Genomic DNA, 144,179 nt, shown 5'->3' on the forward strand with positions numbered 1-144,179 from the left:
ATAATGCCTTCTTTGGCAAACAAATTTATATGGGACAAATCCTAATTAAAAGATATGACCAAGGAGAATAATTTGACAAATTCACTCATATTTATGAATTGTGGAAGCTAATTAAGATATTGAAAACACTTGAGACTGTCTTTAGTTTTAGAAAGATTTGTGGAAAAAATAGTGAAAAAAAGATATGGAAAAGCTAAAGGAAAGAAAATTAAATTTTTTAGTAATGCAACTTCCCTAACATTTAAGTAAAATGAGGAGAAAACTCTTTTAGGTTGTATTTTGGTTCATGGAATGTTTAATGTAAAGAAGCTAATAAAGAAAAACTAGAGGGAAAGCATAATTTTATGTTCTTATTTAGTTTATTAAGGAAAATTTAACGAGGGAAAATTAAATCATTGAGGAAAGCCTTTTTTTTTTTTAATATTTTCTTAAATACAGTGGAGGGAACAATGGTTTAGTTTCTTAATTTTTTCTTTTTTACCTTTTTTTTAAAATGTTATTTAAATAGAAAACTACCTGTTTTTTTTTAACATTTTCTTTCTGTCTTGAGTATTTTCTTAAAGGCCAAGTATAGAATATTATATTACCAAATATTCATAATATTATTTCCTTTGAAAGTATAAAACCTTTAATATATAAATGTTGAAATTTCTAGACATCTCATTATAACTAATTAAGATATTTACATAATAGACATATCTTTAACATTGGTTTGCCATTCTGTGAAGGAGAAGAGAAATGTTGATGAACTAAGGAAATAATTCCTATAATATTTGGTATAAGGTATTGTCATGTTTGGTCTAAAGGAAAAATAATAATTCCTAAATTGCAAAGACAAACCCAACTTTTGGAATGGACAAAATATATGCTTATATTTTACTACCAGTTGAAGTTATATTTAAAATTTCAAAAAAAAAAAAAGGAAAATAAAGATATATATATATATATTGCCAAAGAAGGCATTATTTTTTTCATTGGGTACAAACATTCCAATAATATTTCGTATAAAAACTTTCTTATAAGGAAGATTATAAAATAGGAAAGAAGTATAATCTAATGCAAATTAAGACTCATTTAATTCACTCGATTTTCTCCTAATTTCTTTATTATAACTTGTCTTCATATTTTAAATCTTGGTCAACTATTTTCAAACCAATGTTGAAGATTGTCTTGTTATTTTCCTTAATTATGAAATCTAGATCAAATAGTCTTCATCAACAACCTATCATTTTGGGCTATAAAAAGAGGATTAGGAAGAAGTTCATCAACATTTTGGGCTAGACATCTCATGATAACTAATTAAGATATTTACATAATAGACATATCTTTAACATTGGTTTGCCATTCTCTCCAATGGAAAAGAAACTAAAATACAACCATTGTTCTCTCCACTGTCCTTACGAAAATATTTTAAAAAAAAGGCTTTCCTCAATGATTTAATTTTCCCTTGTTAAATTTTCCATAATCAACTAAATAAGAACATAAAATTATGCTTTCCCTCTAGTTTTTCTTTATTAGTTTCTTTACATTAAACATTCCATGAACCAAAATACAACCTAAAAGAGTTTTCTCCTCATTTTACTTAAATGTTAGGGAAGTTGCATTACTAAAAAATTTAATTTTCTGTCCTTAGGCTTTTCTATATCTTTTTTTCACTATTTTTTTTCCCACAAATCTTTCTGAAACCAAAGATAGCCTTAAGTGTTTTCAATATCTTAATTAGCTTCCACAATTCATAAATATGAGTGAATTTGTCAAATTATTCTCCTTGGTCATATCTTTTAGTTAGGATTTGTCCCATATAAATTTGTTTGCCAAAGAAGGGATTATTTTTTTCATTGGTACAAACATTCCTATAATATTTCATATCAAAATTTTCTTAGAAGGAAGATTATAAAATAGGAAAGAAGTATAACCTAAAGCAAATTAAGACTCATTTGATTCACTCAATTTTCTCCTAATTTCTTGATTATAATTTGTCTTAATGTTGTAAATCTAGGTCAACTATTTTCAAACGATTGTCTTGTTAGTTTCCTTGATTATAATATCTAGATCAAATAGGATCTTCATCAACAGCCTATCATTTTGGGCTATAAAAAGAGGGCTAGGAAGAAGTTCATCAACATATCTCCTCTCCTTGACAGAATGGCAAATCATAGCCTGTTTTCTCTGGCTCTTGTGATTTACTTCATTTGCGCAGCTGAGTATGTACGGAGTTCTAACGTCAATATTGAATTGACCAATGGCTTACCAGAAAAGTATGCAGCGGTGCCATTGGACATTCTCATCAAGTCACAAACTAAAGCTGTTGATGAGCGCGTAGTGAAGCTGGGCGAAAGCATCAAATGGAGTGTAACCCCAGATTCTATATATTACGTCCGAGGAGTTCTTGGCAACAAGTTTGCATCTGTCCATGGGTTTGAGCCAGGTAGAGATGCAGGTCATGCGACTGTCTTTTGGCTGGTGAAAGAGGATGGGTTTTATCTTAGCTATGACAATGCTTCTTGGAACAAAGTGGAGCCATGGGAAACTGAATGATTATATATATATTAGGTTTTTTTAGCTATTTTGTGCACCACAATGAATAAAAAACTCTTTCCCAATGCAAAGGTTAGAATATGTTTATGAGAAAATGCTTTCTCAAAGCTTATTTATGGATGATTCTCATACAATAGATAGATGAAGGAGAGAGCTTGAGTGGATTTGATTGTCATTATTAATTCCTTATTATATATTTTATCTTTCATTTTTGCAAATATAACATTTTGAACCTTCTTGCCATGGTTTTAAAAGCCGGATTAGATGGTCACGATTCCGGTTCGGTCCTATTCGTTGAGTCAGCCATCGTCCGGTGAATAAGCAGTGATCAAACGGGCAAACCAGATGAACCAGCCCGTTCCCATCACAATTTTTTTCTATTTTGAAAATGAGACAATTGTAATTTTTATATACCATATAAAAACTCTTAGAGGTTTATATTGAAAAAGCTAACAGTCTTAGAAATTGTTTAATAAGTAGTTTCATATAGATAATTTTATATTAAAACTCTTTAGAGGTTTACATTGAAAAGACAAATAGTTTTAAAAATTGTTTATAAGGTAATATTTCCATTTATTCATCAGAAGAGGCGCCCCTTTTGAAGTCAAAATGGATTTTCCTTGATACCTAACATAATGCATGAAAGGATTCTTGAACAACCATAAGATTAGAAGGGCTCCATAAGATGGTGATCTTAAATGATAAGATTGATTGCGGATAAAAATGAAGATAGAGTCGTATTCACATACATGAAAATTATATAGGAATAAGAAAAATCTTTGATTCCTTTTTGAAAAAATGGAAATTGATTTCTTTGGAGTAATCATACTATTCCAATTATGATACTCGTGTAGAAAGAATCGTAATAAATGCAAAGAAGAGGCATCATATAAGGTAAATCAATAACTTTTATATAAGATATTCTAATTTTATATAGGTGAATATGATTTTAAATTTTAAAAAACAGGAATGTATCTAAAAATATAATATATTTATTGTTGTAAAACAAGGACAAATATAATGCAAATCAAAGTAGTAGAGATAAAATATATCTTACTTTGATATATAATATGGAAGAAGGAATCAAAGAAGAGAATTGAGAAAGTGAAAGAAAGAAAGAGAGAGAGAGGGGATGAGAGGAAGAATTTTTCTTTACATGGGGTGTAAGAAGCCTTTTATAGGTTTCATAATATGAACTCCCATTACTCATCTTAAAGATGAGTAAATGGAGTTCATAATGGCCATCAATGTGGTCATTCACTACTCTTCATTTACAACACTCCCCCTTGGATGACCACCAAATTAAAAGAATATGCCTCATTAAAACCTTGCTAGTAAAAAACCGAAAAACCTAGCGAAGGAAAAAAAGTACAATATTCTTTTCTTGGTATATTAGGACTGCCTTGTTAAAAACCTTGCCAGTAAAACCTAGTAGGACAAAACCTGGACGAAGGAAAAAAGAGTACAGTACACTAACACCCTTTTACAAGCATACTCCCCCTCATGTCGATATCCTTGAGTTGACGCATTCCAATCCTGTGTATTAACTTCTTGAATGTTGAGGTTGGAAATGATTTTGTGAATAAATCTGCTAGATTATCACTTGAGCGTATTTGTTGCACATCAATTTCACCACTCTTCTAGAGTTCATGTGTATAAAAGAATTTTGGTGAAATGTGTTTAGTTCTATCTCCTTTAATATAACCTCTTGTTATTTGTGCAATGCATGTAGCATTATCTTCAAATAATATTATCGAGTCACCTTTGATAGAGGAGAGTCCACATGATTCCTGAATATGCTGGATCATAGATCTTAGCCATATACATTCACGACTTGCTTCATGAATTGCCAGTATTTCTGAATGATTTGATGATGTGGCCACCATTGTTTGTTTGACAGATCTCCATGAAATAGCAGTACCATTGCAATTAAACACATACCCTGTTTGTGACCTACCTTTATGTGGATCTGAAAGATATCCTGCATCTGCATATCCAAGCAATTGTTGCTTTGATTCCCTTGAGTAAAATAAACCCATATCAGTAGTTCCGCGAAGATAACGCAATATATGTTTGATACCATTCCAATGTCTTCGAGTTGGAGTGGAACTGTATCTTGCTAATAAATTGACAGAAAAAGCAATGTCTGGACGTTTATAATTGGCAAGATACATAAGTGCACCAATAGCACTAAGATATGGTACTTCAGGTCCAAGTAACTCTTCATCCTTTTCGCAAAGATGAAATGGGTCCTTTTTCACATCAAGGGATCGAACAACCATTGGAGAACTTAAAGGATGCGCTTTATCCATATAAAAACGCTTCAAAACTTTTTTAATGTATGTTGATTGATGTACTAAAAATCCATTTGGAAAATGCTCGATCTACAGGCCGAGACAAAATTTTGTTTTTCCAAGATCTTTCATCTCAAATTCCTTTTTCAAGTAATTTGTTGTTCTTGTGAGCTCTTCAGGAGTTCCAACAAGATTTAAGTCATCAACATACACTGCAATAATTGCAAATCCTGTTTCTGATTTCTTAATGAAGATGCATGGGCATATAGGGTTATTCACATACCCTTCTTTTAGCAAGTATTCGCTAAGGCGATTGTACCACATGCGTCCAGATTGCTTTAATCCATACAAGGATCGTTGTAACTTGATTGAGTACATGCTACAAGGCTTTGTATTATTTGCTTCAGGCAATTTAAATCTTTCGGGGATTTTCATGTATATATCATTATCCATGGATCCATATAAATATGTTGTAATAACATCCATGAGACGCATATCCAGTCCTTCTGAGACTGCCAAACTAATTAAAAAATGAAATGTGATTGCGTCCATGATGGGAGAATATGTTTCCTCGTAGTCAATACCAGGTCTCTACGAGAAACCTTGTGTTACTAATTGCGCTTTATATCTTATGATCTCATTATTCTCATTGCGCTTTCATAAAAATACCCATTTGTACCCAACAGGCTTTACATCTTCAGGTATTTGGACTACAGGTCCAAAAACTTCTCATTTTGTTAATGAGTTTAATTATGCCTGTATAGCTTCTTTCCATTTTGGCCAATCATTTCTATGTCGACATTCTTCCATATTTCATGGTTCGGGATCTTCATCATTTCTTATGATATCAGAGGCCACTTGGAAAGCAAAAATATTGTTAATAACAATATTATTTCGATCCCATTTTTCTCCCGTTTGTACATAACTTACTGAGATCTCACAATTTTCAGGTACCTGTGCCTCTTCAGGGGCTTCTTGTTCAATATGTGCCTCTTCAGGGGCTTTCTGCATTATTTGTGCCTCTTCTAAGGCTATAGATTTATCAATTTTAAACTGATCAGTCATTTTGATGGTCTCTTCTAAAGTGTCAAGTTTTTCTTGGGTTCTCCTCTTCCGAGGAGTTACATCCTTTGAGCCGATAGGTCTACCACGCTTCAGGCATATCTTAGATTCATTTGTTAAATGTCCTACAGGGACATCAATCCGTGCTGGAGTATTTGCAGCCGGGATATGTGACTTTGTCACTTTCTTTGTATCAATGAATGCATCTGGTAATTGATTTGCAAGATTTTGCAAATGAATGATCCTTTGAACTTCTAGTTCACATTGATTTGTACGAGGATCAAGATGGGTCATATTAGATGCCTTCCAACTAATTTCTCGTCGTTCTTCAGGAATCGACTTTTCTCCCCCTAATGATGGGAAAACACTCTCATTAAAATGACAATCCGTAAAACGACCTGTAAAAACATCGCCTGTCAAAGGTTCAAGATATCTTATGATAGATGGAGAATCAAAACCTACATAAACCCCAAGTCTTCGTTGGGGACCCATTTTAGTACGTTGTGTAGGTGCAATTGGTACATATACTGCACAACCAAAGATTTGTAAGTGAGAGATATTTGGTTGTTTGCCAAGCACAAGTTGTGAAGGGGAGTATTCATGGTAAGTTGTAGGTCGAATACAGACTAAAGTTGCAGCATGCATTATAGCATGTCCCCAAGCGGAAGTAGGTAATTTGGTTTTCATTAGTAATGGTCGAGCTATTAATTGGAGACATTTGATGAAGGATTCTGCTAAACCATTTTGGGTATGAGTATGAGCAACAGGATGCTCAATATTTATCCTTACTGACATGCAATAGTCAATGAATGTTTGAGAAGTAAATTCGCCAACATTATCAAGACGTATTGTCTTAATTGGATAATCTGGAAATTGTGCTCGTAATTTGATTATTTGTGCAAGGAGTCTAGCAAAGGCTACGTTACGTGTAGAAAGGAGATAAACATGTGACCACCTAGTAGAAGCATCTATTAAGATCATAAAAGAACGGAATGGTCCACATGGTGGATGGATAGGTCCACATGGTGGATGGATAGGCCCACATATGTCCCCATGTATTCTTTCTAAAAAGATTGGTGACTCAGATATGACTTTAGTAAAAGATGGTCTGATTATCAACTTACCTTGTGAGCAGGCAGCACATGAGTATTCATTGGGTGAAAGAATCTTCTGGTTCTTTAGTGGATGCCCATGTGAGTGTTCGATTATTCGACGCATCATTGAAGACCCTGGGTGACCTAGCCTGTCATGCCAAAAGACAAAAACTTTTGGGTCGTTGAACTTCTGGTTCACGACAACATATGATTCAATAGGCTTTATAGTTGTATGATACAACCCAGAGGAGAAAGCCGGGAGTTTTTCCATTATAAGCTTCTGGCCAGATATAATGGAAGTAATGTAAAGATATTCTACATTATCTTCATTCATAGTTTCAATATGATATCCATTTCTGCGGATATCTTTAAAACTAAGCAAATTTCTTCTGGATTTGCTAGAATATAACGCATCATTTATATGGAATCTAGTTCCATTTGGCAATGTTATGTTTGCTCTTCCAGAGCCTTCAACTAAGTTTATAGTACCAGATATGGTACTTACAATAGCTTTTATTAATGTCAATTCGAGGAAATATCTTTTATCTCGAAGAATTGTGTGCGTGGTCGCACAGTCTGTGAGACATACATCATCCTCATTCATCTTAAGACCAAATAACACATGGATTTCAGATATAACAAAAAAAAACAAGGCATAATGTAAATAACAAAGTAAATCAGATGTAAATATAAGACATAATAATATATTATTTCATATATAAAGTAACATCAATCAATGTTAATTTTCTCATCATTTATCAAATGGTCTGTTTTTTCATTGGAACCTCCAAAGAAATCAATGTCATAGTAGGTTAGGTCCAATCCATCACCATCGGTAAAGTTCATCTCTATATCTTTTCCTTTAGCTTTTATTGATGCTTGGTAAAGGTCGACCAAATGTTTGGGCGTACGACAGGTACGTGACCAATGCCCCTTCATACCACATCTATAACAATTATTCTCATGGTTCTTAGGAGGTTTATCTTGTAAACGCTTCCCATTTTCTTATTTTGCCTCATTATTGTTCCATTTCATATTATTCCACTTCTGGTGGTGCAATGAGGCTTTCATTTTCTAAGAATTATTATTATAAGAACCATGGTATCGGGGATTTCTTCCACGACCACAACCACGTTCTCATCCACGTCCACGAGTTTGGGACGATATTGCATTCACTTCAGGGAATGATTCAAATATAGTTGGATGAGACTGGTGATTTTTCATCAAAAACTTTTTTTAAAACCTTCATGGAGATGATGATGAAGGAAAATCAGTGTTTTTGTGCGATCTTGCAGGGATGCTTGATTTCATTTTTTTTTATCATAGCTCCAAGATTCATTGCATCAAGATGTATTTTAGCATCAAGGATCCAAGATAGATAGTTCTTTCCCAAAATGTCAAGTGCCACAAATTCGAGTTTTGTGATATTCGACATTGTCAAATAACTTCATATATATGAAAAAACAATATTATTAGAATCAATTATAATAAATTGATAACATTGGTATAAATTTGATTATAAACAAAATCAAATAATTTGTTTATAACTTTTAACAATATGTAACAAAATAAATCAACAATAATATAAATATGTAAAATTTTATTCTATATAAATAACTTCAAGTTTAAGATACGAGAATTACCTTCAGAGCAATTCGTGCTGATAACGTGTTGTAAAACAAGGACAAATATAATGCAAATCAAAGTAGTAGAGATAAAATATATCTTACTTTGATATATAATATGGAAGAAGGAATCAAAGAAGAGAATTGAGAAAGTGAAAGAAAGAGAGAGAGAGAGAGAGAGAGGATGAGAGGAAGAATTTTTCTTTCTTTTCTCGGGATGCTCTTACATGGGGTGTAAGAAGCCTTTTATAGGCTTCATAATATGAACTCCCATTACTCATCTTAAAGATGAGTAAATGGAGTTCATAATGGCCATCAATGTGGTCATTCACTACTCTTCATTTACAACATTTATAACTTTATTTGTATTATATTTATGAATTTATATTTATTTCAAAAATTAAAAACCTAAAGTTATCATGGTATTGCAAACTAAAGTATTTAAAACTTTAGTAGAAGTAAGCAATATATATAAATTAATCCTAGATTGAGATGTAGGATATGCATATCCCACATCATATATTAATTTTTCATTAATTCTTTATTTTTTATATTACTTAGTTTTAAAATAAATTTTTTTATTATAAAATTAAATTTGTGGATAAAAAAGAATTAAAAAAATACTTATAAAGCATATTGTAAAATAATATTAAAATTTAAACTTAAAAAGGACAAAAAAAAAAGTCTAGGATATTGTGATAATAAGATAAGCATTAATATCTTATTACCATTTTCATAATTTGAGAACCACAATATTCTATAAATGAATGTTCTCCACATCTTAACTAGGATTCTCCAATTTAGGAATAATCTAAAAATGTCTCCTAATATACAAGGGAAGGAAACTTCTTGTAGTGATTTTAAAACGTTTGAACACATTTAGTTAATTTGTTTTTCTCCAAATTTAATGATAACTACAAATCTTGTAATAATTTTTTGAAACTTTTCACATATTTTGGAAATCGATGTGGATGGTCGCTTGATTTTCTCCTTAATTATAATTTGTTTTTTTCTTCAATTACTACATTTGCTTATATAAAGAAGACTAAGAAGAGAAGCACATCAAAATATTGCTCTTAGGGAATGGCAAATCATAGCCTCTTTTCTTTTGTTCTTGTAGTGATCATCTTCATGTGCTTGATAGCATATGGGAAGAGTTATGATCCACTACCCACTCTTGAAGTCATGAATGGCTTACCTGAATCGTATGTATCACAGCCATTAGACATTCGCATCAAGTCACAACATAGACCCCTTGATGAGCGCACTCTCAGGGTGGGTGAGAGCTTCCAATTGATGGTTGCCACACCGACAACATATTACCTTTACACAACCCTTGGAAGCCAATCTGCCAGTGTTAGTGTATTTGAGCCAACGAGAGATGGAGGTCATAGCATAGTCTATTCCCTGGTGAAAGAGGATGGGTTTTATCTTAGCTATGACAAAGTTACTTGGAAGATAATCGATACATGGCAGAAGTGATGTATTGATCTTAGCTTTGTTTTTGGTATCACATGACTGTACTTACTTGAATAAAATTAACTTTGCCGAAGGAATTTTACATGTGGTATTTTTACGATTTCAACAGTTTTGTGCTGATTTTTTTTTTATTTTGAGAAGATTCAATTTGAACGATAGAATGTGAGAATTTTTGCATGACAATACAAGTAGGCATAATTAGCATAAGTAACCAAATGTTTGAGAACAGTAAATATAATTAATCCTTACTTAAACAAAAAATTAGGGGCTTAACTTTATCAAATGTCTCTTATCAAGTTCTCCTTCAAGACCAGCACTTTTGTAGTTTTTCCTCTTGAAGCTCACATGTTGTAGCCAGTTCTAAAAAATAAAATAAAACATAAATATAATTAGTGCAAGTGGCCCTACATTATGCCAGCTGTAAAACTACCACTTTTGCATGCTTTTTTTTTTTTTTTTTTAATTCAATGTGTTGTTTTGAACTCCACTTCTCATGTCATTCCTTGGGTTCCAACATGTAGTAATAGAGCTAGGCCCAAAGTTTGAGTCATAGGAGCATCATATTTGGGGAATAATTGTTAGACATGCAAGAATGTTGCTCCCTAGAAATGGTGGTTCAAATATGACCTAGGCGATAAGAAGTGTAAAGGAATAATATGATTAGAGATGGGACGAACTAATTCTTACTAACACCAAGCAATAGGACAAAATGAAGCTTGAGCTTGGAGCAGAAATAGTTGATTTAGATCAAGAACTTATTAGGTCAACTGTTACCACTATTTCAAGGTAATTGCATGATCCTTCAAACATGCTTATTTCTATGAGAAGTTGTTTCATAGATTTCTGAATAAATATACATATATTTTTTTACTTTTTGAATTTTGGGAAATATTTAAGTTTAGACGTTTTATTTATTGGATTTGATTTTTTTTATATATAGTTTCATTATTTTTGAAAAAGTTCTATTTTTAGTTGGAAATTTGAGAAGTTAAAATATATAAATAAATAAATAAATAATACTCACTACATAAACATCACATACATTTACCCATAGTATGTTGTCTAATATATTTTGAATAAGATATGTCTTATCCATATCATTTTCTCTATTTCCCTCTCCACTAGTGTATGGACCTAGATTTGTTTTGAATATTAATTAGTAATTATTCTGATAAAATCTAAGGAATAAAACAAATCCAAGGAACAAAACAAATGGGTGAATGCCCATAACTTAATGTTATTACATTGTTCCGATATTGTTGTTCTTTAGCATGTTTATGGCCAATTCATTTTAGAGGAACACCATGTAGGTCATTTTGCAAATTTTTTTAAAGTCTCAAATCTTTGTGACCATCTGGAATTGAATTTTTTCTTGTGCTTTGAGGTGCTTCTTGTACATAATCATGGAAAAATTTTGAGGAATGATTTTATTTTTTAGGAAGAATTCGTCTTTTAGAGGGAGGTCTTTTGGGTTCCCTTCTCACCTTGAAATGATCCTCAAATAAAGTAACTCAATTAAGAATACCTATTGGTTCTCTTGGTTGAAATATTTTCAATAAAAGCACAATTGAACTAAACCAAAAGCCTTAAACTTGTTAATTGGATTTTCTCATAAAGTACATGCTTAAAGGTCCTACTACACATTTGTTTGTCAAATTGTAGTATTTAGGACTCAATAATGATCATTTCATGTAAAAAATGGTTCTGCCTGCTAAGCACTTGTAATACCTTCAAAGGGGGTCTAAACGTCAATTTCCGAATATCAAGACATGACAATTTCGTAAAAATTGAAGAAATCTAAATTGCAAACTGATTAAATCAATAAATACCCATAATAAAAGGACCATTCCATAGATGAAAGCGAGTTCCTTAGGGCCTCTTTCCTCGATCAACCTATTAATTTGACTATTTGAAAGACATGAAACAAGACTAAACTTAGGAGTAAAAACAAATCATAAGAAAACAAACATTAAAATCCAAAACTCAAATCTAATAATGCATTGATCCAATGAAAATGAAAGTATTCAATTACAACTAAAAAAAAAAATTGGATGATTGCAAGGCTACTAAAATAATCAAAACAAGATTGGAAAAATATGAGGAAACCTGAACTCCTGCCGCTTCCAAAATCTCCCCTTCCAAAAGTTCTATTGTAAAGCCAAAATGAAGAACGAAGAAGGAAAAAAGAAAGACCACTGAAAATCTCTTTGGTAGGCTCCCCTAATCATGCCCTAGATGGTCTAACACGTGGATGCATCCAAATATCAAGTGGAGTATCCAATGGTTGCTTGGAAAGGTCTAAAAAAGGTGAGCCCCACGTATGTTCCTCATGTCTCTTGTGCATATTAACTTATTCTGGTGAGATTGTTCAAACCACTTCAACCTTAAGTTCGATCACTCAATAAAATTAAAAACCTATTGTCCCAAGTTTTTCCCAAAAGCACCATTATTAACCTTCAAAGTGAACTTTATAGATTTCCCTTTCACATTAATTTGCTTAGACAAAAGAGGTAAGTGTCTCTGCCTTTTCATTCAAAAGTTCCAGATTCTAAATTCAAGTTTTAATGATTTAGGTTGAAGTCTAGTTTACCTTGAAAACTAAATGCATATTTATACCATCACCACTTAAAACCTCCTATTCTAAATAATAATTTGACAAGCCTTTTGTGAATATTAACTTATTTGGGTGAGATTGTTCAAGCCACATCACATTATCAACCTTAAGTTCAATCACTCAATAAAATAGAAAACTTATTGTCCCAAGTTTTTCCTAAAACCACCATTGTTAGCCTTCGAGGTGAACTTTATAGATTTATCTTTCATGTTTATTTGCTTAGAGAAAAAAGGTAAGTGAGTCTATCTTTTAGCTCAAAATTTCAGCATTCTAAATTTATGTTTAATGATTTGGGTTGAAGTTTATATTACCTTGCAAACCATCATTCATAATTTTGTGGAAAGGGCAATGCACTATACTATGCCTTCTTACCAATGTAGCGGGTAGCAAAATCAGTGGCTTCCAAGCCCTACGACTTCACAATGCATGGATGGGAGATTCCTCTTAGACTCATACCCTAGTTTCCAGCTATTTATAAGCTTACACACGTATGCTTGAACTTCAAGACTCCTACCTATGTTGCGAACCTCAACTCTTGCCTTAGGAGAAGAGGCTCCATTACTCAGTAGGGACTATTATAAAAAATTATTCATTATTTTTTTTTTTTTTGGGCTTTTTATACTTATATATATATATATATAGCAAACCCAATAACAACTTCAAGGATATTATACCCAAAATTATCATGCAAGAGCTTAGATCCTTAAGACCTTCAACCTACCTCACTTGTTTATATACATCATGTGTGATAAATGGAGCACAAGAAATATCCACCTAGATTACTAATAATTTAGGTTTTAAGTTGAACCCAATTACTAGGCCTCTACTTAATCAAGTAATTCAACCCTTAGTCTTCATGAAACCTGGTTTCAACTTACTTATCCTCCAAAGTTTTGTTACGAAAGACTCTTAAACTATAATCTAGGGAAGACTTTTCTAAAGGTTAAACAAAAATTAGATGTATATGCAAGTGTGAAGTATAAATATTCACAAGTGTTCTATTTTTTATTTTATTCTTTTTAAAATTTTCATTCTAACCCATCCTCTACCACACCATATCATATCACATCATATTCATATAATATTCAACAACTAAACATTGTCTTCAATGTTTTCAAGTGACAATGAAGGAATAAGACAATTTAATATTGTGGAAAAAGAATGAGTAAATGGAAGGATATTACCTCTCATAACATTAATGAAAGTATAAGGATAACATCGAGGATTATTTAAAAGTTATAAAAGAAACAAACTACAATGAAGCAGCCATAAAATAGGGTAAACAAAATAAAGATAGGTAGATTTCTTTTTTGTTCACCCTTTTATTTATTCACTTAGGTTGATCATAAAAATAAGTTCAATAGAGGTGTGGAAAGTTGCCCTTTTTCTTGCAAAATATGAGCTTGGTGGTCTCACAACTCCACCACATTAGGCTTTGCCTCCCTATGCCAATGGGTGCCTTAATTTTTGCCTCGACCTTTCTTTAGACTTAGAAAAATAAGGTTTTGGTTGAGGTTATGCCCAAGTATTTATCTTTGGAATTTGGCTTATTTTAAAAAAAAAAAAATCACTACCAAGGAAATCAACAGCCTTAAAGTTATGCATCTCAACTAAAGATTGATGGTTCCATGGATGTATTAACATGATGAAATGTGGTTTGTCAAAAATTTGGATTCCATAAAGCCCTTCCTTAATGTCTTGCTCTTCTTTTAGCTCAAAAGGTTAAGGTACAACTAGTTTCCTTGGTTTTGTACATTAGGTTGGAGGAGTTGAACTCTCCTTGCTCATGGGTAACCAAAATAGAAGTAAGTTGATATACAGAGTTTGCAATATATTGTAAGGTTGTATAATGTTAGCATTGATGGAGGTTTGGTATTCCATGATGGTATTAGTCATTTCCTTAAACACAATATTAGATGTCGGTGCATAGGAATAGCAACTTGGTTGAGGTTCATGGTACTAGGAATGAAGTTGTTGGAAAAAATAGGGTTCTCCATATGGAATGATCACTCCTCCTATCTAGGTTCATAGGGCTTGGGTGAAGTCTCCCAAAAGTGTCATAGGACATGTGCAAAGATGTGTGCATATATTTCCAATTATTCCATGTATGTCTTTCAAATGTTGTTACCCAACAATGTTCAACAATAAACAATTCGACCTAAACATTTTCTTTTTCTTTTTTTCTTTTCTTCTCTCATTTTTAATTGAAAAAATTTGAACTACAAAATATAAAAAGCAACTAGAGTAGAAAGAATTCATTGAGTAGTGAGGTCAATCACAACCAAACAAACTCCCACAAAACTTTACTGCACTATTTTTTCTGTGTCCTCCCTGGCAACAATGCCCCAAAACTTAACCACTTTCAAATGAATGTGTGTCAAAAGGTGTTTCCCCAAGTAAAGGGAGACGATTGTAGCTTTAAAAATCTTGGTGAGTCGAGCGTTGAACCTTAGGGAGTTGATTTTAGAATGTTGTGAAATGGAGATGTGTGAGGAATGAATGATAGATTTTTAGGGAAATTCTTTCTTTCAACTGATAGAGAAAAGGGGCTTGTAAATAGGGGAAAATCCAAGTGAACTTGATTTAAAACTTGTATTAGCCCAATTTCACAAAATGTTGTGGAGTAGGGGACCTTTGGGTTCTCTTCTCACCATGAAATGATCCTCAAATAAGGTAGCTCAACCAAGAATATCCATGCGCTTTCTTAGCTAGATTAATGTTTTCAATAAAGCACAATTGAAGTGAACCAAAAGCTTTAAACTTTTTGGTGAAAGTAATTGAATTATGAACATGAACCTTCTATGAAATTTTATATTTTCAAAAAGCCGCATAGCAACTAATACCCTCAAGCAATATGTGCATAGTGTTTTTTTTGTTTTTTTTTAAAAAAAATCTTATATTGATGATTTATTAATATCAACACTAAAATTTATAAACACAACTTTTTCAATGCAAACTTTTTATATTAAAAATGTCAACTAAGAAAAACATTGATGATTTTTGAATGTCAAGGCTAAGATAAACATCAAGCTCTTAACAAAAAAAAAAAAAAGTCATTATAAGAATCAATGTCCTAAGACACTTAAGGAAAAAGAGTGCATAGAGGCAGTAACCTATGCCTCAGTAATGGGTAGCCTTATGTAGATAGTGCTATGTACTAAACCAAATATTTGCTTTGTTGTAGGAATGATGAGTAGATACAGTCCAATCTGGGCTTAAATCATTGGACGACGATCAAATATATACTCAAGTATCTTTGGAGAATAAGGGATTTGATGCTAGTGTATCATTGTGATGAGTTGGTACATTTTGAGTACTAGGATTCAGACTTTCAGTTTGATAAAGAGTCTTACAAATCTACCTTCGGATTTATGAACACTCTAGGTGGTGAGGATCTAAGTTGGAGAAGTGTGAATCAATCATGTATTGTTGACTTCACTATGGAAGCTAAGTATGTTGCTGCTTCTAAAGTAGCAAAGGAGGCCATTTGGTTTTGGAAGTTCCTGATAACACTCAAGCTTGTACCCTTGGCTGCATCACCCTTAGTATTGTTATGTGATAATATTGGGTTGATGACATAGTTTAAAAAACTAAGAAACCATTAGAAGGGTAAACACATAGAGAGGAAGTATCACTTGATACGTGAGCAAGGATGAAAATATCGGTAATCACGGATATATCGGTAATTCGATTTTACGGATATATCGGAGATATTTTTGGATATATCGGAGATATATCGGTGGATATTATTGGTAGGCTTAAAATTGTTAAAAACTCATGAAAATGCAAGAAAAACCTCATAATAATATAATTAGAAGTATAATAGACATTTTAAAATTGTTTTATTGAAAAAATTGATATATATATATATATGATATAATTTGCGATATTAGATGTAATTATATCATGTCGATCTATAAGAAATGTTAATTTCGTAATTGTTCTCATTATAAAGTCACATCAAATACTTCATTTCATTAAATAACAATAATTTGTACACATTACATTGCAATGTCCCTTTAGTACCAAAATGAGTTTCGATGTGGTTCAATGGGATTGATAGATGAAGGAACCCCAGCTTGCTGTTGGAGACAATATTGGTACCAAGTCAATGAGCCTCGATAATATTGGTTATAAATTCTAACATGCCAAATCCTTCTTCCATCTGATATGGAATTTGGTATGGCATTTGTCTGGAAGGGGAATAATGCGACATACCATACTCTTCATCTGTTGAACTTGAAGGTTGACCATAACTCATCACATGAGGAGGGTAGACGTTAGCCTCATTCGAGGAGTCACTAAATTGAGTCCCTATACTCATAGATTCAAAACTCCCTGAAAGTAACTCCTCGTTATATGGTTCCATCATTCGTTCTCTTCCTCTATAAGGCCTCCCAATAGCTCCTATGCCTGGACCAGCTCTTCTAGAGCCATGGTCTTCATCCTGTGTGCAGTGTGTGAAATCATTTTCACAAGTAAATTGGTTGATTGGATATTGACTATGTCGACGTTCATCAATATCTCCTCCCCCATTATCACCTCCATCATCAGTTCCACCTCTTGAACCATCGTAACCAGAAGCAGAAGTACCTGCAGCACTAGGTCTACTACTATGGCCAGCACTTGTGGAGTCAATCTCTTGCTGGGAATATGTCGCATGAAGGGAATCATTAGTATCTTTGCTAAAACTTTCAGAGTGAACTTCTTCGGACAACACACGTTCAACATTAACTCCAAATTCTCGAGCATGAGCGGCAATTCGTGGATCAGGATTTCCAACTTTGTCATCCAAGTGTATAGGCCTAACCCACTGGAACAACTGATTATCTTCTTCTTCACCCACCTCGGCTGAAATGTCAAGAAGATCAAGGTAATCTTTTTCAGCAACTCGATCATTTTCTGCCTCCATATCGCGTAACTTTAACCTCATATTATAGTAACAAAACACTAATTGCTCCAATCGAGAGTAAGCCAAACGATTTCGTTGCTTTGTGTGGATGAGAGCAAACGTGCTCCAATTTCTCTCACATGCAGAAGATGACGCAGTTTGTGAGAGAACTTTGATGGCTAACTTTCTCAATGTAGGTGTTTGATTCCCATACATAAACCACCATTCAGCTGCAACGAATTTGATAATCATATAAATACTTATGTGGTGAACTTACAATAATAATAATCAATTTTTTCCTATAAAGACTCACCGGGCACCATGGTTGACCTTGATGCAATTGCCGCTCGATCACCGAATACTCTTTTTGCATCTCGAAAAAGTACAAGCTATGTATTCAACATTTAATTTGTTAGTAAACGTTCAAATAAATTGATGAATGAAATTATTGTTTTATTGACAAAAATAACAATTTTTTATTCACCTCATTTCCAAATTGACCAAGCGATTCAGTAGTTGGATCTAATTTTGCAAAAACATCATGGACAGCTTGAAGTAGTTCCGAATCACTACCAACTCCACGCCTATATTGAAATCTTGGATTCAAGAAGTATGCTACAATAAAATTTAGTAGAGTTAGTATTTTTTTTTTAAAGAAACTTAAATACAAAGTAAAAACTTATAAAGATATATAGTATTTAAGTACCTGCTGCATGAAGTGGATGTTTTAGTGTTTTCTGCCAACGATCTTGTATTATTTTGAACATCCAATCTCCAGCTCCTTGACGAATAAGGTTCTCTTTCATCACGTGCATAAGCTCGTACACAAATGGCATTGTGGGAACAACTTCAGAATCCACAAGTCGAAGCACCACGTATAATGGCTCATATAATGAAACTATATTTGTCAATCTGTCCCAATACGTATGGTCAAACAATAATTGCTCCAATTCTCGTCCAAGTTTTGTGCGACTGAGTTTGTGTTGTGCCCATTCATCACTCATAAACAATTTTTTCAAATCAGACCTTTTTTTTAGAAGACTGTCAAGAGCAATATAATTGGTAGCAAACCTTGTAGCTCCTGGTCGAACAATGTCTCCACCACAATACTTTCTCATTTGTGCTAGTAACCAACCATGATTGTAAATGAAGTTAGTTATCTTGCGAGCATTGTTTATCACCTCGATAACATTGGGTCTTTTACCGATGTCTTCAAAGATTAAGTCGATGCAGTGTGCCGCACACGGAGTCCAATATAAGTTATACTTCTTCATCAATTGTTTCCCTGCTTTCATGAATGCCGACCCGTTATCTGTGACAATTTGGACCACATTTTCCTTACCGACTTCTTTGATAATAGTCTTCAAAAGCTCATATATATACTTGTGGTCTTTGATATAGTTCGATGCATCGACTGACTTAAGGAACACCGTGGTCCCTTTAGAATAAACCATGAAATTAATAATACTTAATTTCGTGGGCCCTGTCCATCCATCTGACATTATTGTGCACCCATATGTCTTCCATCTTTCCCTTTGTTGGTTCACATAAGCTTCCATTTCTTTGTACTCCATTTCCAAGTATTTGTTCTTTATTTCATATGGAGATGGAGGTTCAATTCCCATTCCTGCACTTCATATGTAAAACATGTCACAAAATACTATACTTACTAAAAGTATAACACAATATAACATTTGATAAATTAGTAATTACCTGCTTGTTGTGCACCAATAATCATATTCTTGAAGTGATGAGACTTTGCTTTTGCGGGTGCGACACTCTCATAAATGAAGAATTTGCTGATTAAGCGTCCCATCGTTTCTTTAATTGCACCACCCTTGAATATATCTTTGATATTTTTTTGTTTTGCTGCAGAAGACTTGTAAAGCGAAGGGGCAATAGGGGGTGAATCATGCGAATGTCGCATACTCTGTGATTTTCGCATCGTCGATGGTATACCAGTAGAAGACTCTCCTGATTTGCGTTTGCTTCCTACAATATTCTCATGTTGTTCACGTTCCCAATTAGATGCTTTCGAGGCACGAACTACAGATCGATATGCATCTCGCTCATCCGGGTGCATATCTGTCGGATACATATACACATCTTCATCCTCAGCATCTTCATCATCATCATCTTCGTTTACCAAATGTGTATGATGCGTCCCCATTGTGCCACGTAATTGACTACGAATTTCTTCAATATCAGCATTTTTCTTTGCTTTTGCTTTTTGTTTGTCATGCACCAACAATCGTATCTCTTCTTTCACTTCGGGCGGCACTCTTGGACACTTTTTGGTGTTGTTATGCGGGTCCTTATGCATTAAATGAGACTTGAATCGTGTGATGCCTCCACTTTTCATTACCAACCCACAAAAATTACAAATTGTTCCATTTCGATTACCCTCAATTGGTAAACAATACTTCCAAGCCGGATCTCGCCCTGGCACAGCAGAACCACCTTCACTAGCCATGCTAAATCTATTGCAAGAAAAATACACTTAAATTTAAATCTATGTTAATTAAACAAATTAAATAAATTACCTAAGTTAATTTTTAAAATCTAAATGTAATTTTATGACAAATTTACTAAATATTGAAATTAATCATAATTGAATATGAAAAAAAATCGCGATAATATAAAAAATTGAGCATATTTAATATTCCATATATAGTAGTTCATGTTAATTTAGCTAATTAAATAAATTACCTAAGTTAATTTTTAAAATCTAAATGTAATTTTATGACAAATTTACTAAATATTGAAATTAATCATAATTGAATATGAAAATAAATCGCGATAATATAAAAAATTGAGCATATTTAATATTCCATATATAGTAGTTCATGTTAATTTAGTTAATTAAATAAATTACCTAAGTTAATTTTTAAAATCTAAATGTAATTTTATGACAAATTTACTAAATATTGAAATTAATTATAATTGAATATGAAAATAAATCGCGATAATATAAAAAATTGAGCATATTTAATATTCCATATATAGTAGTTCATGTTAATTTAGCTAATTAAATAAATTACCTAAGTTAATTTTTAAAATCTAAATGTAATTTTATGACAAATTTACTAAATATTGAAATTAATTATAATTGAATATGAAAAAAAAATCGCGATAATATAAAAAATTGAGCATATTTAATATTCCATAATTAACCATGTTAATTAAATTAATTACATAATTTACTATGTTAATTAAATTAATTAAACAATTTAGCTAAGTTAATTAGTTTAATGTAATTCTAAATACGAATTTAAATCACAAATAATCATCTAAAATAAATATATCATAACCTAAATTAATTCAATAAAAATATACAAAATAATTACAATTAAATGTAAACATACTAATTAATTAAAAATACATGAATTAATTATTGCAAACAAAATTAATTATAATTTCAAACAAACATACCTTAAAATGATTGAATAATTGAGCAATCTTGGAAAAAATTGGAGTAGTAAGAGAGGAAATGAAGAATCAAAGCAAAGATGGATGAAATTGATGCAAAATTGGCTATTTATAGATGAAATTTAGGCCAAAATAGCCGTTGGAACCTTAAGTTACCGTTTAAAATTAATTTTGGCCGTTGGATCACAATTTGGAAGCAATCTGGCTGTTGGATCTCTTTGTTAACGTTGGGATTCAAATCTGGGCGTTGGATCAACACAGAAGTGATCTGGACCATCAGATCACGCTGGAGAGAGAGGGCAGATTTTTCGCAAAAAATCGCCAAAAAATCGGCGATAAATCGCTGATAAATCGGCGACACACGGGATTCTCAGGCGATTTTATCAAAAAATCGCCAATTTATCCTGTGTCGCCGATTTTTTGGCGATTTTTTGCGAAAAATCTGCCGGCCGACTTATCTCCTCCATTTATCGTGTCGCCACCCGCCGACACGCGATATATCGGCGATATTTCGCCGATTTTTGGCGATTTTTTCCTCCTTGTACGTGAGATAGTAATGAAAGGAGATGTGGTTGTGGAAAAGATAGCTTATGTGAAGAAATTGGTGGATCCCTTCACGAAGATTTAGTCTATTAGAGTCTTTGATGGTCATTGGGATAACTTAGGTATCATATGTGTTCCCAACATGCTTTAGAGCTAATGAGAGTTTGTTGAGATAGAGCCCTAGAAAATATGACATGATGTAATAAATTGAGATTCATTTATAAATTTATTTATTTATGTTTCTTGTTCCCTTTATTATCTATATGCATTAATGGATTATCTAAGCATACAAACCATATTGTAGGGAAACTAAGCATACTCCATTCCCATGCCCTAGATCTTAGGGTGTATGAAATCTACCCTAGGCTCCCTAGATCTATCATACAATAGAAACATGACATTTAAAACCAAAACAAATATATATCATAGATTTAGAGACCACTACATACCTATGATTCGGATGTTCCCAAATCATTTACTATCGATGTAGAATACTCTAACACTATAGATCTCGTAAATGTAATGATCTTCCATCCAATGAATCCTCATTTTGTCTTGTCATTGAGGTGGTGGAGATCTTTAGGTTGGATGTTAGGTTTCTCTCTCAGGACTAAAGAGAGAGAATAGCAAGACTTAAGCCCTAACCCCGAGAGAATCCCCTTAAAACAAGCTCCCAAGGCCCCTTTTTATAGGTTAAGAAATTGTGGGGATCCTGACAATGGTCATGATCTCCACCAAAGCTTAAAACTTTTTAAAACCAAACCTAAACCCAAGGGACCTCAACCCAAGGTTAAAGCTCACAAAAACTAACCTAAAACACTCTTAGGAACCCTTAAAGACAAAAAATAAAGATAAAAATAATGAGGCTTGAAAAGAAGTCAAAATTGGCCCAAAAATAGCAAATCCTAATCAATCGATTGAACCTATTGCTCGATCAATTGACTAGTTGGGTGAACTAGTTGCAATGGTTGACTAAGTAGGTTAACCAGTTACAACAGGCCGACTTACTAGGTCAACTAGTTGCAATAGGTCGACCTTCTAGGTTAACCAATTACAACAAGTTAACCTTCTAGGTTAACTAGTTGCAACAGGTTGACCTTTAGGGTTAACTGGTTTCTATAGGTCGATCAGTTGAATTAGTGCCCCTTGACTAGTTTGACCCCAAAAAGATCTTGGGTGGCCAAAAAGGGCCATATGAGCTCCAAACACGCTAAAACTTTAGGAAAACCTAGGGTACCACTAAAGTCGTGTCACAAATCCAAAAACTACCTCCAAAAGGTCTTCAAAGGTGGTCTAAGAGTTAGTACTAAATTTGAGTAATAGATGGACCACCAAGGAGCGAGACAAAAAGATAAGCAAAAAGGAATCCTATGCCCGTACCACACGAAAGCACAAGGCTAGGGAGAATAAGTATGATGAATAACATGTGCTAAGAATACAAAATGGATGGCCTACATTGATGTTTCCAAGGTCTAAGATTCCCAAATTATATAGTTAAAATATTATCATGACATCGCTCAATTGTAATGAAATTAGATCATCATTATAGGTAAATTTTCTCATTTAAACCATGTTCTTATAACATAACTTTTTAGGTTGGGAAGTTTCCAATGTGCCCTATATGCTTATTTTGTTGTCTTGAATTTTCATGGAGTAAGAGAAATGGATTATTATTAAAAGTTTCTCAAATTTAAATAAAAAAGTCTGAACAATTATTGTTTTGATATTGGTATAACTAAAATAACTTTCAAAAATTTTATCTTAGTTATCCTTAATTAACATTAGTTATTTTTCCATTTTTTTCCTCAAATTGTCATTTTATAATTAAAATCGAAAATCAAAATTTGATTCACTTTGAATTTGTTTTTAAAAATTATTTTTATTGAATTTTAATAGGGGGCATTCATTACTTATATTGTAAACTTAAAGCAATTTGATCTAACGAAAATTTAAGCACATATTTCACTAATTCTTTATACACCATTTTGATATAGTATATGTAACATAAATTGCTATAAATTTTAATTACATTTTCATGACCAATGTAAAAGCTGTATAAGATTGAGAAATTTTAATTAAAAGGGAAAATAGTTTTTTTTTTTTTTTTTTTTTTTGCAATTATTACACAATTAGAAAATGTGAATGGCCAAGTTTTAAAATTTTCTTAAATATATAGCGAAAATTAATTAAATAATTCAAAATACTTTATCTATATTTATTCAATAGTTAATTTAGTGGATGATTTTAAAATAAAAGTCATCAAGAATTTCTCCAAATTACTTTAACTAAATATTCAAAAGTTATCGGCATCATATATTAAAATAATTTTTTTTACCTGGTGGTCCCGCCAACTATAGAAGAACCAAACCCTAAAAGAAGGATATATTTATATATAGTGACATAATGTTCCTCATGAGGCCAGCGGACGGCTGCAGCGAATGGCTTGTGATGTGGAATACGGTGACGAACAAAAAGAAAAGGGGGCATGCATCTTGTGATCGAGTCAATGACTTAGCAGAGGTGAGACATCTACTAACAAAGCCAATAATGATTTCTATTTTCATGATCGATTAGTATTTTAGTTATATGACAATTTTCAATTAGATATCAATGAGTCAATAGCACCAATTTTAAAAAGTTATATGATTAAGAATGGGTTTGATGGTGATTTAAAAAAATATTTTTAATCCTTAAAATATTTTAAAAATAAAAATTTTCAAGTGTTAAAAATATTATAAACACGTTTTAGAATTATCATCAAACACACTGTTAATCTACAACAATTTTTTAAAACAGTGATTTCCCATCTAAAGTAATAACATAAAATCGTTATAATGATTGATTTCCTAGAAACTAATAATTTTTTTGACCTTAGTTTTAGATGTGTCATTTGCATTAGGGACAAGAGTCATACTTCATTAAGAATTATTTTCACGTGCTAAATTGTCAAGAATACAGTAGCATCCCTCTCATATAAATCAAATTCACAATTTTGTTTTAATGATATAGTTAATTATTTAGGTTAAATGCGGTGATTAACTAACAAGAAAAAGAGAATCATACAAATTACATCAACTCCGTTGAGTTATAGAACAGGGTGATTTATCCATCTAATATGTTTTAAAACTTTGTATTATGGAAGACAAGGTGATTTGCTTTCTAGGGCTCCTACAAATTATTTGTTCTTTTTTTTTTTGTATTCTATTTGGTTACTACACATAGTGTTTCATTTTTATTTTTTTTTATATTTCCTTCTCAATTTTTTATTTCTTAATTTTTTATAAATATTGACAAAATATCAAAAAGTCAAATAAATGAGAGAATTTTAGTTAGGGTTTCGTTATTGTTGGCCTTCTTGTAATTTTTAAACATGAAACACTACTCATTTTCGGATAAAAGAAGAAAATAGAAATTTAATGTTTTCTACATTAACCAAATGAATTTTGTTGTAGTAAAGTCAAAATTTTTGGTTTTAATATGAAATTTAAAACCTATTTTTCAAATTTGAATATAAAAAACCGGGATTCTGAAAAGAATATTTTAATTAGTTTCTTGGTACAAAATGATTATAAAATTTTACACAAACTAAAATTCAAAATGTAAATTCCAATGAATCAAAGTTCAAAAGTATTACAATCTAAATTTAATTTTATTGTAATGATATATACTACCATTTTTTTTACTATTGATATTGATCATATTTTATAAATTTCTTTAAGTGGTGACTGATTACTATCTTTTGAAATGCCACACAACAAAATTATTAACCTACACTAGATTGTTGAGAGGGCACCAATGTAGCTAATTAATTCCATGAATTTAATACTAGCTATCACTATGTTAGTCATGTTTTTGGGTTATGATTTTAGAGATCAATAGAGTTGAAAAAGGGATGGTCTATCTTAAACTTACTCCATTTATCGAACCAAAATACCCCTAATTAATAGCCCCTTAAGCAGTAGCTAAAGTTGACTTGTAACTAAAAATAATTGCCCTTGAAATTGCTGATTAAAAAGAGGAGTTTATAGGTCTTGGTAATTAGTCAAACACCTCCAATGCACTTAAGTTGTTGCTAAATTTAGGAGTTGTGATTACGCTAAAACCAATATGATGAAACTTAAAAACGGGCATTCCAATCTATGAACAATTAAAATTTAGTGGCATACTTGAACATGGGGGAATTGCATCATAGAAAATATATCATAACTTAGAAGTCTAACTATGCACAAAAAATCTCAAAAACTCCATTAATATTAAAGAAATGATTTGAGAATAGGTAAAAAAAAAATAGGGAGGAAGGCTTACAAATATATATATATATATATATATATATATATATATATATGTTGATTTAATTGTACAATAAAGATAACCACCTAAGCAAAGTAAAATCTAAATTAAAAGATAAAGGTTAAGGATATGGTTTAAACCATAGAGGAAACTAAATAATTTCATAGAAACTAATCATTTTTCGACCCTTGCTTTTAGATGTGTCATTTGCATTAGCAAGAGGAGATGGTACTCCATTAAAAATTATTATCACAATCTAAATTCTCAAGAGTACAAAAGTGTCCCTCTCATACATAAATCAAATTCACAAATTTTGTTTCAAAGATATAGTTAATCATTTAGATTAAATTGGAAGATTAACTAATAAGGAAAAGAGAATCATAAAAATTACATCAACTCAAACTTGAGGTGAGGAGCTTCTACTTTGTATTTCTTTTCACGACTTTGTTCACCATACACAAAGCACTTGAAGCACTATTCATTGAGTAACCATGAGTGGAGGCTATGCTTTTGAAATCCCATTAAGAGAGGTTTAGAAACACTTTCCCTCCCTTGATCTTAGATCCAAGGGTTAAAAGCCTCAAGCTTCAACGATTCAAAGGAGCATATTAGAGCTAGGATTTGGCCAAGTACCCTCAACACTGTTAAGCAGTATCTAACTTAACTTGTAACTAAAACTATTACTATTAAGATTAGAAGTTCATAAGAGGAGACTAGGTCATGGTAATATGTCAAGCATTTCTAATGCAACTTAAGCAATAGGTAAATTTAAAAATTGAGTTATGATTAGTCTAAGCAAAACTGATGTTATGAAATCTAAGAACAAGGATTTCAATCTTTGAACAACTAAAATTTAGTGGCATACTCCAACATGGGAGAATTCTATTAGAGAGAACCAACCCTAACTTTAAAGTCTAGCTATGCACAAAAAAATCTAGAAAACTCCATAAATGTTAAATAATTGACTTGACAATGCTTAAAAAAATAGAGAAGAATGCTTACAAAAATAAATATACCTTGATTTAGTTGTATGAAAAAGGCAATTGTTTAATAAAGATGAAGGGTATAATTTAAACCATAGAGGTGACTAAAGGGCCTCCAAAATTATGGAGAGCAATCCAATGTTTCCATAAACATGGTGCCGTGGAATAACATGATCAGGGTTGATCAAGTGAATCCATTGAGAGATGTGAAGGAGACATCACATAAAAGTTGGGCACCATGTGCGCGTGACACAGGCTGAAGAATTAGATGATGTTGGAAACATGGGTGAAAGAAGTTGATGACAATGATTAAGCATTGTAATAGTGAGTACTTAACAATTATGCTCACTGGTTGAGTGAAAATAGAGTAGGTATAATTCATTAGAAGGAGCCTAGGATTGGTGCTCGATATGTTGTTGGTACAAAGATGTCGGCATTGTGTAAGGATTTTGTGCTCAAGGTTAGTACTCACTTGACAAGTGCGAATTGTGAGCAATCTTCCATTCAAACTATTTAAGCATGTTGGTTGCTCAACTATAGTGCTTAGTAAGGGAGTAGAAATTATGAGAGGAAAATGACAGGGAGTAGGCAACTGTACAAGGTACATAAGAATGTTCAATAATGGTGGCTTAATTGCCGAGTAGAAATTGTGAGTTGAAAATGACTGGAGGTGGATGGTTGTACAGGGTAAGAGTGGTCAGCAATAGTGCTCACATAGCTAGGATAATTCTTATATGGTGCTCACTAGACAAGCATAAATGATGAGTATAGACTAATTTCTAAGAGAAATATTATGGGTTTCCTATAAGAGTTTACTATTTATTACTCTTATAGAAGTAAACACACTATAGAAAGAGATCAAAACCCTTTTTCTGGATTTCAAAGTTCTAATTATATTATCATAGAAAATAAAATATGATGTTTAGGTGCATTTGTTGCATCATTGAGCATTAGACCATTGCTGAAATCATTAAAATATGACATTTTAGTGCATTGTTTTGACATAAAATAAAACTATGACCACATGAAATCATAAATATATTTGTTATATGCGTGACTATGTCTATTGAGAAAAAGAAAAAATTATGTGTGATGATCTACCATCTTTTAAAAAAATTTAATACCTGCACCAGATGTAGAGGTAATTTCAATATCTTGTAAGACCTTAATGCTCTTAAATATGTGTACATGTCAGGTGGGCAACAATGGATTTCAAAGGGAGCAAACTTATAGCTCAACAGATAAGGACACAACTTGCCTTAGAAGCTTAAGCAGAAGACAACAAAAAACATGAGGAAGTTCAATTTGTGTCCAGAGATATGTCCTACCTTGGGCTCTTAGCTACCTCACTGGAATTAAGAAGCACTACTCTAGAAAGCATTGTGACAAGAAATGGAATTGTGAGAAGTGCCCATAGAGGCATGTTGTTGAATCTTATCATTGGAAAGTCCAACTGAAAACTTGTGTTAAAAGAGATACATATATAGGTGGTTGTGGTGCTCTCTTCTCAAGATATTCATTGACAAGTTTGGAACAATATGAGCTCTTGCCATTTGTGATTCATCTGACACTAAGATGGCAAACATCCTGTACATATTTTGAGTAAGTCATAAACTAGAATATAGGGTAAGTTAGGATGTGGGAAGCTGGTTGTTTTCAAGAAGGTTTGGCAATTGAAATGTGGATGGAACTTCAATCTAGTTAATTTCTTGGTGTTATGAGAACGTGCAAACAATCGATATTGATGTTATAAGAATTCAAGAAGTTGGAATCTAGAGTCTTTATGCATCACTTATCTAGTGAGGCAATTAAAGTAACTCATCTCACAACTATAGGAATTGACGAAAGTACTTTAGTGATTTTAATATTGTTAAGACTGTTTTGAAAACATATGAGCTTATAAAAATGCATTTATTAGCAGTTAATTCCTTAATTCCTTGACTCTCTTACCATGAGCTTATAAAAATAGGTAAAACATGGCACTTCCAGATAAATATAATGGAGCTTTTTCCAATTGCATAAAAGATGTCGCTTTTTGGAATCTTCTCTTGTTGCTTGTAGTATCCAGGCAACAATGGCAGCTTAATTAAGAATCCTGTTAGAGCTTTTTAATATTTTAGACAATGTTGTCACTTTGTGGAAGTGTCATCTTCTTCAATGCTATAAAAGCCTTTGCTTTTTACATTTCAGCTATACACGATAGGCTTAGAAGCCTTAACCCTCTACCCCCAAATGCCTTTCTCCAACCCCACTCAACCTTCTTCAAAGCTCCATTTTTTTCTTCCATCCAATCCATCTCTACATTAATTATTCTAGATCAATATGAAGTGAAAATATAATTATTGCAACTGGATTGGTGATCAATACTCATATTACTGACAAGTATTGATTAGGGTTAGACCAAGTCCAATAGATGGATCAACAACAAACATAATGTCACGTTAATGCTTCTAGGCATAAGATCGAATTAAATTTTGAATTTATAATTTATGCATTTCATTTTAATCCATCATATTGATTTTTTTTAAACAGAGAAAAAAAATTAAGTTATTAATATATTATTATAGATAAAATGTTAAATGTTGCTAAGAATTTTTTAAAATTCAAGTAAAAGGACATTACCATGTTGCACCAAATTAAATAGATTCAAATGAATAAATAAACGAAAGATACCAAATTGATAAAATAACTTATATTAAGTAAGTTCGATCTTAATGCAATGGTAAAGACTCAACCCACACTTAAACTTGGTCAGTGTAGCATTTCTGAACCAACTTATTTATTTTCTTTAAAACTGGGTATTGATAGCATGGGGATGCTTTCATTTGGATAGTAATATATAATCTATAAAAACTACCAAGCTTTGTAATTAGATAACAAGAAAAGTGTCATAATTAATTTCTAAATCATTGGTGAGAAGAAGAGTAATTACTGGTCATCAACATGGCACTTTTCCTGGTTTGCATCCGCTTCATGGTTGGAAAATGCCTCTTCGTAACTTCCTGATTGCTTCCGAACATCCGATGGATTCACATGGTAGAAAACTGGTAGAACCATTGATTTTTTTTTTTCTTCCATTTGCTCCATGATCTTCACAAGTTCATTTAGACACCATCTGGAGTTGGCATAATTTTTTGAGAAAATAATAATAAAAATCTTGGACTCTTGAATAGCCCTTGAGAGATCTGATGCAATATCTCCTCCTTTCTCAAGTTCTTCATCATCTCTAAAGACTTGAAGTCCATATGCAACCAAAGTTGTATAGAGATGATCTGTGAAATTCTTCCGGGTATCTTCACCTCTAAAACTCAGAAATACATGATAACTATTGCGGATACAAGTAGAAGAAGAGGCTCTTTGAATGGTAGATGAAGTCATTTGTGAATTGCTGGTGCGAGAATTACAAGAGTTCGGGGAACAAGAGAGAGTTTTTGGATGCTCAATGGGCACTGCTCTTGGCCTTCTTAAGCAATTTTGAAGTTCTCTATGCAACTTCAAAGAAGAAAAGGGTAAACCCTAAAAGTCAATGGGCACTTGCTGCCAATATTCTTAATTCTTTTTGTCAAATATATGCATACTTTTCTTCCACAATTCACGTCAACCCATCGAGTGGCAGACAACAAAAGAGAAGAGGGTGTGGGGACCAAAACATTATTCGTCAACTTATGTACTTTAAGCAAGGACCAAAACATATAATTAAAATTTGTTAAAATTTTATATATTTTAAAATTATTTAATTTTTATATAATAAAAAAAAATAAGTAAAATGAGTTTAAAAAAACATATAAAAATAATTTATTAAATTTGAACCTATATTTTATTTTTCTCCATTTCTTCTTTCTTATTTTTATTTTTATTTTTTTTCTTCAAATTTTTCAAAAATCAAACATAACTTCAAGGGTCAATCATATTAAATTTCCATCTAATTTTGATGATTAAATTCATTTATCAATAATTTTTTGTTGTGATGTTAAACATCAAACCACACCCTCTTTTCCTTCAAATTCCCTCTCCTCTCAATCATCCTCCATCTCTTTCCCTCTTGTTTTTTTACCTAAAGACTCTCATTTCCCCTCTAAAACTCCTCCCCTTACCGTTCGTATCCTCCTTTCAAAAGTTAGCCTTCCTCCTCCCTTTGTACGAATTAATATCTTCCCCTAATCCATTCATATCCTTTTTCGTTTCCTTTTATCTTCTTCAAATTTCCCTCCCCTCCCATAAAAAAAAAATTCTTCTCCATTTGGCTTTCTTCCATTTTTTTTTTTCTTCCCATTTTAGATCGCGTCGGGGAGTTGGTGGAGAATTTTTCACATGAATACGTGTCACCAACATGGAAGATACGGAATTCCAACTATTTTAAAATTTTCAATAGAGGAATCATTGTGCTAGAATCAAATCCATACAAAACTCAAGAAGAATGCAATTTTCCAGGTAGTTGAAACCTCAATTTGAGGTGTAAGGACAAAATTCTAAATTTTTTCATATTTAGTCCTTCTTACCTGCTACATACATTATGGAAGTATGTCAGGACAAAATTTTATCTCAAATTTCAAACTATATGATTACCAAACCCTTTTCTTTTAATGCAACATGCAACACAGTTGAAGACAATAAATCCCTTAGAAGTTCGAAACATGGGATTAGTGATCATGCGGAACATCATGACCATTCTATTCCTACAAGTCTTGCACGTATCCCAAGAAAGAATGAATAGTAATGATTAGGAGCCAGCTCTCTGAGAGAAAAGTTCATCCCTATCCCTATCCCTATTTCGGACTAAAATTAAATTAAATATTAGAAGTACACTACAATTAGATTTTATAATTTTAATTTTGTTAATGATGGTATTTGTCAACATTGATTAGTGATTCCCATAATTTTTTATCCACCTTTAGATTACAGGATCAAACCAAACCTCTCTTCATAAAAAAAAATAAAAAATAAAAAATAAAATAAAATGAAACATTGAGTGATCAAATTGGTCATCTCCTAACCACGTCATCACAGAGTTAGGAAAATAAATACGAATATAGAGCATTATAAATGTATTATTTAACCAAAGAGGAAGATTTGGACACTCTCAAAAGATTAGGAAAATAATACAAAATAAAAAATAAAAAAAAATTATCAAAATTTCATCACCTTAACCTAATAAATGAAGAATATAAGAACACATCTTCTTAAAGATTTCATTTTTAAGAAGCATCATCAAACAATAAATGGTAGGAAACTAATTAGAAGACTATACAAAAGTCAGCTAGTATTTATAGGTTCCCCTAAATAAAGTAGTTAGCTAAGATCCATTAATCGAATAGTTTTTAATTCATATTCTTATTTGATTATTGAATTATTGATCAAATTGCACTAATTTTCACAGCCGTTAACTTTAAGGATTTGTGAATATAAAGTTTGGCCACTATATATTACCCATTGAATATCTTGATACCATCCATATAACTGTTATATCTTAATTATGAATTAATTAAATTATTTTTTAATATAAAAGGGTTCTATAATGGTATGAGCCAAGGTGAAAAAATAGTAATATTTCAACTAATTTTAGAGGATTTTTCTTCATGACTCAAACTCACTGGATTTGTTTTTTTATTTTTTTTTACCATAACATTATTGTTCAAATTCAAGGTGGCATCCAATTCTATCATCCTAAGCCATCAAATTTTATAATATTTTTTCCATGTTGTAATATTTTTGTAATATTTCACATTCAATTAAAAATTCCTTAAATTAATAATTGGGTTGTTGAAGTTTGACCAATTCAAATTTATATATTTGTGGTTATTAAGAAAATAGAGTTTCATGGTAAACAAGTGTTTCGCCCCATTTTACAAGAAGGTGGAGATAAACCCATTATGAACAAAAATTAAGAAAATTAACCAAACAGTGGAACACAAAATGCTTATTGAAAAATTCAGCTAACTTGCCATATATCATATCATTTTCACTTGATCAAGCCCTCTGAACAATTAATTAATTCATATTTTCCTTCTAATATCTAAATATATACAATGCGTATAATACTTAATTTACACAATGAAGATGAAATAAAAAGAAAAATTAAAATTCAATGATCCAAACCCAAGATTCACGAAGGACATTTTGGTCTTGCAAGATTTTTTGCTACAGTTGATCTGAGGATTCACAGGCAATTAAACTTTCTTGATATTGTTAAAATATTATTGGAGTCGTTGACCTTATATTGCAAAGGTCAATCATTCATGATATGTAGAGAAATCTCCAAACTCTTGTTCATGCACTTCATCAATGGCTTACACTAGTGCTCAAAAAGCTTTCTGTTCCTCGTCAACTTCTGTCTGTCCATGGAGGTACGATGTTTTCCTGAGCTTTAGACGCAAAGATACCGGTTTCAACTTTACTGATCACCTTTATACCACTTTAGTTCACAAAGGCATTAAAACTTTCAGAGATGATACACTTAAGAGAGGAGAAGAGATTGCTCCAGAAATCTTGAAAGCTATCGAGGAATCAAGGTTTTCTATAGTCGTATTCTCAGAAAACTATGCTAATTCCGGATGGTGCTTGAATGAGCACGTGAAGATCATGGAGTGCAGGAAAGAAATGGAACAACCGGTTGTGCCAATTTTTTATCACGGAGATCCATCCGACGTCCGAAAGCAGATGGGAAGTTTCGGAGAAGCATTTTCCAGGTATGAAAAAGATTCAAAGGAGAATGTACAAAGTTGGAGGTAAAGATATATAGAAACAACGAAACAAGGCCTTATCTTAAAGACATTAAACACATCAAAAGATAAAGCTCATCAGAACAGCCCACAATTCACTCTCACACTGAAGATCCCCCCACACCAAAGCCATAATGTCACGGACTTAGTCGTTCACTAAGCTCGTGCGGCACTTAGGCAAGTCAAGACGCTTGATCTTGCTAAGTCAGCCTTGATCCCCAATGCTTAGCTTGCTCGGCTAAGACACTCGCGACTCGAAAGCTTAAGAGCTTAGTAGGCAACTCCTTAAAGAATGGAAGCTCTTATTAACTCAAGAAAGCCTTTACAAGTGCTTGGATGCTCACTTGTTTGGTGCCTTGGCCAAATGAGGCCCTCACCTATTTATAGGCACCAATGGAACTCTCTAGAACCTTGGAGGGTTCCTTACAATTCATGAATATTCTAGAATGTCCTACACTATTCTATGTATAAGCCTATATACAAGAGACTTCTAGATTTCTTTAGAAAGCTTTGGACCCTTCTCATGCCTTCTACCATAGTGTAGAGTTGTGTGGACTTCTCTAGGCATTTCTAGAACCTTCCACACTCTTCCCACTAGTGGCTAAGTGTGGATGTCTCCAAGGGTCTCTAAAAGCTTCTTACCTCCTATATAAGCCATGGGGAGGGTCATTTGAAGCATCTTGTGACAATAAGCCCTTACACTGCCTCGCCCACAATCCCACTCTTTTTTCCTCTCCAACGAATGCAGGCAAGATATCTGCAAATAGGAACATAGCTCCCTTTATGTGACCATCAATTGATCTTGAAAATTAAGGAGAAAACTGGCCAGCTACAGGTGGAGGAGAAAGTCCAGTGCTAATTTGTGGATTCTGGCTGTGGGAGTGAGGGAGGCAGCACCCTGATTAGTAAAAAGGGTGGTTTTCAGACAGGCGATAACTCGTACCGGCAGTGGAGATGATCACTTAAATCCTCAGGTCAGTGATGATTGCTCAATTTCAGATGAATCAATCTTTATAAATTGGTGGAGAGAAACAAAGGTGATATCCACAGAGAAACAGACTTTCTTAGAAAGGAGTTTATATGGATATTTTGGAACATTCAAATCAAACAATCCAAAAGTTTTGGAAGCTGGATGAAATATCATGAATAATGGAGTTATCAACGGAGTATGAGCCATAAATTCCATTTTCACTGGGTTTCTTACCCAAACACTACTTGTATATAAGGCGAATAGCACACTTTTTCACCACACAGTCAAAGACTTCAAATGAAGCCTTAATATGATTCCATTCTTTAGGATGACATCTATCAGCTCGAGCATGTGGTCGGTATGCCAACCACACGTGCTCTGTACTGTTGTTGCCCCATTCTTGATCTGACTCTGGAAATTCATCTACACTGTCCTCGCCACAACTGTAGAAAAATGTGAAATTCTTCAATTCACACAATATTTCAGGATTTAGCTGAGGCCTTTCAGCCTGTGGTGCAAAAACAAGGCACACGGCAAATCCCAAGAGGTCATCGTTGTACCGATCAGGATTTTTCAGCTTCATAGTCACTGAAGATCCCGTCACCTTATGGGTGACCCAACAGTCTGGAATTGTATTCCCAGGAAGAACGATAGAAAATGCAGATTCCGGATTAATCTGCCATCAAAATTAAAGTTTATCATGAAAAAGAGAGCAAAGTTCTGCCTTGAAAATAACAAAGTTTAACAAGGGAGAGAGAAACCTTGATCCTCTGTAAAATGGATGCTTCTAGTCTGGTGTTCCACGATAAAGTTCCCATAGAAATGCAGTTGTATGCATCTACTTCTTGAATACTTGAAGGAAGCTTTAGAATTTCTTGAAACCTCTTGCAATGCCCCAAGTGAAGAATTCTTAGCGCCGGAGGTAGAATGATGACTCCTGGTATGATAATAAAGTCATTTCCAGTTAGATTTAACTTTTGCAATGACAGTAAGCATCAAAAAATGACTGGGGACTGCCCTATCACATAGATGGCATTTTCTTAGACCTAATAGTGTGCGAAAACCAAACAAAATAACAGTATCTTATACTCACTTCTATAAGTTCGACTTGCCTTCAGGTTTACTGAATTTTGCCGTTCCTCCCTGTCACCTAGCAATTTCTCAAGTCTCGAACAACCCGTGAGAATAAGAGTTTCAAGAAATTTGAATTTACAAATTCTCTTTGGAAGACTCTTAAGCCTTTTGCAGCCTTTCAAATTCATCAAAGAAAGCTTTTTCAGATTTACAATAGATGGGTCAACCTTAACCAAACTTCTACAACCTTCAAGAACCAGTCTCTCCAAATTTGGCATCCTTGAGAAGTTTGAGATGGTTTCCAATTGTTGAGAGTGACTAAGATCAAGGGCAATTAAATTTGGAAAATGAATCTGTGAAAGAAAGCATTTTAATTAAGAAAATTAGCTTCTATTTACATCAACGCTCATCTTAAAAGCAAGCATTTATATATATATAATCATACCTCATCCCCTTTAATTTGTTTTAGGCTGCTACATGGCATGTTGAGTTCAAGAAGCTCCTCTGCCTCAAAGTTTGAAGGAAAAGAATCTAATTGGTATCCATGCCCATGGAGATACCTTAACTTATCATATGAAGGAAACGTAAAGTCTGTAGAAAAATGCACTTTATAAGTCTCTTTGTCATTAACACATCCAGAACCCAAGAAGACCTTTAGCAATCTGAGTGCATCCATTTCGGAAAAGGCTTCACCAGAAAATTTTTTGTCTTTTGATTTGGATAGCTCTAAGGATATGCCTTCAATTAATGCATGTATCCCCTACAAGAAAGAGCCACAAATAAGTAAAGCAAATTTCATGTGTATATGTGTCAGTATTTTTTTCTTAAGCTATAGACATTTAAGAGTGTATATGGAAGGTACCTCGTTTCTCTTCAGTACGTGTAGGATTTTATTATGATCCCACAAGCGGCAAGGTTTGCCTGGTATCTGTGCCTGTTTGTTAGCAATTTTCCAGGCCATTTCTTGTATTGAATTATCCATCCATAACTTTCCTTCCGAAATTGTTAAGAGGCACCTATTGCTTAGAACTTGCACTCCTTGTTTAGCAGAGAAATCAGGTTTCTCTAGTATTTTTGTAACAAAATCTTCACACTCCCCTTGAAAGAAGCATGCAACATCAAGGAATATATCCTTTTCTTCCTCAAGTAGGTCCTCATAACTCACTTTCAAAAACTTACTATTTACATAAATTTCCCAATTCGCATCTTCCTTGCCACGTAGATAAGAACCCGCAACTTTAAGCTTTAAAGGATTATTTTCACAACGAGCCCTTATATTATCTAAAAAGAGAAAACGCTTAAATGGAGATTGTTCTTCGGTAAGGGCGTGGTGACACAAGAGTGCTAGAGCTTCAAGACCATCTAATTTCTTAAACTCATAAGACTCATCCACTTTATGTCGTAATAACAAATGTTCATTTCTACACGTTATAATGATTCTACTTCCTTTACCAAACCAATCATGTCTTCCGGCTAATAATTCCAATTGTTTCTTATCATTTACATCATCAAGAACAATAAGAACTTTTTTAGTACAAAATTTGCTCTCCATCAAATTGTCCCTTCTAAGAAGCATTACTTTTCGACCTCCTAATAGGATATCACAAAAAAGTCGTTCTTGTAAGCAACATAGGCCATCCTTTTTGGATACCTCTCGAATATTTGCAAGAAAACTAGCACCATCAAATTGACAAGAAATTTCATCATACAAAGCTCGGGCAATAGTTGTCTTCCCTATTCCAGCGCTTCCAAAGATCCCAACCATGAGAACATCTCTTGATTTCCTCCTAATCCCATCCATGCTAACATCTTCTGATTTCCAAATCAACTCTTTTAATTTTTTCAAACGGGATTTTTTATCAACTAGGCCATCCTCAACACAGTCTTTACCTATTATCTCACATATCATATCTCTAGTAATGGTCTTAACAACATCTGCCTCGGGCCTGCATATATAAAAGTATAACAAATTAAATTGAGACAAGTGAGAAGGAGCTATAAAAGATAAATAAATAATCATGAAGTAGAGGTTCGTCTGTGATGGATAGGTCTAGTTCATAAAAATAGAATTACGGATAAAATATTGAATCATATGTTAGAGGGATGTCATCAACTAAATGAGAATATTTAAATATATTGAATTTCATTATAACGTGGATAAATGAAAATGACGTACTGAATGTAGCTTTTGATACATGCTTAGCAACATAGAACTGCAAGCTGAAAGTGTTGGATGTTAATGTTTAATTATAATGAAGTTACCTAATGATTTGTATGGATAACTTCTAATTCAATGTAACAAGCTACTATATTGTTTTCCAAGAATTTTAACCTTAGCATTTCTATCATCAAATCCAACAAAACTATAAAGAGAGTATGTCCATTAACATGTTTTTCAGAATTCTTTTTCAATGTTATTTTCTCTTGTTATAGTTTCATCAACTGATTTCCAATGTACTAGGAGATGCTTTTCTCAAATCACCAGGTAAATCTCAAATTCCTTTAGTCATGTCCATTTTCTGGTGGACAGACATACGACCGAGTGTTACTATCAGTGGTCATTGACTCTTAGAACTATTTTATTGTCGTGAAATGTATGGTTTAAATCATTCCTTTAGTATTAATGTCCATATGTCAATTGTTGCATATGATAATTTTCAATTTTCTCCAATTCAATAATCCTCCGAACTTCTAATTCAATTTGATTTTGTCATAAAATTTAAAATGAAATCATTTGGATGCATCCCATGAAATTATATCCTATCTTTCAAATTTGATTTTCCAACAGAAAACTGTCTCATCAAACATTACCAAACATAGGTTCAAGCTATCTTATAAAGGATGGAAAATTCAGACTTAATGAATCCCAAGTTGTCATTAATTAAGGATCCAAGGGATTGCACTAAACCATTTTGTGTATGAATATAGGCAACAAAATTCCTAGTGTTAATCTCAGTGGACATGCAATTTGTAAGGAAATTAATATTCCAAACACTAGATTAATAAAGTCATAAAAATAATGTGGAAATAATAACTAAATGAAGTAGACAAAAACAACACACAAATTTACATGGTTTACCAAAAGCAGGCTATGTCACAGAGCTACTGCAGATCTTCACTATAAGGAGAAAAATAATCACAAGTGTTTATGAGCACTCATTCCTCATAAACCCAAAACCCGATTACAACCAAGAGAATAATAATTCTCTAACTCTCAAGAGAACCTCACTTTTTCACAGAGTTGCACCACTCTTTTTTCTCTCAACTCTAGGATAATTAGAATGAGGAGATGAAGTCTCTATTTATAAGCTTCTACCACCACTAGATTTCCATGTAAACCACACACTATTGCCAAATATATCAATGGCAATACACGATTTTGATTTGGCCGTGTTCATAATTTCTTTATCCAACATTCTTTATATGTATCATACATGTACACATAAATGGTTGTGAGATTCTTTATATGCATTCTGTGACCTTAAATCAAGGACTTCACTAACAACACAATTCAATGCTAGTTTGAGATTAAATTCACTACTATTTTCAAAACATAGTATCTTGATTCACCCTATAGATTATCTGACCAAGGTGTTAAGATAGGGCCGTTGAAAGCATGAAAGATGTAATAAAAAAACTTCATTAATATATTTATTTATTATGATTTTTAGTTTCCTTCAATCTCCTTAATTGCATTAATTACTTATATGAGAATTCATACTTGTATTACATGCATTATATATAACTTAGGTTCAATATGATTTGCACAAAAAATCCAATTCATAGATTCCTTGCAAAATAATTAGTTGTTCAATGTTGATCCATGAAATTAGACAATCTATCAAACATTGTAACGTGTCACCTCCTAATTGGAAGGATGACTTATCTTTATCATTGGGATGTCTTTTTCATGATGAGTACATTAGTATGTATCGTTACACATTGAACAAGACTTATAATAAATCATGATATTGGATACAAGGTTGTCATGATTCACTAATTTATTATATTGCATAGACTCTCAACTTTGAAAGAATATTGAGTTAGTGATGATGTCTTTAGTGACTTTGACCTATGAATGAGACTCTAAGATGGTCATATATTCTCTAAAGATTGGGTCATTATTGATTAAGGCAGGTAATAATAGATATTCTCAAGATAGGTACTATGATATTTTATGGAATTGAGACAGTGCATCATCTAATTATGTATCCTAAGAACTTGTGATCATATAAACAGTGCTCATAATAATTTCTGAAGTGGAATTTGACGTATGTTCTTAGAATATGTCAATTGATTTGATCTCATAATAGGAGGATCTAACACTCAAGGATTTTAGATATAATCTTGAGAGAGGTTTATAATATCCACTTTGTTAGATTACAAACACTAGTTTATGAGAAGTTTGCACATAGTCGATTAATAGGTCACGGATTCTAACTTCTTGTTTCGATGTAATTTCATAGAATACTGAAGTGCAATTGACTCTCTTTAGTGGAATCTTGAGTCAACTTTAAAATTGAATTATGAAAGAACCAATATTTTCATGGGTCTCAATGGTCCTTATTCAAGCTCATAAACTTTGTTGGCACAAAGACTTCAAGTTTTATAGAAGATCAACCATTTATGTGTATAAGATCGTTTAGGTAAAAACAGAAAGTTACACAAGATTTTTTTTATTAATTAGTTTTAGCTCTTCTGAATTCAGTTAAGTAATTAATTGGAGAACAATAGAGTTAATTAATTAATATCTAGTTGACCATATTAAATAACTCAAGCCCAAGATGGCTCAAGTCACTTAAGCCCATAAGAAGAGCTATAGAAACCCCCTTGGAGATTTAAAGTTTCAATATTGTGGACCATTGCTTTCTAGAGAGTCTCAATCCTCCTCTCCCTCAAGAAGGTTTTATAGTCATCCTACACAAATGTTCAGAGCTAATGAATGACGGTAGTAATGAGTAACTTCTTCGTTTTGATTTTGATCCAGGAACATTTAGATCAAAGGTAAGTTTTTTAGCCTTAGATATACAATTTTGTTATATTTATCATTTCCATTGAATAAATTCAGTGTTCTTATGTTATTAAAAAGCATCTGCCTATGATTCAAGGGCTCTTCAACACGAACAGTCTAGAAAAAGGAATAATATTGCTTATACCAAGCATAAGTCTTTTGGGTTAAGGAAATTCTAATTCAACATATATGTGATTCTTAGATCTAAATGTTGTGTGGTACAAAGTAGAAGAAAATTAAGAATGTTTCTAATATATGTTTCCTATTAGAATAATAGTGGTAATATAAGGATATTTTATATTTATTCATAATTTTAATATAATATCAATTTTTCTATGATTATTTTTAAAACAAAGAGAATTTCTTTGCATTTGTCATGTATAAAAGGTCATCAACACATTTTCTCTTCCACAGCCTTCAATTAAATTTATAGTATTTAATATGGTAGTTACATTAGCTTTATCCATTGTTATTACATAAGTTTAGGAAGTATCCAACATCTCAAAGGATTTTGTATTATTATTTTTTTTTAATCCAAATTGTGAGGTACACGTTTTCCTGGTTCATTTTGTAATCTGTTAGCAAATGCTTTTCATGGATCAACAAACGATCTTGATTTCAAGTATAAAATATTTGAGACATGGAAAGAAATAAAGAGAATGCGTGAGCCATACTAAATAGCATTAACATGAAACGCTACAACTAATATCAAGATTCTCATTATTAATTAATGATTAATTTTCTACTTAGAAGATGTTTGTTTTTTTAACTTTTTATTGAAAGAAATTTATTTTCGAACTTTAAGTAGTTTATTTTCCTATTTTTTATGATTTATTATAAATTTTTTGTTAAATACAAAAAATCAAAATATTTAACTTTTTCTAAATAGAAAAAAAAAAAGTAATATTGATTTTTTTTTATTTTTTAATATTTAATAAAAATAAAATATTATAAAAACAAACCATTTAATACTTAACGTTAAGCATAAAAAATTCTATTTAAAATAAAAAAAATAGAAAAAAAAAACCTTCACCTTAGTTCTTTAAGGAAATTAATGCCATTATGACTAAGGTCTAATCCATCACTATTGATTAAGTTAATTTTTATCTTCTTCTTTTAGTTTTTTTTTTCCTTTTACTTTCACGGAGGGTTGGTAAAGATTGACCTATTTCATGACTGTATTCTTAGGAAGCTTGTAGAGGGGACTTTGTTATAATTCTGATTTTGAAAATTTAAAGAATGATTGCTATAACTACTGCCTCATAACCATGTCCTTGTCCTGGAATTGTTTAAAGATTTCAAGTTTATTACAACTGGGTTTGGATGATACTGTAAACAATTTTTTGAGATACAAAATTCTGAGGCAAATTTTGAGCTATAAGAGCCTGTAACGCAAAATTTTTAAAACCCTGCATTCTCTAGCACTGACTCAACACCACCAGCGCCATGTTACCTGCTCATCGCAACCAACAATATCCTGTCCATCATCTTTCAATAATAATAATGCACCAATACAATCAGGGTAGATATAACAAATAAGCAATAATGATCAAAGAAGCAAGCAATCAAGGTATCCATTAAGAGCATCACTACAAGTATGTGCACTTTTTATGCTTTTTTATCTTCAATATTAAATCTTAAAACGCCCAATATGTTCCCCTTAAATCTATGTCCAGGGCACAACCATTTATACAATACTGCTCATAATTAAAATGAAGAGATCAAATGGATAGAGAAATGGGCTTCCACGAAATCATGCGGAAAAAAACTTATACTCAAATGGCCCAAGTTTTTTGAGAGTAATAATAGATAAAATCAAGTCAGCTAGTGAGAAAATACGCAGAGGGAGATGAAGAGAAGGTATAGTTACTCTTTATCTATATGATATCCAATTATATGGCCTGCTTCCTTCAAGGCAGTCCTCCATACTTGTATTCGCTCACTGTCTTGGTTCGCATCGTTTTCATAAGCTGCGAATGCTTCTCCATAATATCCAGACTGATTTCGCACTTCGCTTGGATCTACATGGTAGAAAACTGGAAAAACTTTTCGTCCCTTTGCTTTGCACTTACTGATCTCCGCGAGTTCTTTTAAACACCACTTGGAGTTAGCATAGTCTTCTGAGAAAATAATGATGAAAATTCTTGATTCATGGATAGCTTTCAGAAGTTCTCCTTCAATCTCTTCTCCACGTCGAAGTTCTTCACTGTCTCTAAAGGTACGGATTCCTTTGTCAACTAAAGCCGCGTAGAGATGGTCTGTAAATCCTGTGCGGGTATCTTCTCCTCTAAAACTCAAGAAAACATCATAACGCCATTCAGTAGAAGAAGAATTGAGAGGAGAAGAAGGTATTTGATCCATGCGGAATGACAGTTTTAGGCTGGTTGTGCAAAACTTAGAGATTAAGCACAACTTGTCAACTGAAGAACTAGTAAACAAGACTTGTGGAGAGGAATACCTTGCACCATGATACACACGCTTACTGTGATCATATGTCCTTTTCCCCTTATATTCTGATATTTTTTTCATTATATTATCATTTATTTTAAAAATAGTTGAATCCATGGGTTTGGCAAATTGGCAACTCAACTATGACTCATGTTTTCTACCAGAAAAACTAAAAAGGTAATAATGAAAATACACAAAAATAAATAAATAAATAAAATAAAGATACACCTGCTGTAAAATCAATCACATAAAATTTTCTTTGACTATATTTTATATTTTTTTACAATTTTTTAAACATGCATTACAAAAATAAAAATAAAAAAGCCTGTAAAGAGTGAAAAAAAAATGGCGGGTCTCATTTGTTTAAACCACTTAATCTTTCAATGTTTTTATTATCAAATAGTTAAATTAAACTTTATACTTAAAACTTAAATAATATCAAATATTTTACATTTTGATTAATTCAACACGCTCTTAATATTAAATGCTAAAATTTTTCACTACTTAATTTTTAATTTTATCAAATACCCTTACATCAAATTAACATAAAGGGCATTATTTGTTTTGAGATTAAATATGAATCAAAAAGAAAAATAACATATTTAAAAAATCATCATGTGTTAATTATTATTTCAAACATTCAACCTTCGCAGATAAGTATAATTTTGAACCAATTATATGAAATTGAAGAGCTTAAGTATAATTTTCCGTTCTTATTTGGTTACTGTTAGCCCTGTTTATTCCTTTCATCAGGCTACAATTTCTATACCTAAAAATAAGTGCTTGAAAAAAGTAATTCATATATATATATATAATAAACATGACACATTTTTGTCGTATTCCACGTGTTGTTTCTTATATTCTTAAAAAAGGACAAACACTAAAAACGAAAAAATAAATAAAAGAAGACAGCGACAACTGAGAAAATGGCAAATGCCAGAAAGGATGAAATGGACGCTCTATCAGTGATATAAAGCTGAAGTTTACTGAAGTGTTTTTTTTTATGGGAGGATTACTTTAGGGTGGACCGGGGAAAAAAATTATTAAAAATGGTGGGTAGATTTGATAATTCTTATGAAGGTCTTATATTTTTATTAGACTAATTTACCCTGATTTCTCAAGTCCATTTACCCATTAAAAAGTACATCTTCTTTCTTGACAATCATAAAGTATAAGTACAATACAAATGCAATATAGTTACAATGAAAAAATATTAACATTACAATACATTATAATATACCAAAATGACAAATTATTGAATTCGTTTTTTTTACTGAACTAGTATTTCTAGGCTATCATGTTATATTCCTATCATAAAGCATCCTTGCAAACCAAAATTATAAAAAGACAATAAAAATATACTATTATAATTTTAATACATAAAGTTATTCATGGTAATCCAATGATATATAAAAAAAATCTATAAAATTAATTTTTTATATAAAAATATAAATGTACAATAAAAATATACTACGATTATAATATAAATACAATAACATTACGATACATTACGATAAGGTAAAATTTTGAAAATTTCAAATTTCTTATGAAACTGGGTAGTTGTCTAATATACATGTCTAATATACAACAAATATTGTTCTTTATTATATAAAATATGTTTCAATTGATTATAATTTTTAGTTTTCAATGAAAATCCAAATATGTTAATAAATACCCAAATAAGCATGAAACAACTGAGAAAATTTTTTATTCTACTATGCCAAACAAGTCTCAACAACAAAATTAAAGCGCAAACATTTTCAATGGAAATCAATAATAATCATATCAAACAACCCACGCGGAAAATAAATTAAAAATAAAAACACATTTTCAATATGACCAAAATAATATAAAAAAATTCAAAAAAAAAATTTAATAACATTTTACACAAAAAAAATGTAATTTCTTTCTCAAAACCTCCTTCAATATTTCAGATCTACATTGTTAAAATTATTAATAGTTCTTTCCTTCAATCCAAATTTTAAATTATTTATTTATTTGCATAAACTAACGTATTTTTGTTTTTTTGGCATTTTTTTTTATAAAAAAAATCTTACCTTCAATGGATTTCTTGCTAGATTCACACAAAAATACAAGCTTTGTGGAGACGGTTCAGATCATAACCTAAAGTGTTGAAGTTTTTTCCTCTTTCCCTTTTCTTCTTCAATACTGATAAGCTACAGTTGGGTTAAAAGAATTTTTTTTTTTTTGTGCATTTTTTTATAAAAAAAATCTTACCTTTAATGGATTTCTTGCTAGATTCACACAAAAATACAAGTTTTGTGGAGACAGTTCAGATCATAACCTGAAGTGCTGAAATTTTTTCCTCTTTCCCTTTTCTTCTTCAACACCGATAAGTTACAGCCGGGTTAAAAGAAGATTTTTTTTTTTTGTTTGCTGGCTTTTCACTTGTTAAGGGTAGTCTTGACATTTAAACAAAATAAAGTCTTAAAAAGAATTATCATAATTCCACCCTATCCTTCATAAGAATTATTAAATATACCCATCATTCTCGGTCATATGTTTCCCAGCCCACCCTTAACAACAATTCTCCCTTTTTTTTTATTTTGGCATCCTATGCTTCAATATTAAAAATTTTATCAAGATAAGGTCGACAGAATCCATGGAATCTTGGCCAGTGAGAAGTCTTACAAAAAGACGAACACTAAAACCGAAAAAATAAATAAAAGAAGGCAGCAACAACCGAGAAAATGACAAATGCCAGAGATGATGAAATGGACGCTTTGTCAGTGATTTAACACTGAAGTTTGCTGGAGTGTTTTTTTTTTTTTTCATCAAGATAAGGTCGGCAGGTCTTTAAAAGGACAAACACTAAAAACGAAAAAATAAATAAAAGAAGACAGCGACAACTAAGAAAATGACAAAAGAGGATGAAATGGATGCTCTATCAGTGATTCAAAATAAATAATAATTTTTCACCAAGCCCGTAAAAAATTGCACACAGAACAAGTCTAAAAAAGGAATCATCTATGTTGGTCAACAAAAGAATTTCTTTTTTCTTTTTTTTTGTGAAGTCTTATTTTTTACTACCTTCTTTAAGATAATAAAAATTCAATTCAATTCTCAATTTTTTTTTCTTTTTTTTTAGTGAAAAAAAGTTCAAACATTATCTTCAACCTTCTTCACAACAATAGTAGATTATCAATTATTCATCTTAATGGGTTCAAATCTATCATTAGAAGATGAAAATGAATAAAGAGAAAAAGATGAAGTTATATGATATACAAATACTATGAAAAAAAGGTGTTTTTAAAATTTTGTGTTGGATGAGTCCTTTATATTCTTTTAAAAGCCACCTATCCCACCTGTTACTCTTCTACATTGTGAACAAAATGTAAATACTAAAAAACAAATGTGCTTCTAAATTTTGTGGTGGGTGGGTTCTTTCTTATATTTTTTTTGGAGGCCACTCATTTCTCTTTTACCATTATAAATAAAATACAAATATTATCAAACAAAGATATGGGCAAGAATGAAATATAGTTAATCATAGATATATTGATATTTCGATTTTATGCATATATAGAATATATCGGATATATATTGACAAATATTTTGAAAAAAAAATATCAATAAAACTAAAATTGATCAAAATTTATAAGAATATAAAAAAAACCCTTATAAAAGTGTAATTAGAAATATTATAGATATTTTAAAATTATTTTATCAAAGAATTTGATATATGTATATTAAGATTTATCATATTTAATAATAATATTATATACATCGATAAAAAATATGAATTTTATAAGTATTTATTTATTATTAAATTACATCAAATATGATTTGATAATAATATTTCAATATTTAATATTACGAAAATATATATAAAAGATGCATCGACAACCGAGAAAATGACAAATGCCAGAGATGATGAAATGGATGTTCTATCAGTTTGCTGGAGTGTTTTTTTTTTTTTTTTTTTTTACTAGCATCCTATGCTTCAAGATTAAATTTTTTTTATCAAGATAAGGTCGGCAGAATCCATGGAATCTTGCCCATTGCGAAGTTTTATAAAAGGACAAACACTAATCGAAAAAATTAATAAAAGAAGACAACGACAACTGAGAAAATGGCAAATGCCAGAGATGATGAAATGGACTCTTTATCAGTGATTTAAAGCTGAAGTTTGTTGAAGTGTTTTTTTTCTTTTTTTTTGGCATCCTATGCTTCAATATTAAAAATTTTATCAAGATAAGGTCGGCAGAATCCATGGAATCTTGGCCAATGCGAAGTCATAAAAAAAGGACAGACACTAAAACCGAAAAAATAAATAAAAGAAGGCAGCGACAACCGGAAAATGACAGCCAGAGAGGATGAAATGGACGCTTTGTTAGTGATTTAACACTGAAGTTTGCTGAAGTGTTTTTTTTTTTTTTAATCAAGATAAGGTCGGCAAGTCTTAAAAAGGGACAAACACTAAAAACGAAAAAATAAACAAAAGAAGACAGCGACAACTAAGAAAATGACAAATGTCACAGAGGATGAAATGGATGCTCTATCAGTGATTCAAAATAAATAATAATTTTTCACCAAACCAGTAAAAAATTCACAAAGAAAAAGTCTAAAAAAGAATCATCAATGTTGGTCAACAAAAGATTTTTTTTTATTTTTTTTTTGTGAAGTCTTATTTTCTATTATCTTTTTAAAATAATAAAAATTTAATTTAATTCTATAAAAAAAGGTTAAACATTATTTTCAACCTCCCGCACGACAGTAATAAATTATCAATTATTCAACGTAATAAATTCAAATGAACCCATCTACCAGTAAAAGATGAAAAGGAATAAAGATAAAAAGATGAAATTATATGGTATACAAATACTATGAAACAAAGATGCTTTTAAAATTTTGTGGTGGATGGGTCCTTTTTTATATTCTTTTAAAAGTCACCCATCCTATTCTTACTCTTCTACCATTGTGAACAAAATGCAAATGCTAGAAACAAATGTGCTTCTGAATTTTGTAGTGGGTGGATCCTTCCTTATATTTTTTTGGAGGCCACCCCCCTTCCCACTCATTTCTCTTTTACCATTGTAAATAAAATGCAAATGTTATAAAACAAAGACGTGGGTAAGAATGAAATATTGTTAATCATAGATATATTAATAACTTTGATTTTATGGATATATCGAATATATCAGAGATAATGCTGATGAATATTTTGGAAAAAAAATATTGGTATGACTAAAAGTGATCAAAATTCATAAGAATATAAGAAAAATCTTATAATAATATAATTAAAAGTATAATAAATATTTTAAAATTATTTTATTAAAAATTTTGATACATGTATAATATGATTTATCATATTTGATAATAATATCGTATACATCAATAAAAAAAATATGAATTTTATAAGTGTACATATATTATTAAATTACATCAAATATTATTTCACAGTAATATTGTGATATTTAATTATAATATATTTAATTTTAAAATATATTTAATATTTAAATTATGATCCATTTAATTCAATTATATTAAATGATATACAATAAGTTGTGATATATGTACAATTTTTTTAATATTAATAATATTAAAAACAATATGAAGAAAATTATCATGATAATTTTTATATTTTTGATAATTAATTAAAATAATTTTTTGCATTTAATTATAATTAATTTTTTATCTAAATTTTTTTTTAATATTTTGTTTATATAATGGCTTTGAATATATATGTTTGGTGCAATATATTTAATAAGAGGCAAATTTGACTCAATGGTAAGTTGAGTCAAAGGTTAAATCTTTTGTTTGGGGCATTTTTAAGGGAGTGGTGGGCATTTAGCGTGTTTGACCTCATTGTAGCTATATTGTGAAAAATCGTCGATATATCGGTCAATGATGAAAATATCGGTAATTATGGATATATTAGTACTTTGATTAATATTGGTGAATATTTTTTTCACAAATATCAGTGAAGCGAAAATTATTCAAAATTCATATGAATGCTTGAAAAAATTCTAAAAAATGATAAAATAAGTAATAATACACATCTTCAAGTTATTTCATAAGTATAATTGACATAAATATAATCAAGAAGTAAAGATATATCGGTAGATTCAATACTTGAATTTTAATAATAATAAATATGAATTTTGGAAGTGTACACTTATAAAGTTAAAATTAAGTTACAAAATATTTGATTTTATTAAAAATGAACAAATGAAGATCAATGTGATTTCATCATATTATTAGACAAAGGTAGGTCCATCTTGTTGAAGATAATATTTATTTAAAAATTTTAAAATACTTTTATTAAAACATGTTTTATTATATTTTAAATAAAAAATTAAATTAATTTATATAAAATATTTTATTTGAGATTTAATTTCTAAAATTTTATTAAAAATATATGGTAATAAATTTTTCTATCAATATTAATTTATTTAAATAATTAAAATTAATAATAATTTATCTTATCAAATTAATTTTAATTTATAAAATATTAAAACTTTATTAATTTTTTACATTGTAGCAAATTTTTTGGTAAAATTATATTTTTAATATTTTAAAATAAAAACATTTAAAATGAAATAAAATTGAAAGGATAAATATATATATAAAATGAAAGTGAAGTGATAATAATTTTTAAAATAGGATTAATGAGATAAATATAAAAAATGTTAAAAATAAAAATATAATATAAAATAAACTGATAACATAAAAACATGGATGACCAGATCATCAAAAATTCAAATCTGATCGTCGGATGCAGGAGGATTTTTGCAACAATCACAACGAATTTTCGAAAAAACCAGCAAAAATGGTCCATTATCGATATAAATTGAAAAAATTGGCAAAAAAGCATCGCTACATGCGCAGATATTTTGGAGATTTATCAGCCAAAACTGATATTTTAAGGATTTTTCTGATTTTTTTTTTTAAATTTCTCTCCATTGATAATTGGTGGTCAAAATTGTTTCAGTTACCTCCAATATCCGAAATATAATCGATATTTCGACGATAAAATCTAATTTTTTCATCCCGAAATCCAGCCAAAACAATATTTCTTCCGCCTAAACAATATTTCTTAACCTGATATCGATATATCACCGTATAAAGCGAAATTTTCATCCGCGGATGTGGGTGGGTCCTTCCTTTTTAATTGTTTTAAAAGCCACCTACCTCTCCAATCATTACTCTCTGACATTTGTCTGACAAGTCACATGCTAATGCATTGGCACCCCAAAAAATAGTAAAAGAATCACATGATTGCATGCCCCTCGTTACTCTTTTGACATTTAACTGACAAATGACATGCTTATGCATTCGAACCCCAAAAAATGGAAAAAGAATCACGTGATTGCATGCCACTCATTACTCTTTGACATTTAACTGACAAATCACATGTTTATGCATGGGGACCCCAAAAAATGGAAAAAGAATCACATGCTTGCATGTATGGGGAGAATCGATGTTCGCTTTTACGGTCCAACCAAAACCAAAAAAAAATAAAAATAAAATAAATAAATATCATATAAGGAGCCAAAGGTGCTGTAGGCATATCAAGAATGGGCTGACCACAAGTTACACCTCAACTCTCTTTTAAGCTTTTTGGATATGTAGTTCAAACACCTAAAAATGTAATGTATGTTGAGTATAAATGGATATTTGTACAAAAATATAATGAGAATAATGAGATTATAAGATATAAAGTATGATTAGTAGTACAAGATTTCTCGCAGAAACCTGGTATTAACTATGAGGAAATATTCTCTTCGATCATGAACGTAATCACATATAATTTCTTAATTAGTTTAGCAGTTCCGGAAGAATTAGATATGCTTCTCATGAATGTTATTACAGTATATTTATATGGATCCATGGATAATGATACATACGTGAAAATCTCATAATGATTTAAATTGTCTGAAGCAAATAACACAAAACCTTATAGTATGTACTCAATCAAGTTACAATGATTCTTATATGAATTAAAGCAATTTGAACGCATGTAGTACAATCGCCTTAGTAATACTTACTAAAAGAAAAGTATGTGAATAATCTTATATGCCTATTCATCTTCATTAAGAAATTAGAAACCAAATTTATAATTATTACAGTGTTTTTTTTTTTTTTTTTTGGGATCCTATGCTTCAATATTAAAATTTTTATCAAGATAAGGTCGCCAGAATCCATGGAATCTTGGCCAATGCGAAGTCTTAAAAAAAGGACAAACACTAAAACCGAAAAAATAAATAAAAGAAGGCAGCGAGACAACCGAAAAATGACAAATGCCAGGAGAGGATGAAATGGACGCTTTGTTAGTGATTTAACACTGAAGTTTGCTGAAGTGTTTTTTTTTTTTTTTAATCAAGATAAGGTCGGCAAGTCTTAAAAAGGGGCAAACACTAAAAACGAAAAAATAAATAAAAGAAGACAGCGACAACTAAGAAAATGACAAATGTCATAGAGGATGAAATGGATGCTCTATCAGTGATTCAAAATAAATAATAATTTTTCACCAAGCCAGTAAAAAATTCACAAAGAAAAAGTCTAAAAAAGAATCATCTATGTTATTTTTTTTATTTTTTTTTGTGAAATCTTATTTTCTATTATCTTTTTAAAATAATAAAAATTAAATTTAATTCTATGAAAAAAAATTTAAACATTATCTTCAACCTTCCTCACGATAATAATAAATTATCAATTATTCAACGTAATTGATTCAAATGAACCCATCTAATGAACCCATCTACCAGTGAAAGATGAAAATGAATAAAGAAAAAAAAGATGAAATTATATGGTATACAAATACTTTGAAACAAAGATGCTTTTAAAATTTTGTGACGGATGGGTCCTTCTTTATATTCTTTTAAAAGTCACCCATCCCACTCGTTACCCTTCTACCATTGTGAACAAAATGCAAATGCTAGAAACAAATGTGCTTCTGAATTTTGTAGTGGGTGGATCATTCAAATGTTATGAAACAAAGATGTGGGTAAGAATAAAATATCGTTAATTATAGATATATTAATATTTTGATTTTATGGATATATCGAATATATCAAAGATATGCTGACGAATATTTTGGAAAAAAAATATTGGTATGATTAAAATTGATCAAAATTCATACGAATATAAGAAAAACCTTATAAAAATGTAATTAAAAGTATAATAAATATTTTTAAATTGTTTTATTAAAATTTTTTATATATGTATAATATGATTTATCATATTTGATAATAATATCGTATACATCGATAAAAAAATATGAATTTTATAAGTGTACATATATTATTAAATTACATCAAATATTATTTCATAATAATATTATGATATTTAATTATACTATGTTTAATTTTAAAATATATTTAATATTAAAATTATGATCCATTTAATTCAATTATATTAAATGATATACAATATGTTGTGATATATGTACAATTTTTTTAATATTAATAATATTAAAAACAATATGAAGAAAATTATCATGATAATTTTTATATTTTTGGTAATTAATTAAAATAATTTTTTGCATTTAATAATAATTAATTTGTTATCTAATTTTTTTTTTTAATATTTTGTTTATATAATGACTTTGAATATATATGTTTGGTGCAATATATTTAATAAGAGGAAAATTTGACTCAATGGTAAGTTGAGTTAAAGGTTAAATCTTTTCTTTGGGGCATTTTTAAGAGAGCGGTGGGCATTTAGCGTGTTTGACCTCATTGTAGCTATATTGTGAAAAATCGTCGATATATCGGCCAAGGATAAAAATATCGGTAATTATGGATATATTAGTACTTTGATTAATATTGGTGAATATTTTTTTTTACAAATATCAGTGAAGCGAAAATTATTCAAAATTCATATGAATGCTTGAAAAAATTCTAAAAAATGATAAAATAAGTAATAATACACATCTTAAAGTTATTTCATAAATATAATTGACATAAATATAATCAAGAAGCAGAGATATATCGGTAGATTCAATACTTGAATTTTAATAATAATAAATATGAATTTTGGAAGTGTACACTTATAAAGTTAAAATTAAGTTACAAAATATTTGATTTTATTAAAAAAGAACAAATGAAAATCAATGTGATTCCATCATATTGTTAGATGAAGGGAGGTCCATCATGTTGAAGACAATATTTATTTAAAAAAATTTAAAATACTTTTATTAAAACATGTTTTATTATATTTTAAATGAAAAATTAAATTAATTTATATAAAATATTTTATTTGAGATTTAATTTCTAAAATTTTATTAAAAATATATGGTAACAACTTTTTCTATTAACATTAATTTATTTAAATAATTAAAATTATTAATAATTTATCTTATCAAATTAATTTAAATTTATAAAATATTAAAACTTTATTAATTTTTTATATTGTAGCAATTTTTTTGGTAAAATTATATTTTTAATATTTTAAAATAAAAACATTAAAATGAAATAAAATTGAATGGATAAATATATATATATATATATATATATATATATATATATATATATATATATATATATATATTCACAAGAACAACAAATTACTTGAAAAATGAATTTGAGATGAAAGATCTTGGAAAAACAAAATTTTATCTCGACCTGATTTTTCAAATGGAGTTTTAGTACATCAATCAACATACATTAAGAAAGTTTTGAAGAGTTTTTATATGGATAAAGTGCATCTTTTAAGTTCTTCAATGTTGTCCGATCACTTGATGTGAAAAATGACTCATTTTGTCTTTGCAAAAATTGATGAAGAATTACTTGGTCCTGAAGTACCATATTTTAGTGCTATTGGTGCACTTGTATATCTTGCCAATTGTCTACGTCCAAACATTGTTTTTTTTTTTTTTTTTTTTTTCTGACAATGTATTAGCAAGATATAGTTCCACTCCAACTCGAAGACATTAGAATGATATCAAACATATATTACGTTATTTTCGCGGAACTACCGATATGAGTATATTTTACTCAAGGGAATCAAAGCAATAATTGCTTAGATATGCAGATGCAAAATATCTTTCAGATCCATATAAAGGTAAGTCATAAACATGGTATATGTTTAATTACAATGATACTGTTATCTCATGGAGATCTATCAAACAAACAATGGTGGTCACATCATCAAATCATTCAGAAATACTAGCAACTCATGAAGTAAGTCGTGAATGTATATGACTAAGGTCAATGATTCAATATATATAAGAAACATGTGGACCACCTCCATCAGAGGCAATCCAACCGCGTTACATGAAGATAATGTTGTTTGTATTGCACAAATTAAAAGAGGATTCATAAAAGGTGACAGAATTAAGCGTATCTCCCTAAATTCTCTTATACTCATGAGCTCCAAAAGAAAGGTGAGATTGATGTTCAATAGATTCGGTCATGCAATAATCTAGCAGATCTATTCACAAAGGCATTACCTTTGACCACATTGAAAAAGTTAAGGTATGACTTTGGAATACGAAGATTGAGAGATCTACCAATTGAAATGTTGAAGAAATCATAATCATGTTTACATGAGAGGGAGAATGATAATATAAATATACTACACTCTTTTTTCCTTCGTTTAGGTTTTGTCTTTGTCCCAATGGGTTTTACTGACAAGGTTTTTAACGAGGCAGTTATAGTAATCCAAAAGAATATTGTACTATTTTTCCCATAGGGTTTTTCCTAGTAATGTTTTAATGAGGCATATTCTTATAATCATCCAAGGGGGAGTGTTATAAAATATGAGAATTTATCGAATTATAGGAACTTATGGATGATCATCTATATTGATGTATATCTTCATGTGACTCCTATAAAACGGAGATACCTCTAATAAAAATTAATTTTATTCTCTTCTTAGGTTCTAATTTCTCTTTCTTGTATCCTTTTCCTTTCCTTTTATAATTTTACAACAATTTGAGATTTAATTTATAAAATTTTGTTAAAAATATATGATAACAACTTTTTCTATTAACATTAATTTATTTAAATAATTAAAATTATTAATAATTTATCTTATCAAATTAATTTTAATTTATAAAATATTATAACTTTCTTAATTTTTTATATTGTAGCAATTTTTTTGGGTAAAATTATATTTTTAATATTTTAAAATAAAAACATTTAAAATGAAATAAAATTAAAAGGATAAATATAAAAAAAATTAAGAGTGAAGGGATAATAATTTTTAAAAATATGATTAATGAGATAAAAATAAAAAGTGTTAAAAATGAAAGGATAATATAAAATAAATCTATAATATAAAAACATGGGTGAAATCTAGGGGGATCATAAAAAATTCAAATCTGATCGGATGCAAGAGCCATTTTTGCAACAATAACGACGAATTTTCGGCAAAACTAGCAAAAATCGTCCATTTATCATGATCAATCGAAAAAATTGGCAAAAAAGTATCGCTCCATGGGCAGATATTTTGGAGATTTATCGGCCAAAACCGATATTTTAATGATTTTTCTGATGTTTTTGAAATTACTCTCCATTGATAATTGGTGGTCAAAATTGTTTCAGTTACCTCCAATATCCGAAATATAATAGATATTTCGACGATAAAATCTAATTTTTTCATTCCGAAATTTCTTCCGCATAAACAATATTTGTTAACCTGATATCGATATATCACCGTATATAGCGGCGAAATTTTCATCCGTGGATGTGGGTGGGTCCTTCCTTTTTAATTGTTTTAAAAGCCACCTACCTCTCCACTCATTACTCTTTGACATTTGTCTGTCAAATCACATGCTTATACATGGGACCCAAAAATGAAAAAGAATCACATGCTTTCATGTATTGGGAGAATCGATGTTTGCTTTTACGGTCCAACCAAAACCAAATAAATAAATAAATAAATAAATCAATATGATATAAGGACCCAAAGGTGCTGTAGGGCATATCAAGAATAGACTCACCACAAGTTACTCCTCAACTCTCTTTAAGCTTTCATCCAAAAACTCTCCAACAATGGCTTCCTCTACCCAAAAACCCTCTTCTTCTTCTACCCCAATCCGTAAATATAACTTCGATGTGTTCTTGAGTTTTAGAGGTGAAGACACCCGCAACAATTTTACGGTTCATTTATTCAAAATTTTGGGTCGGATGGGTATTAACACTTTCAGAAACGATGAACCTCTGAGACGAGAGGAGATCCAATCAGGAATTTTGAAAACTATTGAAGAATCAAGAATTTCCATAGTTGTGTTCTCAAGAAACTATGCGCATTCCCAGTGGTGTTTGGATGAGTTAGCGAAGATCATGGAGTGCAGGAAACAAAATGAACAAATAGTCTTGCCGGTGTTCTACCACGTGGATCCTTCTGATGTGCGAAAGCAAACAGGGAGCTTCGGAAATGCATTTTCCAATTATGAAAGAGGTGTAGATGAGAAAAAGGTGCAAAGGTGGAGGGATGCCTTTACTGAAGCAGCCGATACAGATGGTTTCCGTGTGCCGGAGGATGGGTAACTTCAACGTCCTTAATTTGTGCTTTTGATTTAATTAAGTTATAAGGATTTAGTTGTCTTAAATCATGAATTAACAAGTTAATAATTTGGATCAGTGTTGAATCAACAACTTATAGTAGCTTCTAATTTTGTTTTGGAAGGAGTTTGATGAGCATGTTAAATACTGTTTGAATGTTCGAATATGATTAGGTACTAAGGGATTAAGTTGTTTATTTTTATATATGTTTGAATGTTAAATACTGTTTGAATATTTGAATATGATTAGGTATTAAGGTATTAAGTTGTTTATTTTTATATATGTTTGAATGTTAAATACTGTTTATATATACATTTAAAACATCTGTAAAATTAATTATTATTAAATTTTCTTATTTTAATTTGAAACATAGTAATGGAATATATTTCCAAATATTATAATTTATTACCTTAATAGAAATATTAACTAGGGCTGCACCAGGACACAGGGATCCCGTGTTCGATACTTAATATAGCTTTTTACTTGTAAAAATGACGAACATTAAAAGAATAAAAAATTAAAATATTGAGAAATATTGACATTGATGGTGAAGGGTGACAGGGCGTGCAATATAAAAATGAAAATATTAAACAATGGAATAAAAAGTACGTTAGTGGATGTTTAAAATATCTGGATGTGCAGGTATAACTTTCATACGAATCCATATTTTTAAACATTTTTTTTAATATTTCATCAATTTTTTTTTTCATGTTTCAATATTTCATTGATATTTATGAATATTTCACCCATTTTTTATTTTTTATTTTTTAAATATTAAATAAATTAATTTTAATTATTTTATTTTTACAATTTGATTTAATTTATTACTAAAAATATAAAACATAATTTTTTTAATAGGTCCTTATTTTATATAATTTATATATTTATTAAATATAAAAAATATCAATATTAAAATAATTATACATATATCATTATTAATTTGATATCATTGAATATATTTAAATTAAAATAAATCATAATTTTAATATTTAATATATTTTAAAATTAGACCTATTATCTTAATATTATTGTAAAATAATATATAATTTGACTTAATAATTAATATACATTTTAATATATTGTCATAAAACGAAAGGTTTTTTCTTCATGAATTATAAATGTAATTGAAAATTTGTTCTATTTACTATTCTTAAAAATAATAAAAATAGAAATTTATTCAAGTGACATCTTACAATGAATTGCCCTAAATCAATAAAATTGAAATAGAAAGAGAACTACAATTGATTAAAAGATTGTGATTATGATTAATAAAGAAAAATCTCTAGTAACAAACATGATTTTGAAAGTGAATTCTAAATATTAATATAGAGATTATTGATTTTTGATACTTAAAAACACTTTATATTATGTTTAATACTAAAATGGCAATATATGCATTCTGAATCTAATTTAGGAAACTTAAAAAAAATAAAAATTGATGATACGGTTTTGTTATTAACACTTTTTTTTTTTGTTCATTTTCATAACTTATAATTGTTTTCATAATTTTGTAGTTCCCTTGAACTTCACTACTATAACAGGAAGATTTATGTATATTAATTAAGATTTATTTATTTACTATTTTTTGTTATAAAAAAAATTTTACATTTAAAATTTGATTTTCTGAACATGTACAAAACGGTGATAAAATTACAAAAGTTGTCATGCAAATCTTAAAATTAAACGAAGTCAGAATGATATACAAAATCAATAGAAATTTGGAGTCTTGCTAGTGAAATGACTGGTGAAAGAAATAGGACAATTCGAAGTAATGCTCCTACTGATAACAAGAATACTACATTTGGGAAGTAACTTGCCATTTTGTAGACAAGTTTTCTCTATTGAGTTCATTGCCCTTGACACAGCACGACATCACCATATTAACTTCACAATAATAATCTTTTGTAACTAATTTTACCCCATTATATCTTTGCTACATTTTATAATTAACATTGCTTCACTTTATTATTAACAGGGATGAGCCAACTATTATTAAGAAAATCATTAATTTCGTCAATGGCGAATTGAAACTTCCAGGTCATAACTTAATTGGAATTGATGGACGTTTGGAAGAATTGAAGTCATTGATAGGCATTGGATCTTATGATGTTCGCATGCTTGGAGTATGGGGATTAGGTGGAATTGGCAAAACCACAATTGCACGAGTTATTTATAACTCAATCTCATACCAATTCGATGGTGCTAGCTTTCTTCCAAGTGTTTGCCAGCAATCCATGCCTAATGTAAAAAAAAAACTTCTATGTGACATTACTGGATTGTCCTATGGAGGCCTGAATGTTGATGAAGGGCTCAATAAGAATAAGATAAAGAAAAAAAAAATTCTTATCGTTGTTGATGATGTGGATTGTTTGAGTCAATTAAAGGACTTAGTTCCAAATGGAGATTGGCTTGGTGGGGGAAGTAGAATTATTATAACGACTAGAGATAAACATTTACTACTTGAGCATGGAGTGGATGCTATATATGAGGTTCAAGGATTAGATTTTGCAGAATCTATACATCTCTTTAATCTTTATGCCTTCCAAGCAAGATTTCCTAAACCAGCATACAGAGGATTTTCCCGAAATATAGTAAATTATAGTGAGGGCCTTCCATTGGCTCTTAAAGTTTTTGGTGATTTTCTTTTTCGTAAGTCAATAGATGAATGGGAAAGTGCATTGTATAAACTAAAACACCAATCCATGAAAGAAATTCAAGATGTGTTTCAAATCAGTTATGATAGACTAGATTACAAAACAAAAGATATATTTCTTGATATTGCATGTTTTTTTAAAGGGGAAGAAAGAGAATTTGTTTCAAGAATATTAGATGGGGCTGAGAAAGCAATAACAGATCTCTCTAATAAGTCTCTCCTAACTTTTTCAAATAATAAGATAATGATGCACCCTTTATTGCAACAAATGGGTCAAGGAGTTGTTCATCAAGCATGTCCTCAAGAGCCAGGAAAACAGAGCAGATTGTGGAGATCAGAGGATGTCCATCGCATATTGCTCAAAAATGAAGTAAGATCCAAGTGCTTGAAGTTATGAATGCCTACAGTTTTATTTTGGTTTTACATTTTTTGAATTTCACTTATTTATGAATCTTGATTTTCAGGGGACTGATGCGATTGAAGGGATATTTCTAGATACATCTCCAGCAGAACCAATAGAGTTTACCATTCTAGATACATCTCCAGCAGTACCAATAGAGTTTACCACTGAAGCTTTTAAAATGATGAACAAACTTAGATTACTCAAAGTTTGTCGAGGTCATAAATGTGGTTCCATGGTAAAAAATTATGAAGTGCGTGTTTCTACCAACTTTGAATTTCCATCTTATGAGTTAAGATATCTTCATTGGGATGGATATCCTTTGGAATATTTGCCATCAAATTTTCATGGAGAGAACCTTGTTGAATTGAATCTGCGGTATAGTAAACTAAGAGTGCTTTGGCAAGGGCTTAAGGTATGATTATTATTTGGTTTTATCCTTTGATTTATAAATTTAAGGGTCAAGGAAGTCTATTTACCAAAACCAAGTGTTCTTTGTTCCAGCCTCCTGAGAAGTTAAAGCCTCTTGAGAAGTTAAAGGTTATCAATCTCAGTCACTCTCAGCAGCTCATTCAAATCCCAGACTTCTCCGATACACCAAATCTGGAGAGTCTAATTCTTAAAGGTGGTACAATTTGCTCAAGGTTCATCCATTTATAATTATTTCAGTTCCTAACTAGCTGTTTTATTTTTTAAATTTTATAGGGTGCACAAACCTTGAGAACATTCCAAGCAGCATTTGGCACTTGGATTCTCTTGTAAATCTTGATCTCTCTCACTGTTCAAAACTCCAGGAACTTGCAGAGATCCCGTGGAATCTATACTCATTGGAATATTTGAACTTGGCATCCTGCAAAAATCTTAAGAGCCTTCCAGAGAGCCTTTGTAACTTGAAATGTCTTAAGACTCTCAATGTAATCGGGTGTTCAAAACTGCCCGACAACCTGGGAAGCCTGGAATGTCTAGAGAAGCTTTATGCATCAAGTTCAGAATTGATTAGCCCTCAATCGGATTCCTCTTTGGCTGGTTTGTGCTCCTTAAAAGTATTGGATATGCATGACACCAACCTAATGCAACGTGCAATCAGTGGTGACATTGGCAGCTTATACTCATTGGAAGAATTAAACCTAAGTTACTGTAATTTAACAGAAAAAGAAATTCCCGATGATATTTGCTGCCTATACTCATTGAGAGTATTAGATCTAAGTGGAAACCTTTTTCTTGGAGTAACTGATGCCATAAGTCAACTTTCTGAGCTAAGAGAGCTTGGGTTGAGGCACTGCAAGAGTCTTCTAGAAATTCCAAAGCTTCCATCAAGTCTCAGAGTCCTAGATGCCCATGATTGCACAGGCATCAAAACGTTATCAAGTACATCAGTGTTGCAATGGCAGTGGCAGTTAAATTGCTTCAAATCTGCTTTTTTACAAGAAATTCAGGTATAGTTTTCGTAGCACAGAATTTTTAGAATTTTGGGTCCAGATAGCCTGTAATATAACTTTTAGGCCATTTTTAAAACTTATATTCAATGTGGTCTCTTTCTAGGTAAGTGTCACATCATCCTTCGAGGCTTCATTTTTTAACTTAAGCCTTAGTTGGTAATTAAGGTTTTAACTTAAATTTAAGAAAAAAAAAATATAATGATATCGCTCCTATGTGTAATAAAAGGGTTACTTTGAACATAAATTTGACAAAGCGGTTAAACTTAATTTTTTTTCCCATAATGGGCTATTTGGGCCCAAAACTCGAAATTTTATGTAGTCAGGCTCAATGTTTAACATGGTACCTTCTGTGCAGGAGATGAAATACAGAAGGCTTTTGTCTCTTCCAGCAAATGGTGTCAGCCAGGGATTTAGTACTGTTATCCCTGGAAGTGGAGAACTTCCAGAGTGGATACAACACCAGGGTGTTGGCAATGAAGTAATAGTACCGCTACCTCCTAATTGGTACGACAAGGACTTCTTGGGATTGGCTTTATGCTGTGTTTATATTCCACAACAGGGTGAACCAGAGAGTAGTACGTCTGAGAATGAATCAATGGATGAACCAATGGATGAACCAGAGAGTAGTACATCTGAGAATGCCACGGTGAATATCACGCAACCTTATCATTTAGGATGTGAATTGACTTTCCTTGATGATGAAATTGGGTTTTTGGATTATCTCTCCTGTGGATCATCCTGCCAATGCGACCATAATGATGGTGTATCAGAGTCAGTGTGGGTAACGTATTATTCTAATGTTGCTATTAAGCACAGATATCGCTCCGATAAACCAAGGTTTTTAAAGGCTTCATTTCGTGGCCATGTTAATGGTAAACCAGTGAAGGTGGAACAGTGTGGGATTGGTCTTGTACACGTTGATCTTGAGAACAGCAGTGGAGTTGGAAGTGGTAAGCTCTAGTAATGATCAGAAGCCCCTAAAAGTTTGAGATGATCCACCGACGATTCCATGCATAGATCCAAGGCCAAAATTGTAGGATTCACAATGGCACACCCAGAGCTCCTTCTCCTTGATAGTCTCTCTCTGTCTCTCTGGTTTTGGACCTTTCAAGCCATGACAACATTATCGGTAAGTTATTTTTCCTTTCTGGTGTAAGTTTCCACTGCAAACAGATTAAAGGAGCTTAAATTCTTGATTATATTTTTGCTGTTTAAAATTTCTAGGATGTAAAAATATGCCCACCCCAAAAACAAAAAGAATAAATAAATAAATATTGGCCTAAAAGATCCAGACCAGTTATGTTAATTTGTAAACCACTTTAGGACTTGTTCCAGAGTATTTGCCCATTATTATTTTTGAGGCATTGAAGTCTTGTTTTGAACAAGTTTACATTGTCTAGCATGCGGGTCTTGGAATTGATCAACCAAGCTAGGACATCCCTCGCGTTTCAGGCACAACACTCAACTGATCAATTGAGGCTTAAGTTGGTTTCCCATGTCATCAGGTACGTAGAATTTCATTTCTGTTCCAGAGTACTTGATCCTCATGATTTATTTCTTATATTCCTTCATTTATCTTACATTTTAACTTTATATGTTAATTTAAGTTTCACAAACATGAATAATAATTTCTTCATAGGTGATTATGGACTATATAATATATACATGGAATTGAAACCTTGTATCTTATGGTGTAGCTGAATGGTTGGAAGCGGTTCCAAAAGACAAGCAGTGGGATGAGTTGATGTCTGAATGTGAGTCCTTGAAAGAGAAACAGTTGCTAAAGAGACATGGGATGGTCTACTTGTACTGATCATCTAATTGCAGACTGGTAGGCATTAATCTTGATCCTTGACGAAAACACTATGACTTGCAAATGCTAGAAACTAGAATTTATGTTTTCAGCTATGAAATGTATGTATGATAAAATGAAGTCACTTGATTCCATGTCGGAAATGGAGGAGCAAAAGTATCCCCCTTAAACTTGGCATTCATCAGCGAGTAATTTATAGGCTTGGGCCTAACCATGGGCCTATATGTGTTGGACTATTAGATGGTTTTATTATTACAAAGCTGGTAGCCTGGTATTAACAAAACACAATTTGAACTCATAAAATTGATATTAATGAAATTAGAATGAATTCAATATTAAAGAAAATAGGATTTTAATCCATAAATTAATCTTAGTGAAATTGATGTTGAAAAATATTAGAATTCTATCTATATATCGATTTTATTGCATAAATTAATTTTAGTGAAATTGATGTGAAAGAAAATTATAATTTTGTTGTATAAATTGATTTTTATGTTATTTTATTTTTCATATTAATAATCATCAATTAAGTAATAAAATGTGAAAATTATTTCAACTTACCTAGTAAAGACCAATGAATTTTTTCTTTGTTTGATGGAGTGCCTAACACCGTACAATTGAGCAAACTAACATTTGATTCATTCTAGTTCACTTGACCTTTTTGAAGAGTCACTTAAGTAATATTTGTTTTTTAATTGAATATAAAAAGTTAAAATATTTTACTTATTCTGATTTTTTCTATTCAACTAAAAACAATTCGTTAATATTAACCAACATAACCTTAGTTTGTTTAGTACTTAATGACTTAAAAAAAAATTTCTTTCTCATTTTATTAATTATTATGTTATTGAAAACACCTTTTATTAACTTCAATCTCAAATCTATTGATTAACTGCTTTAATAAATTCTAAACAAAAATCAAATCTTGTGTTATGTTAAGATATATTTTCTATTTTTTAATTTTAAAAATAGAAAGTTGTAGATAAAATTTAAAAATTCTTTTATATATATATATATACCTTTTGCAATTAAAAACAACTTTTAAAATTTTTAAAATTTAAGGAAGTAAAACATTTTCATTTTAAAATTTTTGAAAAAAGTTTTTAGAAACCTAAGATAAATTTTGAAAAAAAAAATAGTAATAACTCGACAAGAATTCCTAAGAACTTAGGTGGTTTCACAAAGTTTTTAAAAATCATGTTTGTGATATCGAGGCGTCATTTTTTAGCTTAATCCATAGTTGATAATTGAGGTTTTAACTTAAATTTAAGAAAAAAAATATAATGATATCGCTCCTATGTGTAATAAATGGGTTACTTTGAATATAAATTTGACAAAGTGGTTAAACTTAATTATTTTCCCATAATGGGCTATTTGGGCCCAAAACTTGAAATTTTACGCAGTCATGCTCAATGTTTAACATGGTACCTTCTGTGCAGGAGTTGAAATACAGAAGGCTTTTGTCTCTTCCAGCAAATGGTGTCAGCCAGGGATTTAGTACTGTTATCCCTGGAAGTGGAGAACTTCCAGAGTGGATATCATTCCAGCGTATTAGCAGTGAAGCAACAATACGGCTACCACTTAATTGGTACGACAAGGACTTCTTGGGATTGGCTTTATGCTGTGTTTATATTCCACAACAGGGTGAACCTCTGGATAAATCAATGGATGAACCAGCGAGTAGTACGTCTGAGAATGCCACGGTGAATATCACGCAACCTTATCATTTAGGATGTGAATTGACTTTCCTTGATGATGAAATTGGGTTTTTGGATTATCTCTCCTGTGGATCATCCTGCCAATGCGACCATAATGATGGTGTATCAGAGTCAGTGTGGGTAACGTATTATTCTAATGTTGCTATTAAGCACAGATATCGCTCCGATAAACGAAGGCATTTAATGGCTTCATTTCGTGGCCATGTTAATGGTAAACCAGTGAAGGTGGAAAAGTGTGGGATTGGTCTTGTACATGTTGATCTTGAGAACACCAGTGGAGTTGGAAGTGGTAAGCTCTAGTAATGATCAGAAGCCCCTAAAAGTTTGAGATGATCCACCGACGGTTCCATGCATAGATCCAAGGCCAAAATTGTAGGATTCACAATGGCACCCCCAGAGCTCCTCCTCCTTGATAGTCTCTCTCTGTGTCTCTGGTTTTGGACCTTTCAAGCCATGACAACATTATTGGTAAGTTATTTTTCCTTTCTGGTGTAAGTTTCCACCGCAAACAGATTAAAGGAGCTTAAATTCTTGATTATATTTTTGCTGTTTAAAATTTCTAGGATGTAAAAATATGCCCACCCCAAAAACAAAAAGAATAAATAAATAAATATTGGCCTAAAAGATCCAGACCAGTTATGTTAATTTGTAAACCACTTTAGGACTTGTTCCAGAGTATTTGCCCATTATTATTTTTGAGGCATTGAAGTCTTGTTTTGAACAAGTTTACATTGTCTACCGTGCGGGTCTTGGAATTGATCAACCAAGCTGGAACAACACTCAACTGATCAATTGAGGCTTAAGTTGGTTTCCCATGTCAGGTACGTAGAATTTCATTTCTGTTCCAGAGTACTTGATCCTCATGATTTATTTCTTATATTCCTTCATTTATCTTACATTTTAACTTTATATGTTAGTTTAAGTTTCACAAACATGAATAATAATTTCTTCATAGGTGATTATGGACTATATAATATATATAGACATGGAATTGAAACCTTGTATCTTATGGCGTAGCGCTGAATGGTTGGAAGCGGTTCCAAAAGACAAGCAGTGGGATGAGTTGATGTCTGAATGTGAGTCCTTGAAAGAGAAACAGTTGCTAAAGAGACATGGGATGGTCTACTTGTACTGATCATCTAATTGCAGACTGGTAGGCATTAATCTCGATCCTTGACAAAAACACACTACAATTTGGGAATAATTCATTCTGTGTGGATGAAAAAGTATGACTTGCAAATGCTAGAAACTAGAATTTATGTTTTCAGCTTTGAAATGTATGTATGATTGAGGTTTGAATGAGCAGTCAGTGAGAACACCATGCAATCATATCCAAAAGATAAGCTTTATCCTATTTAGTAATTTTATGCTTCATTTGGATTTTAGAAATTTGAGAGAAAAAAGAAAAGGGGAAAAAGCAAATACAAAGGAAATTGCAAAGATGGCCTATCCCATGGTACACTCGCATGCTATTTTGCTGGAAATAAGATAAAATTAAGTGCCTAACACCGTCCAATTGAGTAGACTAACATTTGATTCATTCTAGTTCACTTGACCTTTTTTAAGAGTCACTTAAGTAATATTTGTTTTTTAATTGAATATAAAAAATTAAAATATTTTACTTATTCTGATTTTTTCTATTCAACTAAAAACAATCCGTTAATATTAACCAATATAACCTTAGTTTGTTTAGTACTTAATGACTTAAAAAAAATTTCTTTCTCATTTTATTAATTATTATGTTATTGAAAACACCTTTTATTAACTTCAATCTCAAATCTATTGATTAACTGCATTAATAAATTCTAAACAAAAATAATATCTTGTGTTATGTTAAGATATATTTTCTATTTTTTAATTTTAAAAATAGAAAGTTGTAGATAAAATATAGAAATTCTTTATATATATATATACCTTCTGCAATTAAAAACAATTTTTAAAATTTAAGGAAGTAAAACATTTTCATTTTAAAATTTTTGAAAAAAGTTTTTAGAAACCTAAAATAAATTTTGAAAAAAAAAATAGTAATAACTTGACAAGAATTCCTAAGTACTTAGGTGGTTTCACAACGTTTTCTAAGTTAAAGAGAAAAAAAAACAATTTTTTAATATTTTCTAAAAGGAAAAGTGTTTGAAAGTTGTTTTTAAAAATAGTATTAAAAAATAAAAAGCAAAAAATCTGTTTGGGTGGGTTGTTTTTAAAAATTAATATTTCTATTTTGATTTTGCAAAAAAATTATAAATTCAAGTTATATTTATATTAATTATAATAATATAATTAGTGCTAATGTATTGTATATAAAATATAAAAGATAAAAAATTAAGAAAAATAAAATAAAATGAAAATGGTCTCCCAACCATTTTTCGCCTTTGTCATCAAGTCCAGAAAAAGGTACGCGATATTCCCTTTGCCATTTTGTCTCTTATTATCATTACTCACCACAACATCGCTCCTTTATTGCTACTGTCTGTCAAGATATTGAGTCTACAGAAGCGGTCTTTCATCCCCATTGGAAAAAAGTAAAGCAATCTGAATTGGTCACTTTAGATGCCAACCACACTTGGTCCCTCACTTCTCTTCCTCCTGGTAAAAAGCCTATTGGTTGTCGTTGGGTTTCTAAAATCAAACGGCACTCAGATGGCACTATTGAGCATTTCAAAGCTCATTTAGTTGCGAGAGGTTACACACAACTGGAAGGTTTAGATTATCATGACATTTTTTCTCCCACTGCTAAAATGATTACTATCTGTTGTTTATTAGCTTTAGCAGCTGCCCAAAATTGGTGTCTTCACCAACTTGATGTCAACAATGCATTTCTTCATGGTGATCTCTATGAAAAAATTTATATGACTTCACTTCCTGGTCTTCAACGATAGGGGGAGAATCAAGTGTGTCGCCTTCACAAGTCGTTGTATGGTTTAAAGCAGACTTCACGACAATTGTTTTCCAAGTTCTCTACAGTTATCCAAGCTGCTAGATTTACTCAATCCAAAGTTGATTACTCGTTATTCACATGTCAGAAAGGCAAATCTTTTACAACTTTGTTAATATATGTTGATGACATTCTTATTACGGGTAATAATGTCAAAGACATATTAGCACTCAAGCAATTTCTTTATAGTCATTTTCAGATTAAAGATTTGGGTGATTTGAAGTATTTTTTGGGCATCGAAGTTTCTTGATCAAAGAAAGATATTTCCATCTCACAACGAAAATATGCTTTGGAAATTTTAAAAGATGGTGGTTTTTTGGGTGCTAAACCTGTGAGCTTTCCCATGGAACAAAACATAAAGCTCTCAGATTCAGGTGAATTGCTTAAAGATCCATCTTAGTATAAACAACTTGTTGGACGCATAATTTATTTGACTATTACCTGGCTAGATATCACCTATTCGGTCCATATGTTAAGTAGATTCATGCATGCACCACGCAAACCACACATGGAAGCTACCTTACGTGTGTTGCGTTATTTGAAAAGTAGTCCAGGACAAGGTCTATTTTTCCCTTCTCATAATGATTTATCTTTGCGAGCTTTTTCTGATTCAGATTGGGCTGGTTGTCCAATATCTCATAGATCCACTCCAGGTTATTATGTTTTTCTAGGATCTTCTCTTATTTCTTGGTCGACAAAGAGACATAAAAACGTATCTCTCTCCTCAGTATAAGCCGAATATAGAACTATGATAGGTGCATGTTGTGAATTATCCTGGTTGTGCTCGTTATTGACAGATTTGAGAATATTGCATCCGAAGCCAACATTGTTGTATTGTGATAACACAATCGCATTCCATATAGCAACCAATCCTGTTTTCCATGAAAGAACCAGACATATAGAGATGGATTGCCATTTTATTCATGACAAAATACAAGATGGTTCAATTGTAACCAAACATGTTGCTTCAAAGAATGAACTTGCAGATGTATTCACCAAGTCATTGGGAAAGGAAGCTTTCTCAACTATGATGCGCAAGTTGGGAGTTCTTGACATTCACTTTCCAACTTGAGGGGAGTGTTGAGAAGGTCAATGACATCTGGCTTTCCATTGACAAAAATATCCAACCATATTGTATTAGTTGCCTTTTATATTTAGACTACCAAGAATATATTAGCATGATTAACATGATTGTAGGAAATCTCTTGTATAAAGCTACGTCTCCTGATTCAATAGTATAATTCAATAAAAAGGAAAATATTCTTTTCCTTTTATTTTACATAAACTTTCCTCCTCACTTTCCTCTTCCTTGCCCTCCCAAACAGCTCACTCCTCATCTGAAATCTCGCTTCCATCCATGAGTTCCAGCCCCTTGAGTATCTTCTACCATAATCTTGAGTGACCCCTAGCTCCTACTTTTTCTCTAACCCCACTCGACCTCCCTTACCTGCAATCCTTCCTGTTTTTACCCTCTCCAAGCTACTCTACTGCTCCCTGTTTAGCAAAAAAGTCTTCATCCCTAACCACCACCATGGCAAGGTGGTCATGTCTTTGACACACGTCCCATGCATGCGGCTTTGAACACTTGTGGAGGTCGAAAAAATCTCAGCTCCTCCCGATCCAAAGAGAGGTCTACAATATAATATTTATGATGATAGATAATAATAATAATAATAATAATAATAATAATAATAATATAATTAGTTTTAATTTATGGTATATAAAAGATAAAAAATTAAGAAAAATAAAATTAAATGAGGATAAAAGAAAAAGATAATCAAAGTACACAATTAAAATTATGGGATGACTATAAATTTGATAACCCTTATTATCTTGGAAGAATTATGTTTTGGGGGTAGATGGACCTCCAAATTAACAAAAAGGTCCATGTAACTCTTCAAATTGAGTCCAAGACCCAATGAAAGTATGAAAATTGAGTTGAAGGATATCATCCTTCAGTATTTCCAAAAATGCCCTTTGTTGATTTTGAGAAAAAAATTAATATTTTTGAAAAATACTTTTATTTAATTTAATATTTTTTATTTAATTTAATATTTTTTTAAATTTTTTTTTATATAATTTAATATTTTTTAAAATACTTTTATTTAATTTAATATTTTTAAAAAATAAATTTATTTAATTTAATATTTAAAAAAATATTTAATTTAATATTTTTTTTAAAAATTTAATTTAATATTTTTTTAAATACTTTAATTTAATTTAATATTTTTGAAAAAAAAATTATTTAATTTAATATTTTTGAAAGCTACTTTTATTTAATTTAGTATTTTTGAAAAAAAAATTATTGAAAAAAAATTATTTAACTTAATTTTATAAAATATTTTATATGTGTTCTAAAAGGTATATTTATCTGTTATTATTTCATATCCTTTAACTCAATTTAAAGAGTTATACGAACATTTTATTAATTTGAGGCCATCTCTCCCCATTATCTTTTAATATTTCTTTTTTAATCTTTTCTGAAAATCTCGGTTGTGGTTGTCTTGCCCATCATTCCCTCCAATGAATGCTACAACAAAGACAGAATTGTATTGCCTCTTTCCATCTCTTCTACCAATGGTGTCAGAGAAGTGACGTTGCGATGTCAAAGACAAAGATAGAAAGTAACCACACCTCTTGAACTGTGCTTTCAGGCCAGCTGGAAATGTGCTTTCAGGGCATTTGGGCCTCAGAACGGCTCGCGGTACTCCTATCACCTATTATTGATGGTAAAATACGAAATATCACCGATTATTGATTGTGAGGATATGAAATGCCAACTCATTTGATTAAGGTTGAAAATCAATATTAATTTTTATTTTTAAATTATAAATAAACAAAAAATACATTAATAATTTAAAACTTATTTTAAAAAATATATTAATTTAAATTAATAAAAACGATATTTTGTATTTTGAAAATAAATAATTTAATAATTAAAATACTATTTAAAATAAATATATTCACTATTTTTTTTCTTTTATACTAAAAAAAGCATTTTAAAGCTTAATTTTTTTTTATTATTCTAATATAAAAAGTTTAAATTTTCTTTTAATATTCTTTTTTCTTTCTTTAAATAAGGTTTTGAACATAATTTTTTGTAATAAACTATATGAAATGTTGTAAATTTATCTACTAAGGATTTCTTTTTTTAATGATTTGAGTTAGTTAAAAATTTATCAAAAAAAAAAAAAGGGGGAAAGGATGACTTTCTAGCACTAATTGAATTTGTTTTTGAGTTTTAATTTATTTTTAAGTTTAATAACATTTAGATATTGGGCGTGGTTTGATGTCAAATCTATTTGCCTAATAAATTTTTTTTAGAGAAATTAAGAAAAATCAGAAAAAACATGTATTTGAAGATGTTATAAACTAATATTATACTGGGTTGTTCTTTTTTATTTACTTTCTATTTTTTTTTATTTCTTGATATTTTCCTTTTGTTTTTAAAATTTATGAAAACAATTTGTACTAATCATCTAAAAACTGTTTTTGATTTTAGTTTGTTTAAAAAATAAAAAAACATTGGTCAAATTTCGTTATGAATTTTCAAAAATAATTTTCACGATATTATACCACTTTTGGTCGATTATTACTACGAGTAATTCGATTTATTTTTAAGTTTTAAATTATTTTTAAAAAATTATTAGATTTATTGATAAATATAACACATAAGGCCTCTCTTGATTTGAAGTTTATTTTAGTGGGAAAATTCATAAAAATATAATTATGTGTAAAGGAGAAATAATAAACTCATTTTATAAAAAGAAGAGTGTTTGGAAGTTGTTTTTAAAAATAATATTAAAAAATAAAATGCAAAAAATTTGTTTGGGTGAGTTGTTTTAAAAGATAATGTTTCTATTTTGATTTTGCAAAAAAAAAATTATAAATTCAAGTTATATTTATATTAATTAAATTTAATTCAAATCTTATAAAAAATAAAAATACTTTTATAATTATAAATAAATTAAAAAATATGAATAGTAATATTATAATAAAATCATAAATTATATTTTTTTTATAAAAAAAATACTATTTTAATTTGTTCCATAAACTATGATTATTAATATTTTCATAAAAGCACAATTGATTTTTTTTTTGGTTAAAAATAAATAATAATAATTGTATTTATCAACATGTAAATCAACTATATTTTTCATTACATACACATATTTAGTATTAAGTTATGGACAAAGTATTCTTGATTATTTTTTATTTAGTTTACAAAATATAGTTATAGGTGGAAGGGAAAGAATAATAAGTTGTCTAATGGGAGAGGAATTTTCCCCGTTCAACGTCCCTACAAGCTTTTTCTTTTTGACCAAGACTTTGTTTTTCAACTTACTGGTATACTTTTAAGCAGCGTGGCATCCAGGTACCTGCTTAAATTTAATTATATAATATCTATTAAATTGGTCCTATTAAAAATAAAAATAATTTTATAATTACAAATAAATAGTTTTTCCTTCATAAAATATAATTAATTTTTTTTCTTAAAAATATAAAATAATATTTTATTTAAAATGAATTTATTTTCTAAAATGTATATGTGTCAAGTTTGTCATTACACTTATATATTTAATTCTTATTTATTTTGCATTGGTTTTGATTTGGTTTACAATAAATTAGGTTAGTTTTTTGAATTCCAATTTATTCTTAAAAATTTAAAGATTAAAGAATTTAAATATTAATTATATCTTACTTAATTTATAATTTATTTATTTAACTAAAAAATTTAGAAAATACAATTGTATGTATAAAAAAAACAATAAATTCATGATATTATACCACTTTTGGTCTATTATTTTTATTGATAATTAGATTTATTTTTAAAAATTATTAGACTTATTAATGAATATAACACATAAAACCTCTCTTGATTTGAAGTTTATTTAATGAGAAAATTTATAAAAATATAATTATATGTAAAAAAGATATAATAAAATCATTTTATACCTATTTAAATCCATGAGTTTCTAGTTGTAATCAGTTTCGTTCACTATTTACAATAAAAAAATCTGAAAAAATATGATTATATATGAAGAGACAAACAGTAAATTCATTTAAAATGTATTTTAGTTTATAACTTTATAATGTTAATCGGATCAATTTGGACCTTTTTGATTTTGTAATGTTAATTTTTATGTATTAGGTGTGGTTTGATTTAAACCTATTTGGCTAATGAAAAAATTTAGAAAAATTAAAAGGAAATTTAGAACAGCACTTGTAATTGATAGAAAATATCATATTTTTGAAAATTTTCAATATAGAGTTGTAAAGAAGGCATTCATCTCAATTTTATTTTGTTTTTAAAAATTATTTTCAGAAAACAATAACTAAATGGTGCCCTAAAATTTTAAAACTGGGTTTTTATTTTCAAAATTAAAAACTGTTTTTAGAATTTTTAAAAAAATAAAAAATTAGAAAGCGTGGGATGAAAGCTCCGACGTCATCGTGCCAAATGAAAAAACGTACCAGAGTCAGGAAAGAAAAGGGCCAAAAAAGGTGAGAAAAGGAAAAGCAGCAGCCCAAAGTTGACTGTCCAAGAGGAAAAAGAGGTGAGGAAACCGAAGTAGCAATTCCAGGAAGTCTCGCCCTCTGTTTCTAATACTGTGCATTGAATAAAAATAAAATAAAATAAAAAAAAGAAAAAAGAAAGAAAGAAGAAGATTAGAGGAATCTCCAATGTTAAAAGGTAGAGAGAAATAAATCTTCAGACTCTCTTGTAATTTTGACACTAACAACCCAAAAATTTCTTAGTGTCTTGCAATTTTGGACGAACAACGTCCCCGACTATGGCTCCAACGACAAGATCAAGTGACTTTTCTCTTGGATGGAGTTGGGACGTCTTTTTGAGCTTTAGAGGTGAAGACACTCGCTTCACTTTTACTGATCATCTTTATTCCGCTTTGTGTCAACAGAAGGGCATCCGCACCTTCAGAGACAATGAAGGACTTCATAGAGGAGAAGAGATCGGGTCATCACTCTTGAAGGCTATTGAAGAATCGAGGATGTGTATTGTGGTTTTTTCGAAAACCTATGCTCACTCAAAATGGTGCTTGGATGAGCTGGCCAAGATCATGGAGTGCAAGACACAAAAGGGACAGATAGTTGTGCCAGTTTTCTACCATGTGGATCCATGTGATGTGCGAAATCAGACGCGGAGTTTTGGAGAAGCATTTGATAAATACCAGAAGGTCCCGGAAGATAAGGTGATGAGATGGAAGGCGGCGTTAACGGAAGCAGCCAATTTGTCTGGATACCATGTGCAGGATGGGTATGTATGAATCTTTGCTTTCAGCTGCTTTCATTCATTTACAACTATATGAATTGAATTCTCCATGCTCGTCTATATATTAGAATTTCATTTAGTATTCATGCACTGGAATAATCCTTTCTTCAAGGAAACAATGCGATATTCAAATGGAAACTTTCAAGAAAAATGAACACCTAAAATGGAAAATAATTAATATAGTAGAAATTATTAATTTTTAAAATTTAACTACTTTCAAGCTCCTCATCATTGATCGAAAAAAAGTTGGCAAAATCAAACATATGATCAAGGAAATTTTGTTGGATATAAATTTTTTCTAAGCATTCTAGTTATTCATGAGTTTTTTCCATGATAGTAATAGTCATTGGGATTTGGCGCATGGATACATGTGTGTGTTGAAACAAAACTGATATTTGCTACTAGTAATCAACTTCAATGATTTGGAGTCACTAAACAGGAGCACAGACAAACTCATCCGGTCTTTTACATTTAATAATGGGTGCACAACATAATGAAAATATATGTGAAGGTATAAGTTAATTAATTTAGATTTGTCATGCACTTCAAGGAATCCTATATATATTTATGCTTGCTATAGTTCGGTTGTGAAGAAAACTAAACATCATCATCAGTTCCATGCTTTGTTTATTACAGTTTCTAACTCATTATAGGTTGTTATATTGGTTTATGATTGGCAGGTATGAATCACAGGCTATTCAGAGAATTGTTCAAGACATTTTAAGTAGGAATCTTAAACTCTTACATGTTGGTGATAAGCTGATTGGAATGGAACGTCGTTTGAAGGAAATGGCCTCGCTAATACATATTGACTCAAATGATGTCCGCATGATTGGGATAAGTGGAATTGATGGAATAGGCAAGACAACTCTAGCCAAAGTTGTGTATAACACAATTGTTCATCAATTCGATGGTGCTAGCTTTCTTTTGAATATTAGTAGTCAACAATTGAGTTTGCTTCAGTTACAAAAGCAACTTCTTAGAGATATTCTAGGGGAAGATATTCCGACCATAAGCGACAATTCTGAAGGGAGTTATGAAATAAGGCGTATGTTTATGTCTAAAAAGGTTCTTGTTGTTTTTGATGATGTTAATACTTATTTTCAATTGGAATCCTTAATTCAAAATCGCAGTACATTTGGTCCAGGTAGTAGAATTATTGTAACATCTGGAAACAAAAATTTGCTTGCTGGGTTGGGAGGGGATGCATTCTATGAGGCTAAGGAATTAAATTGTAAGGAAGCTACACAACTCTTTTCTTTGCATGCGTTTCACATGAACAGTCCTCAAAAAGGTTTTATAGGCCTATCGAGATGCATAGTAGATTATTGTAAGGGACTTCCAATAGCTCTTGAAGTTCTAGGTTCTCTCTTGTTTGGTAAGAAAAAATTTGAATGGAAAAGTGTACTACAAAGGCTGGAGAAACGACCTAACATGCAAATCCAAAATGTGCTTATGAGATGTTTTCAAACACTGGATGATTCTATGAAAGATGTATTCCTCGATGTTGCATGCTTCTTCAAAGGAGAGGACTTGGATTTTGTTGAACGAATACTTGAGTATGGTCGCCTCGGAACGCGAGTGCTTAATGACAGATCTCTCATTAGTATTTTTGACAAGAAGTTATTGATGCATGATTTGATGCAAAAAGCTTGTTGGGAAATTGTTCGGCAGCAAGATCATAATGAACCTGGAAAATGGAGCAGATTGTGGGATCCTGAAGATGTTCATCATGTATTGACAAAAAATACGGTAAGAGCTTAAGTACCTGACCTTATTTAGATTTTAAGGCATTGATTTTCAGTTAAAAAGTTGTTTACCTATATGTTTTTAGTTAGATTTTATGGGTTTTGTTCTTTACTAATCCCTTCTTCATGGTTTTTAGGGGACAGAGAGAATTGAAGGCATATTCCTAAACATGTCTCTATCAAATGAAATGCATCTTACCTCTGATGCTTTCAAAAAAATGACAAGACTTAGATTGCTCCGAGTCTATCAAAATGCAGAAAATAATTCTATAGTTTCTAACACCGTCCATCTTCCTCGAGATTTTAAATTTCCTTCTCATGAGTTGAGATATCTCCATTGGGATGGATGGACTTTGGAGTCATTGCCATCAAATTTTGATGGTGAGAAATTGGGTGAACTCAGTTTGAGGCATAGCAGCTTAAAATACCTCTGGAAAAGGCGTAAGGTATGATTGCTGCTTCTTTATCAACGAAGTTTAAAGTTCATCGAAGCAAATGAGTGGGAATTTTAATTTTGATTTACTTTATGTTTCAGCGTCTTCCAAAGTTAGTAGTCATCGATCTCGGTAACTCTCAACACCTTCTGGAATGTCCAAACTTGTCTTTTGCACCACGTGTGGAGCGGCTAATTCTTGACGGTTGTACGAGTTTGCCTGAGGTGCACCCATCAGTTACAAAGCTGAAGAGACTTACGATCTTGAATGTGAAAAACTGCAAGATGCTTCACTATTTTCCAAGCATCACTGGATTGGAATCACTTGAAGTTCTTAACCTCTCCGGCTGCTCTAAAATTGACAAGTTTCCAGAGATCCAAGGGTGTATGGAAAATTTGTTGGAGCTTAATTTGGAAGGGACTGCTATTGTAGAACTTCCCCCTTCAGTGGTGTTTCTCCCAAGACTTGTTTTATTGGATATGAAAAACTGCAAAAACCTTATGATTCTTCCAAGCAACATTTATTCTTTGAAATCCCTGGGAACTCTGGTGCTCTCTGGCTGTTCAGGTCTAGAGATTTTTCCGGAAATCATGGAGGATATGGAATGTTTACAAGAGCTTCTTTTAGATGGAACATCTATAAAAGAGCTGTCCCCCTCAATTGTTCATCTAAAAGGCCTTCAGTTATTAAATATGAGAAAATGCAAAAACCTCAGGAGTCTTCCAAATAGCATTTGCAGTTTGAGATCCCTTGAAACCCTCATTGTCTCTGGCTGTTCAAAACTCAGCAAATTGCCAGAGGACCTGGGGAGGTTGCAATTCTTGATGAAACTTCAAGCTGATGGAACTGCTATAACTCAACCACCTCTCTCACTTTTTCATTTGAGAAACCTTAAAGAGTTATCCTTTAGGCGATGTAAAGGATCAACATCTAACTCCTGGATTTCATCCCTTCTATTCAGGTTACTACATAGAGAAAATTCAGATGGGACTGGTTTGCAGTTGCCTTATTTGTCAGGTTTATACTCCTTAAAATATTTAGATCTTAGTGGCTGCAATCTAACCGATAGATCGATCAATGACAATCTTGGCCACTTACGCTTCTTGGAAGAATTAAACCTTAGCAGAAACAATTTGGTTACCGTACCTGAGGAGGTGAATAGACTTTCTCATCTAAGGGTCATTTCTGTGAATCAGTGCAAAAGCCTTCAAGAAATTTCCAAGCTCCCACCAAGTATAAAATTATTAGATGCTGGGGATTGCATATCCCTTGAGTCTTTATCAGTTCTATCTCCACAGTCGCCACAGTTCCTATCGTCTTCCTCTTGCCTTCGTCTTGTAACTTTCAAACTGCCGAATTGCTTCGCACTAGCTCAGGATAATGTGGCAACTATACTGGAGAAACTTCATCAGGTTTAACTCTCTCATGTTTGAATTTGGTCTTATATCTTAAAACATTATAATTATTTATTTATCTATTTATCTTTTGATGCAGAACTTTCTTCCAGAAATTGAATACAGTATTGTTCTTCCTGGAAGTACAATTCCAGAGTGGTTCCAGCATCCAAGTATCGGATCCTCGGTAACAATAGAGCTGCCTCCAAATTGGCATAACAAGGACTTCTTGGGTTTTGCTCTATGCTCTGTGTTCTCACTTGAGGAGGATGAAATAATTCAAGGCCCTGGTCTGATTTGTTGTAATTTTGAATTTAGAGAGGGGCCTTATTTGACTAGTTCCATCTCTTGGACGCACAGCGGAGACAGAGTGGTTGAGACTGATCGATCACATATGGCTGGTGTATCAACCTGGTGCTAAACTTATGATACCCAAGTCCAGTAGCCCCAATAAATCCAGGAAGATTACAGCTTATTTTAGTCTCTCTGGGGCATCCCATGTGGTGAAAAACTGTGGAATCCATCTTATATACGCTCGAGATAAGAAAGTGAACCATCAAACAAGGTATACTAGTGCCAAGAGAAGCAGTGATGGAAGTCGTTATAACTGTCTTGAGGAATCACAACCTAAGAGGCCAAGAGGAGGAGAGAACTGTGAGGAAGGATCCCATGCTTAAACTCATCCAAGAATGCTTAAACTCCAAGAGTGGCTTATGTCAGCTTATTGGTGAGTCACCTCTCTCTTTCTTCTCATTTCTATATGGCAAAGTCATTTCATTCTCTGAATGTACATGTCTAGTTTATATGCAATTTACATTTTCACTTGTTATGTTTTATTATTATTCCTTACAAAATTTATTATCTTGCACATTTGAAGTGCTTGAAAGTTATTCTAATTTTAAAAATTTAAATTTTAAAGTTGCTTTTAGTTTCTTGTTGCATATTAAATTTAAATTTTAAATTTTAAATTTATTATATGCTGTAAACTTCGTTTGATAATATCGTTAAACCTCAATACACAAATTAAATGGGTGTTTCGTAAAACTTTCTACTTATTAATTAATGATTTAAGTTAACTTTAAGTTAAATTATTCTTAAATTGTTGACTTAAAATTTATTATTTATTTTTTACTTTAACTATTAAAGTTTTATTTTTTTGTTGGTAAAATTAACTTAAAATTTATTCAAAATTATCAAATTGATATATTTATTTTCATTAACTCTAACTAAGATCGGCGTCGCAAATCAGAAGGAAGGAGAGTAGGTTTACAGTGGAGTCCAAGGAGTTTGAGATTGCAGTGGAAGATAGAAGAGGAAAGATCCAAGGATGCATTGTGGAGAAGAAGGGAGGGGCCTCGTCATGGGTCCGACTGGGAGCGGAGAGTTTAACGTTCTTCTTGGAAGGGTTGAATCTCTGTATCAAGGGTGAGAAAGAAACCAGATGGGGAAGGGAATGAAAGGAGCAGGGGCGAGTGTACTCCATGATTCGAGGGACAAACAGAGCGGGGGGGTTTATACGGTTAGGGGTCTCTGATGTAGAGGGGAAGAGGTTCTACATCTTCGTCCCAAGAGGCCGTAGGGATAAGAGGGGGTGGACGATCATGGAGGAGAAGCTCAAACAGGTGTTAGGGTTTTTTGGTAAAAATCCTGAAAAATACAAGGGAAAGGTTGTGGAGAAAGTTGCTATGGGACGATCGTATGCAACAATGGTGAGAAAGTCGCCGACGGGTAATTTAAATGCTGTTGCAGTAAAGGTGAAAAAAGAGGAGTCAGAACCTTTAAAAAAGAAATTGAAACATTGTGTTGTGGCGAGCTGGAGAGATGGACCAGGGGGGGGAAGATGATATTGAGAAGTGGGGGAAATTCTGGGCAAAGTCTTGGGACCTCAAAGGTAACCTAGGGCTGGCTAAGTTGAACAAGAGGAAAGCGCTGTTGGAATTTGAGGATTTGGAAGAGGCCAGACGAGTCGTTTCCTCTGGGAGCTGCGCGTGGGAAGGAACCCAGGTAAGGTTGGAACATTGGAGCCCTAGGAGCGGATGTTGGGCAGAGGGGGAAGAGAGAAGGGACGTCTGGGTAAGGATTGTTGGGCTCCCAATTTCGTTATGGAGCCCAGAAATTTTGAGGAGAGTGGGGGATGCATGCGGTGGTTTTATCACCGCCGATGAAAATACGAGATCGATAAGAGATCTCCAATGGGCCAGAATCCTAGTGAAATGGGGAGGGGAAGCTAGACCGAACGTATTGGAAATCGAAGGGGAGGAAGAAAGCTATGTTGTGTCCCTTTGGTGGGAATGTTGGCCGGTGTTGAGGAGGAAGTGTAGGGACAAAGTTGATCGTCATAGCAGGGAGGTTAGGGGTGAGGAGGATTCACACGCGGGGCAGCGAGTGATGAAGGGTTGGGGGAGCGAGAGGTTCGAGATGCTGCACCCGTCAGACGATGGGACGGTGCTGCAGGGGGGCGGGTCGGGTCGGGTCGAGACCAGTCCAGATTTAAGCCCGACAACCCGTAATTGGGTCTCATCTGGTGAAATGAAGTCTTTAAGCCCAATCGCGGGCCTAAAGGAAACAAGGAGGGAGGGCGGGCTTAGCCTAATGTTTGGGCCCATGGACTTGAAGAATAAAGGGGTGGCTGTAAGCGATGTTGGCCCAGACGCAGGCCCATCGGAAGTTGTGGGCTGCTATTCTAAAGGTCCAGCTTCGTCTCTAGCCCAGTTGACAAATAAAGGCCGGTTTTGTTCAAAGGCCTGCACCCAGCAGCTCGGTCAAGGTGGACAATAAGGGAGGGCCCTAATTTATTAGCAGGCCAAGAGGTGATGGGCCTTATTTTGAAGGGTTCTGCGCCCAGCCATCCTCCAGAAGCAGAGCTCTTTGTTGCGAGGGAGAATGAGGATACAAGGAAGCTACAAGGAGGGGTGAGGTTGACAGAGACGGATAGGGCGCTTGAAGAGGAATCAATGAGGTATGGAAAGGGGGTTGGTTCCTGGGGGAAAAGGGAAATGGGGAACTCTCATCTTAATTCTTTTCTTTTTGATTGAACTCTGGGGGGGGGGGGGGGGGGGGGGGGGGAGTTTTTCAATCATTCTGGGGATTTGGATGAGGAGGGTCGGGCCGATAATTCAATGTGGTTAACAGTGTATAAGGCTTGCAATGAAAGGATTAAGGAATGTAAGGAACTGGGAGACATCCACTGCAATAGTGACAAAGGTAGGGAGATGGAAGGGGTAGGCGATATAGATGATGCTCAAGTTGTGAGAAGTGAGCTGGAGGGTAACTGGGAAGAGAGTGGTTTGGCAAGATTCAGCAAGTTTCTGGGCTTCCCTACGGAGGGATTAGAGAAGGAAATCCTAAATTTTTTGACGAAGATCAGGAAAAGAAGGGAGAAAATACATAGCAAAGAGTTACTGGAAAAGTCTAAGTTTGAAAGGGAGTTAAAACGTTTAGAATGTTCCATAAACTATGAGGGAGGGTTGAAACAGAAAGGCTTGGTACAGGGCAAAGGGCGCCAAATTGTAATTGTCCAATGAAGGTGAAAATTCTGAGCTGGAATGTGAGGGGAGCAAATGATAGCTCCAAAAGAAAAATAATTAAGACGTTTATAAGAAATCAGAGGGTGGACTTAATGTGCATTCAGGAGACAAAAGTGCAGTGTATGACGGATAGCATTGCGAGAAGTATGGGCTCCGGGAGATTCCTAGGCTGGAAAGCAATGAATGCGGAGGGAGCTTCGGGAGGTATTTTTATATGCTGGGATAGAAGGACTCTGGACATGCTAGATTGGGAGGAGGGGCGTTTACCTTGTCCTGCAGATTTCGCAATGTAGAAGATGGGAATGTATGGGTTTTTACGGGAGTGTATGACCCTTTTTCTAAGGTAGAGATGGATGCTTTATGGGAAGAGTTTGGGGCGATTAGAGGGCTGTGGGAGGATCCTTGGTGCATAGGGGGGGATTTTAACATTACTTTGTTCTCAAGGGAAAGGAGTGGGCAGAGGAGGATTAGCTCAGCAATGAGAAATTTTGCTGAAATTGTGGATGATCTTGGGCTGGTGGATCTTCCTCTTCAGGGGGGAGATTTTACTTGGAATGGGGGTCTAAATAATCAGACTTGGGCTCGTTTGGACAGGTTTCTTGTGTCTCCTAGTTGGAGAGATCAGTTCAGTGGGATTAACCAGTGTAGGCTGCCCCGTCCGGTGTCCGATCATTTCCCAATTATGCTAGTGGGGGGTGGGATAAGACGAGGCCCGACCCCATTCAGATTTGAAAATATGTGGCTTAAGGCTGAGGGCTTTAAAGAGCTTGTACGCAATTGGTGGCAAGGAATTGATGTTAGGGGTAGTGCTAGCTACAAGTTGGCTACTAAGATGAAGGAAATCAAACAGAAGCTGAAAGTGTGGAATAGAGAAGTATTTGGTAAGCTGGAGAGCAACAAATCCGCAGCTTTGCAACAAGTGGAATTCTGGGATAGGGAGGAAAATGAAAGAATTCTGACTATGGAGGAATCAGAACTTAAGAAAGAGGCAAAAGAAAATTACAAAAAATGGGTGATTACGGAGGAAACTCACTGGAGACAACTTTCTAGGGAGATATGGTTGAAAGAGGGGGATAGAAACACGGGTTTCTTTCATCGTATGGCAAGTGCTCATCGTAGAAATAATTGTATGGAGAGAATTAAGATTAATGGAGAGTGGTTCCTAGAGGAGCAGGAAATTAGAGAAGGAATTGCTAATGCGTTTAAAGAGCTACTTTCAGAAGATACGGGGTGGAAGGCGGATATTGGGAGTCTTCGGCTAGATCAGATCAGTCAAGAAGAGGCTGAGATATTGGAGAGGCCCTTTACAGAGGAGGAAATTCATGGGGCTCTGATGGAGATGAATGGGGATAAAGCCCCTGGTCCGGATGGTTTTACTCTGGCTTTTTGGCAAAGCTGTTGGGAGTTTATTAAAGAGAAGATTATAGAAATGTTCAAGGAATTCTATGATCATAGCTCTTTCCTCAAAAGCCTTAACAATACTTTTTTGGTTTTGATCCCCAAGAAATGTGGTGCTGAGGACCTTGGAGACTTTAGACCTATTAGTCTCTTAGGGGGTCTTTACAAGTTATTGGCTAAAGTGCTGGCTAACAGATTGAAGAGAGTGGTTGGTAAGGTGGTCTCTAATTCTCAGAATGCCTTTGTGAGGGGAAGACAAATTCTTGACGCTTCTCTAATTGCAAATGAAGTGATAGACTCATGGCAAAAACGAAAAGAAAAGGGTCTTATATGCAAACTGGATATAGAAAAAGCTTATGACAACATCAATTGGAAGTTTCTATTGAAGGTGTTGCAGAAAATGGGCTTTGGGTCTAAGTGGGTGGGGTGGATGCGGAGTTGCCTATCTTCAGCTAAATTCTCAGTGATGGTTAATGGAGTGCCTGCAGGTTTCTTTCCTAGCCCCAAAGGTCTTAGACAAGGAGATCCCTTGTCTCTTTATCTCTTTGTTATGGGAATGGAAGTGTTGGATGTTCTTATTAGGAGAGCTGTGGAGGGGGGCTTCTTATCAGGGTGCAACATAAGGGGCGGTAGTGAACCTCCATTGCATATCTCTCATTTGTTCTTTGCTGACGATACCATCATATTCTGTGAGGCCAGAAAGGACCATTTAACTCATTTAAGTTGGATTTTATTTTGGTTTGAAGCGGCATTAGGGTTAAAGATTAACCTAGCAAAGAGTGAAATCATTCCAGTGGGAGAGGTGGTGGGGATGGAGGAGTTGGCTGTTGAGCTAGGGTGCAGGGTGGGGTCTTTACCTTCTCAGTACTTGGGTCTACCCTTAGGGGTTCTCAATAGAGCGCCTTATATGTGGGATGGGGTGGAAGAGAGAGTCAGGAGGAGACTAGCTCTTTGGAAAAGGCAATATATATCTAAAGGGGGAAGAGTCACTTTAATAAAAAGCACTTTGGCTAGCATGCCAATCTACCAAATGTCTATCTTCAGGATGCCCAAGATGGTGGCTAGAAGACTTGAGAAAGTGCAAAGGGACTTTTTGTGGGGAGGAGGAAATATGGAGGGGAAAACTCACTTGGTTAATTGGGAGGTGGTATGTACAGATAAGGCTAAAGGTGGGCTAGGCATTAGAAAGCTAACCTTGTTGAACAAAGCATTACTTGACAAATGGATATGGAGGTATGCTTGTGACAAAGATAATATTTGGAAACAAGTGATCAAGGTGAAGTATGGGCAGGAGGATTTTGGGTGGAGGCCAAAGAAGGCTATGGGGGCGGTGGGAGTAGGGGTTTGGAAGGAGATTTGGAAAGAATCAAAATGGTGCTGGAATAACATGATTTTCAAAGTAGGGAAGGGAAACACAATCAGATTTTGGACAGATGTGTGGTGTTCAGAGACAGCGTTGTCACATTGTTTTCCTCATCTCTTTGCTATGGCGGTTCAAAGGAACTGAATGGTTGAGGAAATGTGGGATCAAAATTCGGGTCACGGAAATTGGAATCTAAATTTTTTGAGGGATTTCAATGATTGGGAATTGGGGTTGGTTGGGGATTTTCTTCAGATTTTGAGGAGTCACAAACCCTCTGGAGAAGAAGACTCAATCCTCTGGAAAAAAGGAAGAAGGGGGCAATTCAGGGTAAAGGAAGCGTATAACTTGCTGGTGAGATCTGATGATATAGGCTTTCCTTCAAGAAGCATTTGGGTGACAAGGGTGCCAACTAAAGTTTGTTTTTTTGCATGGGAGGCGACGTGGGGGAGGGTGCTGACTTTGGATAGACTTCAAAGAAGAGGATTACAACTTCCAAATCGCTGCTTTCTGTGTGGTTGTGAGGAAGAAAGTGTAAATCATATACTCATACACTGTACAGTGGTTAGAGTTCTATGGGATATAGTGTTTGGTTTAGTTGACGTGAAATGGGTTTTCCCAGAAACTGTAAAGGAAGTCTTAGTTAGTTGGAGGGGTTCGTTTGTGGGAAAGGAAAGGAAAAAGATTTGGGATGCCATTCCGTTGTCTATTTTTTGGACGGTGTGGAAGAAAAGGAATAGATTAGCCTTTAGGGGGGGGGGGGGGGGGGTGTTGAATGTCCAGAAGTTAAAGAATTTTTTTGTTTGTAACTTGTGGAGTTGGGCCAAACTGTATGTAGGTGAGGAGGCGTTCTCCCTTATAGGATTCCTTGAGTGGTTGGCTTCCCCTTAAAGGGGGGTGTCTCTGTTTTTGTTGTTTTTGAGGCTTAGTTGCCTTGTATACCCCCTGTATACTTTGTGGCGTCTTGCCTTTTGAATGAATATATTTTACTTATCAAAAAAAAAAAAATTTATGTATTCACTAATTCTAAATAATAAATTTATTTGTTAAACATTAATATTTTTTAAAGTATTGTAGATGCATAAGTTAACTACAAAAATATTTACTATAAAAGATGAGTTGTAAATGCAGGATCATAGTCATAAAATATACCTTCACTAAAAATGAATAAATGAGACAAAAAGGTTTTGAATTAAGAATAAGTTAACAATTTTAACTTAATATTTAAAATTAATTTTTATTTAAAGTTGTGATATTAAATTATTTTTACCAAACATGCTTAACTACTTAATAACTTAAGTCATTAAATTATATTAAGCTGCACAACACCTTCTCAATCTCTAATTTAGAGTCATTGTTGGGTTAATAAGTTACGGTACTTTACACCTTCTCAATCACAGGCCATTTTGATTCTAACCATGACCCATTCAGATTTTGATTCGCATTTGAAAGTTTCAGAACTGAGATAATGGAGGTTTGCCTTTTCATTATATGACAGTTGGTAGTAAGGCTTATCAACTGATCGCATTGCTGCTCTTATACATCAATTCTTGTCATATCTTTCTTTCTATTCTTGAGGTTTGAGACAGGTAATATTAGTTTCTTGGGTTTTTTCTTGGAGTTTTGACAGTGAATTATGTTCTTATGTCATTGATCTGAGATAATTTTAAACAACCTTTCTGTTTTATCTTTGCATTTTTAGGGCTTTGATCTGGACTGCACTGAAAATCAAATGTTTTGTATGAAAAAAAAATGATTATCAAATCACCAAAATCTACAACCAAGTACGTCTTTTCTCAATGAAAAATCACTCTGTTTTGATACGTAGATACTGAGAAATTAAATTTTAGTGGAATAGCCAATTCTGTTGGAAACGTATGCAATGTAATCTTCTTCTTTCCTGCAGTGGAGGAGTTCCCTGCAGTGGAGAGGAAAACCGTTTTGATCGAGTGATTTGTTAGGATACCACAGCCATCCCCTGTTTTCATTATGTTATACTAGAGGTGGCCATCTTAATTTTGTTGGTCTTTTTTATGGTTTTGGGTCGGAAACCTCTAGAACAAGTTCAAAATGCATGAAAGGCATATGGTACATGGATTTTCCTCATTCCTTCCACCCAGACATCAAAATGAAGGTTCTTTCAAGGCCTCTCTAATTTGGTCAACCACCAGCCAAAGGTTGGCCACAATGCCTCTCCCAGGAAAATGATGCCTTAAGAAGTAGGGCTTCAAATTGTATGTGGCTGGGATTTGGTGTCAGCCCGAGAAATATATCCAAGATCGAGTTGGCTCGGGATTTGGTATTGGCTCAAGGAGTAAGCTTGAGATTGTGTGTTCTTGGGATTTGGTGTTAGCCTAGGGAGTTTGTCCAATGTTGTTGGCTTGGGATTTTGTGTTACTCAAAAATCACAGAAAAAGGATTATTTTGATCCCACTAACAACCTTGGTAGGACAAAAGTACTTTATAAGGAGGCTTTGAGAGTGAAATACAAAAGTACTTTTCACTTGTTTATTTGCAGAACATGCAATTGAATGTGGACAAACCTCAAAAACTGATGCCAATGCCATAGATAGAATTAGCATGAAGGCCTATTCTCATACCTCAAACCCCTATTTTTGTTACCCAAGCAGATGACCACAAAAGTTAATTTTCAAGACTCTATGATCTTGATGGCTATAGCTTATACCATTTCAAACCATGGCTGTGCTAGGTAGTCTCAGCATGGTTTTTATTCAGGAAACCTTTGATACAATTTAAGGCCATCCATAGATTATGATCATTTAGTACTTTAGTTTGTGCCTATAGTAAAAGGCAAAATGAATGAATCAGTTCCCAACATGCTCTGATTTAGTATTTCGTGCCTGTTAATGCGATTTTCATTTGACCTTTAGTGGTAGTTCTTTTTGAGTTATTATTAGAATTTGAATCAATGGTAGCAATTTCTTTTTTAGTCATTCTGCATTTGTCTAAAGTCCCCACCATCAATTACCAACTTGAAGACATATTAAGGCAGATGGATTGGTTGTGCTTTCCACATGTTCTTCTTGCTTAATCAATTGAAGACTTCTTGTATATTCCTTGCAATTTACAGAAGATTTCCCAAGTATCCTCCAAACTATAAAATATTTATCATGAAGCCACAACTTTACCTTTATAATTATTTAACTCTTTTACCATCTTCCTGACGTTGCCAAGTTCACAACCATTGTTTTCTTATACATGCCTTCATTAATTTGATATCGGTATTTTGGCACTTTGAAAGTGCACACAAACTCTAGAAGATGAGAATGAATTATAGCATAAATCGTTTTACAGTAGTTCCTATTAGCTTTTCGCTGACTACTTTATGCAATTTCAAATGTTAAAACAACTCTAATAGAAAATTTTCGAATTATCCATCTGGGATATGATTAGATTTATGACCTTCACCAGGAAGGTTATTCATGAAAATATGTCATCTTTCCCCCTTTAGCCAATACTCTAGGCAACTAAATTTTGGGTCCAAACTCATGTGTACTGATTGAAGCATAAGATTAGCTAAAAGTAAACACATGACTAGCTATGATACATAGTACTAATACGTAAATGTTTTTTTGTTACTTTCTTATACATGGTATTAATACATTTTTTGTTTGTTACTTTCTCCATTATAAAACAACTTCTCTAAGCTATATCTTTAGAGAATGATTCATGTTTGTGATTTCTGAAACCTCGTTTTCAGATTTTTAGATGATTTTCAATTATTTCATTACATGTTATGAGGCACTTCAAATTGGAATCATAATTTAGTCAAGAAATCCTTTGATATATTGGATGGTGTTGAGGAGATTTTGCTCAAACAAGGTTAATTAAACAAACCTAAGAATCACAAAAACACAACAAAAAATACAGCACACTTAAAACACAGATATTACCTGGTTCAGTGAAAACCACCTATATCCATATGAAATGAATCTACAAAGGTTTGATAATTGATCATTGAGATACGACCTTCATTTTTTCTTTCAGGACTCTCTCTCATACTTTCCTATTAGAAAAGCATAGAAGCACTTCCCAGTTATATTTACACAAACATTTCTCTTGTGTTTAGAATCTTTCTCATAATGATCTATCTATCAAGGCGATCTAGATTCCCTTTAAAATAAGTAAAATAGTACTCATTTGTCTTGAATAAAAGTTGTTAGAAGTGAACAACTAATCATAATAAACATTAATTGAATAAACAACCTGATCTTTATTGGTAGCAAAACCAGTGCATGTGCCCAAAGTACTGAAGAGACCACACAAAGAGACTTGTCCACTTAGTGTGCATTACCTTACGTCACTTGAAGTTTTCAAAATGGAACATGTCGCTTTGTACACACCTTTGAGCTCTTACCTTACTTTATGCTAATGTACACAAATGAACAAAGCGTCTTTTGAATGTGATTTCACTCGTTCATATTGTTTAAGTAAGCTATTTCAAACTCACTGCTCAACAATCCTCCACATTGGTTGTAGAATTCAAATCACTTGCAACACTAGCCTTTTCCTATTTCCTAAGTTAGCAACCTTTTACATAAACTAAGTCCAAGCAATACTTGAACTAATTAAACATTGTGGCCTTTGCGATTATATCTATTGGATTCCCAAGAGTTAAGATTTTCTTTATGTGTAATACTCCCCCAATGTTTATGTCTAAGATAAAATGAAGTCTTACCTTAATGTGATTTATCCTCTCATGTTATATTTAATTTTTGGACTAATAAATTACACTTTGACTATCATAAAACACTGTTACAGACCCTTGCTTCATGCTTAGGTTACTAACCAACCTTTGTATATGTCTGCATAATTGCTTCCTTGATAGATTTAGCTATTGCCATATATTCCACCTCTATGATTGAAAGAGAACCTATGCACTATAATGAGGCTGTCTAGCAAACTATGAATCTCCCTAAATAAAAAATATAACTTGTACGTCAATAATCTCTTACCATCCAAGTCTCTTGCATAATTAGAATCCACATAGCTATTAACCTATTGACTTGTATTCTACCCTCCCTAATACATCAATCCAACATCCTTAATATATTGAAGATGCCCTAGTTGCTATTTCACAACATTGCAATCCATTTTCTAGATTTTTCATACCTACTGATCACACTCATAGCATTACATAAATTAGGTTTATCACATCAAGGCGTACATGATACTTCCAACTACACGAGCATAGGGTACCTTTACCATATAATCCTTATCCCCAATTTCAAGTCAAGGTGACTAAGCTTGGGATAACTTAAAATACAACATAATTGTTGTTCCCATTTTGCCCTTGACATCACAAACCTATCAAGAACCTTTATGATTTCAATCCCTAGAATCCTCTTGGCTAGTCCAAGATCCTTCGTCTTTAACTCACTTTGAAAAAAATGACTTTAATTAGTCTATTAGATGCTATGAACATGTCATCATAGATTAGCAAATAAGTGGCATTATAAGGCATTCTTATAGCACACAAAAACAGTGGAAAATAAGTGGCAGTATTAGATAGGAGGTTCTTATAGTACAAAAAAACTATCACATCCACATTTTTTTAAAACTATATTTCAATTGGAATATATCAAACCTGTTGTACCAATGCCTTGGAAACTGCTTTAAGCCATACTATGATAAGCATGCATACATGGTTCTCCTTCCCTTTTCTATAGAGCCCTCTATACAGTTGTTGCATTTAGATTTTATATACACCCATACTCTTCTTTGATAATCATCAATCAATGTAAGGTATATCTAATCACTCAAAGAATCAATCCTTGTTGGCCCAAAATATTTAATTGAACATAATCGAGAGTTTCCTTTGTCCTTTGATTTTCTATATTGAATTTAATTCTATAAATCTCACCATAAATGCAATCTTCCGAAAATTCCAACTTACTCATATTATCTCCCCAAAGAAGATTTTGTTTACTTTATTTAGACCACTCTTTTCACTGATATATAAGTCTATGTGTCAAAAACTTTACTTTGTCTAGAATATATATTCCTTGAAGTTGTAGTGATCCTTTAATTACCTTCAAGTCTCCATCTTCTCCTTTACACTTTTGTCCAACATTCTCAGTGAAATTAGATTACTCTTCAATTCAAGCATATGCCTCTCACCTACAATATGCTTTCAACCCAATCTGCTATCTTGATTTTTGTAACTCCTACTCCAATCACGTGACATGCCTTATTGTTTCCCAGCAACACTTAGTCCCCATCAATCATTTAATAGAAGAAAATCAAGATTGATTTGGAAACATGTGAGAAGTGTGACCAAAATCAATAATTCATTTAATTATTTTCAATAGATTTTGAAATGGATAATACCTTAGTGCTTTCATACCCCTTTGATGTAGTGCCAATATCTTCAGGGTCCTTGAAGTTATCTTTTTGGATAATCTTTCTTTACATGGCATTCTTTATGATAGAGAAAACATTATGTACTTATATTTCAACCTTGACCTTGGTCTATATATATCCTAAAAAAGTTTCTTACAAGATCACCATCTCAGTGTGTGCCCCTCACCCCTGAGTCATCTTCTTTATTCTTATAACATTTCTTCTTCAACTCCTTAGAATTTAGGGCATCCTATACTTCTTGCATAAATAAATACCCTCTACCATAGATCATGGTGTCTACAAAGTGCTTATTTAACTCAGACAATGAATTTGAGAGGATTATTGCTTGGTCTTTATCTTCAATCTTCACTTTACTATTTTCAAGATCTAATTTGATATTATTGAGGTTGTCAATACAGTCTTCAACCTGTTATGCCATTTTCTACTTTTAGTATAGTCTATTTGTCAAAGATTTTGCCACGAGCAGATGCTTCAATTTCAACCATATCAAAGCTATAGTTGACTCCTTTAAGACTTCACATAACATCTTATCACTAAGACTCGAAAAGACAACATTGTATGCTTTATCAGGGATCTTGGTCTTGTCCTCAAAGGATAAAGAACTTGGTAAGTTTACTCCTAGGAACTTCTTGAAGGCCTCTTAACTAGTGATGCTATCATCTCCATTCTCCATAGTGCCAAATCATTCTTCTGATTGAATATCAACCTTTGTTAAATCCATCTACAGGCTCTCATAACAGTTTGTTAAGGGGATTTTACATCAACAAGATCAATTAAATAAGCCCAATAACTTAAATACAACAAAAAATAAAGTACAATCACAACACCAAGATGCTTCGTGGTTTGATGAAGATCACTTATATCCACAAGAAAAGAATCCACAAATGCTTTACTAGTCAATGATATTGAACCTTTGTTTCTCTCTTTTGCACAAAATAGAAGGCTCTCTCTCACCCTTTCCCTCATGGCCAAAAAAAAGGGTACTTATTCAGTTAGATTCACTCAAGAATTTCTTTTCTTTTTTAGATTATTTCTTACAATGATCTATCTACCAAGACCATGTATATTCTCTTTAGGATGGATAAAAGAAAACACATTTCTACTCATTTATACCTAAGATATTCTTAAACATAAGTTTGTTACAAGTCAATAACTAATGATAACGACTTCTAATTGAAAAGACAACCTAATCCGGTTGGTAGCAAATTAACCATGTACATGTGCATGATGTGATGTAGAGTCCACACAAATGGACCAATAGCAATTTGTGTGCATTGCCTCACATCACCTAGAATTTTGCACTAGTGGACTTGTGTCCCTTTGTGAACAGCTTTGAGTTCTTGCCTTGCACTATGTCTGTGTTCACAAATAGACCGATAGTATGCATAAATGGATGAAGTGTCTTTTGAACATGATTTCTGTTGTTCTAATTGTTTGAGTATGCTAATTTACAGTCACGTTTCAATAGATGGTTTGAAGAATTTACAGTCACTTATCATGGTATGCATTTGCTTGATCTTGTCTGTATGGCTTTCTCATTTCTTAGAAATTAAATCTTGTAGCTAGAAATCACCAAACAACACTAAATGTAGTGGATATCTTATGCATGAATCGTGGGTGCTCAAAACAATATACCTTTCATGAATGATCAGTGTTTCTCTTTGTTCAATTACTAAACTTGTGTGTAGGTTGGGTTTATTAGATGAACCAGAGGATGGAGATCTTTATTGGCGTTTACTGATGAAATCCAGCTTGGAACAAAAAGACATGGTCAAGATGCAATGGAGTCAAAGCATAGAAAGGGTGGCAAATTTTGTTGCCTGGTAAGCATTGCTTAGAAAATTCTCTTCATAGACTCTACCTTGGAAGCTTTCATGATGGAGATGCGAAAAGATTCAGCGTGCTGCGGATGGCAGATTTTGTACTTGAATTTTAGAGTGCTCTTATGGCATACATGTGGGTTTATATTAAAGGTTTTGTACACTAAGATGGTTTATAAGCTCGTAGGTTTATGTCGGATGTTAAGTTATTCCAGTGTTTTGAAAACCGGACAATGGCCGGTCCGACAGCCAACCGGTGGCCTTTCCGGTCCGGTTGCCCGTTTTGAACCATTCATCTAATGAACCGATCTCGAACTGCTTAAACTAGCAGTTGAACTGGGTGAGCTGAATGGTTCTTCGAGAACCGAACAGTTCAACAACACCTCCATTTTTAATTTTTTTTAGCAAAATGGGCTAAGCCTCCCTTCACAGCCCAACATTCAATGCCCGCTTTTTTATTTTGCAAAAAGGCCACTAGCGCTGCACTGAGCTTCATGGCCCAATAGCCACTCATGTCACAGTGAATGGGAAGGAATTATAAAAGCAGGGGAGCTTGAACCGACAGGTTCACAATAGGATTATTGCTCCACTTTGCTACTCTTTTTTTTGTATCATAATTTAATAGGGAATAAATTACATAGGTTGTGTCAAAAAATAATATTGTAGACCCCCGGAAGCAGGGACCTTTTTTTAATTTTAATTTTTATTTCCCGGGGCTCGACATGATGGGAGAGCTGTGTTTGGGGGCTCTGAAGCTGCAGGGGAGAAGGCAGAGCTTTTGGGGGCTGCAGATGGGACGGGATACGGCTGGCTTGCGGAGGAAGACAAGAAGAGAAGAAAAACAGAGGAAGCTAGAAAAGAAAGCGAAAGAAAAAGAGAAAGGAAGGCGAAAGGAAAAAGGGAAAGAAAAGGAAGGAACGCAGGGGTCTTCTTGCTGATTGGCAGTTGAAGGGAAGCTTATCAGGTGCGTTTTCTGGACCACATACCTATTGCAGCTGTTTTCCTTGTTATTGTTGTGACTGTGTTATCAATAATATGTGCCTTGTTCTTCCTATGAAATTCATTTAAGAGTGATCCGATTCCTTTTTACCTCTCCCTTGGATGCCTGAGCCATATCTTTGGGTCTTGTTTCAACCCGGTTTTCCCACCTGTACGAGAACCTTCTGACTTCAAGATAAGATGAGGCTCATGTGTTTGGATACTCTGTTTTTTTTTTTTTTGTGTTGGCTCTTTGCTATTGATACTCTGTTTTTTATCTTATGGCCGCACATACCCATTATGTCCAACACCACTCACGTCTCACATCTCTCATTCCGGCCACTACCCCTTCCATGCATTTCCTACCCGCTTATTGCTAACTTTCCCATGCACATGAAGCCCCATGCGCACATGCCAGCCTTGCTCATTCAAATACCCATTAAGCTCACCGTTCACATTCTCATTCCACCTTAACAGCACACCCATATCTATCTGCATCCACTCCTATCCTCTATTTTTTTCCTCATCATTTTCCTCCCGTTTCCTCATACCTTGAGCTTGAAGAAGGCGTCAACCGGGACGGCAGCTGGAGATGCTCACTCCAGCTCCATTCATCCTAGCAAATGGAGAGCCCCGGATGCAGTTTTGGGAGCATGAGGCTCTCCTACGGTGTTCCGGCGAGTCCCATGCACCTCACGTTCCACGTGAGGGTGTCGCCACCGACTCTCCCCTCGTCGTCGCCGCCCCTTGAAGGCGCTTTACCCAGCCCGCCCGCTGCAGGAACTCGGTGGCAGCAGCATCGTCGACGACGTACGTGGCGAGCTTCCCCCCCCCCCCCCCCCAGACGGCCAAATTCGACCGAAGAAGCCCCTCACACGCCTGCAAAGGCCGCGGCTGCTGGCTCCATCCTCGTGCGCAGACACCAGGCTGCAGCTGCGGGCTCCTCTCATGAACGTCGACGCTGGAACGCGACGGCGGATGCGGCACGGGTGGCGATAATCGAGGTGGCGGCGCGGAAACCGGGCATCTTGGACAGATTTCGAGGCTCTCCGGCGTTGCCTCTCTCACCTTCATTTCCTCCGTCGCCGTCTCCGGAGGTGAGGAAGAAGATGACTTGAAAGCTTGCTGGTGGACTTGGAGGTTTGGATTTGGGCTTGAAAGCTTGCTGCTGGACTTGGAGGTTTGGATTTGGGCTTGGGCTTTGCTGATGGACTTGGACTAGACCAGGGTTGCTAGGGTGATTTTATTATTATTATGGGTTTGGGCTTGATGAAGATGGGGCTTGCTAGTGGATCCGGGCTTATGGGCTTTGGGCTTGATGGATGCATGTTATCATTTATTATTAATATTATTAATTATTGTCATCATTATTGTTATTATTATTATTGTTATTATTGTTTATTATCATTATTATCATTGTTATTATTATTATTATTATTATTATTATTATCATTATCATTATTATTAATTGTTATCATCATTGTTATTATTATTATTGTTATTATTGTTTATTATCATTGTTATCATTGTTACTATTATTATTATTGTTATTATCATTATTCTTGTCATTATTATTATTACTATCACTATGATTATTATTAATTCAACTCTCAAAATCTAATTACTATTATTATTACTTCAACTTTCAAAATCTATTTATTCTTATTATCATGAATCCAAATTTCAAAATCCTACTATTATTATTACTAACTCAACTTTCATAAATCTCATTACTATTATTATTATTAACTCAACTTTCAAAGTCTATTTATTATTATTATTATCACCATTAATCCAAACTTTCAAAAATCTCATCATTATTATCACCATTAATTCAACTTTCAAAATCTATTTATTATTATTATTATTATCATTAATCCAAACTTTCAAAGTCCTATTATTATTATTACTAACCCAACTTTTCAAAAATCTCATTATTATTATTATTACTAACTCAACTTCCAAAATCCATTTATTATTATCATTAATCCAAACTTCCATAATCTTATTATTATTATTATTAACTCAACTTTCATCACCCATTTATCATTAATCCAAACTTTCAAAAACCTTATTATTATCATTGTTATTAATTCACACTTTCATCACCTATTTACTATTATTCTTATCATCATCAATCCAAACTTTTCAAAAAATCTCATTATTATTATTATTATTAATTCAACTTTCAAAACCTTATTATTATTATTATTATTATTCAAAAATCTTATTATTATTATTATTATTATTATTATTATTATTATTATTATTATTATTATTAATTCAACTTTCAAAATCTTGTTATCATTATTGTTATTATTATTATTTCAAAACCTCCTTGTTATTATTTTCATTATTATTATTATTATTATTAAAAATCTATATCCTTGCAATTTAATTTCCTAAAGTTCGTTTCTTATTATTATTATCATTATTAAAAATCTATACTCTAGCCGTTCAATTTCCTGAAGTTCATTTCTTATTACTATTATTCAAAAATCTTATTATTATTATTATCAAAAATCTATATTCTAGCAGTTCAATTTCCTAAAGTCCGTTTCTCATTTTCTTTAACAAATTCCACTTTAATCACCGGAGCTCTAATCTTTAAAATTTAATTCAAAATACTCCAATTTTCAAATAAGCTCCAATAATCCAGTTTTCACTCGAATAATCTTTAATCACATTTCAGTTCCTAAATAATCTTCTGATCTTCTTGACTTTACATAAGCAAATAATGATTCCTTCATAATTCCAAAACACGTGATTTGTGGGATTAGCTCATGAACAATAAATCGGGCTTTGTTGGGGACCCCATGTTTGATCCCTTTTTGACTGTCAATTGTCGTGCTTAATGTATCTCGCTTGAGCTTCGTTTCACACTCCGATATGCATAGGCTATATTTTGTATTCATTAATTGTGCACTAATCCCGTTTCTTGATAGCGCGTTGCTGTTTGCTGCCCAGGTACGCATTCACCCATTCTGATCATACACAGTACATATTCTGATTCTCATATATGCATGATTGATGTGAGTATCCATTGACTTTCTTATTCGATTGCCACGTCAGTTTCACTTTATTAGTAGAGACCCGACTTTAGGGACTTAGAGGGGTGCTACGGTCTCTACCGTACCTTCCCGATAAGTAACCCGACCCCCGAACCCGATCCGGTTTTCATAGATCACCTTTTCCAAAACAAGGAGTCACACTTAGGGTTTTTCTTTCTTATTTTGTTTACCCTTTAAAAATAAAACAAAAATAAGTGGCGACTCCAAGTCAATTTTTCTTAATCAAGAAATATCATTTTTTTCGAAAACAAAAATCGAGTTCGCCATTCGAGTGGGAAACGCATGAGCCGAAATGCGGGGTCCACAAATATATATATATATATATATATAATATGATTTTTTTTCCATTTTCAATATATTTTTATATTTAAAATATTGTATATATTTTGTTTAATAAAATTTAAAATATTAATACATTTATATAAAAATGAATAAATAATATTATAAATATTTTTAATTTTTAATTATATATATTTTAAATATTTTAACATTATTTTTAATTTTAAGAAAATATAAATTATACATTTATGACGTTACGGATTTGACCTCGGTTCGACCACCCATTTGATTCTGATTTGATTATTGGTCTGACCTCGATTCGACTATCAGTCTGATTAGTGAAACATTAATTAGTAACTTTTTCGGTTTAATGTTCAATCCGATTTTTAAAATATTGAGTTATTTTCATAAGGATATTTTTTGTCATTAAAGAACAAACTTTTATTCCAGAGATTTTGACAGGAGTTTGATTTGTTTTTCCTATTTTTATATATTTTTGAAAGTTTTTTTAGATAAAGTATGAATACTTAAAACAAAAAACAATACAATTACAAACATGTTCATAGATTCATTTAGGATGAATAATTTTTTTTGTTTAAAATGTTTCCTTCGATAAAATAATTTAGTGGGACACAATTTAGTTTGTGATGGGATAGTTGATGTGCCCACTCCATGCTCAACAATTATCCCAAATAAGAAAAGTCATTAGGCTTGGCCCATACTTGGAATTTAACTCTTAGCTAAAACTCAGCCCTAAGCCTAAGTTTAATGCAGACTATGGCTTGATGGCTTGATACGTCAGTTTAAAATCTCATCCTGTCCATATACTATTTTTATTTTTATTTTTTAAGGTTAGGTTTAGTTTCTAAAAATCCGAGGAAAAGTGTTAGAAAAAGAAAACAGAGAATTTTCTTTTAAAAAAAGATAGAAAGTTAAAAAAAATTTTAAAAATAAGTTTAAAATCAATAAATTATTTTTATATATTATTTTAATTTGTTTCTTGTTTTTATAAAAGTCAAATGATTTCAAAATGTACACATTTTTGTATAATTTTAATTATATTTTATTTTTTCATTTCTTTCACAACAAAATTAAATATGATTTTCTTCCATTTTTTTTTTTTAATAATCTTCTGAACAAAACATGACCTTGGACATTTAATTACACCTCCCAACTCTCCTCTATATATATATATAGTCCTGCAAACTATGGTCCAAAGACAAAATTATTTTTATTTTTGTAACTAAATAACTACTGGACATTTTTGTTACAAAAATTTAATTATTTTTCTGAGAATGATGTAAAGAAAACAATTTTCATGAGAAAATCTCTCTTTCTTTGACACTTTGGTTTCGTAATAATATATGTACTTTTTTATTTTAAAGTTTTTTCTCAAATGTCTTGCAAAAAATACTTAAAACATCTTTTAATTTGTCCTAATTTGTTGTTCCGAATCCATAATTTGTGAAAGTTATTACTAAATGAAAATATTAATGCATTCAAGTTAAATTTTTGTTCTTGGAAAAAAAAATATTTTAATAATTTCTATAAATATTAGTGACTTAAAAAATTGAATGTAAAATCGATGGTGGTATTTAGAGACCTTTTTGTTTTTTATTTTTAGAAAATAGAAAATAGCCACTGAAAGATGCATAATTTAACAAGACAATGATTTTCAAAAATAGTTTAGAAAAATATATAGGTATTGAAAAAAAAATTTACTATCTCAAATTTTAAAAATTTTGGTAACTACTGTTTTAGAACATAAGGTCAATTTCTAGGTTTTTATTTTTTTTATTTTATAGAAGTTAAAAAAAAAATTTTAATATATATAAATTATTTCAAATTTTTAAAATTTTAATAGTAGCTTTGGAGAGCATGGGTTAAATCATGATTTTTTTCTATAGAAGTTTTGCAAAAAATGTATGTAAAGGTCACCTAAACTATCTTATAATTTTTATTTTATATTTATTCTATTCTTTCGGCTCTCACAAGTGAAAATTATCAAGTCTATAAAATAAAAATAAAATTTTTATTTTATTTTATATTTATTTGAGTCATTATACCAGCATGATGCATGTTTGAGAGGACCCAATAACAAATAAAAACCATTCTTGGGTTTGGATATTCTCAAACTCAAATCCTTTTTTATAAAAGATTTCTCAAAACCTCACAATCTTTGGCTCAATGACTCCTTTGATTAAAAGTCAAATCATATCAATTAATTAAATTGGTCAAATCGTCAATCCACAGCTCTTCGGTCTAGTTGACTGGAATGAATTATTCCCATGTTAGATTGGTCTTGAATCATCCAAATCGATGGTTTGATTGTCGAACCAAACAAACTGTCCCATTTCTCTTGAACCGATCAATACTAATATTTTGACCAAAATCATAATGTGAACCCCTTTCATTTATGGCCTAATGAGCTTTGACTGCAGCCCCATAACATACTCCACCCTAACAATATGTTTGAAGCTCCAAGAATAAGCAAGGTTTTTATACAGGAAATATAATTTGTAAACTTCCAATGTGAGATTACTTATAATGTTTAAGAAAGCTTGAACCACAGATCTTGGATTAAAAAGGCCAATACTTGGACCATTGGGCTATGGAACCAACTTAATAAATGTTTCAATAAAATAAAATATATAAAATATTGATTTTTTTTTTCAAATTTTTATCATTTAAGTCTATTTAACAAATATATATATATATATATATTATATTCACAATTATTTTTATAACAACTATATAATGATAAGTATAAAAGTAGTATAATAATTTCTAAAATTTTAAAATAATAAAATAGATAGAGATAAAATTAAATATTAAAATTTTCTTTTCATCTTAATTATATTTTCATGGTTAAATATTACACATGTTCTATTTAATAAAATTTATTATATTAGTACATTTATATTTATCATTACCATTTAATTTGACATATCAAATATGAAAAAGGAAACATTATTAAAATTTTAATTATATATATATTTTAAATTTTCAAAATTTATTTTTAATTTTAATAGTATATAAATTATATATTTATTACATTACTAGTTCGATTGCGATTCAATCTTTGGCTCGACCAGTGAACCGTCAATCGACAACTTTTCCGGTTTAGTGACCTATCCGATTTTGAAAACATTCATCATAACTTCATATGTAATCTTGTTCTTTCACCTAAATGCCATTATGCAAGCAAATGATTAAATCTATTTCCCTTAAACCTTTGTGTCAACAAAGACTGTGAGTTTGAGTAAGGATCATTAGTACCCATAAGAAAATATTGACTTCCTTATAATCCAATTTTGAAAGTTGGCTTAATAATCTACCAAAAAGAGTCAACTGCACTCTAGTATCATATGTTATTATATCAAGATATTGACTCCCTTATAATCCAGTTCTGAAGTTAACTCAATAATCCATTAAAGAAAGTTAATTGCACTCCAATATTCTATGTTATCAAGATCAAAATTGATCAAATTCAATTTAATCAATTCTTTTGGTCCATGACATACTATCCCATGCATCTAGACTCTCCATGGACTAGTGTCCATTATCTAACAAGACAAATGCTATCAACCTCTCAAGATTTCATCTACAATCATTGAGTTTCAAATTGTCTTATTATATGATCACTTGACATACTCTAACTAACATAAAGCATATGTCAAATTCCACTAAAAGGATTCCTACAATGCTATAGATTTCATAATCACAAGTCCTTATAATCACCTAAGGGGACACATTGTCCTAATCCCATAAGATATTATGGTGCCTATTTTGAAAATGCCTATTGTCACTTGCTTTAATCAATAGTGACCAATCTGTAGGGAATATATGACCACTTTAGGGTCTCACTTATAAGCCAAAGCCACTAAAGACCTCAGTATTATCTCAATATTCTCTCAAGGTCAACATAGTAGTTTGGTGAATCATGACTCCCTAATAGTAAATGTCATGATTCATCATAGGCCGTGTCTAATGTATAACCATGCACACAATGCACTTACCATGAGAAACTCATCATAATGACCAAGACAAATCATCCCTCCAATTAAGAGGTTGTACACTACAACCTTAAATAGGTTTCCTAAGTCTATGAACTAGTTGCGAACAATTTATTAACTTGTAAGGAACCCATGACATGGATTTTCAGTGCAACTCCTAATGCACCTGAGTTGTAGGATGGGTGTGGCTACAAGCATTGCTCCCTCAACTTTGGTATAAAAAATGAAGGCAAACCTTAGTACCACCATCTACCTCTAGGTTTCCATAAACTGGTGGTACCAAACCATCTCTCAATTTGAGGACTCTAGCTAAAGAGCTAAGTTGTTGAATGATAAAAGTCAAATCGTCCACATGCAAGTCTCCATGCAACTGAGCTTGACATCAATACAAGAGTCCATGCTCATAAAGAGGTCTTAAAGCATGGCCAAATAGGTCATAACTTGTAGTAAACTTGGAGTATGATCATCAATCTGAGGCTGAGAAAGTCTAAGAATGTTGTGAATAGGTGTTAATGATAGAGGGGTAGGAGTAGTAGAGATAGTCTGAGATGGAGCAGACAAAATAGGTGGAGTAGTTGCATGTGTTGTGGGCATAAGGGCAATTGGGGTAGGAGGATTGCTCTCGACATCAAATGAAGAGGAAAGAATATGCAGAACCCTATTCCTACGAGTGCCAAGAGTAGCTAGCTAAGACTAAGAGTGAACTAATACAATATTTTAATAATCAATAGAGTAGACAATAGTGTGCAAGTCATCAATCGAAATTAAGTAACTGGTAGCCTTAATGCAATGGATACTAAGAGATCAATTTAGATAATGGAATGAGATATTGTCGTGTTGTGTTAAAAGGCAAAAAAAAAATGGATGAAAGAAAATATTAGCTATTTCTCATTATCGGTTCATTTAAGTTTACAATACAGGTGGTGACTTCCTTAAGTAGCAGTAAATTCTTAACAACTATTAGAGTTTGTTATAACAAGGGAAAACTACCTAGCTAATTGCGCTAACAGTCATGCCAACTGTGTAACTATTGTGTTAGTGATCTTGAATACAGTGCACTTGAGTTGGTTACCTTGGAGCTGGTGTTGTATCTTTAAACATGCTGAAGCTAACAACTTCTCTTTCACTTTCCTTAGAAAATAATAGATGACATCTAGAACTAGCCAGGTTAGGCTTTACCAGTTGCTTCATATACACATGGTACAATCCTGGTGAGTCGCTTTAGAACTCTTATTATATTGGTTAAAAGGATATATGTTGGTCTTGATGAAATGATCTATAAGTCGTAGGATATGAGACATCTCAAGAAGTCTACTAGTAGATTGGATAGTAGAGGCCCTGTGGTATGAGTGTCATAGATGTGTTTTGAAAGGATGGATGAAAGTTAGAAGTATGAATCTATGACTATAATAATTAGTTAAATGGAATTTGATATATGTGCTTAAAGAGCTATAATGTGTCAATTGATTATATAATAAGAGGATTTGAGACTAAAAGACTGTAAAAGTAATTTTAAGAGAGTGATAACATTCACCTTGTTAAATTATAAACATTGGTTCATGGGAAGCTTGCATGCAATTGTTATAAGGTTATGAACCCAAGTATTCTATCTCAAGCTAATATTATAGGATATTGGAGTGCAATTAACTCCTCATAGTGGAATGTTGAGTCAACTTCAAAATTACATCATGAGGGAGCCAATACTTTTCTATAGGTCCCAATGATTCTTACTTGAAGTAATATTCCTCAATGACATATTACTTAAGATATATTTAGGTTCTTTATTCATTTGCGTGCATAAATTAAGGAATTTTGGAAAATATGCAAGAGTATGCAAGAGATTATGAATGGTGCATGTCTCTAGATTAAGATAATTAATCAATTGGAACACAATAAGACTAATTAATTAATTAGGACCTAATAGACTAGTTTAAGTGATCCAAGCCTAAAAATGTGATTAAGTTACTTAAACTTATAGGTAAACCTATATAAACCTCCTCAAGGATTTAGGGTTTGCAGTCTCGCTACTCAATCTTTCAGAGAGATGAACTCTAATCTCCACCCAATTAAAGAGGATTCCACCACCCTCACATGCTAGGATCTAAAAAATAGTGTTATTGGGTAAAAGATCTCATAGTTTCCAAGATCCACATCATCTTTTCACTTATTCAACTCAATCTGAGAACATTCGGATCGTAGGTATAGTATTTTGAGCACTTAGATTTATAATTTTTATTTAATATATACTTTCGTTGCATAGATCTAAAGATCCCTAGGATAGATTTGTAAACACCCTATTGATCTTGGGCTTGGAATGATCTTTTAAGGTCATTCCTACAAACATAGCCTCTTGATTGTACAAAGAATGTTAATTTTCTTATAATAATAATAATAACATAACTTGTAACTATATATGATAATATTAGTTTATAATAAATAAAAAATGTATATAGCTTCTGGCTATATGAGTTTTCATATCTATTAATTTACTAACTTTTTCTGCTTAACTTCAAGTTATAAGTAATTAGAATTTGAGTGATGTTGTAATATAAAACAATTAATAAATTATAACAATTATAGAAAAATAATTTTTTTTTTGTTATATACCTTCTATTTGCACAATATAATTAGAAATTGTCTATATAACTCTTGTTAAAGAATTGCTAATTGCTAATTGCTAATTTTTTTTGTGTATAATTCATGTTTATACAAGATAATTAGAAATTGTCTGCATAACGTCTTACTAAAAGATAATTATGAATATAAATTATCTTATAGTTTTTAGTTATGAGATTAAGTAAATAAAAACTATAATAATAAAACCAAAATATAATGAAGTATCACTTTTTATATATGTTTTGAAATCAAAGTGTTTGAAGAAAATATGACCATATATCTTTATAAAAATGGTTTAGTGTTCAAGCAAGCAAAAACTCTTGTGGATGAATTTTTTTATTGTATTTCCGGTAAGCAAGAACTCTTGTGAATGAATTATCTTCTCTTTTTATTGTCAAAATGATGACATGATATAAAATAAATGTAAAAGTTAATTGAGAACAAAGAGGAGAGAATAAGTTAGTTCTTTGTTTTTGCTTATACCCATATGATAATAGTATGAACATGGTAATACTGCTATCTTTTACAAATTACCATAAATATTTATAACAATTTTTATAATATAGTTCTAAATATTGGACCAACATTTCTTTTACACAAATTTCTTAATCTCAATCATCTTCCTCTAAAAGTAAGCTTCCTTCTTGGGATTTTGTCAAAAAGGAGGAAATCAAGTTGTAATTCGTTTTTGAAATTACAATATTATCCTAAAACTCCTTCCCTTGTTTTGGACAATGATGATACTTTTAATATTTTGGCATGATGGAAAACACATCTAAATAGGCTTCTTGTGCTTCCTACCATGTATTTGGTTCTACTATATTGCATGAGAAGCATGTTTTAGCATCAATGTAGTACAAGCTCTCATGTGTACAACAACTTGGAAGAAGGCAATAACAAGAACTTAACACATTAAGGCAGAAGAAAAAATGCAAGCAAATATGAAATTAATGGAAATTAATTCCAGCAAGAATGATGATGCTGATTTACAAGCATGTACAATTTGATGTACTTGCATATATAATTTGTAATTTACTTTAATACCTATAATTTCTAGAATTAATAAAATTAATGAGGTGTTTCAAATTGATGTAATTAAATCAATATTTAGGCCACAAATTGATTTTATGAGGATGGGTATTAATTATTAAATCAGAATTCTATTCCACATACTGATTTCTTATAAGATTGATGGTAATAGAATCAATAATTAAGTCATAAATTGATTTTACAAAGTTGAATATTGATCAAATTAAGATTATATTTCACAAACTCATTTAGTATATAGTTAGTGTTCATAAAATCATGATATTAGAATCTAGATTTTATTCTATGAATGGACCATTATAAAATTGAGATTGAAGAAATCAGGATGTTACTATATTGTGTCTCAAAGTTATAGTTGACAGAATTAGAATCTGATTTTTGGATTTGTACAAGATTGATGTGGGTAATATCAGAATTTATTTCATAAATTGATTACTATAAGATATGCATTAATGAAACTAGAATTTGGTTGTGCAAATTAATTACTAACGAATAAAATTATAATTTTATATGTAAGTTGCATATGATGAAGGCAATATTAGATAAATTCGGGTTTATTTTCATAAGTCGATTATTATAAAGTTGAAATTAGCAAATCACAATTTTAATTAATAAATTCATTCGACATTAAAAAAATATGATTTTATTCCATAAATTAATTTTAGTGGAATTCGTATTGAAGAAAAATAAAATTTTGTCCTTTAAATTGATTTTATCCTATAAATTAATTTTAGTGAAATTGATATTGAAGAAAATTAGAATTTGTCTAATAAATTGATTTTTGTGTTATTTTATTTTTAATATGAATATCCATCAATTAAGTAATAAAATGTGGAAATTGTATCAACTTATTTGGTAAAGAGTTGATGAATTTTTTGGGCTTGCTGGGGTGACAAACATCCGTCCCATTGAGTAATCTTATCCCAAATGCTTCCGATTTGAACCTCAACCACTTGGGTTTTTTTTTCCTTAATTTATTAATTTATTTCCAGAAAAAAATTATTTCTCGCGGCTCAGCCGATCTAGAAGCTACACCCATTTCCAAACTCAGCTATGGGTCCATAGTCCAAGTGCTCCACTCGGGCGCTTAAGCCCACACTCATCACCCAAGCCCATATCTATGTTAATTACTAACTTATGGGCTACTTCGGCTTCCAAGGGAAAAAGCCATTGAAGTGGACAATGAGATTTGAACCTGGGTATTTGAAATGGAAATATCAAAAAGGCCACCAAGCTAAGCCTATGGTTTTTTCAGAAACAAAAATAAATAAATAAATAAAAAACTATGTACACATTATTGCAAGATTTAAAATGAATATAAAGTTTTTCGATTTATCAATGATATTTAAATAAAAAAACTAATAATTTGAAGATAGTAAAATATATAAGTATTGAAATTCAAACAAACTTAAATAACAAAAATGATACATTTAATAAAATTAAAATTGATAATAATTTAATAAATCTTTATATTATTTTTATCATAATTTAAGCTATCAATATTAATGACAATAAAATGATGAAATGTATTTAAATTTTTTAACTATTTATACTTTTGTTAATTTTTATAATTATTTTTAATTTTAATAATATATAAATTATATTTTTATGATGCCACCAGCGTCATTATAATTCAATTATCGGTTTGACTATTAAACTCTGGTCCAATTTTGAAAACATCCTATATAGAAAATAAATGTATGAGTGAAGGAATAACTATGGATGAGTTTTCCCCCCTTGCACGTCCCTATGCGTTATTTCCTTGTTTTTGAGCTGAGAGAAGGTCCCCACACGCTTTCAGCAAGGTGGCATCTAGGCAACTACAAGGTTTTTGCGGGAGAATTTCACACCTAATGATAAAAAATAATAAGGAATTGAGACAATTATTTTCCATGAGCTCTTGGGTTGCTCTCCATGAAATTATTTTCTTGGCTATAGAATTGCTGAGGCTTGTTTGACTTAAACATTAATGTTTGGTTTTCCACGCTCTCGAAAATACGAGATGCTTTAACTTTGTCTTAAATTAAGAAATGAATAAAAAATATGTCCATAAAATTCCAAAATTAGAACTAAAATTCAACCACATAAACAAATATTTTTGTCTTGTAAATATTCAACTTCTCATGAGATTAAGTTTCATAAATTTTTGTAAATTCATTGTAAAAAAAAAAAAGAATAATCAGTAACATTAAAATCATAAAATTTGGATTAAAAATATATTTACTATAAATTTTCAAATTAAAATTCTAAAAAAAGCGTATTTTAGTTAATTTAAGAGAGTTATAGTAAACCAAACTCTTTTTTAATTGATTGATATTAAAATTAAATTTCTTATAAAATAAATATTTTTATTTTAATTATTTAATATAATAAATAAGAAGTATTATTATTATATTTCTTTATATGATATTAATACAAAAATAAAAATGATGATGTAATAATTTATTTATTTATTTTCACTAAGTATTTTTCATTCTTTTTTCATATTTTTATCCATCTCATATTGTCTTTACAAACTCATCCCCATCGCATAATTTTTTCCCCTCATAACTAGAATATTTATAAAATTATTCTTAGTACCTTTCCTTATCCAATAAGGAAATTTAATATTGCAACAACACATCAAGGAAATATTTCATATAATATACGGAAGAAATTTGTATTAATTAAGAATTTGAAACGCTTATCAATAATAATATTATTAAAATATTAATTTGTTTAATTTTATGAATGTTTTATTAATTATTAAATCTATTTATTTTTAATAATGATATAATTTTATGTTATAATTAAGATAAAGATATTTGAATATTAATATTTTTTAAAAAATAATTTATTGAATTTCCAAATATCTAAAAATAACAAAATTTATTTATTTATTTTTATTTATATAGTAAGATAATAATTTGAAAGCTAATAATTTAAAAGAACAAAGTAATTTAATATGTTTTGAAATATCCCAAAATCACACAATTGATTACAATAATTAAAATTTTATAATATTTAATGATGTAATTGGTTAGTAAATTGGTCATTGGTTAATAATTTATCTCTTCTTATTTTATATATTAAAGATATGATATTTGAAAATTAATAATTTGAAAAGAAAAAATAATTTAGCATATTTCAAGATATACCTAAATAGAAAAATTGATTACAATAACAAAATATTGGTTAATGATTATTAATGTAATTAATAAATAAATTGGTAATTGGGTAATAATTATTATTCCTAATTATGTTTAACATTATTTAAGTTAAATTTCATTTATTATGATTGATTTTTATGTGGTGCATCTTTATGTTTATGGATTTGTTAATTAAATATGTGTTCATTGTTGAAATTAATTTATTAATTTCTTATTCTTAATTTGAGGAAGGATATCAAATCTTGCTATTTTATTTTTCAAAAAATAATTGGAAAAGTTGATTCCTTCTAAACTTCTAATTGAAGAAAAATTTATTTTGATGATTATTGGTTGATTTTAGTTTTGTTAACTGTAAGTAACTAAACTTTGAAAAATGATGGTAAATTTATTTTTGTAAGTCGATAATTATTAATTGCATTTGCATGTTGTAAAATTTAGAGGTTGAAAAAACGAAAGGGAAAAAAAAAATTAGAGAAAGTTAAAACATTACTTATTTTCCCAAGTGAAAATCAAATATGAAATAGGGCTTAGCAATTCTATAGCCAAGAAAATAATTGTCTCAAAAACCTTGTACGTAGTTGCTGAGATGCCACCTTGCTAAAAAGACCATCTCTCTCTCTCTCTCTCTCTCTCTCTCTCTCTCTCTCTCTCTCATATAAACACAGAGTCTTGGTCAAAAAGAAAAAGCGTCAGCCTGACACAGAGAGTCTTGGTCAAAAAAAAAAAGCGTCAGGCTGACACAGAGAGTCTTCGTCAAAAAGAAAAAACGTCAAGACACAAAGTGAATTTTATTTTAAATTTTATCATTTTTAAAAAGGACTCGGCGAATCATTGATGACAAAATAGGGAAGGTGAATTTTAAATTTGTATCCCAAACCTTTAATACACAAATTATCAAGAACATTTTTTCACTTCTATGTGAACATTAAATGACTATAAAAATTTATATGTAATAAAATTGTTATTAATAATACTATTACAAGTTTAAATTATTTTTATCAAAATCATTCTCAACAAACCTTTAATATGCTTTACTCCTAATTATTATTATTGTTGTTGGTTATTGCTGTGGTTATAAATTAATTTATAAGTTAAAATTTTAAAATTAATATTTCTAAATGTAAACAATAAAAAATAAGAAAAATTGATAAAATGTTGATTACCGATGGTGTGGGATTAAGGAATGAAAAAGCTGCAGCATAGTCCAAAAGTGAGAAAAGAGGCAGGCAATAGTAGTCAGTGTTGACTTTGATGTCCACCTTCTTTCCTGGCCTATTCACCTCTCACAGAAAGAAAATGCACCGGCCTTTCCATGAAGCCTCGCCCTTTGTTCCAAACACAATGCATATAGGCATTGACAAAATTAAAAACTAAAAAGAATAAGATAAAATAAGAAATATGAAAGTTCCTAGGAAGATTAGAGGAAGCTCCTATGTTAAAAAGGTAGAGAGATAAAACCTTCCCACAACAACCCAGAATTTTCTTAGTGTCTTAGAATTTGGGACTCACAACCAGATAGCTCCCAAGAATGGCTTCATCAGGCACCTCTTCTTTTCAATGGAGATGGGATGTTTTTTTGAGCTTTAGAGGGGAAGATACCCGCTTCAATTTTACGGATCATCTTTATTCGGCTTTGACGAGTAGGTACATCCACACCTTTAGAGATGATGAAGGACTTGAAAGAGGAGGAGAGATTCAACCTTCACTCTTGAAAGCTATTGAAGATTCAATGATTTCTGTGGTCGTTTTTTCGGAAAACTATGCTCATTCAAAATGGTGCTTGGATGAGCTTGAAAAGATCATGCAGTGCAGCAGAGAAAAGGGCCAAAAAGTTCTACCAATTTTCTACCATGTGGATCCGTCTGATGTGCGGAAACAAACGGGAAGTTTTGGAGAAGCATTTGCAAGATACGGGAGATACGGAAACGTCACTGAGGAGAGGGTGCTGAGATGGAGGGCGGCACTGAGCCAAGCCGGCGGTCTGGCTGGATGGCATGTGATGCATGGGTATGTAACGTATGTTATATAACTACTCCATCTCTTCCGTTTTGAGTTGCTTTTTATTCATTCACAACTTAAGTCACAATTATGTTTGATTTTTTTAAGTGTTGAAAACTGAGTTTGATGAAATCGGATAAGCATGACCAAAATTAACTGAGAGTCCGTTCTTGGCATCCCCATTGCTCACTTCCTATATGCTTGTTTACATATTAGAAATTTAGGGCGTCGAATTAGCAATGCTTTTTTCTACTTGCTTTTAAAAATTATTTTTAAATTAAAGAATAAAAAATGATTTTTTAATATTTTCTAAAAAGAAATAGGATTTGGTAACTCGTCTTTAAAATTACTTTTCAAAAAACAAAAAAATAAAAATAAAAAACCCATTTTGATTAATTATTTTTAAAAGTAATTTTACTATTTAAATTTTATCAAAAAAATTGTGAATTCAATTTTTATGATATTAATGAAATTTAGTTCTTATTAAACTAAAAATAGTTTTCTAATTATAAATAAATTAAAAAATAAGTAGTTTTAGTACTAAAATAATGAATTTTATATATATATATATATATTTATACAAAAATGATAGTATTTTAGTACATATTATAAAAATATGATCATCTTTCTAAAGCTTAATTGATTTTTTATTAAAAGAAATAATAGTTTAAAATTAATAATATTTTATTCAAAAAAAATTTAAAAATAAATAAAATTTAATATTTAAATATGTAAATTTTTTTATCACATCTATATATTTACCATTCAATTAAGGACATAGTATTTTGGATTAGTTTTTTTTTTTTTTTAAATTTCAAATTATCTTAAAAAAGAGAAGATTCATTAAAGAATTTATGATATTAAGTCTCAATTTATTCAAAAAAATTTTTTTAAATAAATAAAGTTTAATATATTTAATATGTAAATATGTAAAAATTTTATTACATCTATACATTTACCATTCAATTAAGGACGTAGTATTTTGGATTAGTTTTATCTTTAGTTTTTTTTTTTTTTTCAAATTATCTTAAAAGTGAGAAGATTCATTAAAGAATTTAAGATATTAAGTCTCAATTTATTAAAAATAAATAAAGTTTAATATTTTTAATATTTAAATATGTAAAAAATTTATTACATCTATACATTTACCATTCAATTAAGGGCATAGTATTTTGGATTAGTTTTTATATTTAGTTTTTTTTTTAATTTCAAATTATCTTAAAAATGAGAAGATTCATTAAAGAATTTAAGATATTAAGTCTCGTTTTGGATTTTATTTACCTAGCAAGAAAAATTGGAAAATATGGTTATGCGCTTAGGAGAAATAGTAAGTTATAACTTATTATGTATTAATTTCGGTTTATTATTTTTTATAGTACTTACGTCTATTTTTGAATTCTATTTAAAATCCATTTTCCAAGCGACAAAACTCATAAAAATAAAGTTATGTATTGGAGATATAAGAGTCATTTTGGACAGAATTTAGATCATGAATTTCCACTACTAATTGTGTTGTGTTTCGAATTCTATATATTTTTTTTAAATTGATAAGCTTGCTAACAAATAAAGAAAAAATGATTCCACAAATTAATTAAACAATAAAGTCATTTTAAACTAATTTTTGTTTATAAATTTTTTATATTAATTTAGTTATTATTTGAGTTTAAAATTATTTTAAAAAATTACTGAACTTATTTATGAATAAAAAAAATATATGAAGTTTTGCTTGATTTGAAGTTCATTTGCTTGGTAAAAAAATTAATAAAATTTGTTTTCTATATTAGTTTTGAGTTTTGTAACTTTCCAACATTAATTGGATTGGTTTTTGAGTTTTGATTTTTTTTTAAATTAATAAATCATATATATCAAGTACCATTTGATTTGGAATTTATTTACCTTAAGAAATTTAAAAGTTAAAGTAAATTCAAATAAATAAATAAAGTGTAATTAAAAAGGAATCATATTTAAAAATTTTGATATTGATCGGTGGAGAGAGAATAAAAGAAGAAAGACATCTATCGGACTTTGTTTATTTTTTTATTGTTTTCTTTTTTAAATTACTTCCCAATGCTTTTCTTTGTTTTTATAAATATGTAAAAATAACTTCTATTACTTGTTCTCCAAAATTGTTTTTTATTTCATCTTATTTTTAAAGATTATTTCTAGAGAATGACCACCAAACTGACCATAAAATTTTTAAAACAGGGTTTTAATTTCAAAAAGAGAAAAACATTTTTTTAAAAATGTTTTTGAACAAAAATTTAACTAGTTTTAAAAAATTAAAAATTTACTTTGAGTGATTCTTGAAAAAACACTGTTTAATGGAATCTTAGTCAATTCTTTGTATTCCTGATTGCTCACCTCCTATTTTAGCACTGTATTTTTATACTTATTTTTAAAATATATTTTTAAATTAAAGAACAAATACCATATTTTTTAGTATTTTTAAAAAACAATGGTACTTGATAACTTGCTTTTAAAATCACTTTTCAACAAATAAAAAATAAAATATTCATTTGGATAAATTATTTTTAAAAATAAATTTACTATTTAAATTTTGTCAAAAAATTTGTGAATTCAATTTATATATAATATTAATGAAATTGAATTCATATTTTATTCATTATTAATAGTTTTATAATTACAAATAAATTTAAAAACAAATCATTTTTAATACTTTAGTATTAAAATCCTTTTCATATATATATATATATATATATATATATATATATACAAAATGATAGTATTTTGTCTCCAAGATAGTAATATTGATCAGAATTAGGCATTAGGATAAATCAATTGATAGCATGACAAATATTGAAATTAAACATCATCAATTTATTTTTTCCCTGCCTTTCTTATAATTAATTTGTGGTTCGAATATTGTGCTTTTTATTTGGCAGGTATGAATCTCAGATTATTAAAGTAATTGTTCGACGCATTTCGAAAATGCTGATCAGTCGTCCTGAACTCTTATTTATTGGTGACAACCTGGTAGGAATCAATTCCCGTTTGGAAGAAATGTCGTCACTATTATGTATGGAGTCAAATGATGTTCGAATGATAGGAATACATGGAATTGCTGGAATAGGCAAGACTACCCTCGCCAAAGGAATATACAACCAAATTGCTCATCAATTCGAAGGTGCTAGCTTTCTTTCAAATGTTGCAGAGGTAAAGGAACACCGTGGATCGCTTAAATTACAAAGACAACTTCTAGCAGATATCCTAGGGGAAAAAATTGCACGCATAAGCAACATTGATGAAGGCATTAGCTTGATAAAGAAGACGCTTTGCTCTAGAAAGGTTCTTATCATTCTAGATGATGTTAGTGCTTTGACTCAATTAGAATTCTTGGCAGGGAGCCGTCACTGGTTTGGTTCAGGTAGTAGAATTATCATAACATCGAGAAATAAACATTTACTCGATGTGCTTGAAGTTGATGGATTATATGAGGTTCAGAAATTAAAATCTGAGGAAGCTTTTAAACTGTTTAGTTTGTATGCGTTCGAGGCAGACCATGACGATGGGTTTTGGGAGCTCTCCGGACGTGCATTAAATTACTGTGATGGACTTCCGCTTGCTGTTAAAGTTGTGGGAGGTTACCTGCGTAACAAGACGGAGCTTGAATGGGAAGATGAACTGCTTAAGCTAACAACAGTAGGGCAGATTACAGTCCAATATGTGCTTAGATTAAGTTACGACAGACTGGAACACACAGAAAAGGATCTATTCCTTGATATTGCATGCTTCTTCAGAGGGAAGGACTCAGATTCTGTTGGAAGAATACTTGATAGTTGCAACTTCTCTGCAATTGGAATGAAAGTTCTCAAAGATTGTTCTTTCATTAGTATTTTAGACAACAAGATAGAAATGCATGGTTTGATGCAACAAATGGAATGGGAAATCATTCGGAGAGAATCACCTGGACAACCTGGCCAACGGAGTAGATTGTGGAATCCAGAAGATGTCCATGCTGTGTTGACACAAAAAACGGTAAGAGACAAGTGCCTGAACTTATTTAAACTTTTAAGGCATTTAATTTCACTTAAGAAGTTGCTTATGTATATGATTTTAAGCATTTTGTGCTTCACTTATCCCCTGTTGTTGGTTTTAGGGGACAAAGGCAATCGAAGGAATATCCTTTGATGTGTCGGCATCAAAAGAAATACAGATTACGTCTGAAGCTCTTAAAAAAATGACAAACCTTCGACTCCTCAGGGTCTATTGGGATGGACTTTCATCATATGATTCTAACACAGTGCACCTTCCCGAAGAATTCGAATTTCCTTCCTATGAATTAAGATATCTTCATTGGGATGGATGGAGTCTGGAATCGTTGCCGTCAAATTTTAATGGTAAGAAACTGGTTGAACTCAGTTTGAAGCATAGCAGCTTAAACCACCTTTGGAAAGGGAACAAGTTATGATCACTACTTATTCTCAATAAATTTTGAAGTTCTTCCAAGAAAATTTATTCAACAATTTTTCTTTTATTTTTATGTTACAGTGTCTTGAAAATTTAAAGGTCATGGATCTCAGTCACTCTCGATACCTGGTTGAATGTCCGGACGTGTCCGGTGCACCATCTCTGGAGACACTAAATCTATATGGTTGTACAAGCTTGCGTGAGGTGCACCCATCAATTGCTAGGCTGAAAAATCTTAAGATCTTGAATTTGGGAAACTGCAGGATGCTTCACTATTTTCCCAGAATCATTGGATTGGAAAAACTTGAAGTTCTTAACCTCTCAGGGTGCTCAAGACTTGAGAAGTTTCCAGACATCAAAGCCAATATGGAGTCTTTATTGGAGCTTCATTTGGAAGGCACTGCTATCATTGAACTTCCCTCATCGGTTGGGTATCTCCGAGGGCTTGTTTTATTAAATATGAAAAGCTGCAAAAACCTTAAGATCCTTCCTGGCAGAATTTGTGATTTGAAATCCCTCAAAACTCTCATCCTTTCTGGCTGTTCAAAACTAGAGAGACTTCCAGAGATCACGGAAGTTATGGAACATTTAGAAGAGCTTCTTTTAGATGGAACATCTATAAGAGAGCTGCCCCGTTCAATTCTTCGTCTCAAAGGTCTTGTGTTACTGAATCTGAGAAAATGCAAAGAACTCAGGACTCTTCGAAATAGCATTTGTGGTTTGAAATCTCACTTTATGAAATTGAGCGGGAGATTGATGCAAAAAAAATTTGAGCGGACTCTTCCAATGAGTCAACTTTGAAGATGCAAAAAAAAAAAAAGAAAAAAAAGAAAAAGATCTCACTTTATAAAATTGAGCGGGAGATTGATGATTTGTAAGAAAAGTGATACCACCAAGAGTTTCAAAAAGCTCACATAGAAGGTGCTTGATATGGATTTGCTAAAGTTGGAGGAAAAGTAAAACATGAAGAAGAGAAAATTTTTGTTTACCTTGTAATACTTGGACCGTCTGGAAGTATTAAATCTCAACAGAAACTATATGGTTAGCATACCTGCAGACATCAGTAGACTTTCTAATCTGAAAGTTCTTTTGGTGAGGCAGTGTGAGCAACTTCAAAAAATTCCGAAGCTTCCACCAAGCATAAAATTATTAGATGCCTGTGATTGCACATCCCTGGTGTCTTTACCGACTCCATCTCGGATAATAAGCCCACAAAACTGGTTGGTTTCCACTTGGCTTCGTCCTGTGGAATTCATGCTATGGAATTGCTCCGGACTATATCAGGATCATGTGGCAATGGCATTAGAGACACTTCATCAGGTCTCTCTCTCTCTCTCTCTCTCTCAATGGTATTATTATATTAACATCATAAAATGCATGGTGCAGGAACTTTTTCCAGAAATAGGATACAGTATTGTGATTCCTGGAAGTAGGATTCCAAAGTGGCGCTGGCATGAGAATATGGGAGCTTCAGTTTCAGCAACCCTGCCTCCACATTGGCTTGACAATAACTTCTCGGGGGTTGCTCTATGTGCTGTGTTTGCACTTGAGGAGGGCGAAACTATTCAGCGGCCTGGTGAGATTCGCTGTAATTTTGAATGCAGGGAAGGGCCTTATTTCAGTCATTCCATCACTTGGACACACAGTGGAGACCGAGTTGTTGAGACGGATCACGTGTGTATGATGTATCAGCCTCGCACTCAATTTGTCAAATCAAAGTCTACCCATGCCAGTGTGTTCAAGCACATCAAGGTTTCTTTTAGTCTATCAGGGGCATCCCATGAGGTGAAAAAATCTGCGATCCGTCTTATGTACGCCCCAAATACAAGTGGTAACAAAAGAAAATTCCTCGCAGCCCCAAATACCGACATTGATTTTAGGGATACTCATATATTAAAAAAAAAAAAAAAAGGAGTGAAAGAAGATCAATAGTTTTGGTCCCTTTAATTGCCCATTATCTTTAACTTCTTATGGTAGGTCTCTCTAAATTATAACAAATTGAAAAGAGAAAATTGAGAGAGAGAGGTCCCTTGAGAACTTTGATTCAAAGAGTTGGAAGAAAATAATAGGGTTTACCGTGTTCTACAATTGAAATGTGTGGATTAATTCTTTTAAGAGAACTTTGATTCAAAGAATTAGAAAAAAAATTTAGTATTTACTGTGTTCTACAATTTAAAGGTGTGAATTAATTCTTTTGAGAATATGAGTGATTTCTTCAAGATAGGAGTTAATAATGCAATGAGTTATTTTATAATTCCCTATTTGTTATCATATGTTTTTTTTAAGGTATCAAAATATTTGAATTCCCTAAAATGATTTTGAAGTGATATTTTCTTATATATACTGATTTGTTCATTGGTTCATAAAATAAATGGGGAATATCATATTTGTTTGATTGTTATGCAAATGAATTTTATCTTTTTCAATTAATTAAAATAATTATGAAAACTTTGGATGTCAATGGCTTGGGTCAATAAGGGTTAAGTTATTGACCTTCATTACCCTTGGTTGGGATAGTGATGCAGAGCAATCCTAGTCAATACGGGTGTTATTAGTCTTTGGTATACCATTAATTAGAAACCATTCCATCTATCAGGAAGAGGAATAATATGTGGTTAGTCACTTAGATCAAGTCCAATTATTTGGGCATTGTGATATTATGAGGGACGATAATAAAATGTTTGTTTATAAAACTTTTTTGAATATGAATTAATTATGCAAAGTATACTTATTGGTTCTATCTTCAAATTGAAATTGTTGAATTTTCTAAAGAAATTGAATTTTATTATTGAATTAAATGAGTTTACCTATAAATTAATTTATGTAAAAGAATTCATATCTTATGAACTATTTTTCCTTATTGAGTTGTTGAGTTTATCCTTTTATCTATTATTTTAGGGTGTTTCTATTAAAAACTGCTTTAAATTTGATTTTATTTAAGATTCTTAACCTAAGATTGAATTCAGTTATGATTTCTAGAATTTTTATCCAAGTGTTTAAGATTTTTTTTTTTTTTTAAACTTTGGATTCGTTAATTAATCGCGCTCATATGTTGGGTTCTATGGGTTTATATGTAAAATGACAGAGGCCTCCATAGCCTTCGGGTTCGGGTGTCATATTATTAGTTTAAATTGATTTTGAGTTCATTCTAATGATTAAATTTTTTTTTTCTAATTTTAATTAAACCAAAATTATTTTAAAAAATTATTAGACTCAATGCAACAAATCGATTCATTTTATTTAGAGTACTCTATTTGTTAACTAAGAAAATATGGACAAATTCATTGAAAATTAGGTACAAATAAATACACATAGGGTTCAATCAAACACATACACTAATAGTTTAAACTTAATTAAATAAATAAGTGTACACTACGCATTGTTCATGCATGCACTATATCATACTCAAATAAATATTACTTTGATAATGAAACACTCATTATAACTTTTTGAAGGGGTTAATGAGTCTTTCACAATTTTATAACGGGAGGTAGATTTTAAATCAAACAAGACTTAATTTATTAAATATTCAATAAGTTGAATAATTTTTAAAAATGTTTAAAAACTGAAAATTTAATCCCATTAATACTAAAATTTCCTAAACTAAACTTATATAAGTTTAGTTTATATATTATACTTCCCTAATTTTCTCATTAAGCAAATAAACTATAAATTAAGGTATAATGCTTTGAATTTTTTATGAGTCTCTTGATTTAAAATAGTGATATTTATTTTCCCTTTACGGCTATTTAAACAAACTCCAAATCAATCAAGACTCAATGCATTACGTTTATTAAAAGGTATAGTAACTTCTAAAAGTTATTTAGAGATGGTAGAATTTTTTTCATTTTCCAAAATATCGTATAAGCAATTAATAAATATATACTTCTAATGTAAAAACTAAGGTAATTTACATATATATTTTTTTTAAAAGGACTCTGCTTGTGTTAATAATATATTTTAGACAAAATATTATTATGCATTATCATTTTTTTTAATTTTCTAATTATTTATAATGAAAGTTATAATTTATGAATTTATGAAATATTCATATCCATGTCTTATAGCATGTACTAAAATATTGCAAGGTATAGCAACAGGAGCAGAATCTCGAGGGAGAGATGAGAGTAATGTTGATGAAGGCACAAAAAGTGGCTTTGGTGGTGTCCGATCGTTCTCTCCTACCCATCCTGGTCCAAACTTCACTCCAGGGGGCAATGCTCTAAAACTAGGTATCTGTAGAGATTGAAATTTGAAGGAAAATCAGTAACCCTTAAATTTATTTATTGATCGATGAAGAACACATCTATGAAATCTTCACTGATTTTACCCCTCTCAGTAATCATATTCCAACTGATCAAACAATTGATCCTCACAAATCAAATAGAAATTCCTGAATTACTTGGGCATAACTGAATACATCCCTTGGGAAGTGAGGGATTGACTGTAACAAGGAGCCTTGCTTGGATCAAATCTATAATTATGAGGATCATCAAGCAAGTATTATACCACATAACCACATTGCCAGAGATTATGTTCTTCTTCCAACAGTTAGCCAAGGCACTAGCAGCATGACCATTTCCATGTTCTTATTTGAAATGTGGTTAAGTATATATATATATATATATATATATATATATATATATATATATATATATATATATATATATAAACAAGAACTCAGAAAGAATTCATGTGGTATCAGTACTCTAAATTTCTTTTCCTTTTTATTTTCCCATTCTAGTTCCTAGGAAGCAAAGAAAGTTGCCTAATGAGCTTACATTGCAATATTAGATATAAGCAAGAGGAACCAAAATGAACATTATCATAACAGGATTAATAAAAATGTATTTACCTTATATTTTGCTAAATCATTGATTCGATCTTGAGAATTCTTTTTCTCCTTGACTGTGCATATTAATTTCTAGGTAAGTACACATTCTTCTCTATCATGGACCTTTTCATATCACTGCAATCCAAGCAAAAATGAAAGAAATTCGTTTGAGATTATATTTAAATATGGGTTATACTTGAGAATAATCCAAACAATAATGGAGCTACATAGATACACATTATTAACAGGCAGTATGAAACACATAATGGAGCTTGATTGAATCAACCAAGGTCCTTATCCAAAAAACCACTTAATTAAGCAAAAAGTCATGCAAACTCCATCTAAGGTTAAATATTTTAAATAATCCTTTACCATTGATTAAGATCCTTAATTCATAGACTAAAATCCAAATTAAAAAAACAAAAACCTCCAATAATTAGACTGCATTTGTAAAACATTTATGCCTCTTCATCAATGAAGATCATCCCATTATATGATAAATTTTCTAGGATTTGACTCAGATATAGAAACAAATAAAGCAAATTCACCCTAGATTAATCATTTCAAATCATTTATGATTCAAAATTAACAAGAACTAGAATCTCGATATACTTAAATTTTAATTTCTCATATTAAAAATCAAAATGAACTTTTAATTCAAAATATTAAGGTTTAAAACTTCCATATTGTAATTAAATTCTAATGATTTAATTATTCAAAATACCATTTTTTTTAACCTTTAAAATGTGTTTAATAATTCTATCAAAATATATCATTCATGAGGCTAACAAAGAATCAACATTTACATACTATTCACCCCAAATAATTAAATCTCCTAACAGAATAGCAAATCTAGGAAGTAGATCTCATAAAATCAAGTTAATAATTTAAGGACAAATTAATATACAACACTCTTCATCTAAGCTAAATAATCTGAAATAATTCAAGAAATATGCTGATTAATTAATCCAAAAATCCTAAATCTAGTTGAAAATTTTACTAACCATTAATCATTATAATTGCTAAGTATATGAATGAATATACTTAGGTTTCAAAATACTTTCCTTTTATTAACTCAACTTGGTGGCATGATTAAGAAATCGAATTTTCTCCTTCTACTCATGAAGTTTATGAGTCAACTTTGAAGATGCAAAAAAGAAAAAAAAGAAAAAAGAAAAAGATCTCACTTTATAAAATTGAGCGGGAGATTGATGATTTGTAAGAAAAGTGATACCGCCAAGAGTTTCAAAAAGCTCACATAGAAGGTGCTTGATATGGATTTGCTACTTAAGTCAGCAAGTTGGAGGAAAAGTAAAACATGAAGAAGAGAAAATTTTTGTTTACCTTGTAATTCGAATGGAGCACTCAATTTATAATGGATAAGTTCATTTGAAGATTGGGATGATGCCTAGGGTTGGAATTATGATAAGATTATGATAACCCTTATCCCATGTTATCCTTATCACTCTTAGGATTTTATAGTCGGTAAGCCTTATCTAAAAGGAAATTTGGAAATATTGTGATCCTTTAAAGGGAAAAGGGCCTCGGTGGCACTTAATTGGAGTGACTAGACCAAAATAACAACATAAATATGCCAATTTGGGCAATTTAGCCTTAATGATTGCCCTGGATCATCCTCGCCCTAGCAGCTCAGGCCTAGACTGAGATAAGCAAGCTTAAGTTAGTTCACATGAGCATAGCCTAACTTAATTAGGCATATCTAAGCTAATTGGTATGGCCCCCACTCAACCTTGTTAAGGAATCCTTGAAAAGGCTTAGAATGGCATGATGACACGGGCTTGGGTGAATATATAGGCCACTTGGACCTTTCTTAACTTAGGCCTACCTAAGCATATCTAAGTAGGTAGTGGGCTAGAGTTGAATTTTGTAGACAAGATGCCATAGGCTCAAGCTCATATTATTTGTGGTACTTTTTATTGAGTAAATTATATTTTAAATAAATTAATTATATTCTATGGGTTAAGCTACTTTAAGTTTCACGAAGTTACACCATAACATATCAATAATTAATTCTTGGGTTTTATTGGGCTATTTGATTAATTGAAACCCATCTTATGGCTAATTAATTAAATAGGACCAATAAGCTAGATTAAGTGACCTTAGCCCATATTTTGGGCCCTAGCCACTTGTCCATTTCTAGCCTATACAAAAGCTTTTAGAGTTTAGGGTTAGGCTAACTCTTAATCTCACACCTAAAAGAATTGTAGTCTCCATCTTCCTCAATCTAAGTGTTAATATCCAAATAGGAGTCATTGGGTAGAAGACATACAAGAGGTCTTCAAGAGCTTCACGAAATTGGAGAGAAATAGTGCGCAGGAACATCCAAATTCAATGGTATGGTATATGAAACTTAAAGATCCTATTTTTGAATTGTTATGACTTTCACTGTGCTAGGTTTGAGATGCCAACAATGCCAATTTGGAATCTATGTGATGCGAATAAAACTTCCTAGCAGCCTTAAGTTTGATATGAGTCGTTTTGTAGGGGCAAAGGTTGCATTGGACATGTAGTTCTTCCAATCACAAAGAGGAATTGACTGCTATCAAAGATAGGGTTGAGTTTGTTACTAGAAATTCTACTAATCTATATTTTTTCTTCTAGTGTTTTCCAATCGTCTCTCCTTTCGTTACTTTTTTTATGTTTCTGTTTTTTAGATTATTCTCATTCATAGTAATTAAGAAAGATAATAACATTTATCTTTTATGTGTTTCTTAGCTAAAAATGAAGAAAGAAACATAGAAAAAAATTTCATACAATTTTGAAGAGAAAAATGAATATTAAAATGTACCTTTTGGTATTTGACCTCAAAACAAAAACTAGCATATGCTTGAAAGCCATTCTCATCACTTTCTCATAGCATTTATTAGTTTTTCTAAAAACAATTAATATTGAACTAAGAAATGGAAAAAATGAAATGCATTTTCATCATCTATAGTAACATTTCACAAAAGTTGTGTGCTATTAAAACCATTTAGTCATTAATGTCTACTATAAAATTTGAAAGCTTTACTCTTACCATCTTCTTGCCATACGAGCCATTTTCAATTTTTATGATCATATCCTCACCATTGAATAAGTTAAATTCAACTACAAGGCCCATTTATCACTAGTTGTTGATTTGAACCCTCCTTATCTGTTGGGATGAGCGTTCTTCACACCATCTTTCCTATTGATCCATTGGAAATATGGCTTCAGCTTCCATTCTTCTCAAGGCCAAAGATGCTTCCGCATCTTATCAATCGTCTAATGCTTTCCTTTCTTATCCACTACAAAGTTGAAAAAAAAAAAACATGTAGATACTTATATAGTTTCTGAATAATACAAAATCAGTTGTTATTTAGGGAAAATTTAAAGTTGAGATCATATTTAACTTACAACAAACTAAGGAATGTTACATAACTATAAGTTATGTTTGTTATTTTGATTAGAGATTTTTAGGAACCTAAGATTTGGGTATAATATATATTATCAAATTAACATAGGAACTTAAAAATTAAAATTATACCTAACAGATTTGTACTCAATGTTTGTATTAAAAGTTGATTAAAGACATGGTTTTGAGTATATAAATACAAATCAATGATTTTACCTTGAATTTGAGCTAGGGATAGCAACAACATGGGTTCAAACGAGTCGCCTCCCACATCCTAAACCCATTCCATTTACACAAAGTAATTCCTATCGCCACCCTAAAAAAAAATAAACAAGATAGGATGAGGTAGATATGAGAATTTCCTATACTTGCCCTACCCCATTTGATTTTTAAATTTTTTTAAAAAATTACATTAAAATTAATATAATTTATAAATAAGTAAATATTATCATTTTTGTAACTTATTTTATTAATAAGTAATTTTTTTATTTTATATGTATTAAAATAGGAAAATAAAAAAATAATTAAATTATTTTTAAAATTAGTTATATATAATCAAAACAAGGCAATAGTCAAACCTGCCCTAAACCCATCCCTAGTTTAAAGAAAAATCTCAAACTCACCCCTAACTCTTTTATCTTAATTCCAAACCCATCCCATTAAAGGCAGGGTAGGGTGAGGTCTGTACTAAAAAAAACTTACCCTATTGTCATCACTAATTTGTGCTAAGACCCATTTAGTGGACAAATCAATGTTTTTAGCTTCAATTTGTGCTAAGGCACAATTTAATGGACTAATTCTTTATTTTAAAGAAAATGCATAAGTAAAGAGAAAAAAGAATATTTAAGAGTCAATGGAGAAAGATAGCTAAGAAAGTGTTGAAGGAAATATGACTTAGCATGATTACTAAGAGTGTAGTTCAGTATTAATGAAGGAAAAATTATAGTATGAAAGGATCATGGCATAGTCTTGCAATTTTTGAAGATTAGAAGTGTAGTTTAAGTGCAAGAGGACATCTTAGTTTGATATTAGAAAAGCTACGAGGAATTAGTAAATCAAAATTTCCATGTGGTTATGAAGACAAAATCCCACATTGAATTTTGATGTGTTACAAGCATAGAATCAAAATGTGGATATGAAAATCTAGACAAACAGTATCTATTGATGCGACCATTTGCATACATCAAAATTTTGATGTGGTGGAGAATGAAGTAGGAGCTCACATTGAAATTTCAATGATCAAATTAATGAGAGGGTTAATATATTGAAATTTTGATTTCCAATGTAACATTATATTGAAATTTTGATTTGTGGTTCATGTCAAATAGATTTCCATTACAAATGATCCTTTTTTTATTCAAGGTGAACTTTAGGTGAGGCAAAAGTCTTGTAATAGTTACTTTTACACTTGTTTTAATGATAAGGCGTGATGAGATGTTGCCACATAGCTTATAACTTTATTGAGAATCTTCTAAACATTTTTGTAATTAATATTTTGAATTTAGTTTAGAGCTTTTTGTATTTTTCTTTTCCATCCACTCCATTTTCCTGCATTTTTTTGGCTATAGAACATAGGAACCAAGGTTGAATTTCTTATGATTAGTGGCTATATCTTTATATATCTAGAGAATGAATGCATTTAAGGGAGAATTTCAATGATGAGTATATCTCTTGTTATGAATTCTATCTCTATTCTCCAGATTCTTGGATATCAATTAGTAGTGCGACAAAATTCTCTTTGGATCTATCAAGACCTGATATCTTTGATGGTTATATTGGCTCACTGAATGCTCATTTTTTTTTATTTGATTTATTAATCATAGACTTTGATTAAGGATGTGCAAAATCTTATATTACGTCTTGAGATGAATTTGGAATTAGAAGTTGCAAAGACCTAAATTTGAAAGAGATATATATATCATCTTGAAGAATGCCAAGATTCTATTCTTAGTAGAAATTTGATCTTAGATGTGTGGCCTTTTATGAACAATTTCACCATCTTGTCATTTACTTTACACTTCTTACTCCATTTTTCTTTAGAATTTTATCTCAAAAAGCATATTACTTCTAATTTGTAATAAGTTAGCCTAAATATGTAAATCAAATAGTTTAACTTCAATTCTATTGACTTGTTCACATGAGTCTCCATGGATCAATAATTGAAAAGATGTACTATATAACTTCTCATTTTAAATTGTTTTGGTTGGGACAAAAGACTTGTGCAATATAGTTTTGTAAATTTGGGATTGTTGGACATTAAACAACTATCATGACTAGACTTATATCTACAAATTTTACCATAAATATATTCATTAGAATGTTAATGGAATTTAACGCTATGGTAATAATCACTAATATTATTAAATATTTACCCTAAATATATTCTTATATGCAAATATGTAGGACCTCTTGAATACTCGCTGGTTGCCATCTATTTTTTCTTACTATTTATGACCCAAGGTTCTATTTTATCATCAATCTAATCATCAATTACATTTTTTCCTTTTTTTATCCATGAATAGGTATCTTTACTTATATGACTTAGACATCTCATATTTCTTGAGAAAGTGATTTAATTGATAGGATTTGGTATGATACTTATGAGATCGATAATATTGATGACATTGATGTTCAAAAATTTCTTCTTAGAACATATTAGTTTGACTCCACATTTGCATATATTTCGTAATGTTGTGTAACTAAAATAAGTGTCTCATAAAAATAAAAATAAATAAATAAAAATTTTCATATATGTATACTATGTATTTCTTAGTCAAATTTTTTTCCCACATAATTAGATCTATGGAAACAACTATTTTTTGGGAAAAATGCAGCCAACTAAGGAAAAATGAAAAGCAAGTCTTCAAATGAAGTTATAGTTGGCAAAAAGATTAAATTATTTGTCCTAAGAATGAACAAAAGCAACAAAATCTATACTTAGTATATTAGGAGTCAAGAATATGTTAGTTTAAGTGAATAAACAAATCTAAATATAATAGCTACCTAAAAAATTTATGGTGACCTTAAAATTTTTAGTGCCTAATATATTAAATAAATATCAAAAGCCTCATCAACATTGTTGGTGATAATATGTGGATGGGCCATAAATTTGAGAAATGCATAAATGTAAGTATTTAACAAGTTGGATCTTAGTATGCTATTGCTAGCACAACCATAGCATCATAATAGGCTATGCTTCCATTATTTGCATCAACTATATCCTATGGTCTGTTTTGAAAGTTGGTGTTTGATAAGAAACCAAATGTAGGATGATACTTAGATCCCTAGTAGTAGAGCCCTTAAGGCCTAGCTCAAGTTTGGGAGATTCTAGGTTCAAGTCCCAATAAGGATAAAAATTTACTTATAAAAAGAAAAAACAAGGATCCCCATAAGTGGCTTCATATGGTCTAGTGCTCAAGTTATAAAAGGATTTTGGTTTTATTTTAGCAATGAAGCAGCATGTAAATCAATCAAAAGTGGAGTCAAATGAGGAAAGAGAATTGGGTAAGAATGCAATGGACATCCAAATCTAGCACGGGTGGATTTTTATCGAAAATTTCCTATAGCCTCATTGTGAATCTAAGACAAATACCTCTCATGTATTGTGGATTAAACTATACTATTAGGCTTGATTTGTGTTTTTTCTCATCACAAATCTAGTGCAGGTAGATTTTTGTCATTGTGATGAACTCACACCACCATCTAATTTCTAAGACGAATACACCCCTAATGCATTGTGGATCAAACAAAACTATTGTGCTTGTTTGGTATTTTTTTTCTCATCATAAATCCATTCTTATGAGTCCTACAAAGAGTTTAGGTATGAGATAAGACATTTCAGCGGTAACAAAAAAATTGAATCTATTGTATTTATCCATAGACTAAATTGGTTGTGGACTACTATATGAATATAGAAATAAAGCTATTAAACTTTGACAAGTTACTTTCTCTTAGAAAACAAGTCAAAACTATCAAATTTGAGGGTAAGTCTGTCTAATGTAAGACATGAGCTGATGAGTTTCTCTTCTATTCTCTATATAAGAGAATAGTGGAAGACAATTTGAAGATTTTGGAAATCTCTCTACCTCCTCTCTTTTTCATAAACCCTAGCATCCTAAGTGCTTTTTTATGCACTCATGGAATTGCAAAAGCCCTTCAAGAAAACCTTAATTCTCTTGTATTGAATAATTGAGGAGAACTAATTAACATCCCCTAGTGCACTAAGATCTTGAAGAATGTACATTGTTTAAAAAACTTTTAGAGTTGAAACTAGGGGTATAAAAAGGTGTGATTTGATTAAGTTTTGGAAAAGAATTTATCAAAACCGACATGGTTGTTTTTATTTGAATAAAACAAAACCAACCTTTTAGTGATGAAAAATTGAGTCAAACCAACATTGTTTAATGTTGGTTTGGTTTAGTTAAATGATTTGTTGGATTCAAATTAATTTAGATTTTAAATCCAATTGGTATAGCTTTTATCAATTTGGAGATAATGAAACAAAAAATCAAATCAATTAAGTCAATTTTTAAAATTCCCAAATCGAACTGATCTTAATGGTTTTTTTAAAATCAAACCAATTTGTTTGAATTTATTGGAAATTTTAACAATCCTAAGGACATAAGGCTTCTATTTAGGGTCCAGTTTTCCATACTATAGTTTAGTCAATTCCTTCCTTCTACCTTATTTTGATTTTGTGCTTGAACTATATTTAGGGGAGTATTCAAATGACTGTGAGTTGTGTGGAAACCCCGACTATGAGTTTTATGTGAATACTCTTATCATGTGAATGCTTTTATAATTATTTACCATATAAGTGATCTCTTCTCTACGTTCTATATAACTAATGACTTGGGGAAACATGAGATATAGTCAACTAATTTAATTTTTGTCATGATGCAGAGTTAGAAATGATGTTTAGAGATCAACATGATGCTATTAATTCATAATTTTGATTTATGAAATATGAGCATGCCATGACTATCCTAATGGTTCCAATCATACATGTACTCATGTTTCCTCTATCGTTGTAATTTTTCTTTTCTCAAGCAAAACCTAGCATTTAGGAAGCTTCAATTTGAGGATCAGCAGTTCCATAACAAGCCCCTAAAACTATTGTGTCTTTGCCTCTAGACATGGAGTCCATTTGTCTTTTCTTCTACTAGACATAATTTAAAACTTGGGTTGTATTAGAGCCATAAGGCTTAATCTCTTAGTCTTTTTGTTTTCATTAGTTTGGAACTTTTTTGTTGTTTTCTAAACATTCTTTCCATTATTTTTCATATTTTATTAAACATTTGATGTTGAGCTAGTGGCTACACAATTGGTCTCAATCTCATGCGATCCCATTATCTTTGTAGCCCATCCTCAAGGTTAGGGTTGCCACACTTGAACCTTGTTAAAAATAAATCCTTTTGGTAACTCAATTCCATTTACGGTTAATCAACAAGTTATATTAGTATGCTATGTTAATTAACAAGTTAACACTCACTTGCCATTTGGTATGTTGTGTGGGATATTTAGACTATCTTTGGGAAATATTAGAACCTAGCTAATGCAAATGAAATACATGGTCAAGTTAATGATGCTATAAAGAAATTGTTCCCCAACCCCCTCCCCACCCCCAAAATAATAATAATAATAATAATAATAATAATAATAATTGTAAGTAGATCAATGGGTTAGTTGGATTAGTCCAAGTAAAAATGTCCTACTCTTACAAGCTAGTAAATATAAGACATAAAAACTTAGTAAAAAAAAAAAATTGGCCTTTCTATAATTTTAGTATTGCTAATAAAATTAAATGTAAAATACATACCTTCTTCCGACTCCGCTCATGCTATTGTACTTTCCAAAAAAACAAACCTAAACAATAAAAAAAATATATATGTTTTATCTTATTTAGGATAACAATGATTTGTAGCATCACCATATTGAAGGAATTACTTAATTTCTTAGGATGTTTGACATAATTGCTTTGTTGTCATACCTCTTCTTGACGAACAAATGATTATGTCTTTTATCTTGTTATACCAGTATCATTATACTCCTTTTACATCATACTTCTATAGCATGAAGTAAATTGACTTATTCAACCACTTGTTCCTGACACTAAAAGGGAAAATATACCACCTTATCAAATGCAGAGTAATGAATTATGAAATACAAAATTTTTTTATGCATTGAAGAAGAAATGACAATAGACTCAACTTGGTAAGGTCCTTCTTCCAAGTAACAATTCAAATAAGTCATCTAGCCCAGAAACACTAACATCATCTTCTAGCAAAGTACATATTTCCTCTAGTGCATTACAACCCCAAAGATAGATGTCGACTAGATATTAGAGTTAGAAATTCAAGTCGCAATCCACACATTTTTAGAGGATCTTAGCAAGTTCATGAAATAAAAAATGATAAATGTCTCATCATTTCTAGAAGTAGAATTTGAAAGGAAAAGAACCCATACCTCTAGATGAAGGTGACATGTTCTTATCCGTAGCGTTTCCAGACAAGATGCTATTCATGAGAGAATTATCACCTAAAACACTAACACTAACACAAAGAAGAGTCAAATTTGGAAATGAAAATTTTATCAACAACCATAATTTCAATTTCATTGTCATATTGTAGGGACTTTTGAATATATATCAAAATCATAACATCAAATCTTGTATTAAACAATGTTTAAAAAAGGTTGAGAAATGACACATCCATCTCCCTGACCAACTTAAAGGTTAAAGGACTTAGTCGTATACATCCAAATGGAAGATATAGCAAATAATTGTCCCAAGCACATTAGATAGGCATGTTACTTGGAAACCTTAGGATTTTTCTTTGGAAAATCTACTAAAATTTATAAGGCCCAAAACATATTGAGAACTTTCAAACTCTATTTTAAGGGAAAAAAATTGGATTTAGGAAATAAAGGTAAAAATAGTCAATTTGAGCTTTTGATTAATCAAAGCTTAGTCATGACTGGTGAATTTGTTGTTATATCTTCAAAACCCAAATACTCAATTAATCAAAGATGAAACTTCTTGCTTGATTGATATGCATTTCTTCATAATCAATATGTAAGTTTTAGAATACCATTTAAAAAAGTCTTATTTCCAAATTAAGAGTTCATTTTAAGGCTGCTTTCTATTAGTCTGAACTTCCTTAAAAACTAAAAAGAAGAAATAGTAAACACTTTCCAAGGAATATTTTGGGAAGATCAAGTACATCTATGTTTAAATCTCTTACCCTTATTTCTTAAACTGAGTCATCACATTAAAGAATGCCTCCCAAGAGGCTAGGCTTCACTAAGGAATATGGGGGCAAGTCTTGGGTTTTCCCTTTTTTCGGCTCTGCCCTTGTAGGATAACACTTTCCCACCACCAGACCAAACCCAAGGCGACTTAGGGTCTGGACTTCATCCCCATCTATTAAAAAAACTAGAATCTTGCTGCTACATTGTCCCACCTCAAATATGATCTAGGTTATGCCAAGATGCATGGACCTAGGCCATTCCCTTTTTTATTCACCACAGGTACATCACACAAAAAGAAATTATAAGAAAAAATGAAAAGCAATTTTAGAGATATATCAAGCCCTATGTTCTAAAGCAATGACATTTGCAAATTGCATGTGGAAGAAAATCAAAGAAAATTAAGCACATTAAAAACAAATCCACTAAAAAAACAAAGAAGAAAGAAATGAAATCCCGTTAAAACCAAATTTACCAAAAATAAAAGAACTCAAATCTTGTGAAAGGTTATGAACTTCAAGCTACCAAGATCAATGAAATCTAGATGAGGAAATATATCAAAGAAAGCAATCATGCAAAAATGGAAATGAATTGAAGCATGAAAAATAGAAAATTCCATTACATAATGGATAAAAAAAGGCAACATCAACAAAATCATGATATCGAAACCTCTAAAGCCGAAAGAAAAATATATTTGGAAAAAAAAAAAAAAGGAAAAGATTATGAGAATACCAGGTCTGGCTGTTCTTTGAATGTCATCGAAGCAGTGAATCCTCCTAAAGATGAAGGGTGTAGAGGGAGAAACGAGGAGTTTTTCGAGAAAGGGAGAAAGTGAATTGCGACTCAAGAGATCAAATCAATGGCGGCAGAGGCTGGCTACGGAGGGATAACACATTTGGGAAATTAAGGGTTAGTGATTTGGGAGGCAAATGGGTGTGGTTATGGAAAGAACTGAGTGTAGAACACGTCTTTGGAGGTTAGATCCACGTAAGAGATGCGCCCACATGTCCAATCCACTGTCAGATTTAAAATTTCAAGCTCCTACTATGCTGATATTTTTTTGGTGGGTTGATATCTCTCTAATTTGGTAGGTATGTGCACAAAAAATAAATAAAGACAAATACCTCCTTAAACGCATACATTTAATTATCTTCTTTTATGGGAATGAGAATATGGAATGTGAAGCGAGCACAATCTCTAGTCTAAGAAAATAGTCCATGAATTTTCCTCATGTAACAAATAAAATTTCTCTTCAAAAGTTATGAAGTTAAATTAAGAGTTCATTTATTTGGAGGATGTTATAAGTGCAATCTCCATTTTATTACCCTTTTTTTTTATGAGAGCTTGAAGAAGTTTGATCTCAAATAAAGATTTTGGATGATGTGATTTTACGGGCACTTAGCTTGGACATTTGTTTTGAATCTTGAATTGACTTAAGTTTTGGTTTGAATCGAGCTTTGATTTGACCTAAGTTTGATTGCAACTTGGGCCTCAATATGACTTAAACCTTGATTTATACAACATTGATTGATGAAGATGAAGCTTGAAAGCTAGAAAATTTTAAAGATTTTTATATTTCAAATGAACTTTGAAGAAATTGAAGATAATTTGAAGAAACTTTCGAGATAATTGAAAGATGATTTGAAGTCGTTTTTAAAGATACGAAGATGTTCTTAATCTACTTTCAAGAGTTTCTCTTCAACTCTAACTTAGGTCTTATAAATTGTCTTCTAAAACATGCTATAAATTAATAAGGATGCAAAAAGATGCAAAGGATAAGATATAATATGATTTAGGTGTCCTCCTTAAGGGTGATCACAATCATAATAATAGTCCAAATGTTTTGTTATAACTATGATGGCCACACTTGCTTATATGATAAGTAGTGATGGGACATAGCAATTGATATGTTTAATACTTATTAATTTACATCCTATCACTAGTGTCACCTAAATAAATAAATAAATAAATTGTAATAAAAGGAATATAGGAGGTGGCTAGTCCCAAAAAATGAAGTAAAATAAATAATTCAATGTAACAATTTTTTAATCCAATTAGTGCTAGCCACCAAGGAAGCCGGTGAACAGGTGGCAAATGATCCATTTTTATCTCAATACTACCAGAGCCAAATGATATCCTCCTCTACCTCAGTATTTTTGCCTTGAAAAACTAACTGCAACCTTCTCCCTTTGAAGAAATTAAACACAGGTATGGGGTTCATTTCCTTGGTTTTTTGTTTTTTTTTGTTTTTTTGTTTTTTTTAATTCAATTTCCTCCCTTTAAATTTTATTATTATTCACAATCCAATTTGAAGAATTGGGTCTTTTATTTGGCATATGGAATTTGGAAGACCCACTTAAATACATCGATTTGAGTCACAACATTTTGTTTTTTCATCTCTCAGATCCACCAGGTTGGGGAACGCATTTGAGATAAGTATTTTAGAATCATTTGGAAAGCATTGGAATAGAATGATCCATTTACGTCAAATTGCAGGACCATTCTGCAATTGAGACATTGAATGATCTTCTTCGGCAGAATTTTATGAAATGATGCTACTTCTGTTTTCTTTTTCTTTCTAATTAAAATTTCTCAAAAATATATCCTGAATCATACAGAAGTAATTAAGTGATATATTTCTCTATATATGGGATTGAAAAGTGCTTAGTCTTGTATTTTAGGTAGCATATTTTCCATGGATTCCATGAAAGGACAAGGAGGCATCCAGATGCTGCTGACTGCAGAGCAGGAGGCCCGACAGATTATTTCCAATGCTAAAAACTGTAAAACCCCAATCCTTACATATCTCTTTCCAAAATTACAGTACTCGTAATCCGAAATGATGCTATGATTGAACAATGTGTTTCAGTAAAGTTGACGAGGTTGAAACAAGCTAAAGAAGAAGCTGAGAGGGAAGTGAAACTCTACCACTCCAATATGGAAGCTGCCCACCAGAAGAAAATTTCCGAGGTATCAGCACAAATATTGTCATTGCCAAAGGTTTTAGAATGACAAGGTCTAACTTCACTTTTGATTTATATAGACGAGTGGAAGCAGTGGGTCAAATGTAAAACGGCTTGATGAGGAAACTGCAATGAAGATTCAAAGCTTGAAAGAGTCTGCTTCTAGGGTTTCATCAGATGTTGTTGCCACGCTCATCAAGCATGTCACAACGGTGAAAGCTTGATATGTGGTGTTCAGTACAACTACTTCATCAGTTACATCGATTAAAGCGCGACCTACTTTAGGTCTAGGGCTTCTACTTTTATGGTCTTTTCTAAAGTGATTTAAATAACCACTTTTCTCTATGTTATTCTTTCTTATTTATTTTTAGGTTCTCAGTTGCAGAGTATGAGGCATATGAAAAATGAAAATTGCAATAAAGGAAGAATGAGAGATGAGAGTTATGGAATAAGCTGCCAGCCTTCTCCAGACAGATTTTTTAAATTAATTCATGTAGTCACCTTGATGAGTTGATTACTTAATATAAATTCCATGGAGAGCGAAATAGCAGATGAGTTGTTGCAATTTGAATGATTTGTAACAACTGTCACGTGATTTCTTTGAGGGATCGATTAGAAAATCTCATAAGACTGGACGTTACAAATTTTGAAAATTTATGTGTGGACAGATTAAATAGAGGCTAAAAGAACTTAATTTTCTTTATTTAATTTGTTATATTTTCTCTGTAGATAAATGCAGATCATATCAAGTGATTCTCTAGTTAATTTCTTTGATACCCTTGAGAACATAAGGCGTAATTTTTATTTTTATTTTTATTTTTTACAAAATTAATGACATGATTGATTCCCCTACATTTCTTTAGGGAAGCTTTTTACTCACTATATATGTTTGAAGAAGTAAATCAGACATATAATGCCTCATAAATAATGTTGCTTATCTTCTTGGTAATACAGCTGCTGCTGCTGCGGTATCTAAGAATTGAATAGATAATGTTGTTTTTCCTATTCTAGCTTCATTTAATCCTTAGAATGGAGGAGTGAGACCAAACTGATTAATGTTGGAAGAATATAAGGCCTGTTTATTACTTGTTCAATTATATATATTTATTTTAAATAAAATAAATCAATATTTATGCTTTTATAAGATATTAATATCCATATTTTTATAATTAATATTCATAAAAAAAATATACTAATTCTAAGTAATAAATTTATTTGTTAAACATTCATATTTTTCAAAGTATTATAGGGACATAAATTAACTACAAAGATATTTATTATAAAAGATGAGTTGTGAATGTAGGATCATAGTTATAAAATATACGTTCGCTAAACATGAATAAATAAGGCAAAAGAAATTTGAGATTAAAAATAAGTTAACAATTTTAACATAATATTTAAAGTTAATTTTTATTTAAAATTGTGATATTAAATTATTTTATCAAACATGTTTAAACTACTTAATAACTTAAGTCATTAAATTATATTAAACTGCATAACACCTTCTTAATTTCTAATTTAGAGTCATTGTTGGGTTAATAAGTTACGGTACTTTACACCTCAATCACAGGCCATTTTGATTCTAACCATGACCCATTTAGATTCTGATTCGCATTTGAAAGTTTCAGAACTGAGATAATGGAGGTTTGCCTCTTCATTATATGACAGTTGGTAGTAAGGCTTATCAACTGATCGCATTGCTGCTCTTATACATCGATTCTTGTCATATCTTTCTTTCTATTCTTGAGGTTTGAGACAGGTAATATTAATTTCTTGGGTTTTTTCTTGGAGTTTTGACAGTGAATTATGTTCTTATGTCATTGATCTGAGATAATTTTAAACAATCTCTATTTCATCTTTGCATTTTAAGAGCTTTGATCTGGACTGCACTGAAAATCAAATGTTTTGTGTGAAAAAAAAAATTATTATTAAATCACCAAAATCTACAACCAAGTACGTCTTTTCCCAAAGAATACGTAGATACTGAGAAATTAAATTTTAGAGGAATAGCCAGTTCTGTTGGAAACGTATGCAATGTAATCTTCTTCTTTCCTGCAATGAGAGGAAAACCGTTTTGATCAACTGATTTGTTAGGATACCACAATTATCCCCTGTTTTGATCAACTAATTTGTTAGGATACTACAGCTATCCCCAGTTTCATTGGAAAAGTATGCAATATCCCCTGTTTTCAGCATGTTCTTGGGATTTGGTGTTAGCCTAGGAAGTTTGTCCAATGTTGTTGGCTTGGGATTTTGTGTTACTCAAAAACCACAGAAAAAGGATTAATTTGATCCCACCAACCTTGGTAGGACCATGGAGGAAAATATCGAGATATTTCGATGATATATCGCCAAAACATCTGTGTGTCAGTACATGTGGAAACAAAATTTTCCACAGAAATAACGGTGGTCAACGTCGGCATTAACCGAGGCAAATCTCAGCGTTGACCAAGTCAAAGCTCAAAAATGGGCTATTTACATGCTGCCCAGGGAGTTTTGGTTGGGGGAGCATCCTTGTTAATATTCCTACACCATATATACATATATTAAAAGTTTTCATATACACAAAATCTTAAAACAATACTTTAAATAACAAATTAATTATAATTATTTTATGATTAAATAATTTTTTTCATTTAATTGAGTAACAAAAAGTTGTTAATATCATTAATATATTAATTAAATATTAAAAAATTATACATTTATCATCATTTATTTTGTATCATTTAATACATATCATTAATATATTAATTAAATATTAAAAAATTATACATTTATCATCATTTGTTTTATATCATTTAATACAATTAAATTAAATATTCATAATTTTAATATTAAATATATTTTAAAATTAAACATATTATAATCAAATATCACAATATTATTATAGAATAATATTTGATGTGATTTAATAATCAATGTACACTTATATATATTAATTTCTTCAACAAAACAACTTTAAAATGTCTTTTATACTTCTAATTTCATTTCTAACAGCTTTATTTTATATTTTCAAAAGTTTTGATCAATTTTAAATCAATCGATATTTTGTATCAAAATATCCGCCGATATATCCAATATATCCGTAAAATTGAACTACTGATATATCTGTGATTATCGATATTTTCGTCATTAGGTAGGACATTATTGCAGGAAGGAACATCTTATAATAGAAGTATAATATCTCCAAATGTGGGTTTACAAGGAGGCTTTGAGAGTGAAATACAAAAATACTTTTCACTTGTTTATTTGCAGAACATGCAATTGAATGTGGACAAACCTCAAAAACTGATGCCAATGCCATACTTTGATGGCATTGGCATGAAGATCGATTCTCCTACCTCAAACCCCTCTTTTTGTTACCCAAGCAGATGACCACAAAAATTAATTTTCAAGACTCTATGATCTTGATGGCTATAGCTTATACCATTTCAAACCATGGTTGTGCTAGGTAGTCTCAGCATGGTTGTTATTCAGGAAACCTTTGATACAATTTGAGGCCATCCATAGATTATGATCATTTAGTACTTTAGTTTGTGCCCATAGTAAAAGGCAAAATGAATGAATCAGTTCCCAACATGCTCTGATTTAGTATTTCGTGTCTGTTAATGCGACTTTCATTTAACCTTTAGTGGTAGTTCTTTTTGAGTTATTATTAGAATTTGAATCAATGGTAGCAATTTATTTTTTAGTCATTTTGCATTTGTCTAAAGTCCCCACTATCAATTTCCAACTTGAAGACATATTAAGGCAGATGGATTGGTTGTGCTTTCCACATGTTCTTCTTGCTTAATCCATTGAATACTTCTTGTATATTCCTTGCAATTTACAAAAGACTTTCCAAGTGTCCTCCAAACTATAAAATATTTATCATGAAGCCACAACTTTACCTTAAGAATTATTTAACTCTTTTACCATCTTCCTGATGTTGCCAAGTTCACAACCATTGTCTTCTTATAAATGCCTTCATTAATTTGATATCAGTGTTTTGGCTCTTTAAAAGTGCACACAAACTCTAGCAGATGGGAATCAATTATAGCATAAATCTTTTATTTTTTTTCGGCACAGGATATTAACATTCATGTTACAGTAGTTCCTATTAGCTTTTCACTGACTACTTTACACAATTTCAAATGTTAAAACAACTCTAATGGAAAATTTTTGAATTATCCATCTAGGATACGATTAGATTTATAACCTTCACTAGGAAGGTTATTCATGAAAATATGTCCTCTTTCCCCCTTTAGCCAATACTCTAGGCACCTAAATTTTGGGTCCAAACTCATGTGTTCTGATTGAAATAAGATTAGCTAAAAGTAAACACAAGACCAGCTATGATACATAGTACTAATACATAAATGTTTTTTTGTTACTTTCTTATAGATGGTACTAATACATAATTTTTTTTTTGTTACTTTCTCCATTAGAAAACAACTTCTCTAAGCTATATCTTTAGAGAATGATTCATGTTTTAAATTTTTATGTGCCTTTGAATTTGAAATGTTTATCTTATCTTAATTGGATTTCTTTCTTCTTAATTTAATATAATATATCTGAAGCTAGAGAATTTATGACCCATTGTGATTTCTGAAACCCCATTTTCATATATTTAGATGATTTTCAATTATTTCATTACATGTCATGAGGCACTTTAAATTGGAATCATAATTTAGTTAGGAAATCCTTTGATATATTGGATGGTGTTAAGGAGATTTTTCTCAAACAAGGTTAATTAAACAAACCTAAGAATCACAAAAACATAACAAAAAATACAACACACTTAAAACACAGATATTACCTGGTTCAGTGAAGACCACTTACATCCATATGAAATGAATCTACAAAGGCTTCATAATTGATCAATGAGATATATGACCCTCATATTTTCTTTCAATACTCTCTCATACTTTCCTATTAGGAAAGCATAGGAGCACTTCCTGGTTATATTCACACAAGCATTTCTCGTGTTTAGAATCTTTCTCATAACGATCTATCTATCAAGGCGATCTAGATTCCCTTTACAATAAGTAAAATAGTACTCATTTATCTTGAATAAAAGTTGTTAGAAGTGAACAACTAATCATAATAAACATTAACTCAATAAACAACCTAATCTATATTGGTAGCAAAACTAGTGTATGTGCCCAAAGTACTGAAAAGACCACATAAAGAGACTTGTCCACTTGGTGTGCATTACCTTACGTCACCCAAAGTTTTCAAAATGGAACATGTCACTTTGTACACACCTTTGAGCTCTTACCTTACTCTATGCTAATGTACACAAATGAACAAAGTGTCTTTTGAATGTGATTTCACTCGTTCATGTAGTTTAAGTGAGAAATTTCAAACTCACTCCTCAACAATCCTCCATATTGGTTGTAGAATTCAAATCACTTGCAACACTAGCCTTTTCCTATTTCCTAAGTCAGCAACCTTTTACATAAACTAAGTCCAAGCAATACTTGAACTAATTAAACATTGTGGCCTTTGTGATTATATCTATTGGATTCCCAAGAGTTAAGATTTTCTTTATGTGTAATACTCCCCCAATGTTTATGTCTAAGATAAAATGAAGTATTACCTTAATGTGATTTATCCTCTCATGTTATATTTGATTTTTGGACTAATAAATTACACTTTGACTATCATAAAACACTGTTACAAACCCTTGCTTCATGCTTAGCTTACTAACCAACCCTTGTATATGTCCGCATAATTGCTTTCTTGATAGATTTAGCTATTGCCATATATTCCACCTCTATGATTGAAAGAGAAACTATGCACTATAATGAGGCTGTCTAGCAAACTATGAATCTCCCTAGATAAACAATATAACTTGTCAATAATCTCCTACCATCCAAGTCTCTTGCATAATTAGAATCCACATAGCCATTAACCTATTGAATTGTATTCTACCCTCCTTAATACATCAATCCAACATCCTTAATACATTTAAGATGCCCTAGTTTCTATTTCACAACATTACAATCCATTTTCTAGATTTTTCATACCTACTGATCACACTAAAAGCATTACATAAATTAGGTTTATCACATCAAAGAGTACATGATACTTCCAACTACACAAGCATAGTGTCACAGGATGTTTCAAATGACCCTCCCCATGGGCTTATATAGAACCCAGGAAGCTTCTGGAGACTCCTGGAGCCATCTACACTAAGACATTTGTGGGAAGAGTGTGGAAGGTTTTAGAGATGTCTAGAAAAGTCCACACATCTCTACACTATGGTGGAAGGCATGAGAGGAGTCCAGGGCTTTGTAGAGAATTCTAGAGATTTCTTGTATATTCTTGTACATAGGGTTGTACATAGATTAGTGTAAGGAGTTCTAGAATATTCTTGACTTGTAAGGAACCCTCCAAGGTTCTAGAGAGTTCCATTGATGCCTATAAATAGGTGAGGCCCTCATTTGGGCAAGGCACCACTCAAATCACTTCCTGACCAAGCAAGTGGGCTTCCAAGCACTTGTAAAGGCTTCCTTGAGTTAATAAGAGCTTCCATTCTCTAAAGAGTTGCCTACTAAGCTTCTTAAGCTTTTGAGTCGTGAGCGTCTTAGCCTAGCTAGCTAAGCATTGGGAGCAAGGCTGACTTAGCAAGATCAAGCGTCTTGACTTGCCTAAGTGTCGCATGAGCTTAGTGAACGACTAAGTCCGTGACAATAGGGTACCTTTACCATATAATCCTTATCCCCAATTTTAGGTCAAGGTGACTAAGCTTGGGATAACTTAAAATACAACGCAATTGTTGTTCCCACTGGATTTGCCCTTGACTTCACAAACCTATCAAGAACCTTTATGATTTCAATCCCTAGAATCCTCTTGGCTAGTCCAAGATCCTTCGTCTTTAACTCACTTTGAAAAAAATGACTTTAGTCTATTAGATGCTATGAACATGTCATCATAGATTAGCAAATAAGTGGCATTATAAGGCATTCTTATAATACACAAAAACAATGGAAAATAAGTGGCAGTATTAGATAGGAGGTTCTTATAGTACAAAAAAACTATCACATCCACGTTTTTTTAAAACTATATTTCAATTGGAATATATCAAACCTGTTGTACCAATGCCTTGGAAACTACTTTAAGCCATACTATGATAAGCATGGATCCATGGTTCTCCTTTCTTTTCTATAGAGCCCTCTATACAGTTGTTGCATTTAGATTTTATATACACCTATACTCTTCTTTGATAATCATCAATCAATGTAAGGTATATCTAATCACTCAAAGAATCAATCCTTGTTGGCCCAAAAGATTTAAATGAACATAATCGAGAGTTTCCTTTGTCCTCTGATTTGCTATATTGAATTTAATTCTTCAAATGTCACCATAAATGCAATCTTCCGAAAATTCCAACTTATTCATATTATCTCCCCAAAGAAGATTTTGTTTACTTAATTTAGACCACTCCTTTCACTAATATATAAGTAAATGTGTCAAAAACTTTACTTTGTCTAGAATATATATTCCTTGAAGTTGTAGTACCCTCATAATTCAAAACATCCACCTGTAGCATATACAAATTATTCTTTTGAAATCTTACATCACTACTAGTGATCCTTTAATTACCTTCAAGTCTCCATCTTCTCTTTTACACTTTTGTCCAACATTCTCAGTGAAATTAGATTACTCTTCAATTCAAGTATATGTCTCACACCTACAATATGCTTTCAACCCAATCTGCTATCTTGATTTTTGTAACTCCTACTCCAATCACGTGACATGCCTTATTGTTTCCTAGCAACACTTAGTCCCCATCAATCATTTAATAGAAGAAAATCAAGATTGATTTGGAAACATGTGAGAAGTGTGACCAAAATCAATAATTCATTTAATTATTTTCAATAGATTTTGAAATGGATAATACCTTAATGCTTTCATACCCCTTTGATGTAGTGCCAATATCTTTAGGGTCCTTGAAGTTATCTTTTTAGTTAATATTTCTTTACATGGCATTCTTTATGATAGAGAAAACATTATGTACTTATATTTCAACCTTGACCTTGGTCTATATATATCCTAAAAAAGTTTCTTACAAGATCACCATCTCACTATGTGCCCCTCACCCCTGAGTCATCTTCTTTATTCTTATAACATTTCTTCTTCAACTCCTTAGAATTTAGGGCATCCTATACTTCTTGCATAAATAAATACCCTCTACCATAGATCATGGTGTCTACAAAGTGCTTATATAACTCAGACAATGAATTTGAGAGGATTATTGCTTGGTCTTTATCTTCAATCTTCACTTTACTATTTTCAAGATCTAATTTGATATTATTGAAGTTGTCAATACAGTCTTCAACCTGTTATGTCATTTTCTACTTTTAGTATAGTCTATTTGTCAAAGATTTTGCCACGAGCAGATGCTTCAATTTCAACCATATCAAAGCTATAGTTGACTCCTTTAAGACTTCACATAACATCTTATCACTAAGACTCAAAAAAACAACATTGTGTGTTTTATCAGGGATCTTGGTCTTGTCCTCAAAGGATAAAAGAACTTGGTAAGTTTACCCTTAGGAATTTCTTGAAGGCCTCTTAACTAGTGATGCTATCATCTCCATTCTCCATAGTGCCAAATCATTCTTCTGATTGAATATCAACCTTTGTTAAATCCATCTACAGGCTCTCATAACAGTTTGTTAAGGGGATTTTACATCGACAAGATCAATTAAATAAGCCCAAGAACTTAAATACAACAAAAAATAAAGTACAATCACAACACCAAGATGCTTCGTGGTTTGATGAAAATCACCTATATCCACAAGAAAAGAATCCACAAATGCTTTACTAGTCAATGATATTGAACCTTTGTTTCTCTCTTTTGCACAAAATAGAAGGCTCTCTCTCACCCTTTCCCTCATGGCCAAACAAAAGGGTACTTATTCAGTTAGATTCACTCAAGAATTTCTTTTCTTTTTTAGATTATTTCTTACAATGATCTATCTACCAAGACCATGTATATTCCCTTTAGGATGGATAAAAGAAAACACATTTCTACTCATTTATACCTAAGATATTCTTAAACATAAGTGTAGACCCCAAAATTTGTTCCAATTTTATCTTTACATTAATTTTGAGCCTAGTTTTAAATTCCCTTAGGATATTTTTTTTGTCATTGAAGAGCAATTTTATTCCAAGATTTTGACAGGAGATTGATTTGTTTTTCCTATTTTTATATATTTTTGAAAAGTTTTTTAGATAAAGTATGAATACTTAAAACAAAAAACAATACAATTACAAACATGTTCATAGTTTCATTTAGGATGAATAAATTTTATTTTTTAAATGTTTCCCTCGATAAAATAATTTAGTGGGACACAATTTAGTTTGTGATGGGATAGTTGATGTGCCCACTCCATGCTCAACAATTATCCCAAATAAGAAAAGTCATTAGGCTTGGCCCATACTTGGAATTTAACTCTTAGCTTAAACTCAGCCCTAAGCCTAGGTTTAATGCAGACTATGGTTTGATGACTTGAAACGTCAGTGTAAAATCTCATCCTGTGCATATACTATTTTATTTTTTATTTTTTATTTTTTAAGGTTAGATTTAGTTTCTAAAAATCTGAGGAAAAGTGTTAGAAAAAGAAAACAGAGAAAAAAAAATCGAAAAAAGAGAGAAAATGAAAAAAAAAATTAAAAAATAAGTTTAAAATCAATAAATTATTTTTGTATATTATTTTAATTTGTTTTTTGTTTTTATAAAAGTCAAATGATTTTAAAATGTACACATTTTTATAATTTTAATTATATTTTATTTTATTTCTTTCTTTCACAACAAAATTAAATGTGATTTTCTTCCAATTTTTTTTTAATAATCTTCTGAACAAAACATGACCTTGGAAATTTAATTACACCACTCCCAACTCACCTCTATGTGTATATATATATATATAGTCCTGCAAACTATGGTCTAAAGACAAAATTATTTTTATTTTTGTTACTAAATAACTATTGGACTTATACAAGTAATCTCACTTAATGTCTCAAAAGAAGAAAACAAATTCATTTGAAACTAAGAAAATAAACATTGGTTTCCTAATTTTAATACAAAAATTTAGTTATTTTTCTGATAATTATGTAAAGAAAACAATTTTCATGAGAAAGTCTCTCTTTCTTTGACACTTTGGTTTAGTAATATATATACTTTTTTATTTTAAAGTTTTTTCTCAAATATCTTGCAAAAAATACTTAAAACATCTTTTAATTTTTCCTAATTTGTTGTTCCGAATCCATAATTTGTGAAAGTTATTACAAAATGAAAATATTAATGCACTCAAGTTAAATTCTTGTTCTTGGAAAAAAAAAACAATATTTTAATAATTTCTATAAATATTAGTGACTTAAAAAATTGAATGTAAAATCGATGGTGGTATTCGAAGACCTTTTTGTTTTTTATTTTTAGAAAATAGAAAATAGCCACTAAAAGATGCATACTTTAACAAGACAATGATTTTCAAAAAAAGTTTAGAAAAATATATAGGTATTGAAAAAAAATTTACCATCTCAAATTTTAAAAATTTTGGTAACTACTTGTGGATCCCGCATTTCGGCTCATGCGTTTCCACTCGATGGCAAACTCGATTTTATTTGAAAATTTGATTTTATTTATTAGAAAATGACTTGGAGTCGCCACTTATTTTTGTTTTACTTTTAAGAGGGTAAACAAAATAAGAAAGAAAACCCTAAATGTGACTCTTTATTTTGGAAAATGTGGTCTATGAAAAACCGGATCGTGATCGGGGTCAGGTTACTTATCAGGAAGGTATGGTAAAGACCGTAGTACTCCTCTAAGTCCCTGAAGTCGGGTCTCTACTAATAAAATGAAGTTGACGTGACAATCAATGGGAAAATCAAGGGATGCTCAAATCGATTATGCACATATGGGAACCAAAACATGCATAGTGAATGACCACAAAGAGAGTGGATGCGCAATTGGGCCACGAACGAGCAACGCGCAATCATAAAAATGGGGTCAGTGTACAATAAAGAGCACAAAACATATCACATACATCACCAAATAGAAATTGAAACTGTTCGAGGGAAAACTGGATTTTTGAAATTTATTTGAAAATTGGAGTCTTAGAGATTATTTGAAAATTGGATTTTTAGAAATTAAATGTAAGAATGAGAATTTTAGAAATTAAATTTGAAAGAGATTGGAATCTTGAAAATTATTTAAGAGTTCGGGATTTTAAAAAAAAAAATTAAGTTACGAAAATTGGGACCTTGGAAATTAAATTTTGAAGGAAACCAAGATTGAAAATTATTTGAGAAGTAGAAGTTATGAAAATTGAATTATAGAAATTGAAAATTTTGGAAATAATTCGAAGGTAGAATTTTTAGAAATAAATAAATAAAATGATAATAATAATAATGATAATAAATAAGTAACAGAATAAATGCAAGAATTGGAGTATTGGAAACTGAAAATTAAGTTCAGAAATTAGAAAATTAGAATTTCAGAGAACTAAATTTAGAAATCGAAATTTTAAAGAATTATTTAAAGGCGGAATTTTAAGTAAATGATTAAGTGAATGGAATAATAATAATAGCAATAATAATCGTTAAACAAGTAAATGTGAATAGTGGAATTTTTGAGATAGAGAATTAGATTTGGAAGTAATGACAAAAATAATACTTAAACGAATGAACGTGAATAGTGAAATTTTTTAGATTGAAAATTAAATTCGGAAAACAAATTTTTGAAGAATTGAACTTTGATGATGGGAATTTTTAAAAGAAATAGACTAGTAAATATGGAATAGCAATAATAACAACAAAAATAATGTTTAAACGAGTGAACGTGAATAGTAAGATTTTTTAGATTGAAAATTAAATTCGGAAGTCGGATTTTTGAATAATAGGACTTTGACGATTGTGATTTTTAAAAGCGATAAACAGATAAATATGGAATAATGTTAATAATTAATCAAAAATGATATTTAAAAGAACGAAAGCGAATAATGGGACTTTTGAGATCGAAAATTAAATTTGCAAGTCGGACCTTTGAAAGATTGAACTTCAATGATTGAGATTTTTTTAAAAGAAATAAACAGATAAATATGGAATAACGTTACTAATTAATCAAAAATGATATTTAAACGGATGAAAGTGAATAATGGGATTTGTGAGATTGAAAATTAAATTTGAAAGTCGGATTTTTGAAGAATTAGACTTTAATGATTGAGATTTTAAAAAAAGATAAATAGATAAATATGGAATAACATTAATGATTAATCAAAACGATATTTAAACGAATGAAAGTGAATGGTGGGGTTTT

The 144,179-nt window shown here is 31.3% G+C and overlaps 8 protein-coding genes and 1 long non-coding RNA gene across 21 annotated transcripts; 7 read left to right on the forward strand and 2 right to left on the reverse strand.

Moving 5' to 3' along the window:
- The first annotated feature begins 2,145 nt into the window (after positions 1-2,145).
- Positions 2,146-2,538, forward strand: LOC104882728 (uncharacterized). The gene has a single exon (XM_010666988.1). It carries the CDS (start codon positions 2,146-2,148, stop codon positions 2,536-2,538), a length of 393 nt encoding a protein of 130 aa, XP_010665290.1.
- Positions 2,539-9,696: 7,158 nt separating this feature from the next.
- Positions 9,697-10,095, forward strand: LOC104882729 (uncharacterized). Its single transcript, XM_010666989.1, has one exon. The coding sequence runs from the start codon at positions 9,697-9,699 to the stop codon at positions 10,093-10,095; it is 399 nt and encodes a 132-aa protein (XP_010665291.1).
- Positions 10,096-33,124: 23,029 nt separating this feature from the next.
- LOC104882731 (disease resistance protein RUN1) lies at positions 33,125-34,463 on the forward strand. Its single transcript, XM_010666991.1, has 2 exons — positions 33,125-33,528; positions 34,397-34,463. Exons 1-2 carry the CDS (start codon positions 33,125-33,127, stop codon positions 34,461-34,463), a joined length of 471 nt encoding a protein of 156 aa, XP_010665293.1.
- Positions 34,464-34,664: 201 nt separating this feature from the next.
- On the reverse strand, positions 34,665-43,124 carry LOC100855105 (disease resistance protein RPV1). 2 transcript variants are annotated; one of them, XM_010666963.3, is made up of 7 exons: positions 42,487-43,124; positions 36,468-37,551; positions 36,051-36,365; positions 35,625-35,958; positions 35,293-35,468; positions 35,092-35,207; positions 34,665-34,974 (listed from the first exon to the last, which is right to left on the reverse strand). In XM_010666963.3, exons 1-7 carry the CDS (start codon positions 42,975-42,977, stop codon positions 34,773-34,775), a joined length of 2,718 nt encoding a protein of 905 aa, XP_010665265.1. In that variant the 5' UTR covers positions 42,978-43,124; the 3' UTR covers positions 34,665-34,772. The 2 variants fall into 2 exon arrangements, with proteins under 2 accessions (XP_010665265.1, XP_003634561.1); XM_003634513.4 differs by having other exon boundaries at positions 34,665-35,207.
- A 12,807-nt stretch (positions 43,125-55,931) lies between these two features.
- On the forward strand, positions 55,932-65,924 carry LOC100256299 (disease resistance protein RPV1). 7 transcript variants are annotated; one of them, XR_009465152.1, is made up of 9 exons: positions 55,933-56,520; positions 58,515-59,562; positions 59,657-60,007; positions 60,097-60,217; positions 60,298-61,028; positions 61,387-62,160; positions 62,432-62,536; positions 62,729-62,862; positions 64,284-64,400. XR_009465152.1 is itself a non-coding variant. In XM_019216446.2 (6 exons), exons 1-6 carry the CDS (start codon positions 56,027-56,029, stop codon positions 64,860-64,862), a joined length of 3,324 nt encoding a protein of 1,107 aa, XP_019071991.1. In that variant the 5' UTR covers positions 55,932-56,026; the 3' UTR covers positions 64,863-65,924. The 7 variants fall into 7 exon arrangements, 1 of the variants encoding a protein (XP_019071991.1); XR_009465155.1 differs by lacking the exons at positions 61,387-62,160; positions 62,432-62,536; positions 62,729-62,862 and adding exons at positions 65,225-65,383; positions 65,580-65,924 and having other exon boundaries at positions 55,932-56,520; positions 64,284-65,030; XR_009465154.1 differs by lacking the exons at positions 61,387-62,160; positions 62,432-62,536; positions 62,729-62,862 and adding exons at positions 65,288-65,383; positions 65,580-65,924 and having other exon boundaries at positions 55,932-56,520; positions 64,284-65,030.
- Positions 65,925-73,131: 7,207 nt separating this feature from the next.
- Positions 73,132-92,288, forward strand: LOC100251142 (disease resistance protein RPV1-like). Of its 3 annotated transcripts, XM_059734918.1 has the most exons (7): positions 73,132-73,771; positions 74,467-75,538; positions 75,672-75,980; positions 76,070-77,380; positions 77,463-78,089; positions 85,146-85,236; positions 91,720-92,288. In XM_059734918.1, the coding sequence occupies exons 1-5, from the start codon at positions 73,290-73,292 to the stop codon at positions 77,781-77,783; spliced, it is 3,495 nt and encodes a 1,164-aa protein (XP_059590901.1). In that variant the 5' UTR covers positions 73,132-73,289; the 3' UTR covers positions 77,784-78,089; positions 85,146-85,236; positions 91,720-92,288. The 3 variants fall into 3 exon arrangements, with proteins under 3 accessions (XP_059590901.1, XP_019071994.2, XP_059590902.1); XM_019216449.2 differs by lacking the exon at positions 85,146-85,236; XM_059734919.1 differs by lacking the exon at positions 85,146-85,236 and having other exon boundaries at positions 91,734-92,288.
- A 16,124-nt stretch (positions 92,289-108,412) lies between these two features.
- Positions 108,413-113,608, forward strand: LOC100263169 (disease resistance protein RUN1). Of its 2 annotated transcripts, XM_059735003.1 has the most exons (4): positions 108,413-109,014; positions 111,909-113,001; positions 113,123-113,363; positions 113,515-113,608. In XM_059735003.1, exons 1-4 carry the CDS (start codon positions 108,536-108,538, stop codon positions 113,520-113,522), a joined length of 1,821 nt encoding a protein of 606 aa, XP_059590986.1. In that variant the 5' UTR covers positions 108,413-108,535; the 3' UTR covers positions 113,523-113,608. The 2 variants fall into 2 exon arrangements, with proteins under 2 accessions (XP_059590986.1, XP_010665294.3); XM_010666992.3 differs by lacking the exon at positions 113,515-113,608 and having other exon boundaries at positions 108,415-109,014; positions 113,123-113,476.
- A 638-nt stretch (positions 113,609-114,246) lies between these two features.
- On the forward strand, positions 114,247-115,604 carry LOC104878310 (disease resistance protein RPS4). The gene is made up of 2 exons (XM_059735004.1): positions 114,247-114,753; positions 114,820-115,604. Exons 1-2 carry the CDS (start codon positions 114,472-114,474, stop codon positions 115,363-115,365), a joined length of 828 nt encoding a protein of 275 aa, XP_059590987.1. The 5' UTR covers positions 114,247-114,471; the 3' UTR covers positions 115,366-115,604.
- A 1,774-nt stretch (positions 115,605-117,378) lies between these two features.
- LOC104878309 (uncharacterized) lies at positions 117,379-129,968 on the reverse strand. Of its 3 annotated transcripts, XR_785238.3 has the most exons (6): positions 129,639-129,968; positions 128,127-128,212; positions 127,480-127,526; positions 121,305-121,554; positions 118,289-118,402; positions 117,379-117,669 (listed from the first exon to the last, which is right to left on the reverse strand). It is a non-coding gene; the product is annotated as an uncharacterized LOC104878309 (long non-coding RNA). The 3 variants fall into 3 exon arrangements; XR_009465106.1 differs by lacking the exon at positions 127,480-127,526 and having other exon boundaries at positions 121,355-121,554; positions 129,639-129,966; XR_785237.3 differs by lacking the exon at positions 127,480-127,526 and having other exon boundaries at positions 129,639-129,963.
- Positions 129,969-144,179: the final 14,211 nt, after the last annotated feature.

Source organism: Vitis vinifera, chromosome 18 (assembly GCF_030704535.1).
Source record: "Vitis vinifera cultivar Pinot Noir 40024 chromosome 18, ASM3070453v1".
Classification (NCBI taxonomy): Eukaryota; Viridiplantae; Streptophyta; class Magnoliopsida; order Vitales; family Vitaceae; genus Vitis; species Vitis vinifera.

What these genes read in the sequence shown, in the direction of transcription:
- LOC104882728 (XM_010666988.1), top strand. Translation starts at nt 2,146, where the DNA reads ATGGCAAATCATAGCCTGTTTTCTCTGGCTCTTGTGATTTACTTCATT.
- LOC104882729 (XM_010666989.1), top strand. Translation starts at nt 9,697, where the DNA reads ATGGCAAATCATAGCCTCTTTTCTTTTGTTCTTGTAGTGATCATCTTC.
- LOC104882731 (XM_010666991.1), top strand. Translation starts at nt 33,125, where the DNA reads ATGGCTTACACTAGTGCTCAAAAAGCTTTCTGTTCCTCGTCAACTTCT. An exon ending in TTCGGAGAAGCATTTTCCAG is followed by an intron (nt 33,529 to 34,396) that starts GTATGAAAAAGA and finishes GGCCAGCTACAG; the next exon opens with GTGGAGGAGAAAGTCCAGTG.
- LOC100855105 (XM_003634513.4), bottom strand. Translation starts at nt 42,977, where the DNA reads ATGGATCAAATACCTTCTTCTCCTCTCAATTCTTCTTCTACTGAATGG. An exon ending in AACAAATTAAAGGGGATGAG is followed by an intron (nt 35,959 to 36,050) that starts GTATGATTATAT and finishes TTTCTTTCACAG; the next exon opens with ATTCATTTTCCAAATTTAAT. An exon ending in CCATTTTACAGAGGATCAAG is followed by an intron (nt 35,208 to 35,292) that starts GTTTCTCTCTCC and finishes TTTTGATGGCAG; the next exon opens with ATTAATCCGGAATCTGCATT.
- LOC100256299 (XM_019216446.2), top strand. Translation starts at nt 56,027, where the DNA reads ATGGCTTCCTCTACCCAAAAACCCTCTTCTTCTTCTACCCCAATCCGT. An exon ending in TGCTTTGGCAAGGGCTTAAG is followed by an intron (nt 60,008 to 60,096) that starts GTATGATTATTA and finishes TCTTTGTTCCAG; the next exon opens with CCTCCTGAGAAGTTAAAGCC. An exon ending in GGAGAGTCTAATTCTTAAAG is followed by an intron (nt 60,218 to 60,297) that starts GTGGTACAATTT and finishes TAAATTTTATAG; the next exon opens with GGTGCACAAACCTTGAGAAC.
- LOC100251142 (XM_059734918.1), top strand. Translation starts at nt 73,290, where the DNA reads ATGGCTCCAACGACAAGATCAAGTGACTTTTCTCTTGGATGGAGTTGG. An exon ending in GGATACCATGTGCAGGATGG is followed by an intron (nt 73,772 to 74,466) that starts GTATGTATGAAT and finishes TATGATTGGCAG; the next exon opens with GTATGAATCACAGGCTATTC. An exon ending in ATGTATTGACAAAAAATACG is followed by an intron (nt 75,539 to 75,671) that starts GTAAGAGCTTAA and finishes CATGGTTTTTAG; the next exon opens with GGGACAGAGAGAATTGAAGG.
- LOC100263169 (XM_010666992.3), top strand. Translation starts at nt 108,536, where the DNA reads ATGGCTTCATCAGGCACCTCTTCTTTTCAATGGAGATGGGATGTTTTT. An exon ending in GGATGGCATGTGATGCATGG is followed by an intron (nt 109,015 to 111,908) that starts GTATGTAACGTA and finishes TTTATTTGGCAG; the next exon opens with GTATGAATCTCAGATTATTA. An exon ending in CTGTGTTGACACAAAAAACG is followed by an intron (nt 113,002 to 113,122) that starts GTAAGAGACAAG and finishes TGTTGGTTTTAG; the next exon opens with GGGACAAAGGCAATCGAAGG.
- LOC104878310 (XM_059735004.1), top strand. Translation starts at nt 114,472, where the DNA reads ATGGTTAGCATACCTGCAGACATCAGTAGACTTTCTAATCTGAAAGTT. An exon ending in CATTAGAGACACTTCATCAG is followed by an intron (nt 114,754 to 114,819) that starts GTCTCTCTCTCT and finishes TGCATGGTGCAG; the next exon opens with GAACTTTTTCCAGAAATAGG.